Source organism: Salmo salar, chromosome 01, assembly GCF_965601325.2.
Source record: "Salmo salar chromosome 01, fSalSal1, whole genome shotgun sequence".
Classification (NCBI taxonomy): Eukaryota; Metazoa; Chordata; class Actinopteri; order Salmoniformes; family Salmonidae; genus Salmo; species Salmo salar.
In genome coordinates, this window is record NC_138291.1 from 118,672,317 (window position 1) to 118,792,044 (window position 119,728).

The 119,728-nt window shown below is 45.5% G+C and overlaps 1 protein-coding gene across 1 annotated transcript; it reads right to left on the minus strand.

The window, feature by feature from the left end:
- Nucleotides 1-1,878: 1,878 nt before the first annotated feature.
- Nucleotides 1,879-94,008, minus strand: LOC106613841 (ubiquitin thioesterase ZRANB1). The gene is made up of 10 exons (XM_082978776.1): nucleotides 93,762-94,008; nucleotides 91,957-92,992; nucleotides 20,003-20,190; nucleotides 18,151-18,304; nucleotides 15,707-15,778; nucleotides 12,716-12,914; nucleotides 11,442-11,562; nucleotides 10,234-10,363; nucleotides 8,859-9,088; nucleotides 1,879-6,420 (listed from the first exon to the last, which is right to left on the minus strand). Exons 2-10 carry the CDS (start codon nucleotides 92,927-92,929, stop codon nucleotides 6,208-6,210), a joined length of 2,280 nt encoding a protein of 759 aa, XP_082834902.1. The 5' UTR covers nucleotides 92,930-92,992; nucleotides 93,762-94,008; the 3' UTR covers nucleotides 1,879-6,207.
- Nucleotides 94,009-119,728: the final 25,720 nt, after the last annotated feature.

A 119,728-nucleotide genomic window follows, 5' to 3' on the forward strand; every position in this document is an offset into this window, starting at 1 on the left:
TGACTGCCATTAGGTACCAAGATGAGATCCTCAGACCCCTTGTGAGACCATATGCTGGTGCGATTGGCCCTGGGTTCCTCCTAATGCAAGACAATGCTAGACCTCATGTGGCTGGAGTGTGTCAGCAGTTCCTGCAAGAGGAAGGCATTGATGCTATGGACTGGCCCGCCCGTTCCCCAGACCTGAATCCAATTGAGCACATCTGGGACATCATGTCTCGCTCCATCCACCAACGCCACATTGCACCACAGACTGTCCAGGAGTTGGCGGATGCTTTAGTCCAGGTCTGGGAGGAGATCCCTCAGGAGACCATCCGCCACCTCATCAGAAGCATGCCCAGGCGTTGTAGGGAGGTCATACAGGCACGTGGAGGCCACACACACTACTGAGCCTCATTTTGACTTGTTTTAAGGACATTACATCAAAGTTGGATCAGCCTGTAGTGTGGTTTTCCACATTCATTTTGAGTGTGACTCCAAATCCAGACCTCCCTGGGTTGATAAATTGGATTTCCATTGATTATTTTTGTGTGATTTTGTTGTCAGCACATTCAACTATGTAAAGAAAAAAGTATTTAATAAGATTATTTCTTTCATTCAGATCTAGGATGTGTTGTTTAAGTGTTCCCTTTATTTTTTTGAGCAGTATATATATATAAGAATCGTCTGATTAATTGGTATCGGCTTTTTTTGGTCCTCAATAATCGGTATCGGCGTTGAAAAATCATAATCGGTCGACCTCTAGTTGAGACCCAGGGCCTTAAGCTTAATGATGAGCTTGGAGGGTACTATGGTGTTGAATGCTGAGATGTAGTCAATGAACAGCATTCTTACATCGGTATTCCTCTTGTCCAGATGGGTTAGGGCAGTGTGCAGTGTGATGGCGTTTACATCGTCTGTGGACCTGTTGGGGCGGTAAGCAAATTGAAGAGGTTTCTAGGGTGGCCGGTAAGGTGGAGGTGATATGATCCTTGACTAGTCTCTCAAAGCACTTCATGATGACAGAAGTGAGTGCTACGGAGCGATAACTGAACTAAATGACTGACTATCTTTGCCTTCTTTGGTACAGTAGCTATGGAGGCCATCTTGAAGCATGTGGGAACAGCAGACTGGGATAGGGAGCGATTGAATATGTCCGTAAACACACCAGCCAGCTGCTCTGCGCATGCTCTGAGGACGCGGCTAGGGATGCCGTCTGGGCCAGCAGCCTTGCGAGAGTTAACACGTTTAAATGTCTTTACTCTCGTCAGCCACGGAGAAGGATGGGGGGGGGGGCCGCAGTCCTTGGTAGGGGGCCGCGTCGGTGGTACTGAATAATCCTCAAAGCGGGCAAAGAAGGTGTTTAGCTTGTCTTGTGTTTCCACTACCTGTCTTATATTATGTCCAATGTATGTAAACCTGTCTGATTAGGATGAATAATATCTGACAATACTTTTTTAATTCTATGCGCCAAGTATTTAGCTAGAATTTTTGCATCACAACACTGAAGTGTAAGAGTCCACCAATTTTTTTTAAATGGACTGGATCTTTATATATATATATATATACACACCACTTGGATCCTGTTTCAGTAATAATGAAATCAGACCTTGTCGAGTGTCTGATAATCTACCATTTATATAGGAGTGGTTAAAACATGCTAATAACGGTCCTCTTCAGTATATCAAATAAAAGTTTGGTATACCCCCACTGGTATGCCATCCAGCCCTGGAGTTGTTCCAGAATTAAAGGCTTTAATTGCATCAAGAAGTTCCTCCTCTGTAATTTGGCCTTCACATGAGTCTTTCTGAACAGATGTTAATTTCACATTATTAATAGTAAAAAAAATCCATACAATTAGCTTCGGTTAGTGGAGATGGAGGAAACTGAAACGAAAACATGTTCTTAAAGTACTTTACTTCCTCTTTCAAAATATCGTTTGGTGAATCATGGGCAACTACATCATCTGTAGTTTCGGTAAATTATTTTTGGTAACATTTCTATGTTGAAGATTTAAAAGATAATTTGGTGCATTTTTGCCCATATTCCATCCAGTTCGCTTCATTTTTTATAATATATTACACTGGATCTTTCTTGAATAAGTTCCTCCATTTCTTTTACCTGGCACCGTTTCCAAATGCTAACGTTTTTAGCATTTGTGGCACAGATCTCATTCAAAGTCATGGTACCGATGTTAGCATTACAGTATGTACCAATCATCTATCAGAAGAGGCAAAACGAGAGGGTTTACTTCGCCCGAAATCTCTCAATAAGTGTTGGATTGTCAACAAAAAAAGTGAACTGCTAATTTGCTACGTGAGGTTTATATGCAGACTAGGGCATGCGCATGCGCCATCGCCCGCATGTTGATTTTGTACATCCACACCAGGCGCAAATCTGGACGCGTAGGTTGAAATACCAAAACAAACTCTGAACCAACTAACACATTAATGGACATTTGGCTAGCTAGCTTGCTGTTGCTAGCTAATTTGTCCTGGGATATAAACATTGGGTTGTTATTTTACCTGAAATGCACAAGGTCCCTTTTTTCTTCCTGGATCTTTCTAGAATTTCGACCCATTTTGAGTCACACAACACAGTGTTTTCTCTACTCTGACAATTAATCCACAGATAAAAAGGGGAAACCTAGTTGGTTTATAGTCATCATTATCTTCTTCTTCTGTGGACTTTATATGGCGGTTTGGTAACCAACTTTAAGGTGCATTACCACCACCAACTGGACTGGTGTGTGGACTGCAGTTCATCTTTCAATCACCCACATGGATATATGCTCCTAAAAACCAATGAGGAGATGGGAGAGGCGGGACTTGCAGCACGTCATCCAAACTGCTCGCGCACATCAACGAGCGTCTGTTTGGCTACTTGGCTCTATTTCCAAACTGCTCACGCGCCAACGCACATCTGCGTACCCGGTCTAGTCAGCATGTTAGGTTGTTACAAATGGATGCCGTGGCATTTCGGCAACTGTGAAAAAAACAACAAAAACAACTTTATATGGGAATTGTGCCTGTTGTTCACACGCATATCTGCCCTCTCATTGGCTAGAATGGTCCCACTCAATTATCTTGTCAATATAATAGAAAATCTTTGCTGTAAGTGACTCTGTTGAGCTTCACAATCCATTAGAGATACTTTCAGATGATTTGGACATGATGCCGGAAAATGCTAATACATCGGTAGCATGACGTGAATGGGATATGTGCCAAAAATGCTAATAAATCAGTAGCATGACGTGAATGGGATTTGTGCCAAAAATGCTAATAAATCGCTAGCATGACGTGAATGGGATTTGTGCCAAAAATGCTAATAATCGGTAGCATGACATGAATGGGATTTGTGCAAAAATGCTAAAACAGTGTCAGGAAATAAAACCAAATCATGGATTGCCATCATACCTTTTCCATAAGACTGCTTACAGAGTAAGCAAATTAATTGTGTCATTTTGTAATTTGGGTGAACTATCCCTTTAATGGACTCGTTTTAGAAAAGCAGCTGAGTGTTTGTTATTTTAGGCCCATCTCTTCTCCCACCATAATATCGATCCACCGCTGGAACATCAATGACTTAATACATCACACTAACAAATGGCACCCAACTTGTACAGGTTTTCTCCTCAGAGAGTGAATGATGGAAATAATCAAACAAAAACACAGAAAAACCAAGAGCAGAAAAAAGTATAAAACTCTCCTCTCTCTGCCCCCCCTCGCCCTCTCTCTGACCCCCCCCTCGCCCTCTCTCTGCCCTCTCGCTGCCTCTCTCTCCTAAACAAATAAATAGTTTTACCATCCAACTTCTCTCCCTGTGCCCCTCTCTCTCTCCCTGTGCCCCTCTCTCTCTCGCTCTCCCTGTGCATCTCTCTCCCTGTGCCCCTCTCTCTCTCTCTCCCTGTGCCCCTCTCTCTCTCTCTCTCCCTGTGCCCCTCTCTCTCTCTCTCTCTCTCCCTGTGCCCCTCTCTCTCTCTCTCTCTCTCTCCCTGTGCCCCTCTCTCTCTACCTGTGCCCCTCTCTCTCTCCGTGTGCCCCTCTCTCTCTCTCTCTCTCTCTCTCCCTATGCCCCGCTCTCTCTCTCCCTGTGCCTCTCTCTCTCGCTTTCCCTGTGTCTCTCTCGCTCTCCCTGTGCCCCTCTCTCTCTACCTGTGCCCCTCTCTCTCTCGCTCTCCCTGTGCCCCTCTCTCTCTCGCTCTCCCTGTGCATCTCTCTCCCTGTGCCCCTCTCTCTCGCTCTCCCTGTGCCCCTCTCTCTCTCCCTGTGCCTCTCTCTCTCTCGCTCTCCGTGTCCCCCTCTCTCTCTCTCTCCCTGTGCCCCTCTCTCTCTCTCTCTCCCTGTGCCCCTCTCTCTCTCTCTCTCTCCCTGTGCCCCTCTCTCTCTCTCTCTCTCTCTCTCTCTCCCTGTGCCCCTCTCTCTCTACCTGTGCCCCTCTCTCTCTCTCTCCGTGTGCCCCTCTCTCTCTCTCTCTCTCTCCCTATGCCCCGCTCTCTCTCTCCCTGTGCCTCTCTCTCTCGCTTTCCCTGTGTCTCTCTCGCTTTCCCTGTGCCTCTCTCGCTCTCCCTGTGCCCCTCTCGCTCTCCCTGTGCCCCTCTCTCTCTCTCGCTCTCCCTGTGCCCCTCTCTCTCTCGCTCTCCCTGTGCCCCTCTCTCTCTCGCTCTCCCTGTGCCCCTCTCTCTCTCGCTCTCCCTGTGCCCCTCTCTCTCTCTCTCTCTCCCTGTGCCCCTCTCTCTCGCTCTCCCTGTGCCTCTCTCTCTCGCTCTCCTTGTGCCCCTCTCTCTCCCTGTGCCCCTCTCTCTCTCTCTCTTTCTCTCGCTCTCCCTGTGCCCCTCTCTCTCTCTCTCCCTTGCTCTCCTAAACACAGTTTTACCATCCAACTTTTTTAAAGGATTTTGGAGAAGGGATAAACGATCCAGAAAAACAGATGCTCTTCCTGGTTAACCTTGTAGATACACACATTGTGGGATGAAAAGTGTCCTTAATAACTCTGCTTTAGCTTTAAGCTAATTCTGTTAGCATTTATAATCCTCTAAATAGAATAGTTTAATTTCATGAGTGCAGCAGTCCTTTAAGTTTCCTTAAATATAACTATAGCTTCCTAAACATAGCACTACTTCTCTCTGGTGGAGGGGATTGAAAACGGCAAGTATTCTCAATAACAAAATAGGTAGCGGAAAACTTTAGAAAAATTGTTAAGTAATGTGGTTTCGTAGGTAGATGTCCATAGTAGTGATAGTCAATGAGGATTCCTGTCTTCCACTTTGATGCTGGTATTTTTTTGTTGTTGTTTCCTAGTACATCATTTATACAACACATGCATTATTACAATGATGGATAAATAATTACACTGGGGGAAATGGAAAAACTAAATATTTTAAAGATGATTAACATTTCACACACTATAGTTGTTTATTTAAAATACTATGGGTTGCTACTTGTGGTAGTTGCTGTCCTTGGGTGTGTTCGTAAATTCCCTCTGGCTATCTACTCCCATTTCAGAACACTGTCGTCAGTGTGAGAGAGGGACAGAATAACTGATTCATTTATAAAACACGCAACACCCGTTGAATACGACCGGTGTCAGTAAACCTCTGCAAAAAAAAGAAAAAAAGAAACGTAATTCAATTGTTGCCAGCAGCACAGTTACAGTCACCAACACTCTGGATAACATGTAAAACAGCCTAACCAGCTCTACTAGGGAGAGTAAAATAGTCAGAGTGAGGTGTTCTCTCATTATGTGTCTGGAAGTAGCTAGCAAGCTAACCACCGTTAGCCAGTTAGCTTGGGTGCTTGATTGCCGTTGTGCGCTCTGAATTTACAACCTGACAAGGCTCTCCTGAGTGAATTTACGAACGCACCCATTGTTGTTGTCATGGTTTGTTGAGGAGATTCTAGAATGTGTTCTAGAGTGTTCTTTCAGAACCAGAGCAAGTCTCCTCTCTTCAGTGCTTCTGAGATGGCAGAGTGAAAGACCATTGAACGCTCCGCCTGCGTCCCAAATGGCAACCTATTCCCTATATAGTGCGCACTACTTTTTGAGCAGAACCCCTATGTGCTTTGGGATACAGCCTCAGGTGGCAGCGCAGAAGATCGTCGATCCTCTTTGAGGTGAGGAGGCGTATGGTACTGTATGAAGGATGCTAGTGGTCTCGAGTCCCATCCAGTGACGCCATATCCTCCTCTGTCACCCTCTCCTGTGTCTGTCACTGTGTCCTTCCCCTCCTTCACTCATCTTCATCCTCCTCCTCCCCGTCGGAGAGAGAGGCGCAGGGACAGATCTGTCGGTATCCATCCAGCCAGTTCTCCACCATTTGTGTGACCAGAGGGTGGTTGCGTCGACGGGACGACTTCTGCATTGCGGCCAACATGCCTCCCTCCGTTACACAGCAGTCCAACCACTCCCTCAACAACTTCTCCTGCTGCTCCTCGTTACCCATCTAGACAGAGAGTGACACACATTGGAAAGAATGAACAAAAAAACGAAGCAAACTAGAATATAATGTATGTGGGTATAACTGACAGTAAAGTGACAGTTATTAATGTATGTGGGTATAACTGACAGTAAAGTGACAGTTATTAATGTATGTGGGTATAACTGACAGTAAAGTGACAGTTATTAATGTATGTGGGTATAACTGACAGTAAAGTGACAGTTATTAATGTATGTGGGTATAACTGACAGTTATTAATGTATGTGGGTATAACTGACAGTAAAGTGACAGTTATTAATGTATGTGGGTATAACTGACAGTAAAGTGACAGTTATTAATGTATGTGGGTATAACTGACAGTAAAGTGACAGTTATTAATGTATGTGGGTATAACTGACAGTAAAGTGACAGTTATTAATGTATGTGGGTATAACTGACAGTAAAGTGACAGTTATTAATGTATGTGGGTATAACTGACAGTTATTAATGTATGTGGGTATAACTGACAGTAAAGTGACAGTTATTAATGTATGTGGGTATAACTGACAGTAAAGGGACAGTTATTAATGTATGTGGGTATAAGTGACAGTAAAGTGACAGTTATTAATGTATGTGGGTATAACTGACAGTAAAGGGACAGTTATTAATGTATGTGGGTATAACTGACAGTAAAGTGACAGTTATTAATGTATGTGGGTATAACTGACAGTAAAGTGACAGTTATTAATGTATGTGGGTATAACTGAGTGGACAAAACATTAAGAACACTAATATTGAGTTGCTCCCCCTTTTCCCCTCAGAACAGCCTCAGTTCATCAGGTCATGGACTCTACAAGGTGTTGAAAGCGTTCCACAGGGACGCTGGCCCATGTTGTCTCCAGTGCTTCCCACAGTTGTGTCCAGTTGGCTGGATGTCCTTTGGGTGGTGAACCATTCTTGATACACACGGGGAAACTGTTGAGCGTGAAAAACCCAGCAGCGTTGCAGTTCTTGACTCAAACCGGTGTACCTGGCATCTACTACCATACCCCGTTCAAAGGCCCTTACAAATCTTTTGTCTTGCCCGTTCACCCTCTGAATGGCACACATACACAATCCATGTCTCAATTGTCTCCAGTCTTAAAAATCCTTCTTTAACCTGTCTCCTCTCCTTCATCAACACTGATTGAAGTGGATTTAACAAGTGACATCAATAAGGGATCATAGCTTTTCCACAGTGACGTTTATGAAATGCTGGCCTTTATAACCTGGCAGGAATTAAATGTGGAGAGCCCGGCTATAGGCTTCTGTAGCCATGAGCAAATGACAGTACAGCGCCAAACCTACCGAGTCGATTTGTGATTTCTAGAATGTTCTCATTATACATCCGAACTTTTCACTTTATTTTTAAAATAATTTATATTGTGTTAAATATTAGCCACTATCGGTAGCCACCGTCAGTTATACCCACATACATTAATAACTGTCCCTTTACTGTCAGTTATACCCACATACATTAATAACTGTCACTTTACTGTCAGTTATACCCACATACATTAATAACTGTCAGTTATACCCACATACATTAATAACTGTCCCTTTACTGTCAGTTATACCCACATACATTAATAACTGTCCCTTTACTGTCAGTTATAACCACATACATTAATAACTGTCCCTTTACTGTCAGTTATACCCACATACATTAATAACTGTCACTTTACTGTCAATTATACCCACATACATTAATAACTGTCCCTTTACTGTCAGTTATACCCACATACATTAATAACTGTCCCTTTACTGTCAGTTATACCCACATACATTAATAACCGACTTGTCTAGTTAAATAAAGGTACAATAAAAAATAAAATACATTTATAACTGTCACTTTACTGTCAGTTATTTATAAGTGTCACTTTACTGTCAGTTATACCCACATACATTAATAACTGTCACTTTAATGTTAGTTTGCATCATTCCATTACATAGTTAGTTCACCATCGTGTTGATGAGAGTCTCAGCTGTCCACAGAGGGGGTTATATTAGTGTGTAGCCCAAACCAGTCGGACACTACAGACTGAAGGTTGCAGAAGAGGCTGTACCGACTTCAGACGAGTCTTGTGGGCGTCCCAGACCAACGGGGAACGCCATCGTGTTGGTGAGTCTCATCATTCAATAGAGTGGTCATGATACTTATCTAGGCCAAACCGGTCGGACGCTCCAGACCGATTTTTTTGTTGTGAGAAGACCGATTTTCGGGATGTCTCCTGGTCTGACAAACACAGTTCTAGCTCTCCCACTTTTTCACTGTAGATGTGGAAGGGCGATATCGACGGGTTGAGACGCCCCCCCCCCCCCAAAAAAAAAACATCTCTCTAGTTTAAACAGATGTATTTTAATATTATGTAATTAGATTTACGCTGGGGGCGCGCGGAAATTGTAGGCTAAGAGTTAATGTTTACCTCATGTACAGACAGAAAATGTACGTGCAGCAGTTTTCTCTCGCTGTCTACCAGCGGCAGGAAGGTTACTGTGACGTCATCGTCAGTGTTGAGGTTGGCGCCCGCGCCGCGATTGTCGTAGCCGTCGTTCTCCATGGCGACCAGGGCAGAGAAGTGTCCACGCGTGTAACCCAGGGCGATGGGACTCTTCCAACAGAAGCTCTGCTCCCACAACAGGGGCAGGTACACACCTGTACAGGTAGAGAGACAGGTCAGTCGTGTACGTCCCAGTACATCACTGGTACAGAGGTCCCAGTCATCCAGGACCTCTATACCAGGCGGTGTCAAGAGAAAGGCTCTAAAAATTGTCAAAGACTCCAGCCACCCAAGTCACAGTCTGTTCCCTCTGTTACCGCACGGCAAGCAGTACCGAGTCGTCGAGTCTAGGTCCAAGAGGCTCCTGAACAGCTTCTACCCCAAAGCCATTAGACTGTTGAACAGTTAATCAAATGGCCACCCAGACTTTGTGCCTTTCTCTCCTACCGACATGTACATAGTACTAAACATGAAAGGAAAGGATTTGGAGATCTGTGTAGTTTTGATGTTACCCAGCGACCATGGCAACCCCACTCCTGGGCCCATCGCGCCCACAACGCACATACAACTCTGCTATGAGATAATATGTTGTTCCTATAAGGTTTCATATGTAGGCTCAGCTTAGGTACACACACACACACACACACACACACACACACCACACACACACACACACACACACACACACACACACACACACACAGTCTCTATCTACAGCTTCCTCTGGTCTAATAACAACACACTATTTCAGCTGATTGTTTTCATGCAGGGTCCAGGTTGTTAAAATCCTGCCACCCATTCTATAATGACATGAAGTGTGTGTGTCTCTCTCTCTCTCTCTACAGGTCTGGGGTCAGACTGACTGGTCTACTTATATAGATGTGAGTTATAGCTATAACCGTTACGTAGCTGCCCATTACGCTTGGAAGACTGAAGTGTCTGGGTCCTTGTAAAGCGCTACGTTAAACCTGTGTATTATCACAATAGACTCCCAAGATAATGATTCTACCGCTCCACTCACCTTGGAAACGAGTGTAGCCTAACGTTTCTCCGCTCCACTCACCTTGGAAACGAGTGTAGCCTAACGTTTCTCCACTCACCTTGGAAACGAGTGTAGCCTAACGTTTCTCCGCTCCACTCACCTTGGAAACGAGTGTAGCCTAACGTTTCTCCACTCACCTTGGAAACGAGTGTAGCCTAACGTTTCTCCGCTCCACTCACCTTGGAAACGAGTGTAGCCTAACGTTTCTCCACTCACCTTGGAAACGAGTGTAGCCTAACGTTTCTCCGCTCCACTCACCTTGGAAACGAGTGTAGCCTAACGTTTCTCCACGGAAACTCTTGTAATACTTCACTCCGTACACGATGATTGGTCGACGAAGAATGTGTGCTAGAACAAAGATGTGAGTCTGTTCCAGGCTGGCACCAGGCTGTGGGGAAAACAGACAGGAAGACAGACAGGAAAACAGACAGACAAGCAGACAGACAGGAAAACAGGCAGACAGACAGGAAAACAGACAGACAGACAGACAGACAGACAGGAAAACAGGCAAACAGACAGACAGGCAGACAGGAAAACAGGCAGACAGACAGGAAGACAGACAGGAAAACAGGCAGACAGGAAAACAGACAGACAGGCAGACAGGAAAGACAGACAGACAGACAGACAGACAGACAGACAGACAGACAGACAGACAGACAGACAGACAGACAGACAGACAGGAAAACAGGAAAACAGACAGACAGGAAAACAGGCAGACAGGAAAACAGGCCGACAGGAAAACAGACAGACAGGCAGACAGACAGGAAAACAGGCAGGTAGACAGGAAAGTAGACAGGAAAACAGGCAGGTAGACAGGCAGGCAGGCAGACAGGCATGAGATTGGTGATTAGGAGATATTCAATGTACTACAATACTTTAGTCTCCTCACAATGGAAGGCTTAAAGGGATAGTCTACCCAAATGACATTGGTTTCCTTATCCTGTCAGCAGTCTATGGACAAGGTATGACAGCAATCCGTGCTCTGGTTTAGTTTCCCTGGCACTTTTTCCACATGCTAATGTTTTAGCATTGGTGGCACAAATCCCATTCAAGTCATTTTTTTTATTTTACTTTTATTTAACTAGGTAAGTCAGTTAAGAACAAATTCTTATTTATAATGACGGCTTCCCGGGGAACAGTGGGTTAACTGCCTTGTTCAGGGGCAGAACAACAGATTAATAGCTTGTCAGCTCGAGGATTTGAACTTGCAACCTTTCGGTTACTAGTCCAACGCTCTAACCACTAGGCTACCTGTCTCTAACCAATAGGCTACCCTGCAATTAGCATTTCAATCAATTTGAGGAACTTTCACATGATTTGGTCATGATAGTGACAGCTGTATATTGTATAACTCTGATCAGATAAACAAAGTACATCAAATAATAACATTGCATTATATAATACAAAAGCAACACAAAAAGGGATAGAAAGGCTGATCTCTGTGTGTGTGTGTGTGTGTGTGTTACCTGGCTGGCCAGAGAGAGTATGAAGGCCCAGTCCTCCTGCCACTGTTCCTCTCGGAGGGAAAAGTGGAGACCAAAGCTCTGAGAATACCAGGACTCCCACTCCTTCCACCGTGTGTAGAACCTGCAACACAGAACAAACACCTCATTACCAGGACTCCCACTCCTTCCACCGTGTGTAGAACCTGCAACACAGAACAAACACCTCATTACCAGGACTCCCACTCCTTCCACCGTGTGTAGAACCTGCAACACAGAACAAACACCTCATTACCAGGACTCCTACTCCTTCCACCGTGTGTAGAACCTGCAACACAGAACAAACATCTCATTACCAGGACTCCCACTCCTTCCACCGTGTGTAGAACCTGCAACACAGAACAAACATCTCATTACCAGGACTCCCACTCATTCCACCGTGTGTAGAACCTGCAACACAGAACAAACACCTCATTAGCTTTGCCTGCCAGGGATCAAATACAACCCAAAGAACCAGCTAGACAGCAGTAGCCATCTAATCTCCTATGGATATAACTACCTGCCAGGAGTCTCCTACTCTGCAACAAGGCTCTACTTAGTGATGGGGGAAAATACTGACAGTTACCTATCGGGATATCTGTCTCTGTCTCTCTGTAGCAGACCTATAGTGAGCCATATCTCCCTGTTTCTCTGTAGCAGACCTATAGTGAGCCATATCTCCCTATCTCTCTGTAGCAGACCTATAGTGAGCCATATCTCCCTGTCTCTCTGTAGCAGACCTATAGTGAGCCATATCTCCCTGTCTCTCTGTAGCAGACCTATAGTGAGCCATATCTCCCTGTCTCTCTGTAGCAGACCTATAGTGAGCCATATCTCTCTGTCTCTCTGTAGCAGACCTATAGTGAGCCATATGTTTGGAACATCGAATCGCAATATTGGGGGGGGGGGTCACTGTAACATATGAACAATAAAGTTATATTGTATTGGCCTGTGGTATTCCTGGGTGTGCTATTCCAGTGTGTGGTATTCCAGTGTGTGGTATTCCAGTGTGTGGTATTCGTATTCCAGTGTGTGGTATTCCAGCGTGTGGATACGGGGAGAGCAGTCGTGCAGTCTGTCCTGGAAATCTTTGCAGAGGACAGTGTGTGTGTGTGTGTGTGTGTGTGTGTGTGTGTGTGTGTGTGTGTGTGTGTGTGTGTGTGTGTGTGTGTGTGTGTGTGTGTGTGTGTGTGTGTGTGTGTGTGTGTGTGTGTGTGTGTGTGTGTGTGTGTGTATCCATATATCCGTGTGTTTCTTACCATTGAGAGCAGTCATGCAGGCTGTCGTGGAGGGTCTTGCGGAGGACAGAGTCCTTGTCGTATATCCCCCAGGTAGCCTGCAGTACTGAGTCTAACAGGCAGTCTCCCTGTGTACGGTTCCACAGGGCATACAGTCTGCTGTCCAGCCTGGTTCCCAGCTCCAAAGACCAGTTGATGATGGGAGACTCTTCCTCTAGCTCTGTAGAGACCACACACACACACACAGAGAGAAAAAGGACACACACACGCGCACGCACACACACACACACACAGAGAGAGAGAGAAAGGACACACACACAGAGAGAAAGGAAACACACACACACACACACACAGAGAGAGAGAAAGGACACACACACACACACAGAGAGGACACATAAATTGTTAGCCATTTAGAGAGGGAGGGAGAGAGAGGACACAGCCACTCAATGACTTAATTCTTCTCTCGTCTCCACTTGGCCCTGCAACAACCAACTGGAGCATCCTATTTCTCCCACGTAACCCAATTACACTACTAGCTGAAATAGGTCACAAGACACCTCCGAGACCTAGACACACCTGGGAAAATCACTGAGCAAGTGAACACTTAATAAGGATGTACAGCTGAAACGTCTGTGTAGTTAACCCTGATGGTAACTAGCTAGCCGGGGAGAGGAGAGGGTGGTGAGGTAACTAGCTAGCTGGGGAGAGGGTGGTGAGGTAACTAGCTAGCTGGGGAGAGGAGAGGGTGGTGAGGTAACTAGCTAGCTGAGGAGAGGGCGGTGAGGTAACTAGCTAGCTGGGGAGAGGAGAGGGAGGTGAGGTAACTAGCTAGCTGGGGAGAGGAGAGGGTGGTGAGGTAACTAGCTAGCTGAGGACAGGTAACTAGCTAGCTGGGGAGAGGAGAGGGAGGTGAGGTAACTAGCTAGCTGGGGAGAGGAGAGGGAGGTGAGGTAACTAGCTAGCTGGGGAGAGGGCGGTGAGGTAACTAGCTAGCTGGGGAGAGGAGAGGGTGGTGAGGTAACTAGCTAGCTGAGGACAGGTAACTAGCTAGCTGGGGAGAGGAGAGGGAAGTGAGGTAACTAGCTAGCTGGGGAGAGGAGAGGGAGGTGAGGTAACTAGCTAGCTGGGGAGAGGAGGGTGAGGTAACTAGCTAGCTGGGGAGAGGAGAGGGCGGTGAGGTAACTAGCTAGCTGGGGAGAGGAGAGGGCGGTGAGGTAACTAGCTAGCTGGGGAGAGGAGAGGGAGGTGAGGTAACTAGCTAGCTGGGGAGAGGAGAGGGTGGTGAGGTAACTAGCTAGCTGAGGAGAGGGAGGTGAGGTAACTAGCTAGCTGAGGAGAGGGTGGTGAGGTAACTAGCTAGCTGGGGAGAGGAGAGGGTGGTGAGGTAACTAGCTAGCTGAGGAGAGGGCGGTGAGGTAACTAGCTAGCTGGGGAGAGGAGAGGGCGGTGAGGTAACTAGCTAGCTGGGGAGAGGAGAGGGTGGTGAGGTAACTAGCTAGCTGAGGACAGGTAACTAGCTAGCTGGGGAGAGGAGAGGGAGGTGAGGTAACTAGCTAGCTGGGGAGAGGAGAGGGAGGTGAGGTAACTAGCTAGCTGGGGAGAGGGCGGTGAGGTAACTAGCTAGCTGAGGACAGGTAACTAGCTAGCTGGGGAGAGGAGAGGGAGGTGAGGTAACTAGCTAGCTGAGGAGAGGAGGGTGAGGTAGCTAGCTGGGGAGAGGAGAGGGCGGTGAGGTAACTAGCTAGCTGGGGAGAGGAGAGGGTGGTGAGGTAACTAGCTAGCTGAGGACAGGTAACTAGCTAGCTGGGGAGAGGAGAGGGAGGTGAGGTAACTAGCTAGCTGGGGAGAGGAGAGGGAGGTGAGGTAACTAGCTAGCTGGGGAGAGGGCGGTGAGGTAACTAGCTAGCTGAGGACAGGTAACTAGCTAGCTGGGGAGAGGAGAGGGAGGTGAGGTAACTAGCTAGCTGAGGAGAGGAGGGTGAGGTAGCTAGCTGGGGAGAGGAGAGGGCGGTGAGGTAACTAGCTAGCTGGGGAGAGGAGAGGGAGGTGAGGTAACTAGCTAGCTGGGGAGAGGAGAGGGAGGTGAAGTAACTAGCTAGCTGGGGAGAGGAGAGGGCGGTGAGGTAACTAGCTAGCTGAGGAGAGGGAGGTGAGGTAACTAGCTAGCTGAGGAGAGGGTGGTGAGGTAACTAGCTAGCTGAGGAGAGGGTGGTGAGGTAACTAGCTAGCTGAGGAGAGGAGAGGGAGGTGAGGTAACTAACTAGCTGAGGAGAGGAGCAGATTGGGGCTCCTAAAGGAGGACTCTTCGCTTTTTCACCTGCTCATCTGAAAGACTGACTGACGCAGAATTATCACCCACAAAATTCACACCTAACATACACTGAGTGTACAAAACATTAGGAACACCTGCTCTTTCAATGACAGACTGACCAGGTGAAAGCTATGATCCCTTATTGATGTCACTTGTTAAATCCACTTCAATCAGTGTAGATGAAGGGGAGGAGACAGGTTTAAGAAAGATTTTTAAGACTGGAGACAATTGAGGCATGGATTGTGTATGTGTGCCATTCAGAGCGTGAATGAGCAAGACAAAATACTTAAGTGCCTTTTGAACAGGGTATGGTAGTAGGTGCTAGGCGCATCAGTTTGAGTGTGTCAAGAACTGCAACGCTGCAGGGTTTTTCCCACACTCAACAGTTTCCCCGTGTGTATCAAGAACGGTCCACCACCCCAAAGGACATCCAGCCAACATGACAACTGTGGGAAGCATTGGCGTCAACATGGGCCAGTAGCCCTGTGGAATGCTTTCGACACCTTGTAGAGTCTTCCATCATTTTATCTGGTCATCTGAGACGGACGTAAAAGGATCACACACACACACACACACATACACACACACACCTAACACATATTTGATTCTAATGGTAAATCTACAACATGCAGTACGTATCCCTGGCACGGGGTTGATGGGAGATATTGAGAAATACCCAGAATCCGCAGAGATTTTTTTACCTTTCTGTACATCTCGATCTAACACCTCATCAAACAGCTTCTCCTGGACTGCAGTGGGCAGGTCTTCGATGTCTGCAGAAACACACAACGAGAGAGAGAGAGAGAGGAATTAGGTGACTTAATAATATATTAGCTTTTTTTTTTTTTTTTTATCAGCTAGATTTCAAAATGCCCCTTGTTCACATTTGCCTATATTGACTGCCTAACACCCCCACAAATCAAAACAGCACTGAGAAAAGATGCTTGTAATGCTGCTCCATAAAACGGTCTACATTTTGCCAATGGTGACTGAACAGTAACACGCTCTTCATAAACAGCTGCCTTCACAAAGAATTCATAACCCTTGACATATTACACATTGTGTTGTGTTACAGACTGAATTCAAAATGGATTAAATAACAAAACATCTCCCCCATCTACACACAATACCCCATAATGACGAAATGAAAACATGTTTTTAGACATTTTTACTAATTTAGTGAAAATGAAATACAGAAATATCAAATTTTCAAAAGTATTCACATCCCCTAGTCAATACTAATCTGTACCAGCTTTGAGTCGTCTTGGGTACGTCTGTTTCAACTTTGAGTCGTCTTGGGTATGTCTGTATCAGCTTTGCACATCCTGGATTCGGGGATTTTCTCCCATTCTTCCTTACAGATTTCCTCAAGCTCTGTTAAATTAGCTGGCGAGCGGCGGTGAACAGCAATCTTCAAGTCTATCAACAGATTTTCAAATGGGATTCAAGTCTGGGATTTAGCTGGACCACTCAAGGATTTTCACACTCTTGTTCTTTAGTCATTTCAGCGTTGCGCTTTGGCTGTATGCTTGGAGTCATTGTCCTGTTGAAATGTAAATCTCCACAGTTTTAAGGTCGTTTGCACTCTGAAGCAGGTTCTCATCAAGGCTTTGCCTGTTTTTGGCTCTATACATTGTTCCCTCCATCCTTACCAGTCTCCCAGTCCCTGCCGCTGAAAAGCATCCCCATAGCATGATGCTGCCACCGCCATGCTTCACGGTGGTGTTAGACGGGTGATGAGCTGTGTCTGGTTTTCTCCAGACATAGCGCTTTGCATTCAGGACAACAACAAAAATTCTTATGTGTCTCATCAGACCACAGAATCTTTTGCCTTTATGCTCTTAGTCTTTCACGCGCCTATTTGCAAACTCCTTGGCGTGCTGTCATGTACCTTTTTCTCAGGAGTGGCTTCCGTCTGGCCACTCTCCCATAAAGCCCAGATAGGTGAAGTGGAGAAACTCTGTAGTCATTGGTGGTCATTGGGTTCTTGGTCACCTTCTTGACCAAGGTCCTTCTTGCCTGGTAGCTCAGTTTGGTCAGACAGTCAGCTCTAGGCAGAGTCTGGGTAGTTCAATATTTTTTTCCATTTCCCAATTATGGAAACTTTCAAGACTCTAGAAATTGTTGTATACCCTTCCCCAGATATATACCTCATTACAATTATCAGGGGAAAAAAAATCCATTCTGAATTCAGGCTGTAACAACAAAATGTGGAATAAATCAAGTGGTATGAATACTTTCTGAAGGCACAGTAGCTGCATGGCTAACTGCATACACAGAAGAGAACACTGGTGGCCATTCTCTGGCTCAATAGTGAATACACTGGACTTGAAAGAGAGAGAGAAAACCCTCTTACTGTAATGGCCTGAAGCCAAGCTCTGCCTGCACAGAAATACTAGCCTGCTCTGAAACAGAATACAACCCGGGAACTCTACAGTATGTGTGTGTGTGTGTGTGTGTGTGTGTGTGTGTGTGTGTGTGTGTGTGTGTGTGTGTGTGTGTGTGTGTGTGTGTGTGTGTGTGTGTGTGTGTACAGTTAAGTGCACATCTCTGAAATCTCAATGACGATATTATGCAGGCAGGAAAAGACTGGCTGCAATCTCTCTCTCTCCCTCACCAAGACTAGATGCAGTCTCTCCCTCACTAAGACTAGCTACTGTACTACAAGACTGGATGCAGTCTCTTCCTCACTAAGGCTAGCTACTGTACTTCAAGACTGGATGCAGTCTCTCTCTCCCTCACTAAGGCTAGCTACTGTACTACAAGACTGGATGCAGTCTCTCTCTCCCTCACTAAGACTAGCTACTGTACTACAATACTGGATGCAGTCTCTCTCTCACTAAGGCTAGCTACTGTACTACAAGACTGGATGCAGTCTCTCCCTCACTAAGGCTAGCTAATGTACTACGAGGATAACCTACATTGTTTATTCACACACTTAAACATACTTGCTAAATGTATTTTATATACAGAACAACTTGAAATTGGATCAAACATTTCAGTCCTTTTGCAAATTTTTTATCATGATGAACAAATCTCCCTCGGACATTTAGCCTACAGCTTGTTAACCATCAATTCATCATCACTGAGGAACACTTGAGGACAAACAGCTTGATGTACAGTAAAGACAGGGCAGGTCGGTCACCTGCGGGCAGTGTGAAGGTCACCAGGTCAGAGAGGAAGTAACAGTTGAAGTCTCCTTTACGTTGGTGCAGAGAGGCAGCGATCTCCCTGCGGATCTGTTCTGTCAGCTCACCACACACCATGGCAGGGATACACTTAGCTGCCTGCTGGGACACCTGCACGGGGATGGAGGGAGGAGAGACTCGTTATGACAAGACACCTTTTTATTTTCTGGCACCCTGCTGCTCCAGGAATAACCTCCTCCAGAATTAGTTGATTTTAGACAGTTTTATCCAGTTAAAGGAATTCAAGTTGACAGTAACAGACTTGCTACAGGAGATATGTAACTGGGAGGATGGATGACAGTAACAGACTTGCTACAGGAGATATGTAACTGGGAGGATGGATGACAGTAACAGACTTGCTACAGGAGATATGTAACTGAGAGGATGGATGACAGTAACAGACTTGCTACAGGATATATGTAACTGGGAGGATGGATGACAGTAACAGACTTGCTACAGGAGATATGTAGAACGTGCCTTGTTGATAGTGTTGTTAAAAAGGCAGAACAGCGCTTTACTGCGGACAGACTTCTCCCCATCTTAGTTACCGTTGCATCAACATGTTCTGACCATGACAATTTACAATGCAGGGTGACTCCAAGCAGTCATCTGCAAACATAGACACACTGGCTTTACTCAAGGCCAGTGGCATGTCATTAGTAAAGATTGAAAAAGGTAAGGGGCCTAGACAGCTGCCCTGGGGAATTCCTGATTCTACCTGGATTATGTTGAGAGGCTTCTATTAAAGAACACCCCCACTATATACACACGTACACATGGGTTTTGTGTTGTAGAGTAGGGACTTGAGGGCACACACTTAATGCATTTTGAAATATGTTGTGAATGTATTGTAATGTTTTTAAAATTGTATAACTGCCTTAATTTTGCTACACCTCAGGAAGAGTAGCTACTGCTTTGGCAGGAACTAATGGGGATCCACAATAAACCCCAGGAAGAGTAGCTGCTGCCTTGGCAGAAACTAATGGGGATCCATAATAAACCCCAGGAAGAGTAGCTGTTGCTTTGGCAGGAACTAATGGGGATCCACAATAAACCCCAGGAAGAGTAGCTGTTGCCTTGGCAGGAACTAATGGGGATCCATAATAAACCCCAGGAAGAGTAGCTGTTGCCTTGGCAGGAACTAATGGGGATCCATAATAAATACAAACCAAACATTTTCTCATATTCTATGCTAGTTGTACCCATGCTAGCATCTTTAGATCTCCCCTTTCTTAATTTCTAACAGATATTTTAATCTCTGTCACATGAAACCGCTCACACATGTGGTGTGCTTTTGAGAACAATGTTTCCCCGCTAATTGCAATTTGGAAGATTTGCGCATACAGCCATGTGCGTATTGTTGAGCTTATAATATGAATAAATAAAACTGGATCAACATTTTAAGCTAAACGATCTGATATGTTGCATCAGCCTCATTGCTTTAAAAAAAAATGATAAGAGTACTTGGATTAGTAAAAAAATGTCCTACTTGAAAAAATGTTTAAATGTGACCCGTTTCCGGAAACTTATGTTGGATTTTCAAGATGTCTGATTTGGAAAACGAATGAGTACAGTTGCTTGCTTATATGTGAATTACAGTTGTGATAAGTCTGACCATGAGTAAGATGCCATTTTTTTCCCCCCTATCTAGATTCTTTGTCTCCCTGACTTGCAATCACTTTACGTTTGAGCCATTAGGATAATGGCTACTGTTCTAAATAGCTAGTCGGTCCACGTGAGGGAAAAAAATTATCCGAATCTGGACATTCACCTTGACTCTATTTAAAAAAAATTTTTTTTTAACTTTACCTCAGTGAGAAGGATAGCCAACATGTCTTGTCTCTGGAAGCGGATGGCCAGGTGAACTAGCGTAAAGCCATCGTTGAAGGCAGTGGCACGGTTCAGGAGACGGACCTCGTCTGAAGTCATCTGACGGGCGATGTCACCACCTGACGACTTGTAGGCCTCGACAGCAGCCATGTTCCCCTCCACCACACCTGCAGCACAGACATTTTTTCCCTTTTAGGCTACATTTTAAATCATAAGTAGACACCTAGGCTACATTTAGACAGGCAGACCAATTCTGATTTAGCTTATGTGATTGGTCAAAAGAAGATCAGAATTGGGCTGCCAGTCTAAAGGTAGCCAGAGAGACAGGGAAAGGGAGGGAAGAACTCATTACTGGGGATGACCCGGAACAAGTTATATTAAATTTAAACTTTATTTGTCTCTGCAGAGAAATTGATTGTGCAGCCAGGAGTAGGCTACACAAAACAACAAATCGTACTACGGTATACACGTTTTTAAAACAATTTATGGATCTATACATAGTCTGTGAGGGTGCAGAAGAAGGGAGGAATGACGTCGTAGTGTTATGTGTTGGGGGGGAAATTCAGTCCACTGACTTCACTGAACACAACACACTGTGTACCTACCACTGTGAGACTGTCAAGATAAATACAAATTGTGTACAGACATTGTTTGAATCCCTCCCCCCCTCAAGGCTAGGGTGTTCCTCCCCCCCTCACTACCACAAACACTGTTCTACTGTCAGATCCCGACTGTCATCTCTCCCTACTCTTGTCATCCACAGAAAGGAGCTGGCAGTGAAGAGTCAAGGCTGTCAGGCTGGTCATTGTTAAGAGATTTACTGTAGGTCTAGGCCTGTAGAGCTGGCCGTGAACAGTCAGGCTGGTCATTGTTAAGAGATATACTGTTAGTCGAGGCCTGTAGAGCTGGCAGTGAACAGTCAGGCTGGTCATTGTTAAGAGATAAACTGTAGGTCTAGGCCTGTAGAGCTAGCAGTGAACAGTCAAGCTGTCAGGCTGGTCATTGTTAAGAGATATACTGAAGGTCGAGGCCTGTAGAGCTGGCAGTGAACAGTCAGGCTGGTCATTGTTAAGAGTTATACTGTAGGTTGAGGCCTGTAGAGCTGGCAGTGAACAGTCAAGCTGTCAGGCTGGTCATTGTTAAGAGATATACTGTAGGTCTAGGCCTGTAGAGCTGGCAGCGAACAGTCAGGCTGGTCATTGTTAAGAGATATACTGTAGGTCTAGGTCTGTAGAGCTGGCAGTGAACAGTCAAGCTGGTCATTGTTAAGAGATTTACTGTAGGTCGAGGCCTGTAGAGCTGGCAGTGAACAGTCTGGCTGGTCATTGTTAAGAGATTTACTGTAGGTCGAGGCCTGTAGAGCTGGCAGTGAACAGTCAAGCTGTCAGGCTGGTCATTGTTAAGAGTTATACTGTAGGTCGAGGCCTGTAGAGCTGGCAGTGAACAGTCAAGCTGGTCATTGTTAAGAGATTTACTGTAGGTCGAGGCCTGTAGAGAACAGTCAAGCTGTCAGGCTGGTCATTGTTAAGAGATATACTGTAGGTCGAGGCCTGTAGAGCTGGCAGTGAACAGTCAGGCTGTCAGGCTGGTCATTGTTATGAGATATACTGTAGGTCTAGGCCTGTAGAGCTGGCAGTGAACAGTCAGGCTGGTCATTGTTATGAGATATACTGTAGGTCTAGGCCTGTAGAGCTGGCAGCGAACAGTCAGGTTGGTCATTGTTAAGAGATTTACTGTAGGTCGAGGCCTGTAGAGCTGGCAGTGAACAGTCAAGCTGTCAGGCTGGTCATTGTTAAGAGATATACTGTAGGTAGAGGCCTGTAGAGCTGGCAGTGAACAGTCAGGCTGGTCATTGTTAAGAGTTATACTGTAGGTCGAGGCCTGTAGAGCTGGCAGTGAACAGTCAGGCTGGTCATTGTTAAGAGATTTACTGTACGTCGTGGCCTGTAGAGCTGGCAGTGAACAGTCAGGCTGGTCATTGTTAAGACTTGTACTGTAGGTCTAGGCCTGTAGAGCTGGCAGTGAACAGTCAGGCTGGTCATTGTTAAGAGATTTACTTTTGGTCGAGGCCTGTAGAGCTGGCAGTGAACAGTCAGGCTGTCAGGCTGGTCATTGTTATGAGATATACTGTAGGTTGAGGCCTGTAGAGCTGGCAGTGAAAAGTCAGGCTGGTCATTGTTAAGAGATTTACTGTTGGTCGAGGCCTGAATAGCAGGCAGTGAACAGTCAAGCTGTCAGGCTGGTCATTGTTAAGAGATTTATTGTAGGTCGAGGCCTGTAGAGCTGGCAGCGAACAGTCAGGCTGGACATTGTTAAGAGATTTACTGTAGGTCGAGGCCTGTAGAGCTGGCAGTGAACAGTCAGGCTGGTCATTGTTAAGAGATATACTGTAGGTCTAGGCCTGTAGAGCTGGCAGTGAACAATCAAGCTGTCAGGCTGGTCATTGTTAAGAGATTTACTGTAGGTCGAGGCCTGTAGAGCTGGCAGTGAACAGTCAGGCTGGTCATTGTTAAGAGATTTACTGTAGGTCGAGGCCTGTAGAGCTGGCAGTGAACAGTCAAGCTGTCAGGCTGGTCATTGTTATGAGATATACTGTAGGTCGAGGCCTGTAGAGCTGGCAGTGAACAGTCAGGCTGGTCATTGTTAAGAGATTTACTGTAGGTCGAGGCCTGTAGAGCTGGCAGCGAACAGTCAGGCTGGTCATTGTTAAGAGATTTACTGTAGGTCGAGGCCTGTAGAGCTGGCAGTGAACAGTCAAGCTGGTCATTGTTAAGAGATTTACTGTAGGTCAAGGCCTGTAGAGAACAGTCAAGCTGTCAGGCTGGTCATTGTTAAGAGATATACTGTAGGTCGAGGCCTGTAGAGCTGGCAGTGAACAGTCAGGCTGGTCATTGTTAAGAGTTATACTGTAGGTCTAGGCCTGTAGAGCTGGCAGTGAACAGTCAGGCTGGTCATTGTTAAGAGATTTACTGTAGGTCGAGGCCTGTAGAGCTGGCAGTGAACAGTCAGGATGTCAGGCTGGTCATTGTTATGAGATATACTGTAGGTTGAGGCCTGTAGAGCTGGCAGTGAAAAGTCAGGCTGGTCATTGTTAAGAGATTTACTGTAGGTCGAGGCCTGTAGAGCTGGCAATGAACAGTCAAGCTGTCAGGCTGGTCATTGTTAAGAGATTTATTGTAGGTCGAGGCCTGTAGAGCTGGCAGTGAACAGTCAGGCTGGTCATTGTTAAGAAATATACTGTAGGTCTAGGCCTGTAGAGCTGGCAGCGAACAGTCAGGCTGGTCATTGTTAAGAGATTTACTGTAGGTCGAGGCCTGTAGAGCTGGCAGTGAACAGTCAGGCTGGTCATTGTTAAGAGATATACTGTAGGTCTAGGCCTGTAGAGCTGGCAGTGAACAGTCAAGCTGTCAGGCTGGTCATTGTTAAGAGATTTACTGTAGGTCGAGGCCTGTAGAGCTGGCAGTGAACAGTCAGGCTGGTCATTGTTAAGAGATTTACTGTAGGTCGAGGCCTGTAGAGCTGGCAGTGAACAGTCAAGCTGTCAGGCTGGTCATTGTTCAGAGATATACTGTAGGTCTAGCCTGTAGAGCTGGCAGTGAACAGTCAGGCTGGTCATTGTTATGAGATATACTGTAGGTCTAGGCCTGTAGAGCTGGCAGCGAACAGTCAAACTGTCAGGCTGGTCATTGTTAAGAGATATACTGTAGGTAGAGGCCTGTAGAGCTGGCAGTGAACAGTCAGGCTGGTCATTGTTAAGAGTTATACTGTAGGTCTAGGCCTGTAGAGAACAGTCAAGCTGTCAGGCTGGTCATTGTTAAGAGATATACTGTAGGTCGAGGCCTGTAGAGGTGGCAGTGAACAGTCAGGCTGGTCATTGTTAAGAGTTATAATGTAGGTCTAGGCCTGTAGAGCTGGCAGTGAACAGTCAGGCTGGTCATTGTTAAGAGTTATACTGTAGGTTGAGGCCTGTAGAGCTGGCAGTGAACAGTCAGGCTGGTCATTGTTAAGAGATATACTGTAGGTCTAGGCCTGTAGAGCTGGCAGCGAACAGTCAGGCTGGTCATTGTTAAGAGATTTACTGTAGGTCGAGGCCTGTAGAGCTGGCAGTGAACAGTCAGGCTGGTCATTGTTAAGAGATTTACTGTAGGTCGAGGCCTGTAGAGCTGGCAGTGAACAGTCAAGCTGTCAGGCTGGTCATTGTTAAGAGATATACTGTAGGTAGAGGCCTGTAGAGCTGGCAGTGAACAGTCAGGCTGGTCATTGTTAAGAGTTATACTGTAGGTCGAGGCCTGTAGAGCTGGCAGTGAACAGTCAGGCTGGTCATTGTTAAGACTTGTACTGTAGGTCTAGGCCTGTAGAGCTGGCAGTGAACAGTCAGGCTGGTCATAGTTAAGAGATTTACTTTTGGTCGAGGCCTGTAGAGCTGGCAGTGAACAGTCAGGCTGTCAGGCTGGTCATTGTTATGAGATATACTGTAGGTTGAGGCCTGTAGAGCTGGCAGTGAAAAGTCAGGCTGGTCATTGTTAAGAGATTTACTGTTGGTCGAGGCCTGAATAGCAGGCAGTGAACAGTCAAGCTGTCAGGCTGGTCATTGTTAAGAGATTTATTGTAGGTCGAGGCCTGTAGAGCTGGCAGTGAACAGTCAGGCTGGTCATTGTTAAGAGATATACTGTAGGTCTAGGCCTGTAGAGCTGGCAGCGAACAGTCAGGCTGGACATTGTTAAGAGATTTACTGTAGGTCGAGGCCTGTAGAGCTGGCAGTGAACAGTCAGGCTGGTCATTGTTAAGAGATATACTGTAGGTCTAGGCCTGTAGAGCTGGCAGTGAACAATCAAGCTGTCAGGCTGGTCATTGTTAAGAGATTTACTGTAGGTCGAGGCCTGTAGAGCTGGCAGTGAACAGTCAGGCTGGTCATTGTTAAGAGATTTACTGTAGGTCGAGGCCTGTAGAGCTGGCAGTGAACAGTCAAGCTGTCAGGCTGGTCATTGTTATGAGATATACTGTAGGTCGAGGCCTGTAGAGCTGGCAGTGAACAGTCAGGCTGGTCATTGTTAAGAGATTTACTGTAGGTCGAGGCCTGTAGAGCTGGCAGCGAACAGTCAGGCTGGTCATTGTTAAGAGATTTACTGTAGGTCGAGGCCTGTAGAGCTGGCAGTGAACAGTCAAGCTGGTCATTGTTAAGAGATTTACTGTAGGTCAAGGCCTGTAGAGAACAGTCAAGCTGTCAGGCTGGTCATTGTTAAGAGATATACTGTAGGTCGAGGCCTGTAGAGCTGGCAGTGAACAGTCAGGCTGGTCATTGTTAAGAGTTATACTGTAGGTCTAGGCCTGTAGAGCTGGCAGTGAACAGTCAGGCTGGTCATTGTTAAGAGATTTACTGTAGGTCGAGGCCTGTAGAGCTGGCAGTGAACAGTCAGGATGTCAGGCTGGTCATTGTTATGAGATATACTGTAGGTTGAGGCCTGTAGAGCTGGCAGTGAAAAGTCAGGCTGGTCATTGTTAAGAGATATACTGTAGGTCTAGGCCTGTAGAGCTGGCAGCGAACAGTCAGGCTGGTCATTGTTAAGAGATTTACTGTAGGTCGAGGCCTGTAGAGCTGGCAGTGAACAGTCAGGCTGGTCATTGTTAAGAGATATACTGTAGGTCTAGGCCTGTAGAGCTGGCAGTGAACAGTCAAGCTGTCAGGCTGGTCATTGTTAAGAGATTTACTGTAGGTCGAGGCCTGTAGAGCTGGCAGTGAACAGTCAGGCTGGTCATTGTTAAGAGATTTACTGTAGGTCGAGGCCTGTAGAGCTGGCAGTGAACAGTCAAGCTGTCAGGCTGGTCATTGTTCAGAGATATACTGTAGGTCTAGCCTGTAGAGCTGGCAGTGAACAGTCAGGCTGGTCATTGTTATGAGATATACTGTAGGTCTAGGCCTGTAGAGCTGGCAGCGAACAGTCAGGCTGGTCATTGTTAAGAGATTTACTGTAGGTCGAGGCCTGTAGAGCTGGCAGTGAACAGTCAAACTGTCAGGCTGGTCATTGTTAAGAGATATACTGTAGGTAGAGGCCTGTAGAGCTGGCAGTGAACAGTCAGGCTGGTCATTGTTAAGAGTTATACTGTAGGTCTAGGCCTGTAGAGAACAGTCAAGCTGTCAGGCTGGTCATTGTTAAGAGATATACTGTAGGTCGAGGCCTGTAGAGGTGGCAGTGAACAGTCAGGCTGGTCATTGTTAAGAGTTATAATGTAGGTCTAGGCCTGTAGAGCTGGCAGTGAACAGTCAGGCTGGTCATTGTTAAGAGTTATACTGTAGGTTGAGGCCTGTAGAGCTGGCAGTGAACAGTCAGGCTGGTCATTGTTAAGAGATATACTGTAGGTCTAGGCCTGTAGAGCTGGCAGCGAACAGTCAGGCTGGTCATTGTTAAGAGATTTACTGTAGGTCGAGGCCTGTAGAGCTGGCAGTGAACAGTCAAGCTGGTCATTGTTAAGAGATTTACTGTAGGTCAAGGCCTGTAGAGAACAGTCAAGCTGTCAGGCTGGTCATTGTTAAGAGATATACTGTAGGTCGAGGCCTGTAGAGCTGGCAGTGAACAGTCAGGCTGGTCATTGTTAAGAGTTATACTGTAGGTCTAGGCCTGTAGAGCTGGCAGTGAACAGTCAGGCTGGTCATTGTTAAGAGATTTACTGTAGGTCGAGGCCTGTAGAGCTGGCAGTGAACAGTCAGGATGTCAGGCTGGTCATTGTTATGAGATATACTGTAGGTTGAGGCCTGTAGAGCTGGCAGTGAAAAGTCAGGCTGGTCATTGTTAAGAGATATACTGTAGGTCTAGGCCTGTAGAGCTGGCAGCGAACAGTCAGGCTGGTCATTGTTAAGAGATTTACTGTAGGTCGAGGCCTGTAGAGCTGGCAGTGAACAGTCAGGCTGGTCATTGTTAAGAGATATACTGTAGGTCTAGGCCTGTAGAGCTGGCAGTGAACAGTCAAGCTGTCAGGCTGGTCATTGTTAAGAGATTTACTGTAGGTCGAGGCCTGTAGAGCTGGCAGTGAACAGTCAGGCTGGTCATTGTTAAGAGATTTACTGTAGGTCGAGGCCTGTAGAGCTGGCAGTGAACAGTCAAGCTGTCAGGCTGGTCATTGTTCAGAGATATACTGTAGGTCTAGCCTGTAGAACTGGCAGTGAACAGTCAGGCTGGTCATTGTTATGAGATATACTGTAGGTCTAGGCCTGTAGAGCTGGCAGCGAACAGTCAGGCTGGTCATTGTTAAGAGATTTACTGTAGGTCGAGGCCTGTAGAGCTGGCAGTGAACAGTCAAACTGTCAGGCTGGTCATTGTTAAGAGATATACTGTAGGTAGAGGCCTGTAGAGCTGGCAGTGAACAGTCAGGCTGGTCATTGTTAAGAGTTATACTGTAGGTCTAGGCCTGTAGAGAACAGTCAAGCTGTCAGGCTGGTCATTGTTAAGAGATATACTGTAGGTCGAGGCCTGTAGAGGTGGCAGTGAACAGTCAGGCTGGTCATTGTTAAGAGTTATAATGTAGGTCTAGGCCTGTAGAGCTGGCAGTGAACAGTCAGGCTGGTCATTGTTAAGAGTTATACTGTAGGTTGAGGCCTGTAGAGCTGGCAGTGAACAGTCAGGCTGGTCATTGTTAAGAGATATACTGTAGGTCTAGGCCTGTAGAGCTGGCAGCGAACAGTCAGGCTGGTCATTGTTAAGAGATTTACTGTAGGTCGAGGCCTGTAGAGCTGGCAGTGAACAGTCAGGCTGGTCATTGTTAAGAGATATACTGTAGGTCTAGGCCTGTAGAGCTGGCAGTGAACAGTCAAGCTGTCAGGCTGGTCATTGTTAAGAGATTTACTGTAGGTCGAGGCCTGTAGAGCTGGCAGTGAACAGTCAGGCTGGTCATTGTTAAGAGATTTACTGTAGGTCGAGGCCTGTAGAGCTGGCAGTGAACAGTCAAGCTGTCAGGCTGGTCATTGTTAAGAGATATACTGTAGGTCGAGGCCTGTAGAGCTGGCAGTGAACAGTCAGGCTGGTCATTGTTATGAGATATACTGTAGGTCTAGGCCTGTAGAGCTGGCAGCGAACAGTCAGGCTGGTCATTGTTAAGAGATTTACTGTAGGTCGAGGCCTGTAGAGCTGGCAGTGAACAGTCAAGCTGTCAGGCTGGTCATTGTTAAGAGATATACTGTAGGTAGAGGCCTGTAGAGCTGGCAGGGAACAGTCAGGCTGGTCATTGTTAAGAGTTATACTGTAGGTCTAGGCCTGTAGAGCTGGCAGTGAACAGTCAGGCTGGTCATTGTTAAGAGATTTACTGTAGGTCGAGGCCTGTAGAGCTGGCAGTGAACAGTCAAGCTGTCAGGCTGGTCATTGTTAAGAGATATACTGTAGGTCGAGGCCTGTAGAGCTGGCAGTGAACAGTCAGGCTGGTCATTGTTAAGAGATTTACTGTACGTCGTGGCCTGTAGAGCTGGCAGTGAACAGTCAAGAAGTCAGGCTGGTCATTGTTAAGAGATATAATGTAGGTCGAGGCCTGTAGAGCTGGCAGTGAACAGTCAGGCTGGTCATTGTTATGAGATATACTGTAGGTCGAGGCCTGTAGAGCTGGCAGTGAACAGTCAGGCTGGTCATTGTTAAGAGTTATACTGTAGGTCGAGGCCTGTAGAGCTGGCAGTGAACAGTCAGGCTGGTCATTGTTATGAGATATACTGTAGGTCGAGGCCTGTAGAGCTGGCAGTGAACAGTCAGGCTGGTCATTGTTAAGAGTTATACTGTAGGTCGAGGCCTGTAGAGCTGGCAGTGAACAGTCAGGCTGGTCATTGTTAAGAGATTTACTGTAGGTCAAGGCCTGTAGAGCTGGCAGTGAACAGTCAAGCTGTCAGGCTGGTCATTGTTAAGAGATATACTGTAGGTCGAGGACTGTAGAGCTGGCAGTGAACAGTCAGGCTGGTCATTGTTAAGAGTTATACTGTAGGTCAAGGCCTGTAGAGCTGGCAGTGAACAGTCAGGCTGGTCATTGTTAAGAGTTATACTGTAGGTCTAGGCCTGTAGAGCTGGCAGTGAACAGTCAGGCTGGTCATTGTTAAGAGATTTACTGTAGGTCGAGGCCTGTAGAGCTGGCAGTGAACAGTCAAGCTGTCAGGCTGGTCATTGTTAAGAGATATACTGTAGGTCGAGGCCTGTAGAGCTGGCAGTGAACAGTCAGGCAGTCAGGCTGGTCATTGTTAAGAGATATACTGTAGGTCTAGGCCTGTAGAGCTGGCAGTGAACAGTCAGGCTGGTCATTGTTAAGAGTTATACTGTAGGTCTAGGCCTGTAGAGCTGGCAGTGAACAGTCAGGCTGGTCTTTGTTAAGAGATTTACTGTAGGTCGAGGCCTGTAGAGCTGGCAGTGAACAGTCAGGCTGTCAGGCTGGTCATTGTTATGAGATATACTCTAGGTCGAGGCCTGTAGAGCTGGCAGTGAAAAGTCAGGCTGGTCATTGTTAAGAGATTTACTGTAGGTCAAGGCCTGTAGAGCTGGCAGTAAACAGTCAAGCTGTCACGCTGGTCATTGTTAAGAGATATACTGTAGGTCGAGGCCTGTAGAGCTGGCAGTGAACAGTCAGGCTGGTCATTGTTAAGAGTTATACTGTAGGTCAAGGCCTGTAGAGCTGGCAGTGAACAGTCAGGCTGGTCATTGTTAAGAGATTTACTGTAGGTCGAGGCCTGTAGAGCTGGCAGTGAACAGTCAAGCTGTCAGGCTGGTCATTGTTAAGAGATATACTGTAGGTCGAGGCCTGTAGAGCTGGCAGTGAACAGTCAAGCTGTCAGGCTGGTCATTGTTAAGAGATATACTGTAGGTCTAGGCCTGTAGAGCTGGCAGTGAAAAGTCAGGCTGGTCATTGTTATGAGATATACTGTAGGTCTAGGCCTGTAGAGCTGGCAGCGAACAGTCAGGTTGGTCATTGTTCAGAGATTTACTGTAGGTCGAGGCCTGTAGAGCTGGCAGTGAACAGTCAAGCTGTCAGGCTGGTCATTGTTAAGAGATATACTGTAGGTAGAGGCCTGTAGAGCTGGCAGTGAACAGTCAGGCTGGTCATTGTTAAGAGTTATACTGTAGGTCGAGGCCTGTAGAGCTGGCAGTGAACAGTCAGGCTGGTCATTGTTAAGAGATTTACTGTACGTCGTGGCCTGTAGAGCTGGCAGTGAACAGTCAGGCTGGTCATTGTTAAGACTTGTACTGTAGGTCTAGGCCTGTAGAGCTGGCAGTGAACAGTCAGGCTGGTCATTGTTAAGAGATTTACTGTTGGTCGAGGCCTGAATAGCTGGCAGTGAACAGTCAAGCTGTCAGGCTGGTCATTGTTAAGAGATTTATTGTAGGTTGAGGCCTGTAGAGCTGGCAGTGAACAGTCAGGCTGGTCATTGTTAAGAGATATACTGTAGGTCTAGGCCTGTAGAGCTGGCAGCGAACAGTCAGGCTGGTCATTGTTAAGAGATTTACTGTAGGTCGAGGCCTGTAGAGCTGGCAGTGAACAGTCAGGCTGGTCATTGTTAAGAGATATACTGTAGGTCTAGGCCTGTAGAGCTGGCAGTGAACAGTCAAGCTGTCAGGCTGGTCATTGTTAAGAGATTTACTGTAGGTCGAGGCCTGTAGAGCTGGCAGTGAACAGTCAGGCTGTTCATTGTTAAGAGATTTACTGTAGGTCGAGGCCTGTAGAGCTGGCAGTGAACAGTCAAGCTGTCAGGCTGGTCATTGTTATGAGATATACTGTAGGTCGAAGCCTGTAGAGCTGGCAGTGAACAGTCAGGCTGGTCATTGTTAAGAGATTTACTGTAGGTCGAGGCCTGTAGAGCTGGCAGCGAACAGTCAGGCTGGTCATTGTTAAGAGATTTACTGTAGGTCGAGGCCTGTAGAGCTGGCAGTGAACAGTCAAGCTGGTCATTGTTAAGAGATTTACTGTAGGTCAAGGCCTGTAGAGAACAGTCAAGCTGTCAGGGTGGTCATTGTTAAGAGATATACTGTAGGTCGAGGCCTGTAGAGCTGGCAGTGAACAGTCAGGCTGTCAGGCTGGTCATTGTTATGAGATATACTGTAGGTCGAGGCCTGTAGAGCTGGCAGTGAACAGTCAGGCTGGTCACTGTTAAGAGATTTACTGTACGTCGTGGCCTGTAGAGCTGGCAGTGAACAGTCAAGCTGTCAGGCTGGTCATTGTTAAGAGATATACTGTAGGTCGAGGCCTGTAGAGCTGGCAGTGAACAGTCAGGCTGGTCATTGTTAAGAGTTATACTGTAGGTCTAGGCCTGTAGAGCTGGCAGTGAACAGTCAGGCTGGTCATTGTTAAGAGATTTACTGTAGGTCGAGGCCTGTAGAGCTGGCAGTGAACAGTCAGGCTGTCAGGCTGGTCATTGTTATGAGATATACTGTAGGTTGAGGCCTGTAGAGCTGGCAGTGAAAAGTCAGGCTGGTCATTGTTAAGAGATTTACTGTAGGTCGAGGCCTGTAGAGCTGGCAGTGAACAGTCAAGCTGTCAGGCTGGTCATTGTTAAGAGATTTATTGTAGGTCGAGGCCTGTAGAGCTGGCAGTGAACAGTCAGGCTGGTCATTGTTAAGAGATATACTGTAGGTCTAGGCCTGTAGAGCTGGCAGCGAACAGTCAGGCTGGTCATTGTTAAGAGATTTACTGTAGGTCGAGGCCTGTAGAGCTGGCAGTGAACAGTCAGGCTGGTCATTGTTAAGAGATATACTGTAGGTCTAGGCCTGTAGAGCTGGCAGTGAACAGTCAAGCTGTCAGGCTGGTCATTGTTAAGAGATTTACTGTAGGTCGAGGCCTGTAGAGCTGGCAGTGAACAGTCAGGCTGGTCATTGTTAAGAGATTTACTGTACGTCGTGGCCTGTAGAGCTGGCAGTGAACAGTCAGGCTGGTCATTGTTAAGACTTGTACTGTAGGTCTAGGCCTGTAGAGCTGGCAGTGAACAGTCAGGCTGGTCATTGTTAAGAGATTTACTTTTGGTCGAGGCCTGTAGAGCTGGCAGTGAACAGTCAGGCTGTCAGGCTGGTCATTGTTATGAGATATACTGTAGGTTGAGGCCTGTAGAGCTGGCAGTGAAAAGTCAGGCTGGTCATTGTTAAGAGATTTACTGTTGGTCGAGGCCTGAATAGCTGGCAGTGAACAGTCAAGCTGTCAGGCTGGTCATTGTTAAGAGATTTATTGTAGGTCGAGGCCTGTAGAGCTGGCAGTGGACAGTCAGGCTGGTCATTGTTAAGAGATATACTGTAGGTCTAGGCCTGTAGAGCTGGCAGCGAACAGTCAGGCTGGTCATTGTTAAGAGATTTACTGTAGGTCGAGGCCTGTAGAGCTGGCAGTGAACAGTCAGGCTGGTCATTGTTAAGAGATATACTGTAGGTCTAGGCCTGTAGAGCTGGCAGTGAACAGTCAAGCTGTCAGGCTGGTCATTGTTAAGAGATTTACTGTAGGTCGAGGCCTGTAGAGCTGGCAGTGAACAGTCAGGCTGTTCATTGTTAAGAGATTTACTGTAGGTCGAGGCCTGTAGAGCTGGCAGTGAACAGTCAAGCTGTCAGGCTGGTCATTGTTATGAGATATACTGTAGGTCGAAGCCTGTAGAGCTGGCAGTGAACAGTCAGGCTGGTCATTGTTAAGAGATTTACTGTAGGTCGAGGCCTGTAGAGCTGGCAGCGAACAGTCAGGCTGGTCATTGTTAAGAGATTTACTGTAGGTCGAGGCCTGTAGAGCTGGCAGTGAACAGTCAAGCTGGTCATTGTTAAGAGATTTACTGTAGGTCAAGGCCTGTAGAGAACAGTCAAGCTGTCAGGCTGGTCATTGTTAAGAGATATACTGTAGGTCGAGGCCTGTAGAGCTGGCAGTGAACAGTCAGGCTGTCAGGCTGGTCATTGTTATGAGATATACTGTAGGTCGAGGCCTGTAGAGCTGGCAGTGAACAGTCAGGCTGGTCACTGTTAAGAGATTTACTGTACGTCGTGGCCTGTAGAGCTGGCAGTGAACAGTCAAGCTGTCAGGCTGGTCATTGTTAAGAGATATACTGTAGGTCGAGGCCTGTAGAGCTGGCAGTGAACAGTCAGGCTGGTCATTGTTAAGAGTTATACTGTAGGTCTAGGCCTGTAGAGCTGGCAGTGAACAGTCAGGCTGGTCATTGTTAAGAGATTTACTGTAGGTCGAGGCCTGTAGAGCTGGCAGTGAACAGTCAGGCTGTCAGGCTGGTCATTGTTATGAGATATACTGTAGGTTGAGGCCTGTAGAGCTGGCAGTGAAAAGTCAGGCTGGTCATTGTTAAGAGATTTACTGTAGGTCGAGGCCTGTAGAGCTGGCAGTGAACAGTCAAGCTGTCAGGCTGGTCATTGTTAAGAGATTTATTGTAGGTCGAGGCCTGTAGAGCTGGCAGTGAACAGTCAGGCTGGTCATTGTTAAGAGATATACTGTAGGTCTAGGCCTGTAGAGCTGGCAGCGAACAGTCAGGCTGGTCATTGTTAAGAGATTTACTGTAGGTCGAGGCCTGTAGAGCTGGCAGTGAACAGTCAGGCTGGTCATTGTTAAGAGATATACTGTAGGTCTAGGCCTGTAGAGCTGGCAGTGAACAGTCAAGCTGTCAGGCTGGTCATTGTTAAGAGATTTACTGTAGGTCGAGGCCTGTAGAGCTGGCAGTGAACAGTCAGGCTGGTCATTGTTAAGAGATTTACTGTACGTCGTGGCCTGTAGAGCTGGCAGTGAACAGTCAGGCTGGTCATTGTTAAGACTTGTACTGTAGGTCTAGGCCTGTAGAGCTGGCAGTGAACAGTCAGGCTGGTCATTGTTAAGAGATTTACTGTAGGTCGAGGCCTGTAGAGCTGGCAGTGAACAGTCAGGCTGTCAGGCTGGTCATTGTTATGAGATATACTGTAGGTTGAGGCCTGTAGAGCTGGCAGTGAAAAGTCAGGCTGGTCATTGTTAAGAGATTTACTGTAGGTCGAGGCCTGAAGAGCTGGCAGTGAACAGTCAAGCTGTCAGGCTGGTCATTGTTAAGAGATTTATTGTAGGTCGAGGCCTGTAGAGCTGGCAGTGGACAGTCAGGCTGGTCATTGTTAAGAGATATACTGTAGGTCTAGGCCTGTAGAGCTGGCAGCGAACAGTCAGGCTGGTCATTGTTAAGAGATTTACTGTAGGTCGAGGCCTGTAGAGCTGGCAGTGAACAGTCAGGCTGGTCATTGTTAAGAGATATACTGTAGGTCTAGGCCTGTAGAGCTGGCAGTGAACAGTCAAGCTGTCAGGCTGGTCATTGTTAAGAGATTTACTGTAGGTCGAGGCCTGTAGAGCTGGCAGTGAACAGTCAGGCTGTTCATTGTTAAGAGATTTACTGTAGGTCGAGGCCTGTAGAGCTGGCAGTGAACAGTCAAGCTGTCAGGCTGGTCATTGTTATGAGATATACTGTAGGTCGAGGCCTGTAGAGCTGGCAGTGAACAGTCAGGCTGGTCATTGTTAAGAGATTTACTGTAGGTCGAGGCCTGTAGAGCTGGCAGCGAACAGTCAGGCTGGTCATTGTTAAGAGATTTACTGTAGGTCGAGGCCTGTAGAGCTGGCAGTGAACAGTCAGGCTGGTCATTGTTAAGAGATTTACTGTAGGTCAAGGCCTGTAGAGCAGGACAGTCAAGCTGTCAGGCTGGTCATTGTTAAGAGATATACTGTAGGTCGAGGCCTGTAGAGCTGGCAGTGAACAGTCAGGCTGTCAGGCTGGTCATTGTTATGAGATATACTGTAGGTCGAGGCCTGTAGAGCTGGCAGTGAACAGTCAGGCTGGTCACTGTTAAGAGATTTACTGTAGGTCGTGGCCTGTAGAGCTGGCAGTGAACAGTCAAGCTGTCAGGCTGGTCATTGTTAAGAGATATACTGTAGGTCGAGGCCTGTAGAGCTGGCAGTGAACAGTCAGGCTGGTCATTGTTAAGAGTTATACTGTAGGTCTAGGCCTGTAGAGCTGGCAGCGAACAAGTCAGGCTGGTCATTGTTAAGAGATTTACTGTAGGTCGAGGCCTGTAGAGCTGGCAGTGAACAGTCAGGCTGGTCATTGTTAAGAGATATACTGTAGGTCTAGGCCTGTAGAGCTGGCAGTGAACAGTCAAGCTGACAGGCTGGTCATTGTTAAGAGATTTACTGTAGGTCGAGGCCTGTAGAGCTGGCAGTGAACAGTCAGGCTGGTCATTGTTAAGAGATTTACTGTAGGTCGAGGCCTGTAGAGCTGGCAGTGAACAGTCAAGCTGTCAGGCTGGTCATTGTTCATGAGATATACTGTAGGTCTAGGCCTGTAGAGCTGGCAGCGAACAGTCAGGCTGGTCATTGTTAAGAGATTTACTGTAGGTCGAGGCCTGTAGAGCTGGCAGTGAACAGTCAAGCTGTCAGGCTGGTCATTGTTAAGAGATATACTGTAGGTCGAGGCCTGTAGAGCTGGCAGTGAACAGTCAGGCTGGTCATTGTTAAGAGATATACTGTAGGTAGAGGCCTGTAGAGCTGGCAGTGAACAGTCAGGCTGGTCATTGTTAAGAGTTATACTGTAGGTCTAGGCCTGTAGAGAACAGTCAAGCTGTCAGGCTGGTCATTGTTAAGAGATATACTGTAGGTAGAGGCCTGTAGAGCTGGCAGTGAAAAGTCAGGCTGGTCATTGTTAAGAGATATACTGTAGGTCGAGGCCTGTAGAGGTGGCAGTGAACAGTCAGGCTGGTCATTGTTAAGAGTTATACTGTAGGTTGAGGCCTGTAGAGCTGGCAGTGAACAGTCAGGCTGGTCATTGTTAAGAGATATACTGTAGGTCTAGGCCTGTAGAGCTGGCAGCGAACAGTCAGGCTGGTCATTGTTAAGAGATTTACTGTAGGTCGAGGCCTGTAGAGCTGGCAGTGAACAGTCAGGCTGGTCATTGTTAAGAGATATACTGTAGGTCTAGGCCTGTAGAGCTGGCAGTGAACAGTCAAGCTGTCAGGCTGGTCATTGTTAAGAGATTTACTGTAGGTCGAGGCCTGTAGAGCTGGCAGTGAACAGTCAGGCTGGTCATTGTTAAGAGATTTACTGTAGGTCGAGGCCTGTAGAGCTGGCAGTGAACAGTCAAGCTGTCAGGCTGGTCATTGTTAAGAGATATACTGTAGGTCTAGGCCTGTAGAGCTGGCAGTGAACAGTCAGGCTGGTCATTGTTATGAGATATACTGTAGGTCTAGGCCTGTAGAGCTGGCAGCGAACAGTCAGGCTGGTCATTGTTAAGAGATTTACTGTAGGTCGAGGCCTGTAGAGCTGGCAGTGAACAGTCAAGCTGTCAGGCTGGTCATTGTTAAGAGATATACTGTAGGTAGAGGCCTGTAGAGCTGGCAGTGAACAGTCAGGCTGGTCATTGTTAAGAGATTTACTGTAGGTCGAGGCCTGTAGAGCTGGCAGTGAACAGTCAAGCTGTCAGGCTGGTCATTGTTAAGAGATATACTGTAGGTAGAGGCCTGTAGAGCTGGCAGGGAACAGTCAGGCTGGTCATTGTTAAGAGATATACTGTAGGTCTAGGCCTGTAGAGCTGGCAGTGAACAGTCAGGCTGGTCATTGTTAAGAGATTTACTGTAGGTCGAGGCCTGTAGAGCTGGCAGTGAACAGTCAAGCTGTCAGGCTGGTCATTGTTAAGAGATATACTGTAGGTCGAGGCCTGTAGACCTGGCAGTGAAAAGTCAGGCTGTCAGGCTGGTCATTGTTATGAGATATACTGTAGGTCGAGGCCTGTAGAGCTGGCAGTGAACAGTCAGGCTGGTCATTGTTAAGAGTTATACTGTAGGTCGAGGCCTGTAGAGCTGGCAGTGAACAGTCAGGCTGGTCATTGTTAAGAGTTATACTGTAGGTCGAGGCCTGTAGAGCTGGCAGTGAACAGTCAGGCTGGTCATTGTTATGAGATATACTGTAGGTCGAGGCCTGTAGAGCTGGCAGTGAACGAGTCAGGCTGGTCATTGTTAAGAGTTATACTGTAGGTCGAGGCCTGTAGAGCTGGCAGTGAACAGTCAGGCTGGTCATTGTTAAGAGATTTACTGTAGGTCAAGGCCTGTAGAGCTGGCAGTGAACAGTCAAGCTGTCAGGCTGGTCATTGTTAAGAGATATACTGTAGGTCGAGGCCTGTAGAGCTGGCAGTGAACAGTCAGGCTGGTCATTGTTAAGAGTTATACTGTAGGTCAAGGCCTGTAGAGCTGGCAGTGAACAGTCAGGCTGGTCATTGTTAAGAGTTATACTGTAGGTCTAGGCCTGTAGAGCTGGCAGTGAACAGTCAGGCTGGTCATTGTTAAGAGATTTACTGTAGGTCGAGGCCTGTAGAGCTGGCAGTGAACAGTCAGGCTGGTCATTGTTATGAGATATACTGTAGGTCTAGGCCTGTAGAGCTGGCAGCGAACAGTCAGGCTGGTCATTGTTAAGAGATTTACTGTAGGTCGAGGCCTGTAGAGCTGGCAGTGAACAGTCAAGCTGTCAGGCTGGTCATTGTTAAGAGATATACTGTAGGTAGAGGCCTGTAGAGCTGGCAGTGAACAGTCAGGCTGGTCATTGTTAAGAGTTATAATGTAGGTCTAGGCCTGTAGAGAACAGTCAAGCTGTCAGGCTGGTCATTGTTAAGAGATATACTGTAGGTCGAGGCCTGTAGAGGTGGCAGTGAACAGTCAGGCTGGTCATTGTTAAGAGTTATAATGTAGGTCTAGGCCTGTAGAGCTGGCAGTGAACAGTCAGGCTGGTCATTGTTAAGAGTTATACTGTAGGTTGAGGCCTGTAGAGCTGGCAGTGAACAGTCAGGCTGGTCATTGTTAAGAGATATACTGTAGGTCTAGGCCTGTAGAGCTGGCAGCGAACAGTCAGGCTGGTCATTGTTAAGAGATTTACTGTAGGTCGAGGCCTGTAGAGCTGGCAGTGAACAGTCAGGCTGGTCATTGTTAAGAGATATACGGTAGGTCGAGGCTTGTAGAGCTGGCAGTGAACAGTCAAGCTGTCAGGCTGGTCATTGTTAAGAGATATACTGTAGGTCTAGGCCTGTAGAGCTGGCAGTGAACAGTCAGGCTGGTCATTGTTATGAGATATACTGTAGGTCTAGGCCTGTAGAGCTGGCAGCGAACAGTCAGGCTGGTCATTGTTAAGAGATTTACTGTAGGTCGAGGCCTGTAGAGCTGGCAGTGAACAGTCAAGCTGTCAGGCTGGTCATTGTTAAGAGATATACTGTAGGTAGAGGCCTGTAGAGCTGGCAGGGAAAAGTCAGGCTGATCATTGTTAAGAGTTATACTGTAGGTCTAGGCCTGTAGAGCTGGCAGTGAACAGTCAGGCTGGTCATTGTTAAGAGATTTACTGTAGGTCGAGGCCTGTAGAGCTGGCAGTGAACAGTCAAGCTGTCAGGCTGGTCATTGTTAAGAGATATACTGTAGGTCGAGGCCTGTAGAGCTGGCAGTGAAAAGTCAGGCTGTCAGGCTGGTCATTGTTATGAGATATACTGTAGGTCGAGGCCTGTAGAGCTGGCAGTGAACAGTCAGGCTGGTCATTGTTAAGAGATTTACTGTACGTCGTGGCCTGTAGAGCTGGCAGTGAACAGTCAAGCTGTCAGGCTGGTCATTGTTAAGAGATATAATGTAGGTCGAGGCCTGTAGAGCTGGCAGTGAACAGTCAGGCTGGTCATTGTTAAGAGTTATACTGTAGGTCTAGGCCTGTAGAGCTGGCAGTGAACAGTCAGGCTGGTCATTGTTAAGAGATTTACTGTAGGTCGAGGCCTGTAGAGCTGGCAGTGAACAGTCAGGCTGGTCATTGTTATGAGATATACTGTAGGTCTAGGCCTGTAGAGCTGGCAGCGAACAGTCAGGCTGGTCATTGTTAAGAGATTTACTGTAGGTCGAGGCCTGTAGAGCTGGCAGTGAACAGTCAAGCTGTCAGGTTGGTCATTGTTAAGAGATATACTGTAGGTAGAGGCCTGTAGAGCTGGCAGTGAACAGTCAGGCTGGTCATTGTTAAGAGTTATACTGTAGGTCTAGGCCTGTAGAGAACAGTCAAGCTGTCAGGCTGGTCATTGTTAAGAGATATACTGTAGGTCGAGGCCTGTAGAGGTGGCAGTGAACAGTCAGGCTGGTCATTGTTAAGAGTTATAATGTAGGTCTAGGCCTGTAGAGCTGGCAGTGAACAGTCAGGCTGGTCATTGTTAAGAGTTATACTGTAGGTTGAGGCCTGTAGAGCTGGCAGTGAACAGTCAGGCTGGTCATTGTTAAGAGATATACTGTAGGTCTAGGCCTGTAGAGCTGGCAGCGAACAGTCAGGCTGGTCATTGTTAAGAGATTTACTGTAGGTCGAGGCCTGTAGAGCTGGCAGTGAACAGTCAGGCTGGTCATTGTTAAGAGATATACGGTAGGTCGAGGCTTGTAGAGCTGGCAGTGAATTGTCAAGCTGTCAGGCTGGTCATTGTTAAGAGATATACTGTAGGTCTAGGCCTGTAGAGCTGGCAGTGAACAGTCAGGCTGGTCATTGTTATGAGATATACTGTAGGTCTAGGCCTGTAGAGCTGGCAGCGAACAGTCAGGCTGGTCATTGTTAAGAGATTTACTGTAGGTCGAGGCCTGTAGAGCTGGCAGTGAACAGTCAAGCTGTCAGGCTGGTCATTGTTAAGAGATATACTGTAGGTCGAGGCCTGTAGAGCTGGCAGTGAAAAGTCAGGCTGTCAGGCTGGTCATTGTTATGAGATATACTGTAGGTCGAGGCCTGTAGAGCTGGCAGTGAACAGTCAGGCTGGTCATTGTTATGAGATATACTGTAGGTCGAGGCCTGTAGAGCTGGCAGTGAACAGTCAGGCTGGTCATTGTTAAGAGTTATACTGTAGGTCGAGGCCTGTAGAGCTGGCAGTGAACAGTCAGGCTGGTCATTGTTAAGAGTTATACTGTAGGTCGAGGCCTGTAGAGCTGGCAGTGAACAGTCAGGCTGGTCATTGTTATGAGATAAACTGTAGGTCGAGGCCTGTAGAGCTGGCAGTGAAGAGTCAGGCTGGTCATTGTTAAGAGTTATACTGTAGGTCGAGGCCTGTAGAGCTGGCAGTGAACAGTCAGGCTGGTCATTGTTAAGAGATTTACTGTAGGTCAAGGCCTGTAGAGCTGGCAGTGAACAGTCAAGCTGTCAGGCTGGTCATTGTTAAGAGATATACTGTAGGTCGAGGCCTGTAGAGCTGGCAGTGAACAGTCAGGCTGGTCATTGTTAAGAGTTATACTGTAGGTCAAGGCCTGTAGAGCTGGCAGTGAACAGTCAGGCTGGTCATTGTTAAGAGTTATACTGTAGGTCTAGGCCTGTAGAGCTGGCAGTGAACAGTCAGGCTGGTCATTGTTAAGAGATTTACTGTAGGTCGAGGCCTGTAGAGCTGGCAGTGAACAGTCAGGCTGGTCATTGTTATGAGATATACTGTAGGTCTAGGCCTGTAGAGCTGGCAGCGAACAGTCAGGCTGGTCATTGTTAAGAGATTTACTGTAGGTCGAGGCCTGTAGAGCTGGCAGTGAACAGTCAAGCTGTCAGGCTGGTCATTGTTAAGAGATATACTGTAGGTAGAGGCCTGTAGAGCTGGCAGGGAACAGTCAGGCTGATCATTGTTAAGAGTTATACTGTAGGTCTAGGCCTGTAGAGCTGGCAGTGAACAGTCAGGCTGGTCATTGTTAAGAGATTTACTGTAGGTAGAGGCCTGTAGAGCTGGCAGTGAACAGTCAGGCTGGTCATTGTTAAGAGTTATACTGTAGGTCTAGGCCTGTAGAGAACAGTCAATCTGTCAGGCTGGTCATTGTTAAGAGATATACTGTAGGTCGAGGCCTGTAGAGGTGGCAGTGAACAGTCAGGCTGGTCATTGTTAAGAGTTATAATGTAGGTCTAGGCCTGTAGAGCTGGCAGTGAACAGTCAGGCTGGTCATTGTTAAGAGTTATACTGTAGGTTGAGGCCTGTAGAGCTGGCAGTGAACAGTCAGGCTGGTCATTGTTAAGAGATATACTGTAGGTCTAAGCCTGTAGAGCTGGCAGCGAACAGTCAGGCTGGTCATTGTTAAGAGATTTACTGTAGGTCGAGGCCTGTAGAGCTGGCAGTGAACAGTCAGGCTGGTCATTGTTAAGAGATATACGGTAGGTCGAGGCTTGTAGAGCTGGCAGTGAACAGTCAAGCTGTCAGGCTGGTCATTGTTAAGAGATATACTGTAGGTCTAGGCCTGTAGAGCTGGCAGTGAACAGTCAGGCTGGTCATTGTTAAGAGATTTACTGTAGGTCGAGGCCTGTAGAGCTGGCAGTGAACAGTCAAGCTGTCAGGCTGGTCATTGTTAAGAGATATACTGTAGGTAGAGGCCTGTAGAGCTGGCAGGGAACAGTCAGGCTGGTCATTGTTAAGAGTTATACTGTAGGTCTAGGCCTGTAGAGCTGGCAGTGAACAGTCAGGCTGGTAATTGTTAAGAGATTTACTGTAGGTCGAGGCCTGTAGAGCTGGCAGTGAACAGTCAAGCTGTCAGGCTGGTCATTGTTAAGAGATATACTGTAGGTCGAGGCCTGTAGACCTGGCAGTGAAAAGTCAGGCTGTCAGGCTGGTCATTGTTATGAGATATACTGTAGGTCGAGGCCTGTAGAGCTGGCAGTGAACAGTCAGGCTGGTCATTGTTAAGAGTTATACTGTAGGTCGAGGCCTGTAGAGCTGGCAGTGAACAGTCAGGCTGGTCATTGTTAAGAGTTATACTGTAGGTCGAGGCCTGTAGAGCTGGCAGTGAACAGTCAGGCTGGTCATTGTTATGAGATATACTGTAGGTCGAGGCCTGTAGAGCTGGCAGTGAAGAGTCAGGCTGGTCATTGTTAAGAGTTATACTGTAGGTCGAGGCCTGTAGAGCTGGCAGTGAACAGTCAGGCTGGTCATTGTTAAGAGATTTACTGTAGGTCAAGGCCTGTAGAGCTGGCAGTGAACAGTCAAGCTGTCAGGCTGGTCATTGTTAAGAGATATACTGTAGGTCGAGGCCTGTAGAGCTGGCAGTGAACAGTCAGGCTGGTCATTGTTAAGAGTTATACTGTAGGTCAAGGCCTGTAGAGCTGGCAGTGAACAGTCAGGCTGGTCATTGTTAAGAGTTATACTGTAGGTCTAGGCCTGTAGAGCTGGCAGTGAACAGTCAGGCTGGTCATTGTTAAGAGATTTACTGTAGGTCGAGGCCTGTAGAGCTGGCAGTGAACAGTCAGGCTGGTCATTGTTATGAGATATACTGTAGGTCTAGGCCTGTAGAGCTGGCAGCGAACAGTCAGGCTGGTCATTGTTAAGAGATTTACTGTAGGTCGAGGCCTGTAGAGCTGGCAGTGAACAGTCAAGCTGTCAGGCTGGTCATTGTTAAGAGATATACTGTAGGTAGAGGCCTGTAGAGCTGGCAGTGAACAGTCAGGCTGGTCATTGTTAAGAGTTATACTGTAGGTCTAGGCCTGTAGAGAACAGTCAAGCTGTCAGGCTGGTCATTGTTAAGAGATATACTGTAGGTCGAGGCCTGTAGAGGTGGCAGTGAACAGTCAGGCTGGTCATTGTTAAGAGTTATAATGTAGGTCTAGGCCTGTAGAGCTGGCAGTGAACAGTCAGGCTGGTCATTGTTAAGAGTTATACTGTAGGTTGAGGCCTGTAGAGCTGGCAGTGAACAGTCAGGCTGGTCATTGTTAAGAGATATACTGTAGGTCTAGGCCTGTAGAGCTGGCAGCGAACAGTCAGGCTGGTCATTGTTAAGAGATTTACTGTAGGTCGAGGCCTGTAGAGCTGGCAGTGAACAGTCAGGCTGGTCATTGTTAAGAGATATACTGTAGGTCTAGGCCTGTAGAGCTGGCAGTGAACAGTCAAGCTGTCAGGCTGGTCATTGTTAAGAGATTTACTGTAGGTCGAGGCCTGTAGAGCTGGCAGTGAACAGTCAGGCTGGTCATTGTTAAGAGATTTACTGTAGGTCGAGGCCTGTAGAGCTGGCAGTGAACAGTCAAGCTGTCAGGCTGGTCATTGTTAAGAGATATACTGTATGTCTAGGCCTGTAGAGCTGGCAGTGAACAGTCAGGCTGGTCATTGTTATGAGATATACTGTAGGTCTAGGCCTGTAGAGCTGGCAGCGAACAGTCAGGCTGGTCATTGTTAAGAGATTTACTGTAGGTCGAGGCCTGTAGAGCTGGCAGTGAACAGTCAAGCTGTCAGGCTGGTCATTGTTAAGAGATATACTGTAGGTAGAGGCCTGTAGAGCTGGCAGGGAACAGTCAGGCTGGTCATTGTTAAGAGTTATACTGTAGGTCTAGGCCTGTAGAGCTGGCAGTGAACAGTCAGGCTGGTAATTGTTAAGAGATTTACTGTAGGTCGAGGCCTGTAGAGCTGGCAGTGAACAGTCAAGCTGTCAGGCTGGTCATTGTTAAGAGATATACTGTAGGTCGAGGCCTGTAGACCTGGCAGTGAAAAGTCAGGCTGTCAGGCTGGTCATTGTTATGAGATATACTGTAGGTCGAGGCCTGTAGAGCTGGCAGTGAACAGTCAGGCTGGTCATTGTTAAGAGTTATACTGTAGGTCGAGGCCTGTAGAGCTGGCAGTGAACAGTCAGGCTGGTCATTGTTAAGAGATTTACTGTAGGTCAAGGCCTGTAGAGCTGGCAGTGAACAGTCAAGCTGTCAGGCTGGTCATTGTTAAGAGATATACTGTAGGTCGAGGCCTGTAGAGCTGGCAGTGAACAGTCAGGCTGGTCATTGTTAAGAGTTATACTGTAGGTCAAGGCCTGTAGAGCTGGCAGTGAACAGTCAGGCTGGTCATTGTTAAGAGTTATACTGTAGGTCTAGGCCTGTAGAGCTGGCAGTGAACAGTCAGGCTGGTCATTGTTAAGAGATTTACTGTAGGTCGAGGCCTGTAGAGCTGGCAGTGAACAGTCAGGCTGGTCATTGTTATGAGATATACTGTAGGTCTAGGCCTGTAGAGCTGGCAGCGAACAGTCAGGCTGGTCATTGTTAAGAGATTTACTGTAGGTCGAGGCCTGTAGAGCTGGCAGTGAACAGTCAAGCTGTCAGGCTGGTCATTGTTAAGAGATATACTGTAGGTAGAGGCCTGTAGAGCTGGCAGTGAACAGTCAGGCTGGTCATTGTTAAGAGTTATACTGTAGGTCTAGGCCTGTAGAGAACAGTCAAGCTGTCAGGCTGGTCATTGTTAAGAGATATACTGTAGGTCGAGGCCTGTAGAGGTGGCAGTGAACAGTCAGGCTGGTCATTGTTAAGAGTTATAATGTAGGTCTAGGCCTGTAGAGCTGGCAGTGAACAGTCAGGCTGGTCATTGTTAAGAGTTATACTGTAGGTTGAGGCCTGTAGAGCTGGCAGTGAACAGTCAGGCTGGTCATTGTTAAGAGATATACTGTAGGTCTAGGCCTGTAGAGCTGGCAGCGAACAGTCAGGCTGGTCATTGTTAAGAGATTTACTGTAGGTCGAGGCCTGTAGAGCTGGCAGTGAACAGTCAGGCTGGTCATTGTTAAGAGATATACGGTAGGTCGAGGCTTGTAGAGCTGGCAGTGAACAGTCAAGCTGTCAGGCTGGTCATTGTTAAGAGATATACTGTAGGTCTAGGCCTGTAGAGCTGGCAGTGAACAGTCAGGCTGGTCATTGTTATGAGATATACTGTAGGTCTAGGCCTGTAGAGCTGGCAGTGAACAGTCAGGCTGGTCATTGTTAAGAGATTTACTGTAGGTCGAGGCCTGTAGAGCTGGCAGTGAACAGTCAAGCTGTCAGGCTGGTCATTGTTAAGAGATATACTGTAGGTCGAGGCCTGTAGACCTGGCAGTGAAAAGTCAGGCTGTCAGGCTGGTCATTGTTATGAGATATACTGTAGGTCGAGGCCTGTAGAGCTGGCAGTGAACAGTCAGGCTGGTCATTGTTAAGAGTTATACTGTAGGTCGAGGCCTGTAGAGCTGGCAGTGAACAGTCAGGCTGGTCATTGTTATGAGATATACTGTAGGTCGAGGCCTGTAGAGCTGGCAGTGAAGAGTCAGGCTGGTCATTGTTAAGAGTTATACTGTAGGTCGAGGCCTGTAGAGCTGGCAGTGAACAGTCAGGCTGGTCATTGTTAAGAGATTTACTGTAGGTCAAGGCCTGTAGAGCTGGCAGTGAACAGTCAAGCTGTCAGGCTGGTCATTGTTAAGAGATATACTGTAGGTCGAGGCCTGTAGAGCTGGCAGTGAACAGTCAGGCTGGTCATTGTTAAGAGTTATACTGTAGGTCAAGGCCTGTAGAGCTGGCAGTGAACAGTCAGGCTGGTCATTGTTAAGAGTTATACTGTAGGTCTAGGCCTGTAGAGCTGGCAGTGAACAGTCAGGCTGGTCATTGTTAAGAGATTTACTGTAGGTCGAGGCCTGTAGAGCTGGCAGTGAACAGTCAGGCTGGTCATTGTTATGAGATATACTGTAGGTCTAGGCCTGTAGAGCTGGCAGCGAACAGTCAGGCTGGTCATTGTTAAGAGATTTACTGTAGGTCGAGGCCTGTAGAGCTGGCAGTGAACAGTCAAGCTGTCAGGCTGGTCATTGTTAAGAGATATACTGTAGGTAGAGGCCTGTAGAGCTGGCAGTGAACAGTCAGGCTGGTCATTGTTAAGAGTTATACTGTAGGTCTAGGCCTGTAGAGAACAGTCAAGCTGTCAGGCTGGTCATTGTTAAGAGATATACTGTAGGTCGAGGCCTGTAGAGGTGGCAGTGAACAGTCAGGCTGGTCATTGTTAAGAGTTATAATGTAGGTCTAGGCCTGTAGAGCTGGCAGTGAACAGTCAGGCTGGTCATTGTTAAGAGTTATACTGTAGGTTGAGGCCTGTAGAGCTGGCAGTGAACAGTCAGGCTGGTCATTGTTAAGAGATATACTGTAGGTCTAGGCCTGTAGAGCTGGCAGCGAACAGTCAGGCTGGTCATTGTTAAGAGATTTACTGTAGGTCGAGGCCTGTAGAGCTGGCAGTGAACAGTCAGGCTGGTCATTGTTAAGAGATATACGGTAGGTCGAGGCTTGTAGAGCTGGCAGTGAACAGTCAAGCTGTCAGGCTGGTCATTGTTAAGAGATATACTGTAGGTCTAGGCCTGTAGAGCTGGCAGTGAACAGTCAGGCTGGTCATTGTTATGAGATATACTGTAGGTCTAGGCCTGTAGAGCTGGCAGCGAACAGTCAGGCTGGTCATTGTTAAGAGATTATACTGTAGGTCGAGGCCTGTAGAGCTGGCAGTGAACAGTCAGGCTGGTCATTGTTAAGAGTTATACTGTAGGTCGAGGCCTGTAGAGCTGGCAGTGAACAGTCAGGCTGGTCATTGTTAAGAGATTTACTGTAGGTCAAGGCCTGTAGAGCTGGCAGTGAACAGTCAAGCTGTCAGGCTGGTCATTGTTAAGAGATATACTGTAGGTCGAGGCCTGTAGAGCTGGCAGTGAACAGTCAGGCTGGTCATTGTTAAGAGTTATACTGTAGGTCAAGGCCTGTAGAGCTGGCAGTGAACAGTCAGGCTGGTCATTGTTAAGAGTTATACTGTAGGTCTAGGCCTGTAGAGCTGGCAGTGAACAGTCAGGCTGGTCATTGTTAAGAGATTTACTGTAGGTCGAGGCCTGTAGAGCTGGCAGTGAACAGTCAGGCTGGTCATTGTTATGAGATATACTGTAGGTCTAGGCCTGTAGAGCTGGCAGCGAACAGTCAGGCTGGTCATTGTTAAGAGATTTACTGTAGGTCGAGGCCTGTAGAGCTGGCAGTGAACAGTCAAGCTGTCAGGCTGGTCATTGTTAAGAGATATACTGTAGGTAGAGGCCTGTAGAGCTGGCAGTGAACAGTCAGGCTGGTCATTGTTAAGAGTTATACTGTAGGTCTAGGCCTGTAGAGAACAGTCAAGCTGTCAGGCTGGTCATTGTTAAGAGATATACTGTAGGTCGAGGCCTGTAGAGGTGGCAGTGAACAGTCAGGCTGGTCATTGTTAAGAGTTATAATGTAGGTCTAGGCCTGTAGAGCTGGCAGTGAACAGTCAGGCTGGTCATTGTTAAGAGTTATACTGTAGGTTGAGGCCTGTAGAGCTGGCAGTGAACAGTCAGGCTGGTCATTGTTAAGAGATATACGTAGGTCTAGCCTGTAGAGCTGGCAGCGAACAGTCAGGCTGGTCATTGTAAGAGATTTACTGTAGGTCGAGGCCTGTAGAGCTGGCAGTGAACAGTCAGGCTGGTCATTGTTAAGAGATATACGGTAGGTCGAGGCTTGTAGAGCTGGCAGTGAACAGTCAAGCTGTCAGGCTGGTCATTGTTAAGAGATATACTGTAGGTCTAGGCCTGTAGAGCTGGCAGTGAACAGTCAGGCTGGTCATTGTTAAGAGATTTACTGTAGGTCGAGGCCTGTAGAGCTGGCAGTGAACAGTCAAGCTGTCAGGCTGGTCATTGTTAAGAGATATACTGTAGGTAGAGGCCTGTAGAGCTGGCAGGGAACAGTCAGGCTGGTCATTGTTAAGAGTTATACTGTAGGTCTAGGCCTGTAGAGCTGGCAGTGAACAGTCAGGCTGGTCATTGTTAAGAGATTTACTGTAGGTCGAGGCCTGTAGAGCTGGCAGTGAACAGTCAAGCTGTCAGGCTGGTCATTGTTAAGAGATATACTGTAGGTCGAGGCCTGTAGACCTGGCAGTGAAAAGTCAGGCTGTCAGGCTGGTCATTGTTATGAGATATACTGTAGGTCGAGGCCTGTAGAGCTGGCAGTGAACAGTCAGGCTGGTCATTGTTAAGAGTTATACTGTAGGTCGAGGCCTGTAGAGCTGGCAGTGAACAGTCAGGCTGGTCATTGTTATGAGATATACTGTAGGTCGAGGCCTGTAGAGCTGGCAGTGAAGAGTCAGGCTGGTCATTGTTAAGAGTTATACTGTAGGTCGAGGCCTGTAGAGCTGGCAGTGAACAGTCAGGCTGGTCATTGTTAAGAGATTTACTGTAGGTCAAGGCCTGTAGAGCTGGCAGTGAACAGTCAAGCTGTCAGGCTGGTCATTGTTAAGAGATATACTGTAGGTCGAGGCCTGTAGAGCTGGCAGTGAACAGTCAGGCTGGTCATTGTTAAGAGTTATACTGTAGGTCAAGGCCTGTAGAGCTGGCAGTGAACAGTCAGGCTGGTCATTGTTAAGAGTTATACTGTAGGTCTAGGCCTGTAGAGCTGGCAGTGAACAGTCAGGCTGGTCATTGTTAAGAGATTTACTGTAGGTCGAGGCCTGTAGAGCTGGCAGTGAACAGTCAGGCTGGTCATTGTTATGAGATATACTGTAGGTCTAGGCCTGTAGAGCTGGCAGCGAACAGTCAGGCTGGTCATTGTTAAGAGATTTACTGTAGGTCGAGGCCTGTAGAGCTGGCAGTGAACAGTCAAGCTGTCAGGCTGGTCATTGTTAAGAGATATACTGTAGGTAGAGGCCTGTAGAGCTGGCAGTGAACAGTCAGGCTGGTCATTGTTAAGAGTTATACTGTAGGTCTAGGCCTGTAGAGAACAGTCAAGCTGTCAGGCTGGTCATTGTTAAGAGATATACTGTAGGTCGAGGCCTGTAGAGGTGGCAGTGAACAGTCAGGCTGGTCATTGTTAAGAGTTATAATGTAGGTCTAGGCCTGTAGAGCTGGCAGTGAACAGTCAGGCTGGTCATTGTTAAGAGTTATACTGTAGGTTGAGGCCTGTAGAGCTGGCAGTGAACAGTCAGGCTGGTCATTGTTAAGAGATATACTGTAGGTCTAGGCCTGTAGAGCTGGCAGCGAACAGTCAGGCTGGTCATTGTTAAGAGATTTACTGTAGGTCGAGGCCTGTAGAGCTGGCAGTGAACAGTCAGGCTGGTCATTGTTAAGAGATATACGGTAGGTCGAGGCTTGTAGAGCTGGCAGTGAACAGTCAAGCTGTCAGGCTGGTCATTGTTAAGAGATATACTGTAGGTCTAGGCCTGTAGAGCTGGCAGTGAACAGTCAGGCTGGTCATTGTTATGAGATATACTGTAGGTCTAGGCCTGTAGAGCTGGCAGCGAACAGTCAGGCTGGTCATTGTTAAGAGATTTACTGTAGGTCGAGGCCTGTAGAGCTGGCAGGGAAAAGTCAGGCTGATCATTGTTAAGAGTTATACTGTAGGTCTAGGCCTGTAGAGCTGGCAGTGAACAGTCAGGCTGGTCATTGTTAAGAGATTTACTGTAGGTCGAGGCCTGTAGAGCTGGCAGTGAACAGTCAAGCTGTCAGGCTGGTCATTGTTAAGAGATATACTGTAGGTCGAGGCCTGTAGAGCTGGCAGTGAAAAGTCAGGCTGTCAGGCTGGTCATTGTTATGAGATATACTGTAGGTCGAGGCCTGTAGAGCTGGCAGTGAACAGTCAGGCTGGTCATTGTTAAGAGATTTACTGTACGTCGTGGCCTGTAGAGCTGGCAGTGAACAGTCAAGCTGTCAGGCTGGTCATTGTTAAGAGATATAATGTAGGTCGAGGCCTGTAGAGCTGGCAGTGAACAGTCAGGCTGGTCATTGTTAAGAGTTATACTGTAGGTCTAGGCCTGTAGAGCTGGCAGTGAACAGTCAGGCTGGTCATTGTTAAGAGATTTACTGTAGGTCGAGGCCTGTAGAGCTGGCAGTGAACAGTCAGGCTGGTCATTGTTATGAGATATACTGTAGGTCTAGGCCTGTAGAGCTGGCAGCGAACATTCAGGCTGGTCATTGTTAAGAGATTTACTGTAGGTCGAGGCCTGTAGAGCTGGCAGTGAACAGTCAAGCTGTCAGGTTGGTCATTGTTAAGAGATATACTGTAGGTAGAGGCCTGTAGAGCTGGCAGTGAACAGTCAGGCTGGTCATTGTTAAGAGTTATACTGTAGGTCTAGGCCTGTAGAGAACAGTCAAGCTGTCAGGCTGGTCATTGTTAAGAGATATACTGTAGGTCGAGGCCTGTAGAGGTGGCAGTGAACAGTCAGGCTGGTCATTGTTAAGAGTTATAATGTAGGTCTAGGCCTGTAGAGCTGGCAGTGAACAGTCAGGCTGGTCATTGTTAAGAGTTATACTGTAGGTTGAGGCCTGTAGAGCTGGCAGTGAACAGTCAGGCTGGTCATTGTTAAGAGATATACTGTAGGTCTAGGCCTGTAGAGCTGGCAGCGAACAGTCAGGCTGGTCATTGTTAAGAGATTTACTGTAGGTCGAGGCCTGTAGAGCTGGCAGTGAACAGTCAGGCTGGTCATTGTTAAGAGATATACGGTAGGTCGAGGCTTGTAGAGCTGGCAGTGAACAGTCAAGCTGTCAGGCTGGTCATTGTTAAGAGATATACTGTAGGTCTAGGCCTGTAGAGCTGGCAGTGAACAGTCAGGCTGGTCATTGTTATGAGATATACTGTAGGTCTAGGCCTGTAGAGCTGGCAGCGAACAGTCAGGCTGGTCATTGTTAAGAGATTTACTGTAGGTCGAGGCCTGTAGAGCTGGCAGTGAACAGTCAAGCTGTCAGGCTGGTCATTGTTAAGAGATATACTGTAGGTCGAGGCCTGTAGAGCTGGCAGTGAAAAGTCAGGCTGTCAGGCTGGTCATTGTTATGAGATATACTGTAGGTCGAGGCCTGTAGAGCTGGCAGTGAACAGTCAGGCTGGTCATTGTTAAGAGATTTACTGTAGGTCGAGGCCTGTAGAGCTGGCAGTGAACAGTCAGGCTGGTCATTGTTAAGAGTTATACTGTAGGTCGAGGCCTGTAGAGCTGGCAGTGAACAGTCAGGCTGGTCATTGTTAAGAGTTATACTGTAGGTCGAGGCCTGTAGAGCTGGCAGTGAACAGTCAGGCTGGTCATTGTTATGAGATATACTGTAGGTCGAGGCCTGTAGAGCTGGCAGTGAAGAGTCAGGCTGGTCATTGTTAAGAGTTATACTGTAGGTCGAGGCCTGTAGAGCTGGCAGTGAACAGTCAGGCTGGTCATTGTTAAGAGATTTACTGTAGGTCAAGGCCTGTAGAGCTGGCAGTGAACAGTCAAGCTGTCAGGCTGGTCATTGTTAAGAGATATACTGTAGGTCGAGGCCTGTAGAGCTGGCAGTGAACAGTCAGGCTGGTCATTGTTAAGAGTTATACTGTAGGTCAAGGCCTGTAGAGCTGGCAGTGAACAGTCAGGCTGGTCATTGTTAAGAGTTATACTGTAGGTCTAGGCCTGTAGAGCTGGCAGTGAACAGTCAGGCTGGTCATTGTTAAGAGATTTACTGTAGGTCGAGGCCTGTAGAGCTGGCAGTGAACAGTCAGGCTGGTCATTGTTATGAGATATACTGTAGGTCTAGGCCTGTAGAGCTGGCAGCGAACAGTCAGGCTGGTCATTGTTAAGAGATTTACTGTAGGTCGAGGCCTGTAGAGCTGGCAGTGAACAGTCAAGCTGTCAGGCTGGTCATTGTTAAGAGATATACTGTAGGTAGAGGCCTGTAGAGCTGGCAGTGAACAGTCAGGCTGGTCATTGTTAAGAGTTATACTGTAGGTCTAGGCCTGTAGAGAACAGTCAAGCTGTCAGGCTGGTCATTGTTAAGAGATATACTGTAGGTCGAGGCCTGTAGAGGTGGCAGTGAACAGTCAGGCTGGTCATTGTTAAGAGTTATAATGTAGGTCTAGGCCTGTAGAGCTGGCAGTGAACAGTCAGGCTGGTCATTGTTAAGAGTTATACTGTAGGTTGAGGCCTGTAGAGCTGGCAGTGAACAGTCAGGCTGGTCATTGTTAAGAGATATACTGTAGGTCTAGGCCTGTAGAGCTGGCAGCGAACAGTCAGGCTGGTCATTGTTAAGAGATTTACTGTAGGTCGAGGCCTGTAGAGCTGGCAGTGAACAGTCAGGCTGGTCATTGTTAAGAGATATACGGTAGGTCGAGGCTTGTAGAGCTGGCAGTGAACAGTCAAGCTGTCAGGCTGGTCATTGTTAAGAGATATACTGTAGGTCTAGGCCTGTAGAGCTGGCAGTGAACAGTCAGGCTGGTCATTGTTATGAGATATACTGTAGGTCTAGGCCTGTAGAGCTGGCAGCGAACAGTCAGGCTGGTCATTGTTAAGAGATTTACTGTAGGTCGAGGCCTGTAGAGCTGGCAGTGAACAGTCAAGCTGTCAGGCTGGTCATTGTTAAGAGATATACTGTAGGTAGAGGCCTGTAGAGCTGGCAGGGAAAAGTCAGGCTGATCATTGTTAAGAGTTATACTGTAGGTCTAGGCCTGTAGAGCTGGCAGTGAACAGTCAGGCTGGTCATTGTTAAGAGATTTACTGTAGGTCGAGGCCTGTAGAGCTGGCAGTGAACAGTCAAGCTGTCAGGCTGGTCATTGTTAAGAGATATACTGTAGGTCGAGGCCTGTAGAGCTGGCAGTGAAAAGTCAGGCTGTCAGGCTGGTCATTGTTATGAGATATACTGTAGGTCGAGGCCTGTAGAGCTGGCAGTGAACAGTCAGGCTGGTCATTGTTAAGAGATTTACTGTACGTCGTGGCCTGTAGAGCTGGCAGTGAACAGTCAAGCTGTCAGGCTGGTCATTGTTAAGAGATATAATGTAGGTCGAGGCCTGTAGAGCTGGCAGTGAACAGTCAGGCTGGTCATTGTTAAGAGTTATACTGTAGGTCTAGGCCTGTAGAGCTGGCAGTGAACAGTCAGGCTGGTCATTGTTAAGAGATTTACTGTAGGTCGAGGCCTGTAGAGCTGGCAGTGAACAGTCAGGCTGGTCATTGTTATGAGATATACTGTAGGTCTAGGCCTGTAGAGCTGGCAGCGAACAGTCAGGCTGGTCATTGTTAAGAGATTTACTGTAGGTCGAGGCCTGTAGAGCTGGCAGTGAACAGTCAGGCTGGTCATTGTTAAGAGATATACGGTAGGTCGAGGCTTGTAGAGCTGGCAGTGAACAGTCAAGCTGTCAGGCTGGTCATTGTTAAGAGATATACTGTAGGTCTAGGCCTGTAGAGCTGGCAGTGAACAGTCAGGCTGGTCATTGTTATGAGATATACTGTAGGTCTAGGCCTGTAGAGCTGGCAGCGAACAGTGAGGCTGGTCATTGTTAAGAGATTTACTGTAGGTCGAGGCCTGTAGAGCTGGCAGTGAACAGTCAAGCTGTCAGGCTGGTCATTGTTAAGAGATATACTGTAGGTAGAGGCCTGTAGAGCTGGCAGGGAACAGTCAGGCTGATCATTGTTAAGAGTTATACTGTAGGTCTAGGCCTGTAGAGCTGGCAGTGAACAGTCAGGCTGGTCATTGTTAAGAGATTTACTGTAGGTCGAGGCCTGTAGAGCTGGCAGTGAACAGTCAAGCTGTCAGGCTGGTCATTGTTAAGAGATATACTGTAGGTCGAGGCCTGTAGAGCTGGCAGTGAAAAGTCAGGCTGTCAGGCTGGTCATTGTTATGAGATATACTGTAGGTCGAGGCCTGTAGAGCTGGCAGTGAACAGTCAGGCTGGTCATTGTTAAGAGATTTACTGTACGTCGTGGCCTGTAGAGCTGGCAGTGAACAGTCAAGCTGTCAGGCTGGTCATTGTTAAGAGATATAATGTAGGTCGAGGCCTGTAGAGCTGGCAGTGAACAGTCAGGCTGGTCATTGTTATGAGATATACTGTAGGTCGAGGCCTGTAGAGCTGGCAGTGAACAGTCAGGCTGGTCATTGTTAAGAGTTATACTGTAGGTCGAGGCCTGTAGAGCTGGCAGTGAACAGTCAGGCTGGTCATTGTTAAGAGTTATACTGTAGGTCGAGGCCTGTAGAGCTGGCAGTGAACAGTCAGGCTGGTCATTGTTATGAGATATACTGTAGGTCGAGGCCTGTAGAGCTGGCAGTGAAGAGTCAGGCTGGTCATTGTTAAGAGTTATACTGTAGGTCGAGGCCTGTAGAGCCGGCAGTGAACAGTCAGGCTGGTCATTGTTAAGAGATTTACTGTAGGTCAAGGCCTGTAGAGCTGGCAGTGAACAGTCAAGCTGTCAGGCTGGTCATTGTTAAGAGATATACTGTAGGTCGAGGCCTGTAGAGCTGGCAGTGAACAGTCAGGCTGGTCATTGTTAAGAGTTATACTGTAGGTCAAGGCCTGTAGAGCTGGCAGTGAACAGTCAGGCTGGTCATTGTTAAGAGTTATACTGTAGGTCTAGGCCTGTAGAGCTGGCAGTGAACAGTCAGGCTGGTCATTGTTAAGAGATTTACTGTAGGTCGAGGCCTGTAGAGCTGGCAGTGAACAGTCAGGCTGGTCATTGTTATGAGATATACTGTAGGTCTAGGCCTGTAGAGCTGGCAGCGAACAGTCAGGCTGGTCATTGTTAAGAGATTTACTGTAGGTCGAGGCCTGTAGAGCTGGCAGTGAACAGTCAAGCTGTCAGGCTGGTCATTGTTAAGAGATATACTGTAGGTAGAGGCCTGTAGAGCTGGCAGGGAACAGTCAGGCTGATCATTGTTAAGAGTTATACTGTAGGTCTAGGCCTGTAGAGCTGGCAGTGAACAGTCAGGCTGGTCATTGTTAAGAGATTTACTGTAGGTCGAGGCCTGTAGAGCTGGCAGTGAACAGTCAAGCTGTCAGGCTGGTCATTGTTAAGAGATATACTGTAGGTAGAGGCCTGTAGAGCTGGCAGTGAACAGTCAGGCTGGTCATTGTTAAGAGTTATACTGTAGGTCTAGGCCTGTAGAGAACAGTCAAGCTGTCAGGCTGGTCATTGTTAAGAGATATACTGTAGGTCGAGGCCTGTAGAGGTGGCAGTGAACAGTCAGGCTGGTCATTGTTAAGAGTTATAATGTAGGTCTAGGCCTGTAGAGCTGGCAGTGAACAGTCAGGCTGGTCATTGTTAAGAGTTATACTGTAGGTTGAGGCCTGTAGAGCTGGCAGTGAACAGTCAGGCTGGTCATTGTTAAGAGTTATACTGTAGGTCGAGGCCTGTAGAGCCGGCAGTGAACAGTCAGGCTGGTCATTGTTAAGAGATTTACTGTAGGTCAAGGCCTGTAGAGCTGGCAGTGAACAGTCAAGCTGTCAGGCTGGTCATTGTTAAGAGATATACTGTAGGTCGAGGCCTGTAGAGCTGGCAGTGAACAGTCAGGCTGGTCATTGTTAAGAGTTATACTGTAGGTCAAGGCCTGTAGAGCTGGCAGTGAACAGTCAGGCTGGTCATTGTTAAGAGATTTACTGTAGGTCGAGGCCTGTAGAGCTGGCAGTGAACAGTCAGGCTGGTCATTGTTATGAGATATACTGTAGGTCTAGGCCTGTAGAGCTGGCAGCGAACAGTCAGGCTGGTCATTGTTAAGAGATTTACTGTAGGTCGAGGCCTGTAGAGCTGGCAGTGAACAGTCAAGCTGTCAGGCTGGTCATTGTTAAGAGATATACTGTAGGTAGAGGCCTGTAGAGCTGGCAGTGAACAGTCAGGCTGGTCATTGTTAAGAGTTATACTGTAGGTCTAGGCCTGTAGAGAACAGTCAAGCTGTCAGGCTGGTCATTGTTAAGAGATATACTGTAGGTCGAGGCCTGTAGAGGTGGCAGTGAACAGTCAGGCTGGTCATTGTTAAGAGTTATAATGTAGGTCTAGGCCTGTAGAGCTGGCAGTGAACAGTCAGGCTGGTCATTGTTAAGAGATTTACTGTAGGTCGAGGCCTGTAGAGCTGGCAGTGAACAGTCAGGCTGGTCATTGTTAAGAGATATACGGTAGGTCGAGGCTTGTAGAGCTGGCAGTGAACAGTCAAGCTGTCAGGCTGGTCATTGTTAAGAGATATACTGTAGGTCTAGGCCTGTAGAGCTGGCAGTGAACAGTCAGGCTGGTCATTGTTAAGAGATTTACTGTAGGTCGAGGCCTGTAGAGCTGGCAGTGAACAGTCAAGCTGTCAGGCTGGTCATTGTTAAGAGATATACTGTAGGTAGAGGCCTGTAGAGCTGGCAGGGAACAGTCAGGCTGGTCATTGTTAAGAGTTATACTGTAGGTCTAGGCCTGTAGAGCTGGCAGTGAACAGTCAGGCTGGTAATTGTTAAGAGATTTACTGTAGGTCGAGGCCTGTAGAGCTGGCAGTGAACAGTCAAGCTGTCAGGCTGGTCATTGTTAAGAGATATACTGTAGGTCGAGGCCTGTAGACCTGGCAGTGAAAAGTCAGGCTGTCAGGCTGGTCATTGTTATGAGATATACTGTAGGTCGAGGCCTGTAGAGCTGGCAGTGAACAGTCAGGCTGGTCATTGTTAAGAGTTATACTGTAGGTCGAGGCCTGTAGAGCTGGCAGTGAACAGTCAGGCTGGTCATTGTTAAGAGTTATACTGTAGGTCGAGGCCTGTAGAGCTGGCAGTGAACAGTCAGGCTGGTCATTGTTATGAGATATACTGTAGGTCGAGGCCTGTAGAGCTGGCAGTGAAGAGTCAGGCTGGTCATTGTTAAGAGTTATACTGTAGGTCGAGGCCTGTAGAGCTGGCAGTGAACAGTCAGGCTGGTCATTGTTAAGAGATTTACTGTAGGTCAAGGCCTGTAGAGCTGGCAGTGAACAGTCAAGCTGTCAGGCTGGTCATTGTTAAGAGATATACTGTAGGTCGAGGCCTGTAGAGCTGGCAGTGAACAGTCAGGCTGGTCATTGTTAAGAGTTATACTGTAGGTCAAGGCCTGTAGAGCTGGCAGTGAACAGTCAGGCTGGTCATTGTTAAGAGTTATACTGTAGGTCTAGGCCTGTAGAGCTGGCAGTGAACAGTCAGGCTGGTCATTGTTAAGAGATTTACTGTAGGTCGAGGCCTGTAGAGCTGGCAGTGAACAGTCAGGCTGGTCATTGTTATGAGATATACTGTAGGTCTAGGCCTGTAGAGCTGGCAGCGAACAGTCAGGCTGGTCATTGTTAAGAGATTTACTGTAGGTCGAGGCCTGTAGAGCTGGCAGTGAACAGTCAAGCTGTCAGGCTGGTCATTGTTAAGAGATATACTGTAGGTAGAGGCCTGTAGAGCTGGCAGGGAACAGTCAGGCTGATCATTGTTAAGAGTTATACTGTAGGTCTAGGCCTGTAGAGCTGGCAGTGAACAGTCAGGCTGGTCATTGTTAAGAGATTTACTGTAGGTCGAGGCCTGTAGAGCTGGCAGTGAACAGTCAAGCTGTCAGGCTGGTCATTGTTAAGAGATATACTGTAGGTAGAGGCCTGTAGAGCTGGCAGTGAACAGTCAGGCTGGTCATTGTTAAGAGTTATACTGTAGGTCTAGGCCTGTAGAGAACAGTCAAGCTGTCAGGCTGGTCATTGTTAAGAGATATACTGTAGGTCGAGGCCTGTAGAGGTGGCAGTGAACAGTCAGGCTGGTCATTGTTAAGAGTTATAATGTAGGTCTAGGCCTGTAGAGCTGGCAGTGAACAGTCAGGCTGGTCATTGTTAAGAGTTATACTGTAGGTTGAGGCCTGTAGAGCTGGCAGTGAACAGTCAGGCTGGTCATTGTTAAGAGTTATACTGTAGGTCGAGGCCTGTAGAGCTGGCAGTGAACAGTCAGGCTGGTCATTGTTAAGAGATTTACTGTAGGTCAAGGCCTGTAGAGCTGGCAGTGAACAGTCAAGCTGTCAGGCTGGTCATTGTTAAGAGATATACTGTAGGTCGAGGCCTGTAGAGCTGGCAGTGAACAGTCAGGCTGGTCATTGTTAAGAGTTATACTGTAGGTCAAGGCCTGTAGAGCTGGCAGTGAACAGTCAGGCTGGTCATTGTTAAGAGTTATACTGTAGGTCTAGGCCTGTAGAGCTGGCAGTGAACAGTCAGGCTGGTCATTGTTAAGAGATTTACTGTAGGTCGAGGCCTGTAGAGCTGGCAGTGAACAGTCAGGCTGGTCATTGTTAAGAGATTTACTGTAGGTCGAGGCCTGTAGAGCTGGCAGTGAACAGTCAAGCTGTCAGGCTGGTCATTGTTAAGAGATATACTGTAGGTCGAGGCCTGTAGAGCTGGCAGTGAAAAGTCAGGCTGTCAGGCTGGTCATTGTTATGAGATATACTGTAGGTCGAGGCCTGTAGAGCTGGCAGTGAACAGTCAGGCTGGTCATTGTTAAGAGATTTACTGTACGTCGTGGCCTGTAGAGCTGGCAGTGAACAGTCAAGCTGTCAGGCTGGTCATTGTTAAGAGATATAATGTAGGTCGAGGCCTGTAGAGCTGGCAGTGAACAGTCAGGCTGGTCATTGTTATGAGATATACTGTAGGTCGAGGCCTGTAGAGCTGGCAGTGAACAGTCAGGCTGGTCATTGTTAAGAGTTATACTGTAGGTCGAGGCCTGTAGAGCTGGCAGTGAACAGTCAGGCTGGTCATTGTTAAGAGTTATACTGTAGGTCGAGGCCTGTAGAGCTGGCAGTGAACAGTCAGGCTGGTCATTGTTATGAGATATACTGTAGGTCGAGGCCTGTAGAGCTGGCAGTGAAGAGTCAGGCTGGTCATTGTTAAGAGTTATACTGTAGGTCGAGGCCTGTAGAGCTGGCAGTGAACAGTCAGGCTGGTCATTGTTAAGAGATTTACTGTAGGTCAAGGCCTGTAGAGCTGGCAGTGAACAGTCAAGCTGTCAGGCTGGTCATTGTTAACCTCTTGGGGCTAGGTGGGACGCTAGCGTGCCACCCGTGGTGCACTCCATCAACAGCAGGTGCATTTCAAGAGCGGCAAATTTGAATCCAAATAAATGTCAAAATTCAAATTTTTCAAAAATACAACTATTTTACACCATTTGAAAGATAAACATCTCCTTAATCTAACCACGTTTTACGATTTCAAAAAGGTTTTACGGCGAAAGCATAAATTTAGAGTATGTTAGGACAGTACATTTACAAGAGTTGTGTGTAATGTTTTGTCAAGTCAAAGACAGGGTCACCAAAACCATAAAACCAGCTAAAATGATGCACTAACCTTTTACAATCTCCATCAGATGACACTCCTAGGACATTATGTTAGACAATGCATGCATTTTTAGTTCTATCAAGTTCATATTTATATCCAAAAACAGCGTTTTACTATGGCATTGATGTTGAGGAAATCGTTTCCCTCCAATAACCGGCAGTCAAGTCAGCGTCACAAATTAAATAATTAAAATTAGAAAACATTGGTAAAATATTATATTGTCATTTAAAGAATTATAGATTTACATCTCTTGAACTCAATCAACTTGCCAGATTTAAAAATAACCTTACTGGGAAATCACACTTTGCAATAATCTGAGCACTGCGCCCAGAAAAATACGCGTTGCGATACAGACTAGACGTCATGTTGGGGAGATCTAAAATCGAAAATACTATGTAAATAATCCATTCCCTTTGATTCTCTTCATCAGATGTCACTTCCAGGTATCACAGGTCCATAACGAATGTAGTTTTGTTCAAAAAAGCTCATCATTTATGTCCAAAAATCTCCGTCTCGTTAGCACATGATGTAAGCCAGCCGGACTTCTCGTCATGAACGAGGGGAAAAAATATATTTCCGTTCGTTCAAACATGTCAAACGTTGTATAGCATAAATCATTAGGGCCTTTTTTAACCAGAACATGAATAATATTCAAGGTGGACGAATGCATACTCTTTTATAACGTATTGGAACGAGGGTACCCAACATGAACTCGCGCGCCAGGTGTCTAATGGGACATCATCGTTCCATGGCTCTTGTTCGGTCAGATCTCCCTCCAGAAGACTCAAAACACTTTGTAAAGGCTGGTGACATCTAGTGGAAGCAATAGGAAGTGCCAAAATATTCCTAAGCCCCTGTGTTTTTCAATGGGATAGGTTTAAAGTCAATACAACACATCAGGTATCCACTTCCTGTCAGAAAATGTCTCAGGGTTTTGCCTGCCAAATGAGTTCTGTTATACTCACAGACACCATTCAAACAGTTTTAGAAACTTTAGAGTGTTTTCTATCCATATATAATAAGTATATGCATATTCTAGTTACTGGGTAGGATTAGTAACCAGATTAAATCGGGTACATTTTTTTTATCCAGACGTGCAAATGCTGCCCCCTAGACCCAACAGGTTAAGAGATATACTGTAGGTCGAGGCCTGTAGAGCTGGCAGTGAACAGTCAGGCTGGTCATTGTTAAGAGTTATACTGTAGGTCAAGGCCTGTAGAGCTGGCAGTGAACAGTCAGGCTGGTCATTGTTAAGAGTTATACTGTAGGTCTAGGCCTGTAGAGCTGGCAGTGAACAGTCAGGCTGGTCATTGTTAAGAGATTTACTGTAGGTCGAGGCCTGTAGAGCTGGCAGTGAACAGTCAGGCTGGTCATTGTTATGAGATATACTGTAGGTCTAGGCCTGTAGAGATGGCAGCGAACAGTCAGGCTGGTCATTGTTAAGAGATTTACTGTAGGTCGAGGCCTGTAGAGCTGGCAGTGAACAGTCAAGCTGTCAGGCTGGTCATTGTTAAGAGATATACTGTAGGTAGAGGCCTGTAGAGCTGGCAGTGAACAGTCAGGCTGGTCATTGTTAAGAGTTATACTGTAGGTCTAGGCCTGTAGAGAACAGTCAAGCTGTCAGGCTGGTCATTGTTAAGAGATATACTGTAGGTCGAGGCCTGTAGAGGTGGCAGTGAACAGTCAGGCTGGTCATTGTTAAGAGTTATAATGTAGGTCTAGGCCTGTAGAGCTGGCAGTGAACAGTCAGGCTGGTCATTGTTAAGAGTTATACTGTAGGTTGAGGCCTGTAGAGCTGGCAGTGAACAGTCAGGCTGGTCATTGTTAAGAGATATACTGTAGGTCTAAGCCTGTAGAGCTGGCAGCGAACAGTCAGGCTGGTCATTGTTAAGAGATTTACTGTAGGTCGAGGCCTGTAGAGCTGGCAGTGAACAGTCAGGCTGGTCATTGTTAAGAGATATACGGTAGGTCGAGGCTTGTAGAGCTGGCAGTGAACAGTCAAGCTGTCAGGCTGGTCATTGTTAAGAGATATACTGTAGGTCTAGGCCTGTAGAGCTGGCAGTGAACAGTCAGGCTGGTCATTGTTAAGAGATTTACTGTAGGTCGAGGCCTGTAGAGCTGGCAGTGAACAGTCAAGCTGTCAGGCTGGTCATTGTTAAGAGATATACTGTAGGTAGAGGCCTGTAGAGCTGGCAGGGAACAGTCAGGCTGGTCATTGTTAAGAGTTATACTGTAGGTCTAGGCCTGTAGAGCTGGCAGTGAACAGTCAGGCTGGTAATTGTTAAGAGATTTACTGTAGGTCGAGGCCTGTAGAGCTGGCAGTGAACAGTCAAGCTGTCAGGCTGGTCATTGTTAAGAGATATACTGTAGGTCGAGGCCTGTAGACCTGGCAGTGAAAAGTCAGGCTGTCAGGCTGGTCATTGTTATGAGATATACTGTAGGTCGAGGCCTGTAGAGCTGGCAGTGAACAGTCAGGCTGGTCATTGTTAAGAGTTATACTGTAGGTCGAGGCCTGTAGAGCTGGCAGTGAACAGTCAGGCTGGTCATTGTTAAGAGTTATACTGTAGGTCGACCCCTGTAGAGCTGGCAGTGAACAGTCAGGCTGGTCATTGTTATGAGATATACTGTAGGTCGAGGCCTGTAGAGCTGGCAGTGAAGAGTCAGGCTGGTCATTGTTAAGAGTTATACTGTAGGTCGAGGCCTGTAGAGCTGGCAGTGAACAGTCAGGCTGGTCATTGTTAAGAGATTTACTGTAGGTCAAGGCCTGTAGAGCTGGCAGTGAACAGTCAAGCTGTCAGGCTGGTCATTGTTAAGAGATATACTGTAGGTCGAGGCCTGTAGAGCTGGCAGTGAACAGTCAGGCTGGTCATTGTTAAGAGTTATACTGTAGGTCAAGGCCTGTAGAGCTGGCAGTGAACAGTCAGGCTGGTCATTGTTAAGAGTTATACTGTAGGTCTAGGCCTGTAGAGCTGGCAGTGAACAGTCAGGCTGGTCATTGTTAAGAGATTTACTGTAGGTCGAGGCCTGTAGAGCTGGCAGTGAACAGTCAGGCTGGTCATTGTTATGAGATATACTGTAGGTCTAGGCCTGTAGAGCTGGCAGCGAACAGTCAGGCTGGTCATTGTTAAGAGATTTACTGTAGGTCGAGGCCTGTAGAGCTGGCAGTGAACAGTCAAGCTGTCAGGCTGGTCATTGTTAAGAGATATACTGTAGGTAGAGGCCTGTAGAGCTGGCAGTGAACAGTCAGGCTGGTCATTGTTAAGAGTTATACTGTAGGTCTAGGCCTGTAGAGAACAGTCAAGCTGTCAGGCTGGTCATTGTTAAGAGATATACTGTAGGTCGAGGCCTGTAGAGGTGGCAGTGAACAGTCAGGCTGGTCATTGTTAAGAGTTATAATGTAGGTCTAGGCCTGTAGAGCTGGCAGTGAACAGTCAGGCTGGTCATTGTTAAGAGTTATACTGTAGGTTGAGGCCTGTAGAGCTGGCAGTGAACAGTCAGGCTGGTCATTGTTAAGAGATATACTGTAGGTCTAGGCCTGTAGAGCTGGCAGCGAACAGTCAGGCTGGTCATTGTTAAGAGATTTACTGTAGGTCGAGGCCTGTAGAGCTGGCAGTGAACAGTCAGGCTGGTCATTGTTAAGAGATATACGGTAGGTCGAGGCTTGTAGAGCTGGCAGTGAACAGTCAAGCTGTCAGGCTGGTCATTGTTAAGAGATATACTGTAGGTCTAGGCCTGTAGAGCTGGCAGTGAACAGTCAGGCTGGTCATTGTTATGAGATATACTGTAGGTCTAGGCCTGTAGAGCTGGCAGCGAACAGTCAGGCTGGTCATTGTTAAGAGATTTACTGTAGGTCGAGGCCTGTAGAGCTGGCAGTGAACAGTCAAGCTGTCAGGCTGGTCATTGTTAAGAGATATACTGTAGGTAGAGGCCTGTAGAGCTGGCAGGGAAAAGTCAGTCTGATCATTGTTAAGAGTTATACTGTAGGTCTAGGCCTGTAGAGCTGGCAGTGAACAGTCAGGCTGGTCATTGTTAAGAGATTTACTGTAGGTCGAGGCCTGTAGAGCTGGCAGTGAACAGTCAAGCTGTCAGGCTGGTCATTGTTAAGAGATATACTGTAGGTCGAGGCCTGTAGAGCTGGCAGTGAAAAGTCAGGCTGTCAGGCTGGTCATTGTTATGAGATATACTGTAGGTCGAGGCCTGTAGAGCTGGCAGTGAACAGTCAGGCTGGTCATTGTTAAGAGATTTACTGTACGTCGTGGCCTGTAGAGCTGGCAGTGAACAGTCAGGCTGGTCATTGTTAAGAGATTTACTGTAGGTCGAGGCCTGTAGAGCTGGCAGTGAACAGTCAGGCTGGTCATTGTTATGAGATATACTGTAGGTCTAGGCCTGTAGAGCTGGCAGCGAACAGTCAGGCTGGTCATTGTTAAGAGATTTACTGTAGGTCGAGGCCTGTAGAGCTGGCAGTGAACAGTCAGGCTGGTCATTGTTAAGAGATATACGGTAGGTCGAGGCTTGTAGAGCTGGCAGTGAACAGTCAAGCTGTCAGGCTGGTCATTGTTAAGAGATATACTGTAGGTCTAGGCCTGTAGAGCTGGCAGTGAACAGTCAGGCTGGTCATTGTTATGAGATATACTGTAGGTCTAGGCCTGTAGAGCTGGCAGCGAACAGTCAGGCTGGTCATTGTTAAGAGATTTACTGTAGGTCGAGGCCTGTAGAGCTGGCAGTGAACAGTCAAGCTGTCAGGCTGGTCATTGTTAAGAGATATACTGTAGGTAGAGGCCTGTAGAGCTGGCAGGGAACAGTCAGGCTGATCATTGTTAAGAGTTATACTGTAGGTCTAGGCCTGTAGAGCTGGCAGTGAACAGTCAGGCTGGTCATTGTTAAGAGATTTACTGTAGGTCGAGGCCTGTAGAGCTGGCAGTGAACAGTCAAGCTGTCAGGCTGGTCATTGTTAAGAGATATACTGTAGGTCGAGGCCTGTAGAGCTGGCAGTGAAAAGTCAGGCTGTCAGGCTGGTCATTGTTATGAGATATACTGTAGGTCGAGGCCTGTAGAGCTGGCAGTGAACAGTCAGGCTGGTCATTGTTAAGAGATTTACTGTACGTCGTGGCCTGTAGAGCTGGCAGTGAACAGTCAAGCTGTCAGGCTGGTCATTGTTAAGAGATATAATGTAGGTCGAGGCCTGTAGAGCTGGCAGTGAACAGTCAGGCTGGTCATTGTTATGAGATATACTGTAGGTCGAGGCCTGTAGAGCTGGCAGTGAACAGTCAGGCTGGTCATTGTTAAGAGTTATACTGTAGGTCGAGGCCTGTAGAGCTGGCAGTGAACAGTCAGGCTGGTCATTGTTAAGAGTTATACTGTAGGTCGAGGCCTGTAGAGCTGGCAGTGAACAGTCAGGCTGGTCATTGTTATGAGATATACTGTAGGTCGAGGCCTGTAGAGCTGGCAGTGAAGAGTCAGGCTGGTCATTGTTAAGAGTTATACTGTAGGTCGAGGCCTGTAGAGCCGGCAGTGAACAGTCAGGCTGGTCATTGTTAAGAGATTTACTGTAGGTCAAGGCCTGTAGAGCTGGCAGTGAACAGTCAAGCTGTCAGGCTGGTCATTGTTAAGAGATATACTGTAGGTCGAGGCCTGTAGAGCTGGCAGTGAACAGTCAGGCTGGTCATTGTTAAGAGTTATACTGTAGGTCAAGGCCTGTAGAGCTGGCAGTGAACAGTCAGGCTGGTCATTGTTAAGAGATTTACTGTAGGTCGAGGCCTGTAGAGCTGGCAGTGAACAGTCAGGCTGGTCATTGTTATGAGATATACTGTAGGTCTAGGCCTGTAGAGCTGGCAGCGAACAGTCAGGCTGGTCATTGTTAAGAGATTTACTGTAGGTCGAGGCCTGTAGAGCTGGCAGTGAACAGTCAAGCTGTCAGGCTGGTCATTGTTAAGAGATATACTGTAGGTAGAGGCCTGTAGAGCTGGCAGTGAACAGTCAGGCTGGTCATTGTTAAGAGTTATACTGTAGGTCTAGGCCTGTAGAGAACAGTCAAGCTGTCAGGCTGGTCATTGTTAAGAGATATACTGTAGGTCGAGGCCTGTAGAGGTGGCAGTGAACAGTCAGGCTGGTCATTGTTAAGAGTTATAATGTAGGTCTAGGCCTGTAGAGCTGGCAGTGAACAGTCAGGCTGGTCATTGTTAAGAGATTTACTGTAGGTCGAGGCCTGTAGAGCTGGCAGTGAACAGTCAGGCTGGTCATTGTTAAGAGATATACGGTAGGTCGAGGCTTGTAGAGCTGGCAGTGAACAGTCAAGCTGTCAGGCTGGTCATTGTTAAGAGATATACTGTAGGTCTAGGCCTGTAGAGCTGGCAGTGAACAGTCAGGCTGGTCATTGTTAAGAGATTTACTGTAGGTCGAGGCCTGTAGAGCTGGCAGTGAACAGTCAAGCTGTCAGGCTGGTCATTGTTAAGAGATATACTGTAGGTAGAGGCCTGTAGAGCTGGCAGGGAACAGTCAGGCTGGTCATTGTTAAGAGTTATACTGTAGGTCTAGGCCTGTAGAGCTGGCAGTGAACAGTCAGGCTGGTAATTGTTAAGAGATTTACTGTAGGTCGAGGCCTGTAGAGCTGGCAGTGAACAGTCAAGCTGTCAGGCTGGTCATTGTTAAGAGATATACTGTAGGTCGAGGCCTGTAGACCTGGCAGTGAAAAGTCAGGCTGTCAGGCTGGTCATTGTTATGAGATATACTGTAGGTCGAGGCCTGTAGAGCTGGCAGTGAACAGTCAGGCTGGTCATTGTTAAGAGTTATACTGTAGGTCGAGGCCTGTAGAGCTGGCAGTGAACAGTCAGGCTGGTCATTGTTAAGAGTTATACTGTAGGTCGAGGCCTGTAGAGCTGGCAGTGAACAGTCAGGCTGGTCATTGTTATGAGATATACTGTAGGTCGAGGCCTGTAGAGCTGGCAGTGAAGAGTCAGGCTGGTCATTGTTAAGAGTTATACTGTAGGTCGAGGCCTGTAGAGCTGGCAGTGAACAGTCAGGCTGGTCATTGTTAAGAGATTTACTGTAGGTCAAGGCCTGTAGAGCTGGCAGTGAACAGTCAAGCTGTCAGGCTGGTCATTGTTAAGAGATATACTGTAGGTCGAGGCCTGTAGAGCTGGCAGTGAACAGTCAGGCTGGTCATTGTTAAGAGTTATACTGTAGGTCAAGGCCTGTAGAGCTGGCAGTGAACAGTCAGGCTGGTCATTGTTAAGAGTTATACTGTAGGTCTAGGCCTGTAGAGCTGGCAGTGAACAGTCAGGCTGGTCATTGTTAAGAGATTTACTGTAGGTCGAGGCCTGTAGAGCTGGCAGTGAACAGTCAGGCTGGTCATTGTTATGAGATATACTGTAGGTCTAGGCCTGTAGAGCTGGCAGCGAACAGTCAGGCTGGTCATTGTTAAGAGATTTACTGTAGGTCGAGGCCTGTAGAGCTGGCAGTGAACAGTCAAGCTGTCAGGCTGGTCATTGTTAAGAGATATACTGTAGGTAGAGGCCTGTAGAGCTGGCAGGGAACAGTCAGGCTGATCATTGTTAAGAGTTATACTGTAGGTCTAGGCCTGTAGAGCTGGCAGTGAACAGTCAGGCTGGTCATTGTTAAGAGATTTACTGTAGGTCGAGGCCTGTAGAGCTGGCAGTGAACAGTCAAGCTGTCAGGCTGGTCATTGTTAAGAGATATACTGTAGGTAGAGGCCTGTAGAGCTGGCAGTGAACAGTCAGGCTGGTCATTGTTAAGAGTTATACTGTAGGTCTAGGCCTGTAGAGAACAGTCAAGCTGTCAGGCTGGTCATTGTTAAGAGATATACTGTAGGTCGAGGCCTGTAGAGGTGGCAGTGAACAGTCAGGCTGGTCATTGTTAAGAGTTATAATGTAGGTCTAGGCCTGTAGAGCTGGCAGTGAACAGTCAGGCTGGTCATTGTTAAGAGTTATACTGTAGGTTGAGGCCTGTAGAGCTGGCAGTGAACAGTCAGGCTGGTCATTGTTAAGAGTTATACTGTAGGTCGAGGCCTGTAGAGCTGGCAGTGAACAGTCAGGCTGGTCATTGTTAAGAGATTTACTGTAGGTCAAGGCCTGTAGAGCTGGCAGTGAACAGTCAAGCTGTCAGGCTGGTCATTGTTAAGAGATATACTGTAGGTCGAGGCCTGTAGAGCTGGCAGTGAACAGTCAGGCTGGTCATTGTTAAGAGTTATACTGTAGGTCAAGGCCTGTAGAGCTGGCAGTGAACAGTCAGGCTGGTCATTGTTAAGAGTTATACTGTAGGTCTAGGCCTGTAGAGCTGGCAGTGAACAGTCAGGCTGGTCATTGTTAAGAGATTTACTGTAGGTCGAGGCCTGTAGAGCTGGCAGTGAACAGTCAGGCTGGTCATTGTTAAGAGATTTACTGTAGGTCGAGGCCTGTAGAGCTGGCAGTGAACAGTCAAGCTGTCAGGCTGGTCATTGTTAAGAGATATACTGTAGGTCGAGGCCTGTAGAGCTGGCAGTGAAAAGTCAGGCTGTCAGGCTGGTCATTGTTATGAGATATACTGTAGGTCGAGGCCTGTAGAGCTGGCAGTGAACAGTCAGGCTGGTCATTGTTAAGAGATTTACTGTACGTCGTGGCCTGTAGAGCTGGCAGTGAACAGTCAAGCTGTCAGGCTGGTCATTGTTAAGAGATATAATGTAGGTCGAGGCCTGTAGAGCTGGCAGTGAACAGTCAGGCTGGTCATTGTTATGAGATATACTGTAGGTCGAGGCCTGTAGAGCTGGCAGTGAACAGTCAGGCTGGTCATTGTTAAGAGTTATACTGTAGGTCGAGGCCTGTAGAGCTGGCAGTGAACAGTCAGGCTGGTCATTGTTAAGAGTTATACTGTAGGTCGAGGCCTGTAGAGCTGGCAGTGAACAGTCAGGCTGGTCATTGTTATGAGATATACTGTAGGTCGAGGCCTGTAGAGCTGGCAGTGAAGAGTCAGGCTGGTCATTGTTAAGAGTTATACTGTAGGTCGAGGCCTGTAGAGCTGGCAGTGAACAGTCAGGCTGGTCATTGTTAAGAGATTTACTGTAGGTCAAGGCCTGTAGAGCTGGCAGTGAACAGTCAAGCTGTCAGGCTGGTCATTGTTAACCTCTTGGGGCTAGGTGGGACGCTAGCGTGCCACCCGTGGTGCACTCCATCAACAGCAGGTGCATTTCAAGAGCGGCAAATTTGAATCCAAATAAATGTCAAAATTCAAATTTTTCAAAAATACAACTATTTTACACCATTTGAAAGATAAACATCTCCTTAATCTAACCACGTTTTACGATTTCAAAAAGGTTTTACGGCGAAAGCATAAATTTAGAGTATGTTAGGACAGTACATTTACAAGAGTTGTGTGTAATGTTTTGTCAAGTCAAAGACAGGGTCACCAAAACCATAAAACCAGCTAAAATGATGCACTAACCTTTTACAATCTCCATCAGATGACACTCCTAGGACATTATGTTAGACAATGCATGCATTTTTAGTTCTATCAAGTTCATATTTATATCCAAAAACAGCGTTTTACTATGGCATTGATGTTGAGGAAATCGTTTCCCTCCAATAACCGGCAGTCAAGTCAGCGTCACAAATTAAATAATTAAAATTAGAAAACATTGGTAAAATATTATATTGTCATTTAAAGAATTATAGATTTACATCTCTTGAACTCAATCAACTTGCCAGATTTAAAAATAACCTTACTGGGAAATCACACTTTGCAATAATCTGAGCACTGCGCCCAGAAAAATACGCGTTGCGATACAGACTAGACGTCATGTTGGGGAGATCTAAAATCGAAAATACTATGTAAATAATCCATTCCCTTTGATTCTCTTCATCAGATGTCACTTCCAGGTATCACAGGTCCATAACGAATGTAGTTTTGTTCAAAAAAGCTCATCATTTATGTCCAAAAATCTCCGTCTCGTTAGCACATGATGTAAGCCAGCCGGACTTCTCGTCATGAACGAGGGGAAAAAATATATTTCCGTTCGTTCAAACATGTCAAACGTTGTATAGCATAAATCATTAGGGCCTTTTTTAACCAGAACATGAATAATATTCAAGGTGGACGAATGCATACTCTTTTATAACGTATTGGAACGAGGGTACCCAACATGAACTCGCGCGCCAGGTGTCTAATGGGACATCATCGTTCCATGGCTCTTGTTCGGTCAGATCTCCCTCCAGAAGACTCAAAACACTTTGTAAAGGCTGGTGACATCTAGTGGAAGCAATAGGAAGAGCCAAAATATTCCTAAGCCCCTGTGTTTTTCAATGGGATAGGTTTAAAGTCAATACAACACATCAGGTATCCACTTCCTGTCAGAAAATGTCTCAGGGTTTTGCCTGCCAAATGAGTTCTGTTATACTCACAGACACCATTCAAACAGTTTTAGAAACTTTAGAGTGTTTTCTATCCATATATAATAAGTATATGCATATTCTAGTTACTGGGTAGGATTAGTAACCAGATTAAATCGGGTACATTTTTTTTATCCAGACGTGCAAATGCTGCCCCCTAGACCCAACAGGTTAAGAGATATACTGTAGGTCGAGGCCTGTAGAGCTGGCAGTGAACAGTCAGGCTGGTCATTGTTAAGAGTTATACTGTAGGTCAAGGCCTGTAGAGCTGGCAGTGAACAGTCAGGCTGGTCATTGTTAAGAGTTATACTGTAGGTCTAGGCCTGTAGAGCTGGCAGTGAACAGTCAGGCTGGTCATTGTTAAGAGATTTACTGTAGGTCGAGGCCTGTAGAGCTGGCAGTGAACAGTCAGGCTGGTCATTGTTATGAGATATACTGTAGGTCTAGGCCTGTAGAGCTGGCAGCGAACAGTCAGGCTGGTCATTGTTAAGAGATTTACTGTAGGTCGAGGCCTGTAGAGCTGGCAGTGAACAGTCAAGCTGTCAGGCTGGTCATTGTTAAGAGATATACTGTAGGTAGAGGCCTGTAGAGCTGGCAGTGAACAGTCAGGCTGGTCATTGTTAAGAGTTATACTGTAGGTCTAGGCCTGTAGAGAACAGTCAAGGTGTCAGGCTGGTCATTGTTAAGAGATATACTGTAGGTCGAGGCCTGTAGAGGTGGCAGTGAACAGTCAGGCTGGTCATTGTTAAGAGTTATAATGTAGGTCTAGGCCTGTAGAGCTGGCAGTGAACAGTCAGGCTGGTCATTGTTAAGAGTTATACTGTAGGTTGAGGCCTGTAGAGCTGGCAGTGAACAGTCAGGCTGGTCATTGTTAAGAGATATACTGTAGGTCTAAGCCTGTAGAGCTGGCAGCGAACAGTCAGGCTGGTCATTGTTAAGAGATTTACTGTAGGTCGAGGCCTGTAGAGCTGGCAGTGAACAGTCAGGCTGGTCATTGTTAAGAGATATACGGTAGGTCGAGGCTTGTAGAGCTGGCAGTGAACAGTCAAGCTGTCAGGCTGGTCATTGTTAAGAGATATACTGTAGGTCTAGGCCTGTAGAGCTGGCAGTGAACAGTCAGGCTGGTCATTGTTAAGAGATTTACTGTAGGTCGAGGCCTGTAGAGCTGGCAGTGAACAGTCAGGCTGGTCATTGTTAAGAGTTATACTGTAGGTCTAGGCCTGTAGAGCTGGCAGTGAACAGTCAGGCTGGTAATTGTTAAGAGATTTACTGTAGGTCGAGGCCTGTAGAGCTGGCAGTGAACAGTCAAGCTGTCAGGCTGGTCATTGTTAAGAGATATACTGTAGGTCGAGGCCTGTAGACCTGGCAGTGAAAAGTCAGGCTGTCAGGCTGGTCATTGTTATGAGATATACTGTAGGTCGAGGCCTGTAGAGCTGGCAGTGAACAGTCAGGCTGGTCATTGTTAAGAGTTATACTGTAGGTCGAGGCCTGTAGAGCTGGCAGTGAACAGTCAGGCTGGTCATTGTTAAGAGTTATACTGTAGGTCGACCCCTGTAGAGCTGGCAGTGAACAGTCAGGCTGGTCATTGTTATGAGATATACTGTAGGTCGAGGCCTGTAGAGCTGGCAGTGAAGAGTCAGGCTGGTCATTGTTAAGAGTTATACTGTAGGTCGAGGCCTGTAGAGCTGGCAGTGAACAGTCAGGCTGGTCATTGTTAAGAGATTTACTGTAGGTCAAGGCCTGTAGAGCTGGCAGTGAACAGTCAAGCTGTCAGGCTGGTCATTGTTAAGAGATATACTGTAGGTCGAGGCCTGTAGAGCTGGCAGTGAACAGTCAGGCTGGTCATTGTTAAGAGTTATACTGTAGGTCAAGGCCTGTAGAGCTGGCAGTGAACAGTCAGGCTGGTCATTGTTAAGAGTTATACTGTAGGTCTAGGCCTGTAGAGCTGGCAGTGAACAGTCAGGCTGGTCATTGTTAAGAGATTTACTGTAGGTCGAGGCCTGTAGAGCTGGCAGTGAACAGTCAGGCTGGTCATTGTTATGAGATATACTGTAGGTCTAGGCCTGTAGAGCTGGCAGCGAACAGTCAGGCTGGTCATTGTTAAGAGATTTACTGTAGGTCGAGGCCTGTAGAGCTGGCAGTGAACAGTCAAGCTGTCAGGCTGGTCATTGTTAAGAGATATACTGTAGGTAGAGGCCTGTAGACCTGGCAGTGAAAAGTCAGGCTGTCAGGCTGGTCATTGTTATGAGATATACTGTAGGTCGAGGCCTGTAGAGCTGGCAGTGAACAGTCAGGCTGGTCATTGTTAAGAGTTATACTGTAGGTCGAGGCCTGTAGAGCTGGCAGTGAACAGTCAGGCTGGTCATTGTTAAGAGATTTACTGTAGGTCAAGGCCTGTAGAGCTGGCAGTGAACAGTCAAGCTGTCAGGCTGGTCATTGTTAAGAGATATACTGTAGGTCGAGGCCTGTAGAGCTGGCAGTGAACAGTCAGGCTGGTCATTGTTAAGAGTTATACTGTAGGTCAAGGCCTGTAGAGCTGGCAGTGAACAGTCAGGCTGGTCATTGTTAAGAGTTATACTGTAGGTCTAGGCCTGTAGAGCTGGCAGTGAACAGTCAGGCTGGTCATTGTTAAGAGATTTACTGTAGGTCGAGGCCTGTAGAGCTGGCAGTGAACAGTCAGGCTGGTCATTGTTATGAGATATACTGTAGGTCTAGGCCTGTAGAGCTGGCAGCGAACAGTCAGGCTGGTCATTGTTAAGAGATTTACTGTAGGTCGAGGCCTGTAGAGCTGGCAGTGAACAGTCAAGCTGTCAGGCTGGTCATTGTTAAGAGATATACTGTAGGTAGAGGCCTGTAGAGCTGGCAGTGAACAGTCAGGCTGGTCATTGTTAAGAGTTATACTGTAGGTCTAGTTCTGTAGAGAACAGTCAAGCTGTCAGGCTGGTCATTGTTAAGAGATATACTGTAGGTCGAGGCCTGTAGAGGTGGCAGTGAACAGTCAGGCTGGTCATTGTTAAGAGTTATAATGTAGGTCTAGGCCTGTAGAGCTGGCAGTGAACAGTCAGGCTGGTCATTGTTAAGAGTTATACTGTAGGTTGAGGCCTGTAGAGCTGGCAGTGAACAGTCAGGCTGGTCATTGTTAAGAGATATACTGTAGGTCTAGGCCTGTAGAGCTGGCAGCGAACAGTCAGGCTGGTCATTGTTAAGAGATTTACTGTAGGTCGAGGCCTGTAGAGCTGGCAGTGAACAGTCAGGCTGGTCATTGTTAAGAGATATACGGTAGGTCGAGGCTTGTAGAGCTGGCAGTGAACAGTCAAGCTGTCAGGCTGGTCATTGTTAAGAGATATACTGTAGGTCTAGGCCTGTAGAGCTGGCAGTGAACAGTCAGGCTGGTCATTGTTATGAGATATACTGTAGGTCTAGGCCTGTAGAGCTGGCAGCGAACAGTCAGGCTGGTCATTGTTAAGAGATTTACTGTAGGTCGAGGCCTGTAGAGCTGGCAGTGAACAGTCAAGCTGTCAGGCTGGTCATTGTTAAGAGATATACTGTAGGTAGAGGCCTGTAGAGCTGGCAGGGAAAAGTCAGGCTGATCATTGTTAAGAGTTATACTGTAGGTCTAGGCCTGTAGAGCTGGCAGTGAACAGTCAGGCTGGTCATTGTTAAGAGATTTACTGTAGGTCGAGGCCTGTAGAGCTGGCAGTGAACAGTCAAGCTGCCAGGCTGGTCATTGTTAAGAGATATACTGTAGGTCGAGGCCTGTAGAGCTGGCAGTGAAAAGTCAGGCTGTCAGGCTGGTCATTGTTATGAGATATACTGTAGGTCGAGGCCTGTAGAGCTGGCAGTGAACAGTCAGGCTGGTCATTGTTAAGAGATTTACTGTACGTCGTGGCCTGTAGAGCTGGCAGTGAACAGTCAAGCTGTCAGGCTGGTCATTGTTAAGAGATATAATGTAGGTCGAGGCCTGTAGAGCTGGCAGTGAACAGTCAGGCTGGTCATTGTTAAGAGTTATACTGTAGGTCTAGGCCTGTAGAGCTGGCAGTGAACAGTCAGGCTGGTCATTGTTAAGAGATTTACTGTAGGTCGAGGCCTGTAGAGCTGGCAGTGAACAGTCAGGCTGGTCATTGTTATGAGATATACTGTAGGTCTAGGCCTGTAGAGCTGGCAGCGAACAGTCAGGCTGGTCATTGTTAAGAGATTTACTGTAGGTCGAGGCCTGTAGAGCTGGCAGTGAACAGTCAAGCTGTCAGGCTGGTCATTGTTAAGAGATATACTGTAGGTAGAGGCCTGTAGAGCTGGCAGTGAACAGTCAGGCTGGTCATTGTTAAGAGTTATACTGTAGGTCTAGGCCTGTAGAGAACAGTCAAGCTGTCAGGCTGGTCATTGTTAAGAGATATACTGTAGGTCGAGGCCTGTAGAGGTGGCAGTGAACAGTCAGGCTGGTCATTGTTAAGAGTTATAATGTAGGTCTAGGCCTGTAGAGCTGGCAGTGAACAGTCAGGCTGGTCATTGTTAAGAGTTATACTGTAGGTTGAGGCCTGTAGAGCTGGCAGTGAACAGTCAGACTGGTCATTGTTAAGAGATATACTGTAGGTCTAGGCCTGTAGAGCTGGCAGCGAACAGTCAGGCTGGTCATTGTTAAGAGATTTACTGTAGGTCGAGGCCTGTAGAGCTGGCAGTGAACAGTCAGGCTGGTCATTGTTAAGAGATATACGGTAGGTCGAGGCTTGTAGAGCTGGCAGTGAACAGTCAAGCTGTCAGGCTGGTCATTGTTAAGAGATATACTGTAGGTCTAGGCCTGTAGAGCTGGCAGTGAACAGTCAGGCTGGTCATTGTTATGAGATATACTGTAGGTCTAGGCCTGTAGAGCTGGCAGCGAACAGTCAGGCTGGTCATTGTTAAGAGATTTACTGTAGGTCGAGGCCTGTAGAGCTGGCAGTGAACAGTCAAGCTGTCAGGCTGGTCATTGTTAAGAGATATACTGTAGGTAGAGGCCTGTAGAGCTGGCAGGGAACAGTCAGGCTGATCATTGTTAAGAGTTATACTGTAGGTCTAGGCCTGTAGAGCTGGCAGTGAACAGTCAGGCTGGTCATTGTTAAGAGATTTACTGTAGGTCGAGGCCTGTAGAGCTGGCAGTGAACAGTCAAGCTGTCAGGCTGGTCATTGTTAAGAGATATACTGTAGGTCGAGGCCTGTAGAGCTGGCAGTGAAAAGTCAGGCTGTCAGGCTGGTCATTGTTATGAGATATACTGTAGGTCGAGGCCTGTAGAGCTGGCAGTGAACAGTCAGGCTGGTCATTGTTAAGAGATTTACTGTACGTCGTGGCCTGTAGAGCTGGCAGTGAACAGTCAAGCTGTCAGGCTGGTCATTGTTAAGAGATATAATGTAGGTCGAGGCCTGTAGAGCTGGCAGTGAACAGTCAGGCTGGTCATTGTTATGAGATATACTGTAGGTCGAGGCCTGTAGAGCTGGCAGTGAACAGTCAGGCTGGTCATTGTTAAGAGTTATACTGTAGGTCGAGGCCTGTAGAGCTGGCAGTGAACAGTCAGGCTGGTCATTGTTAAGAGTTATACTGTAGGTCGAGGCCTGTAGAGCTGGCAGTGAACAGTCAGGCTGGTCATTGTTATGAGATATAATGTAGGTCGAGGCCTGTAGAGCTGGCAGTGAACAGTCAGGCTGGTCATTGTTAAGAGTTATACTGTAGGTCGAGGCCTGTAGAGCTGGCAGTGAACAGTCAGGCTGGTCATTGTTAAGAGATTTACTGTAGGTCAAGGCCTGTAGAGCTGGCAGTGAACAGTCAAGCTGTCACGCTGGTCATTGTTAAGAGATATACTGTAGGTCGAGGCCTGTAGAGCTGGCAGTGAACAGTCAGGCTGGTCATTGTTAAGAGTTATACTGTAGGTCAAGGCCTGTAGAGCTGGCAGTGAACAGTCAGGCTGGTCATTGTTAAGAGTTATACTGTAGGTCTAGGCCTGTAGAGCTGGCAGTGAACAGTCAGGCTGGTCATTGTTAAGAGATTTACTGTAGGTCGAGGCCTGTAGAGCTGGCAGTGAACAGTCAAGTTGTCAGGCTGGTCATTGTTAAGAGATATACTGTAGGTCGAGGCCTGTAGAGCTGGCAGTGAACAGTCAGGCAGTCAGGCTGGTCATTGTTAAGATATATACTGTAGGTCTAGGCCTGTAGAGCTGGCAGTGAACAGTCAGGCTGGTCATTGTTAAGAGTTATACTGTAGGTCGAGGCCTGTAGAGCTGGCAGTGAACAGTCAGGCTGGTCATTGTTAAGAGATTTACTGTAGGTCGAGGCCTGTAGAGCTGGCAGTGAACAGTCAGGCTGTCAGGCTGGTCATTGTTATGAGATATACTGTAGGTCGAGGCCTGTAGAGCTGGCAGTGAAAGGTCAGGCTGGTCATTGTTAAGAGATTTACTGTAGGTCAAGGCCTGTAGAGCTGGCAGTGAACAGTCAAGCTGTCACGCTGGTCATTGTTAAGAGATATACTGTAGGTCGAGGCCTGTAGAGCTGGCAGTGAACAGTCAGGCTGGTCATTGTTAAGAGTTATACTGTAGGTCAAGGCCTGTAGAGCTGGCAGTGAACAGTCAGGCTGGTCATTGTTAAGAGATTTACTGTAGGTCGAGGCCTGTAGAGCTGGCAGTGAACAGTCAAGCTGTCAGGCTGGTCATTGTTAAGAGATATACTGTAGGTCGAGGCCTGTAGAGCTGGCAGTGAACAGTCAGCCAGTCAGGCTGGTCATTGTTAAGAGATATACTGTAGGTCTAGGCCTGTAGAGCTGGCAGTGAACAGTCACGCTGGTCATTGTTAAGAGATATACTGTAGGTCTAGGCCTGTAGAGCTGGCCGTGAACAGTCAGGCTGGTCATTGTTAAGATATATATTGTAGGTCTAGGCCTGTACGCTTGCTTCGCTTTGTGTAGGCCTTTAGCCTAGATAACGTCCCTCAATTTACTTTGACGTACATCCAACCCATGAAGCAAGTTTGCATCGTCAACATTCATGTCATTGCAGACAGATACATGAGCTTTCCAATTGAAATATTATGTCTAGCGTGGCCATTAAAGAAGAGATATTGTACATGGACATTGTTATGAGATATAGTCCTACTACATTGTTTTGTGTGTAGCCTAGGTAATAAAAAAATATCCCTTGATGTTGAAATACACCTGTAAGGAAAGTTTAAAATCGTCAACATTCATATCATTGCATTACAGACGTAGAAGCTTTCCCATTTGAAATATGATGTCCCAAATGTGCAGCTTCTGCAACAGTATCTGAATGGATTGAAGCTTGGATCGGCTCCAGAGGTACGTCCCCATACAGAAAGCTGGTTATAAAATGCTAGATGTAATTGACAGGCTGTGGTGTTCATTAAAAGACCTACATCATTTTCCATCACATACTGAATGGGCTCCATACTGTTCCTAGTCACTGCCAATTAATCTACAGCCCCCATAGGGCTTTGGTCCTAAGTCCTTATGTAGGTTAGTATGCATTATGAAGTCATTATGTAGGTTAGTAGGCTTTATGAAGCCAATATGTAGGTTACTGTTCCTAGTCCCCCATAGGGCTTTGGTCAACAGTAGTGCACTATATAGGGAGTCATTTGGGAGGTATCCTTTATCTCATTTGAGTAAGGAGGAAGAGGAGGAGGAGGAAGAGAGCACTGATATGACAGCAGAGGTGGAAAAAGTACTCAATTGTCATACTTGAGTAAAAGTAAAGATACCTTAATAGAAAACAACTCAAGTAAAAATGAAAGTCTCCCAGTAAAAACACTACTTGAGTAAAAGTATAAAAGTATTTGGTTTTAAAGATACCCAAGTATCAAAAGTAAAAGTATAAACCGTTTCAAATTCCTTATATTAAGCAAACCAGAAGGCACAATTTTATTTTTATTGACGGATAGCCAGGGGCACACTCCAACACTCAGACATAATTTACAGATAGCCAGGGGCACACTCCAACACTCAGACATAATTTACTGATAGCCAGGGGCACACTCCAACACTCAGACATAATTTACAGATAGCCAGGGGCACACTCCAACACTCAGACATAATTTACAGATAGCCAGGGGCACACTCCAACACTCAGACATAATTTACAAACGAAGCATTTGTGTTTAGTAAGTCCACCAGATCAGAGAAAGTAGGGATGACCAGGGATGTTCTCTTGATAAGTGTGTGAATTGGACCATTTTCCTGCCAAAATGTAACGAGTACTTTTGGGTGTCAGGGAAAATGTATGGAGTAAAAAGTACATTATTTTCTTTAGGAATGTTGTGAAGTAAAAGTAGGCAAAAATATAAATTAGTAAAATAAAAGTACAGATACCCCAAAAAACAACTTGAGTAAAAATACTTTAAAAGTACTATTTAAGTACTTTACACCACTGGTAAGGAGGTGAAGGTGGATAATGGAGAGGAGGAAGAGGGTCTGAATTGACAGCAGGCAGAGGGACTCAGGAGAAATACACCTCGGTCTTCTTATGTACGTGCTTCTGAAAAGAACTTGGATGAATCCTACGGAGAGGCGTGGCTTAACGTGAGTAGGGTACCCACAGCACACAGATTTCCCACCGTCATAGCGATGTGTATCCTGAAACCATGAGGTCGGTCTAACTTGGTCCTTGGACAGTTGATGAAACTTGATTTGGTGGTCTTTTGTCCTACTATTTGTTCAAGCAACAACAAAAAGGCCGTCATCGTAAATAAGAATTTGTTCTTAACTGACTTGCCTAGTTAAATAAAGGTTAAATAAATATAACAATATAACCTAACCTAATAACCCTGTTAATATCACATTCATTGGTCAATATGCATGTCCCAAGACAATATCGTGTCTCAACAAACTCTCCAGCCAGACTTATGACAGTATTGTATCTCAACAACAGACTCCCTGGCTAGACATTATGTAGGCTATGGGTTATGACATCATTATGTAGGTTAGTAGAAGTTATGACATCATTATGTAGGTTAGTAGGTGTTATGAAGACATTATGTAGGTTAGTAGGTGTTATGAAGACATTATGTAGGTTAGTAGGTGGTATGATATTATGTAGGTTAGTAGGTGTTATGACATCATTATGTAGGTTAGTAGGTGGTATGGCATTATGTAGGTCAGCAGGTGGTATGACATCATTATGTAGGTTAGTAGGTGGTATGAAGTCATTATGTAGGTTAGTAGGTGGTATGACATCATTATGTAGGTTAGTAGGTGGTATGGCATTATGTAGGTCAGCAGGTGGTATGACATCATTATGTAGGTTAGTAGGTGGTATGACATCATTATGTAGGTTAGTAGGTGGTATGAAGTCATTATGTAGGTTAGTAGGTGGTATGACGTCATTATGTAGGTTAGTAGGTGGTATGACGTCATTATGTAGGTTAGTAGGTGGTATGACGTCATTATGTAGGTTAGTAGGTGGTATGACATCATTATGTAAGTTAGCAGGTGGTATGACATCATGATGTAGGTTAGTAGCTGGTATGACATCATGATGTAGGTTAGTAGCTGGTATGACATCATGATGTAGGTTAGTAGGTGGTATGACATCATTATGTAGGTTAGTAGGTGGTATGAAGTCATTATGTAGGTTAGTAGGTGGTATGACGTCATTATGTAGGTTAGTAGGTGGTATGACGTCATTATGTAGGTTAGTAGGTGGTATGACATCATTATGTAGGTTAGGTGGTATGACGTCATTATGTAGGTTAGTAGGTGGTATGACGTCATTATGTAGGTTAGTAGGTGGTATGACGTCATTATGTAGGTTAGTAGGTGGTATGACGTCATTATGTAGGTTAGTAGGTGGTATGACATCATTATGTAGGTTAGTAGGTGGTATGACGTCATTATGTAGGTTAGTAGGTGGTATGACGTCATTATGTAGGTTAGTAGGTGGTATGACGTCATTATGTAAGTTAGCAGGTGGTATGACATCATGATGTAGGTTAGTAGCTGGTATGACATCATGATGTAGGTTAGTAGCTGGTATGACATCATGATGTAGGTTAGTAGGTGGTATGACATTATGTAGGTTAGTAGGTGGTATGAAGTCATTATATAGGTTAGTAGGTGGTATGACGTCATTATGTAGGTTAGTAGGTGGTATGACATCATTATGTTGGTTAGTAGGTGGTATGATGTCATTATGTAGGTTAGTAGGTGGTATGACATCATTATGTAGGTTAGTAGGTGGTATGACAGGGCAGCCAAATGATTGCGGTCACCGGAATAACTGTTCGAATAGCATTTTATTGTATAAAAAAAAAAAAATGTTTTCTTTGACACACATTTTCTCCAATCCTCCGCTTCTGACTGCATGTGCTGCCATAGAAATATAATGAATAGAACGGGATTCCTCATTCAGGAGCAAAGCAGGAAGTAAAATATATGCCATGTGATTTGTTGATTCAACTCAACTGACATTAGAAAAACAAATACATTCCATTGTATGAGCCACATCACTTACATGATCTAAATTAACATTCTACATTACCATGTAGTGTGTAGTGTAGGCTGACCCTGGTGTGATGTTTTGATTACCATGTAGTAGTGTAGGTTTACCCTGGTGTGACGTTTTGATTACCATGTAGTGTAAGCTGACCCTGGTATGATGTTTTGATTACCATGTAGTGTAAGCTGACCCTGGTGTGACGTTTTGATTACCATGTAGTAGTGTAGGCTGACCCTGGTGTGACGTTTTGATTACCATGTAGTGTGTAGTGTAGGCTGACCCTGGTATGACGTTTTGATTACCATGTAGTGTAGGCTGACCCTGGTATGATGTTTTGATTACCATGTAGTGTAGGCTGACCCTGGTGTGACGTTTTGATTACCATGTAGTGTAGGCTGACCCTGGTATGACGTTTTGATTACCATGTAGTGTAGGCTGACCCTGGTGTGACGTTTTGATTACCATGTAGTGTAGGCTGACCCTGGTGTGACGTTTTGATTACCATGTAGTGTAGGCTGACCCTGGTGTGACGTTTTGATTACCATGTAGTGTAGGCTGACCCTGGTGTGACGTTTTGATTACCATGTAGTAGTGTAGGCTGACCCTGGTGTGACGTTTTGATTACCATGTAGTAGTGTAGGCTGACCCTGGTGTGACGTTTTGATTACCATGTAGTAGTGTAGGCTGACCCTGGTGTGACGTTTTGATTACCATGTAGTAGTGTAGGCTGATCCTGGTGTGACGTTTTGATTACCATGTAGTGTAGGCTGACCCTGGTGTGACGTTTTGATTACCATGTAGTGTAGGCTGACCCTGGTGTGACGTTTTGATTACCATGTAGTAGTGTAGGCTGACCCTGGTGTGACGTTTTGATTACCATGTAGTGTGTAGTGTAGGCTGACCCTGGTATGACGTTTTGATTACCATGTAGTGTAGGCTGACCCTGGTATGACGTTTTGATTACCATGTAGTAGTGTAGGCTGACCCTGGTGTGACGTTTTGATTACCATGTAGTGTGTAGTGTAGGCTGACCCTGGTGTGACGTTTTGATTACCATGTAGTGTAGGCTGACCCTGGTATGACGTTTTGATTACCATGTAGTAGTGTAGGCTGACCCTGGTGTGACGTTTTGATTACCATGTAGTGTAGGCTGACCCTGGTATGACGTTTTGATTACCATGTAGTAGTGTAGGCTGACCCTGGTGTGACGTTTTGATTACCATGTAGTGTAGGCTGACCCTGGTATGATGTTTTGATAACCATGTAAATCTCTCTGGATAAGGTGACTTTTACCAATATTCATTCAGCTCCATTTCCTCTGATTTTAAAGAAATGCTAATTAGCATCAAAGTACACGTTATGCAAGACTACAAATCCCTGCAAGCTCCTGCATGTCCTCTCTAGTTGACACCTTAACTGAGCAGGGCGGCAGCGTAGCCTAGTGGTTAGAGTGTTGGGCTAGTAACCAAAAGGTTGCAAGTTCAAATCCCCGAGCTGACAAGGTAAAAATCTGTCGTTCTGCCCCTGAACAAGGCAGTTAACCCACTGTTCCCTGGCAGGCCAACATTGATTTGGTGGTCTTTTGTCCTACTATTTGTTCAAGCAACAACAAAAAGGCCGTCCTGGTGTGACGTTTTGATACCCATGTAAATCTCTCTCGGACAAGGATGACTTTAATCAATATATTTCGGCTCTATTTACACTCATATTCCAAAATGCTAACTAGCATCAAAGTAGACATGCAACACTACAAATCCCTGCAAGTCATCTCTAGCTGAAACCTTTTCTAAAACTGGTTGTGTCAATTTAAAAAAAAGTTACGAGACAGTTCACACAATTGTCAATTTAAAGAAATACAGACAATTTATTCATTATTACATTTATGTAGCATTAGATGGTTAATCCAGAGATTCTTACCTTTGCCTCAACTCGGCAGTCTAACCCAGACCACCGTGCTATTTTGTTGTTCTTTATGAAATAATCCAAGCTGGATGATGAGTTGGTTATTTGAATCAGCTGTGTGGTGCTGGGGGCAAAAACAATAATGTGCACAACCCTGGCCTAGGAAACCAAAGACTTGTTTCCTTGTTTCCGTAGGGAGCAACAAAGTTTCATCACATTGTTAAGAGTCCATGTTATGGCTGTTCATTCCACAATTATGATAGATAGATATATTTTTTTAAATCTATATATATATATATATATATAAATAAATCTATAAATCTATATATATATATATATATATATATATATATATAAAAAATCTATAAATCTATATATATAAATAAATCTATAAATCTATATATATATATAAAATAAATCTCTATATATATAAATCTATATATAAATAAATCTATATATAAATAAATCTATATATCTATATATATATATATCTATATCTATATCTATATATCTATATCTATATATATATAGATATATATATATTTCTGTTTATGATGTTATTTTATTTCATGACAGTCTTCATCCATAACCGTCGGTTATATGGTAATTGTACCAGCCCTAGTCATGAAGTCATTAGGTAGGTTAGTAGGTACCCCTTCAAGGTGTTAACCAACTTTGTCTCAACAAAGACTCAAGACAGTATTGTATCTAAACAACAACAACAACCTCCTCAGCCGGACAGAGACAGACATCGGACCATGGAAGAGGGGGGAGAGGTTAGCCTACCTAATTTTCATCAGCAAGGTCAAATAATAAAACTGATCTGATATCACAGAAGGAGGTTAACCTAATCATAAACTGTGATCTTATATCACAGAAGAGAGGTTAACCTAATCATAAACGGTGATCTGATGTCACAGAAGAGAGATTAACCTAATCATAAACGGTGATCTGATATCACAGAAGAGAGGTTAACCTAATCATAAACAGTGATCTGATATCACAGAAGAGAGGTTAACCTAATCATAAACAGTGATTTGATGTCACAGGAGGTTAACCTAATCATAAACAGTGATTTGATGTCACAGGAGGTTAACCTAATCATAAACAGTGATTTGATGTCACAGGAGGTTAACCTAATCATAAACAGTGATTTGATGTCACAGGAGGTTAACCTAATCATAAACAGTGATTTGATGTCACAGGAGGTTAACCTAATCATAAACAGTGATTTGATGTCACAGGAGGTTAACCTAATCATAAACAGTGATCTGATGTCACAGGAGGTTAACCTAATCATAAACGGTGATCTGATGTCACAGAAGAGGAGGTTAACCGACCTAATGTTCATCAGCAAGGTCAAATAATAAAACTGTGGTCTGATGTCAAAGGCCTGATAGTCAATATAAATATCAATAGAAAATATTGTGTCTCAACAACAAACTCCATAACCGGACAGAGAAATCTGCCGTAGGGAGGACAGTAAATGTATTCATCACTAAGTTAGATGAGCTGTGAGTTGGTGAGAGTTATATGACAGACCTAGTCCTCATATAGTCCTCACAGAGCCCTCACCCAGTCAACATCAGTCATTGGTCAATATGCATGTCCCAAGACAATATTATTTTTGTGTGTCTCGACAACAGACCAAAGCCAGACAGACCGTCTGACTGTGGACAGAGGGGAGTAAATCAGAGCCAAGGTCAGACTGTCACAGTGTTGTCATGTGTTGTGCTCATGTTATGTCAAGGCTATTTTTAACTTCCTGCTTTGATAGATGGCTGACTGCTTGGCCCAGCAGAGCAGTCAGCACTAACCAGGTTAAAGAAGCATCAGTGAGTTATGTTTACATGAACATTACTAATTGGATATTAAACTGATTAAAATGGCAGAAGGCCGAGTATGACAGTCATGTAAACAACCTTTCTCTGCTTATCTAAATCTGCGTCAGGTCATATTTGAAGTAAGCGTACGCTGATTAAATCACCTGGTTTTCTGAGCAATGTTTCCAATTATTAGGACATACAGTGGCAAGACACTGTATGTGAACCCTTTGGAAATACCTGGATTTCTGCATAAATTTGGTCATAAAATTTCATCTGATCATCTAGGTCACAACAATAGACAAACACAGTCTGCTTAAACTAATAACACACAAACAATATGTTTTCATGTCTTTATTGAACACACTGTGTAAACATTCACAGTGCAGGGTGGGAAAAGTATGTAAACCCTTGGATTTAATAACTGGTTGACCCTCCTTTGGCAGCAATAACCTCAACCAAACGTTTTCTGTAGTTGTGGATCAGACCTGCACAACGGTCAGGAGGAATTTTGGACCGTTCATCTTTACAAAACTGTTTCAGTTCTGCAATATTCTTGGGATGTCTGGTGTGAACTGCTCTCTCGAGGTCATGCCACAACATCTCAAATCGGGTTGAGGTCAGGACTCTGACTGGGCCACTCCAGAAGGCGTATTTTCATCTGTTGAAGACATTCTGTTGTTGATTTACTTCTGTGTTGTTGTCCTGTTGCATCACCCAACTTCTGTTGAGCTTCAATTGGCGGACAGATAGCCTAACATTCTCCTGCAAAATATCTTGATAAACTTGGGAATTCATTTTTTCGTCGATGATAGCAAGCTGTCCGGGCCCTGAGGCAGCAAAGCAGCCCCAAACCATGATGCTCCCTCCACCATACTTTACAGTTGGGATGAGGTTTTGATGTTGGTGTGCTGTGCCTTTTTTCCCCCACACATAGTGTTGTGTGTTCCTTCCAAACAACTCAACTGTAGTTTCATCTGTCCACACAATATTTTGCCAGTACCACTGTGGAACATCCAAGTGCTCTTTTGTAAACTTCAGACGTGCAGCAATGTTTTTTTTTGGACAGCAGTGGCTTCTTCCGTGGTGTCCTCCCATGAACACCATTCTTGTTTAGTGTTTTACGTATCTCAGACTCATCAACAGAGATGTTAGCATGTTCCAGAGATTTCTGTAAGTCTTTAGCTGAAACTCTAGGATTCTTCTTAACCTCATTGAGCATTCTGCGCTGGGCTCTTGCAGTCATCTTTGTAGGACGGCCACTCCTAGCGAGAGTAGCAACAGTGCTGAACTTTCTCCATTTATAGACAATTTGTCTTACCATGGACTGATGAACATCAAGGCTTTTAGAGACACTTTTGTAACCCTTTCCAGTTTTATGCAAGACAACAATTCTTAATCTTAGATCTTCTGAGCTCTATTTTGTTCAAGGCATGGTTCACATCAGGCAATGCTTCTTGTGAATAGCGAACTAACATTTTGTGAGTGTTTTTTTATAGGGCAGGGCAGCTCTAACCAACATCTCCAATCTCGTCTCATTGATTGGATTCCAATTAGCTTTTGGAGAAGTCAGTAGCCTTGGGGTTCACATACTTTTTCCAAGCTACACTGAATGTTTAAATGATGTATTCAATAAAGACAAGAAAAATACAATAATTTGTGTGTTATTAGTTTAAGCACACTATGTCTATTGTTGTGACAGATCAAATTTGATGACAAATTTATGCAGAAATCCAGGTAATTCCAAAGGGCTTTTTCTTGCCATTGTATAAAACACCTTGATCTACGTTCCAGAGGTGTATTTGATTTGAGAACGTTCTAGCACCAGCCAAGCGAGCCTCCCTCTTTAGCGCGAGTGAAGTGTTTTTGGAAACAAATTAGAAGTTGTTATCGCATACAAACTTTATATATGCCGGAACTCAGAATCAAAATGTGCTTTCCAAAAAATACCATGTTGGCTGTGGTAGAACGGTCATTTTGACTCCGTGTTTATAGGCCATGTTGACAAGGAGACAGCTAGAGGAGGATGTCCCTCAGGAGAGACAGCTAGAAGAGGATGTCCCTCAGGAGAGACAGCTAGAAGAGGATGTCCCTCAGGAGAGACAGCTAGAAGAGGATGTCCCTCAGGAGAGACAGCTAGAAGAGGATGTCCCTCAGGAGAGACAGCTAGAAGAGGATGTCCCTCAGGAGAGACAGCTAGAAGAGGATGTCCCTCAGGAGAGACAGCTAGAAGAGGATGTCCCTCAGGAGAGACAGCTAGAAGAGGATGTCCCTCAGGAGAGACAGCTAGAAGGGGATGTCCCTCAGGAGAGACAGCTAGAAGGGGATGTCCCTCAGGAGAGACAGCTAGAAGGGGATGTCCCTCAGGAGAGACAGCTAGAAGGGGATGTCCCTCAGGAGAGACAGCTAGAAGAGGATGTCCCTCAGGAGAGACAGCTAGAAGAGGATGTCCCTCAGGAGAGACAGCTAGAAGAGGATGTCCCTCAGGAGAGACAGCTAGAAGAGGATGTCCCTCAGGAGAGACAGCTAGAAGAGGATGTCCCTCAGGAGAGACAGCTAGAAGAGGATGTCCCTCAGGAGAGACAGCTAGAAGAGGATGTCCCTCAGGAGAGACAGCTAGAAGAGGATGTCCCTCAGGAGAGACAGCTAGAAGAGGATGTCCCTCAGGAGAGACAGCTAGAAGAGGATGTCCCTCAGGAGAGACAGCTAGAAGAGGATGTCCCTCAGGAGAGACAGCTAGAAGAGGATGTCCCTCAGGAGAGACAGCTAGAAGAGGATGTCCCTCAGGAGAGACAGCTAGAAGAGGATGTCCCTCAGGAGAGACAGCTAGAAGAGGATGTCCCTCAGGAGAGACAGCTAGAAGAGGATGTCCCTCAGGAGAGACAGCTAGAAGAGGATGTCCCTCAGGAGAGACAGCTAGAAGAGGATGTCCCTCAGGAGAGACAGCTAGAAGAGGATGTCCCTCAGGAGAGACAGCTAGAAGAGGATGTCCCTCAGGAGAGACAGCTAGAAGAGGATGTCCCTCAGGAGAGACAGCTAGAAGAGGATGTCCCTCAGGAGAGACAGCTAGAAGAGGATGTCCCTCAGGAGAGACAGCTAGAAGAGGATGTCCCTCAGGAGAGACAGCTAGAAGAGGATGTCCCTCAGGAGAGACAGCTAGAAGAGGATGTCCCTCAGGAGAGACAGCTAGAAGAGGATGTCCATCAGGAGAGACAGCTAGAAGAGGATGTCCCTCAGGAGAGACAGCTAGAAGAGGATGTCCCTCAGGAGAGACAGCTAGAAGAGGATGTCCCTCAGGAGAGACAGCTAGAAGAGGATGTCCCTCAGGAGAGACAGCTAGAAGGGGATGTCCCTCAGGAGAGACAGCTAGAAGGGGATGTCCCTCTAGATCTCACTCTGTCCGCCAGGAGAGCCAGCTAGAGGAGACCGTCCCCAAGAGATAGCGATCTCTCCCTCCCACTACAAAATATACGTTGTGGACAGAATCAAGACATTAAAACGGAATTAAATAATATTCCTAAATGTATTGAACCTGGTAGGAAATCAACTAAATGTATTGAACTTAGTAGGAAATTATGTTAATCATGAGAAATTAACAAAATGCATCAGTGATTCGTATTTTCCTGCAACTTTTCTGAAACGGCACAGGACAATCCATCTGTGTGTGTGTGTGTGTGTGTGTACTTTGTGTAGCCGTTAGCAACGATGCTAATGATAACATTCTTCTGGTAGAGCTGGAAAGGAATTCCCAAAAACCTTCTCAATGAAATGCAAACTACAAAATAACCTATGCTTACCTGGCAGAATGATATCATTATTATTTGTATCAATCAAGGAGGCCATTTTTTGTTGTTACAAACTCTACAAATCACATGAGCGCTACAGAAACATCACCAATCAAACAAGGGTCTCTGGCTGGTGCACACTTGAATTACAGGGCAACTATACCCAAAAACCTGGAAAAAACCCAGGAAAAAAACAGAATCAGGCTAAATGTATAACAGATTTTATAGTCCTACTCTCCCAACGACAGCCTTTCCCTTCCCCCCGGTCGGTCTCTTTCCCCTTCCCCCCCGGTCGGTCTCTTTCCCCCTTCCCCCCCGGTCGGTCTCTTTCCCCCTTCCCCCCCGGTCGGTCTCTTTCCCCCTTCCCCCCCGGTCGGTCTCTTTCCCCCTTCCCCCCCGGTCGGTCTCTTTTCCCCTTCCCCCCCGGTCGGTCTCTTTTCCCCTTCCCCCCCGGTCGGTCTCTTTCCCCCTTCCCCCCCGGTCGGTCTCTTTTCCCCTTCCCCCCCGGTCGGTCTCTTTCCCCTTCCCCCCCGGTCGGTCTCTTTCCCCCTTCCCCCCCGGTCGGTCTCTTTCCCCCTTCCCCCCCGGTCGGTCTCTTTCCCCCTTCCCCCCCGGTCGGTCTCTTTCCCCCTTCCCCCCCGGTCGGTCTCTTTCCCCCTTCCCCCCCGGTCGGTCTCTTTCCCCCTTCCCCCCCGGTCGGTCTCTTTCCCCCTTCCCCCCCGGTCGGTCTCTTTCCCCCTTCCCCCCCGGTCGGTCTCTTTCCCCCTTCCCCCCCGGTCGGTCTCTTTCCCCTTCCCCCCCGGTCGGTCTCTTTCCCCCTTCCCCCCCGGTCGGTCTCTTTCCCCTTCCCCCCCGGTCGGTCTCTTTCCCCTTCCCCCCCGGTCGGTCTCTTTCCCCTTCCCCCCGGTCGGTCTCTTTCCCCTTCCCCCCCGGTCGGTCTCTTTCCCCTTCCCCCCCGGTCGGTCTCCCGCTCACTCTGTCCCTCCCTCTGTCGCCACTCTCCCACTGGACCCAGACAGACAGCAGACCTCTCCTCCTCCTCTCTGTCACAGTCTGCTCCCCAGCCTAGTCAAAGTAGCTGCTCATCCCTACAGGCCTGAGGGAATACTTTCACTATCAGAGACAGAGATTCTCCCAGAACAGCAAGGACAAACACTCAGGGATTCAATGGGTCCAAGATTCCCTTCTAACTAAACCCTCCCTTAATTAATAATACTGTAGTTCGTTGTGTGTTTATTATGTAACAATGCAGCTGCTGTGCCACTAACTGTAACAAGTCTATTTTCATTCTAGATAGTTATTCCTCCAACAAACACCTTGTGTATCCACAAAACATCTCTCTACTCGAGTGCATTCAATATAGCCAAGGCCTAGTCGTGCTTAGAGAGAAAGCTCACAGTTTCTATCAAATGGTAGGCCTGTAGGCTACCTTGCTCTCTGTCCTCTGGCAACAGCCTGACTCGTACTGGCACACGCACATGACGTTTACACAGAGGTACATGTGGGTCGCTCTCACCGGGGGTCTCTCTCCCCGGATCTCACCCGAGGGTCGCTCTCCCCAGCTCTCACCGGGGGTCGCTCTCCCCAGCTCTCACCGGGGGTCATATGCGGCTTGAGTATTTTTTTTACGTTCAATTATTATTCGTTTTTTTCTCGCGTAGCATCAATTAAGCATCAGCACAATATAACGGAACCACTGTAGTCACTCCGTCACGTTTAAGACCTGGAAAACTGAATGAAAGACAATTTGAGAGTAAGGACCAACGGACATCCTGAAAACAGAGAACACCATCGTGAGAGTCTCATCTTTCCATAAGGTTATAGACCAAACGGTTGGGACGCTACAAAGGTTTTCATGAGAAAACCAATATTTTCTGGATGTCTCGTGTCTTGACAAACACCGCTGTAGCTCGGCCACCTCCCACCGCAGATACGGAAGGCCGCCATTGGAGGATGCTATGGATTGAGACACAGCCCATACAAAAAAAACACTTAAGACAGATCGATTGGATTTTTGTATTACGCTAATTAGATTTCCACGGTGGCGTAGACGTCGACTACACGGGGGTTAAAAAGAATAAGCTATAGGATTAAAAATACCAGAGTTTGGCGCGGGTACAGCCGACAAGCGCTAGCTAACACCACAAAATGGATACCTGGGAGTCAAAGTATCGATATAATATCTTACAAAATAATATTGTGATATCTAACTATAGACCCTCCCCCCCATCACTTTGTAGCTGGGCCAGTTAGTAACAACCAGGGTGAACTACCGCAGCGTGGCCAGTTAGTAACAACCAGGGTAAACTACTGCAGCGTGGCCAGTTAGTAACAACCAGGGTGAACTACTGCAGCGTGGCCAGTTAGTAACAACCAGGGTAAACTACTGCAGCGTGGCCAGTTAGTAACAACCAGGGTGAACTACAGCAGCGTGGCCAGTTAGTAACAACCAGGGTGAACTACTGCAGCGTGGCCAGTTAGTAACAACCAGGGTGAACTACTGCAGCGTGGCCAGTTAGTAACAACCAGGGTAAACTACAGCAGCGTGGCCAGTTAGTAACAACCAGGGTGAACTACAGCAGCGTGGCCAGTTAGTAACAACCAGGGTAAACTACAGCAGCGTGGCCAGTTAGTAACAACCAGGGTGAACTACAGCAGCGTGGCCAGTTAGTAACAACCAGGGTAAACTACAGCAGCGTGGCCAGTTAGTAACAACCAGGGTGAACTACAGCAGCGTGGCCAGTTAGTAACAACCAGGGTAAACTACTGCAGCGTGGCCAGTTAGTAACAACCAGGGTGAACTACTGCAGCGTGGCCAGTTAGTAACAACCAGGGTAAACTACAGCAGCGTGGCCAGTTAGTAACAACCAGGGTGAACTACAGCAACGTGGCCAGTTAGTAACAACCAGGGTGAACTACCGCAGCGTGGCCAGTTAGTAACAACCAGGGTGAACTACAGCAGCGTGGCCAGTTAGTAACAACCAGGGTGAACTACCGCAGCGTGGCCAGTTAGTAACAACCAGGGTGAACTACAGCAGCGTGGCCAGTTAGTAACAACCAGGGTGAACTACCGCAGCGTGGCCAGTTAGTAACAACCAGGGTGAACTACTGCAGCGTGGCCAGTTAGTAACAACCAGGGTAAACTACAGCAGCGTGGCCAGTTAGTAACAACCAGGGTGAACTACTGCAGCGTGGCCAGTTAGTAACAACCAGGGTAAACTACAGCAGCGTGGCCAGTTAGTAACAACCAGGGTGAACTACAGCAGCGTAGCCAGTTAGTAACAACCAGGGTGAACTACTGCAGCGTGGCCAGTTAGTAACAACCAGGGTAAACTACAGCAGCGTGGCCAGTTAGTAACAACCAGGGTGAACTACAGCAGCGTGGCCAGTTAGTAACAACCAGGGTAAACTACTGCAGCGTGGCCAGTTAGTAACAACCAGGGTGAACTACAGCAGCGTGGCCAGTTAGTAACAACCAGGGTGAACTACAGCAGCCTGGCCAGTTAGTAACAACCAGGGTGAACTACTGCAGCGTGGCCAGTTAGTAACAACCAGGGTGAACTACTGCAGCGTGGCCAGTTAGTAACAACCAGGGTGAACTAGAGCAGCGTGGCCAGTTAGTAACAACCAGGGTGAACTACAGCAGCGTGGCCAGTTAGTAACAACCAGGGTGAACTACAGCAGCGTGGCCAGTTAGTAACAACCAGGGTGAACTACAGCAGCGTGGCCAGTTAGTAACAACCAGGGTAAACTACTGCAGCGTGGCCAGTTAGTAACAACCAGGGTGAACTACTGCAGCGTGGCCAGTTAGTAACAACCAGGGTGAACTACTGCAGCGTGGCCAATTAGTAACAACCAGGGTAAACTACTGCAGCGTGGCCAGTTAGTAACAACCAGGGTAAACTACAGCAGCGTGGCCAGTTAGTAACAACCAGGGTAAACTACTGCAGCATGGCCAGTTAGTAACAACCAGGGTAAACTACTGCAGCGTGGCCAGTTAGTAACAACCAGGGTGAACTACTGCAGCGTGGCCAGTTAGTAACAACCAGGGTAAACTACTGCAGCGTGGCCAGTTAGTAACAACCAGGGTGAACTACTGCAGCGTGGCCAGTTAGTAACAACCAGGGTGAACTACAGCAGCGTGGCCAGTTAGTAACAACCAGGGTAAACTACAGCAGCGTGGCCAGTTAGTAACAACCAGGGTGAACTACTGCAGCGTGGCCAGTTAGTAACAACCAGGGTAAACTACTGCAGCGTGGCCAGTTAGTAACAACCAGGGTGAACTACTGCAGCGTGGCCAGTTAGTAACAACCAGGGTAAACTACAGCAGCGTGGCCAGTTAGTAACAACCAGGGTGAACTACTGCAGCGTGGCCAGTTAGTAACAACCAGGGTGAACTACTGCAGCGTGGCCAGTTAGTAACAACCAGGGTGAACTACTGCAGCGTGGCCAGTTAGTAACAACCAGGGTAAACTACTGCAGCGTGGCCAGTTAGTAACAACCAGGGTAAACTACTGCAGCGTGGCCAGTTAGTAACAACCAGGGTAAACTACTGCAGCGTGGCCAGTTAGTAACAACCAGGGTAAACTACAGCAGCGTGGCCAGTTAGTAACAACCAGGGTAAACTACTGCAGCGTGGCCAGTTAGTAACAACCAGGGTGAACTACTGCAGCGTGGCCAGTTAGTAACAACCAGGGTAAACTACTGCAGCGTGGCCAGTTAGTAACAACCAGGGTAAACTACTGCAGCGTGGCCAGGAACGAGAGCGTTTCATTCATTTTCACCTGATCTTGTGTCTGTGTAATGTCCAATCACAGACAGGAGGACTTTATGTATACTAACACTAACTTACATCCTATAATAACCACTCACCCACCTGCACAAGCATTGAGGAACAGCCAGTCAGTTTTCCTCATCCTGTTCTTAATCTGTTTGGTCTTCTTGAAGTCGATGTTCTCCGGATGGTGATGCTGCTCCTCTCCGCTGCCCATTGCCCCGGCCGCCAGCTCAATCCTCTGGAAGTCCATCTTTACCTCCGCCTCCCTCTTAGAGGTGGGTGGAGAGGTCATCCTCAGTCCCTGTCCCTGTCTCTGTCTCTGTCCCCCGCTCAGCCCCCTACTGCAGCTCCCTCCACTCCCTCTCCACCTGGCCCTGTCTCTGTCCTGTTCATTGATGTTTGAGGATGTGGATGAGGGAGCATCCTCGGACTGCCCAGCCAGCTCTATAGGAATAGCCTCCCGGTTGTTAGGTTGAGGCTGGGGGTGGTCGCAGACGATGCACTTCCGGGTCTTGGGATAGTTCTGGTAAGTACAGGCAGTGCAAGTCCAGTGCTGGCTACTGCTGCTACCACCACCACCTCGGGTGTTGAGTCTGTTGAGTCTGTTCCGGTCGTTGTACTCCTCTGTACATGGGTCCATGGGGGGAGGGGCTGGGCGGTAGCCCACGTTGGAGCCTGACGTCTGGGGGGCCTCCGTGGGACTGCAGGGGGTCCTCTGGTGGCGCTGACACAGACACTGGGTACAGCGAATGGCACGAGGCCAGTTCAGGTAGGTGCACATGTGACAGGACCACTTGGAGCTATTCTCAGTCACGCTGGGAGGCTTGACACGGGGCCTGGCACTAGAATCTGGGTAGATCAGGAGGCTACCACAGCTTCCCTCTGGGCTTGGAGGGTCCTGCCAATCACAACCAGGCTCCATAGTAACACTGCTGGGGCTGCTAATGTAGGTCTCCTTTGTGATTATGGGTCTGCTGGGACATTGTGCACGACACATGGTGCACTTAACAGCGGACGGCCAGTTCTCATAGGTGCAGTAGTCGCAGGCCCACTTCACTCCCACCTCTGTCATCACGGATGAGGTAGAAGGAAAACGGTTCTGTTCCCGTTACCAAGGGGATCAGTACGGCACTGGCTGCGGAGACAGAAATGCACAGAAATGTAAGAGCTACTTTAGCAAAATTGTTCCATACATTTATTTTTTTTAATTGGTAGATACATAACAAATGGGATAGGGTAAACCTTTGGCTGAACAGACAATAAGGTAATAATAAGTGTTTGGAAAGACGACACATTTATCTGCATTTCATTCCGAGGACAATTTCATATTCCGTACACTCCCAACTCAGGAAATACTAGCTAGCTAGTAGCTAAGGGGCCCCACCACAGAGTTGAGAACCTTGAGTAAACACTGTACTTTGCCAAGCAACTCAACCCCCCCCCCCTCCTCAAGCCATCGTTCATTGACGTTAGCTAGCGCGAAACGCTAACTAGTTCGCTTTTGTTATGGAGGCACCACCTGTCGGGGTTTCAAACCGACAGCCATGTTTTTTTGTTTTTACCGTCTGTGTCGGGGTGAAATATTGAAATAACCCCCTCCAACATCCCGTTTTTAAAAAGGATATTGTTCGAAGTTAACTAACTAGTTAGCTACGCTTGCTAGTTAGCCAACGGTTAGCTTGCTAGCTAGCTTTGCCTGTTTGCCAATCGATCAACTGTTAATATTAGCTAACGTTAGCTACTAGCTAGCTAATGCTATTATACTCAATAATGAAAAACATTGTCTTTGTCATCTATCATTGTCATTAGCTACTATAGCTAGCTAGCTACCTAACTAAGTCATTGATGAATCGTATCTTTCCCTGTGTACTTTTCCTCTTTGGTAGAGAACCATAATAACAAACCTGAATCGCTCAGTCCTGCCTCCTCTTCCTTCTATCAAGCCTTCCTAGTCCGTTCTTCCAGTGGATTTCTTTACCCCCTTTTCTCTCACATGTTTTTTCTTTGACCACTGTAAACTCTATAGGGGGGAGAAAAATAGTGTGTTATAGTGTAAAGCTCCTTTCCGCTTCGGCTCTTTATATCATGTTGTCAATCCCCCGGACTCCATGGTTAGTGGTGATGAATCGTTCGCGAACAACAACGATCGGTTCTTTTTTTTTGAACAGGTCTTTTTGATGAACGTCGGGAACCGAATTGCATTTGTGAAAGAGCGGTTCATTTGACTCTCTCATTTGCTTACTGTTACGACTGTTTTTTTTAGCTCCTGGCGATTTAAACTGCAGATACTTTTTTTTGGTATAATTTATCTGAAGATTGTTCTTGCAGTGAGGAATTACTATCCTTTGTGATGATACCCATTCCACACCACATTTTTTTGCAGTGCTTTTTAATTTGTTTCTCTATCTCTTTTGCAGGACATCTAATCATTTGGTCAGGTGAAATGTATTTGAAGTCATATGTCACGATCTGACATGATGTCAGGCAACTTTTTAGGCTTTACATTAGAGATTTGCAATCATTTTTTTCACGGTTTTAGGTAGCTTCGTTTTTAAACACTAGGCCTACAGAACGTAGTGCCGTTTATGAGCTAAATGAACGGCTATTTTAGCTGAACGTAGCCAAATGAACCGGACCTCCGAAAAGACCCGAGGTAATGTGGTCCGGTGTGGCTCAGTTGGTAGAGAATGGTGTTTGCAACGCCAGGGTTGTGGGTTCGATTCCCACGGGGGAAAAAATACAAAATAATGGAAGTATATATATATACTCACTACTGTAAGTCGCTCTGGAAAAGAGCGTCTGCTAACTGACGTAAATGTATCAAATGTAGAAGAAAGAAGACGCGAGGATAAAGCAATTGAGGTACTCCCCTTGCGTCATTTCTCCTCGCCTCCTCAAAAACCATTGGATGAGAAGCTCAGAGGTCTCTCCTCTCTGAATGCCGAGCCATAACAAAAAAATCGCCGGTGTTTTTATTGACGGCGACGAAGATAGAAGGGAAAGACATTGTAATCTGACTGAAGGAGTAGTACCACAGATACTTTGGTATAGATATTTTGAATAGTGTGACGATAAACCCAGGGTTGTCACAATATGTTTTTCACCTTTCCCCCAGTCCCCATTCTGGGTTAAAGTGTTTCAGTTTTCACCCCACCCAGTAGGTGGCGGCAATACACATTTTTTGGTTGCAGTCAGACAGAGATGAAGAAGATTGGGGGGGGGGGGTGCAAAGATGATATATTATATTGATAAGATACTTAAGTGACCGCTCTAACAATGGAAATACATGTCCTCAAAGAGGGAAGGCGAGATCAGGTGGGACGATTCTAGCCAATGAGAGGGCCGATACGCAAAGGTGCGTAAAGTAATTAACTGGCACGAGCAGACAAATCTTCTCTCTTCGCCACTTCCTCTCTGGAAAATGTCCATATTCTCGCAAGTTAAGGTTTTTCTAAAAGAGCCACTGTGACACTTCAAAATGCTCACCTGTTTAGCTAATATATATATATATAAAGAAAACTTTTGACTGGTAAAAAGTTGTCTTTATTTTTTATATTTTCTACATTGTAGAATAATAGTGAAGACATCAAAACTATGAAATAACACATATGGAATCATTTAGTAACCAAAAAAAGTGTTAATCAAATCAAAATATATTTTATATTTGAGATTCTTCAAAGTAGTCACCCTTTGCCTTGATGACAGCTTTGCACACTCTTGGCATTCTCTCAACCAGCTTCAGGAGGTAGTCACCTGGAATGCATTTCAATTAACAGGTGTGCCTTGTTAAATGTTCATTTGTGGACTTTCTTTCCTTCTTAATGCGTTTGAGCCGATCAGTTATGTTGTGACAAGGTAGGGGTGATATACAGAAGATATCCCTATTTGGTAAAAGACCAAGTCCATATTATAGCAAGAACAGCTCAAATAAGCAAAGAGAAACGACAGTCCATCATTACTTTAAGGCATGAAGGTCAATCAATCCGGCAAATTTCAAGAACTTTGAAAGTTTCTTCAAGTGCACTCACAAAAACAATCAAGCGCTATGATGAAACTGGCTCTCATGAAGACCGCCACAGGAAAGGAAGACCCAGAGATACCTCTGCTGCAGAGGATAAGTTCATTAGAGTTACCAGCCTCAGAAATTGTGGTTCAAATAAATGCTTCACAGAGCTCAAGTAACAGACATCTCAACATCAACTGTTCAGAGGAGACTGCGTGAATCAGGCCTTCATTTTTATTTATTTTATTTATTTATTTCACCTTTATTTAACCAGGTAGGCAAGTTGAGAACAAGTTCTCATTTACAATTGCGACCTGGCCAAGATAAAGCAAAGCAGTTCGACAACATACAAAAACACAGAGTTACACATGGAGTAAAACAACATACAATCAATGATACAGTAGGCAAAAATAAGACTATATACAATGTGAGCAAATGATGTGAGATAAGGGAGGTAAAGGCAAAAAAAGGCCATGGTGGCAAAGTAAATAAAGTATAGCAAGTAAAACACTGGAATGGTAGAATTATAATTTGAAGAAAGTTCAAAGTTAAAATATAAATAATATGGTGCAAAGGAGCAAAATAATAAATAAAATAAATAAATACAGTAGGGGAAGAGGTAGTAGTTTGGGCTAAATTATAGATGGGCTATGTACAGGTGCAGTGATCTGGGAGCTGCTCTGATAGCTGGTGCTTAAAGCTAGTGAGGGAGATAAGTGTTTCCAGTTTCAGAGATTTTTGTAGTTCGTTCCAGTCATTGGCAGCAGAGAACTGGAAGGAGAGACGACCAAAGGAGGAGTTGGCTTTAGGGGTGACCAGAGAGATATACCTGCTGGAGCGCGTGCTACAGGTGGGTGCTGCTATGGTGACCAGTGAGCGGAGATAAGGGGGGACTTTACCTAGCAGGGTCTTGTAGATGACCTGGAGCCAATGTGTTTGGCGACGATTATGAAGCGAAGGCAAGCCAACGAGAGCGTACAGGTCGCAGTGGTGGGTAGTATATGGGGCTTTGGTGACAAAACGGATGGCACTGTGATAGACTGCATCCAGCTTGTTGAGTAGGGTATTGGAGGCTATTTTGTAAATGACATCGCCGAAGTCGAGGATTGGTAGGATGGTCAGTTTTACGAGGGTATGTTTGGCAGCATGAGTGAAGGATGCTTTGTTGCGAAATAGGAAGCCAATTCTAGATTTAACTTTGGATTGGAGATGATTGATGTGAGTCTGGAAGGAGAGTTTACAGTCTAACCAGACACCTAGGTATTTGTAGTTATCCACAAATTCTAAGTCAGAACCGTCCAGAGAACTGATCAAATCAAATCAAAATCAAATCAAATTCAAATTTATTTTTATATAGCCCTTCGTACATCAGCTGATATTCTCAAAGTGCTGTACAGAAACGCAGCCTAAAACCCCAAACAGCAAGCAAAGCATGTGAAAGAAGCACGGTGGCTAGGAAAAACTCCCTAGGAAAAACTCCCTAGAAAGGCCAAAAACCTAGGAAGAAACCTAGAGAGGAACCAGGCTATGAGGGGTGGCCAGTCCTCTTCTGGCTGTGCAGGGTGGATATTATAACAGAACATGGTCAAAATGTTAAAATGTTAAAATGTTCATAAATGACCAGCATGGTCAAATAATAATAATCATAGTAGTTGTCGAGGGTGCAACAAGCACGTCCGGTGAACAGGTCAGGGTTCCATAGCCGCAGGCAGAACAGTTGAAACTGGAGCAGCAGCACGGCCAGGTGGACTGGGGACAGCAAGGAGTCATCATACCAGGTAGTCCTGAGGCATGGTCCTAGGGCTCAGGTCCTCCGAGAGAAAGACAGAAAGAGAGAAAGAGAGAATTAGAGAGAGCATATTTAAATACACACAGGACACCGGATAAGACAAGAGAAATACTCCAGATGTAACAGACTGACCCTAGCCCCCCGACACATAAACTACTGCAGCATAAATACTGGAGGCTGAGACAGGAGGGATCAGAAGACACTGTGGCCCCATCCGATGATACCCCGGGACAGGGCCAAACAGGCAGGATATAACCCCACCCACTTTGCCAAAGCACAGCCCCCACACCACTAGAGGGATGTCTCCAACCACCAACTTACCGTCCTAAGACAAGGCCGAGTATAGCCCACAACGATCTCCGCCATGGCACAACCCAAGGGGGGGGGGGGGGGGCGCCAACCCAGACAGGAAGACCACGTCAGTGACTCAACCCACTCAAGTGACGCACCCCTCCCATGGACGGCATGGAAGAACACCAGTAGGCCAGTGACTCAGCCTCTGTAAAAGGGTTAGAGGCAGAGAATCCCAGTGGAAAGAGGGGAACCGGCAAGGCAGAGACAGCAAGGGCGGTTCGTTGCTCCAGCCTTTCCGTTCACCTTCACACTCCTGGGCCAGACTATACTTAATCATAGGACCTACTGAAGAGATAAGTCTTCAGTAAAGACTTAAAGGTTGAGACTGAGTCTGCGTCTCTCACATTGGTAGGCAGACCATTCCATAAAAATGGAGCTCTATAGGAGAAAGCCCTACCTCCAGCCGTTTGCTTAGAAATTCTAGGGACAATTAGGAGGCCTGCGTCTTGTGACCGTAGCGTACGTGTAGGTATGTACGGCAGGACCAAATCGGAAAGATAGGTAGGACCAAGCCCATGTAATGCTTTGTAGGTTAGCAGTAAAACCTTGAAATCAGCCCTTGCCTTAACAGGAAGCCAGTGTAGGGAGGCTAACACTGGAGTAATATGATCAAATTTTTTGGTTCTAGTCAGGATTCTAGCAGCCGTATTTAGCACTAACTGAAGTTTATTTAGTGCTTTATCCGGGTAGCCGGAAAGTAGAGCATTGCAGTAGTCCAGCCTAGAAGTAACAAAAGCATGGATTAATTTTTCTGCGTCATTTTTGGACAGAAAATTTCTGATTTTTGCAATGTTACGTAGATGGAAAAAAGCTGTCCTTGAAACAGTCTTGATATGTTCTTCAAAAGAGAGATCAGGGTCCAGAGTAACGCCGAGGTCCTTCACAGTTTTATTTGAGACGACTGTACAACCATCCAGATTAATTGTCAGATTCAACAGAAGATCTCTTTGTTTCTTGGGACCTAGAACAAGCATCTCTGTTTTGTCCGAGTTTAAAAGTAGAAAGTTTGCAGCCATCCACTTCTTTATGTCTGAAACACAGGCTTCTAGCGAGGGCAATTTTGGGGCTTCACCATGTTTCATTGAAATGTACAGCTGTGTGTCGTCTGCATAGCAGTGAAATTTAACATTATGTTTTCGAATGACATCCCCAAGAGGTAAAATATATAGTGAAAACAATAGTGGTCCTAAAACGGAACCTTGAGGAACACCGAAATTTACAATTGATTTGTCAGAGGACAAACCATTCACAGAGACAAACTGATATCTTTCCGACAGATAAGATCTAAACCAGGCCAGAACTTGTCCATGTAGACCAATTTGGGTTTCCAATCTCTCCAAAAGAATGTGGTGATCGATGGTATCAAAAGCGGCACTAAGATCTAGGAGCACGAGGACAGATGCAGAGCCTCGGTCTGACGTCATTAAAAGGTCATTTACCACCTTCACAAGTGCAGTCTCAGTGCTATGATGGGGTCTAAAACCAGACTGAAGCGTTTCGTATACATTGTTTGTCTTCAGGAAGGCAGTCAGTTGCTGTGCAACAGCTTTTTCTAAAATTTTGGAGAGGAATGGAAGATTCGATATAGGCCGATAGTTTTTTATAATTTCTGGATCAAGATTCGGCTTTTTCAAGAGAGGCTTTATTACTGCCACTTTTAGTGAGCTTGGTACACATCCGGTGGATAGAGAGCCGTTTATTATGTTCAACATAGGAGGGCCAAGCACAGGAAGCAGCTCTTTCAGTAGTTTAGTTGGAATAGGGTCCAGTATGCAGCTTGAGGGTTTGGAGGCCATGATTATTTTCATCATTGCGTCAAGAGATATAGTACTAAAACACTTAAGTATCTCCCTTGATCCTAGGTCCTGGCAGAGTTGTGCAGACTCAGGACAATGGAGCTTTGGAGGAATACCCAGATTTAAAGAGGAGTCTGTAATTTGCTTTCTAATGATCATGATCTTTTCCTCAAAGAAGTTCATAAATGTATTACTGCTGAAGTGAAAGCCATCCTCCATTTGCGAAGGCTGCTTTTTAGTTAGCTTTGCGACAGTATCAAAAAGAAATTTCGGATTGTTCTTATTTTCCTCAATTAAGTTGGAAAAATAGGATGATCGAGCAGCAGTAAGGGCTCTTCGATACTGCACGGTACTGTCTTTCCAAGCTAGTCGGAAGACTTCCAGTTTGGTGTGGCGCCATTTCCGTTCCAATTTTCTGGAAGCTTGCTTCAGAGCTCGTGTATTTTCTGTATACCAGGGAGCTAGTTTCTTATGACAGATGTTTTTAGTTTTTAGGGGTGCAACTGCATCTAGGGTATTGCGCAAGGTTAAATTGAGTTCCTCGGTTAGGTGGTTAACTGATTTTTGTCCTCTGACGTCCTTGGGTAGGCAGAGGCAGTCTGGAAGGGCATCAAGGAATCTTTGGGTTGTCTGAGAATTTATAGCACGACTTTTAATGCTCCTTGGTTGGGGTCTGAGCAGATTATTTGTTGCAATTGCAAACGTAATAAAATGGTGGTCCGATAGTCCAGGATTATGAGGAAAAACATTTAGATCCACAACATTTATTCCATGGGACAAAACTAGGTCCAGAGTATGACTGTGGCAGTGAGTAGGTCCAGAGACATGTTGGACAAAACCCACTGAGTCGATGATGGCTCCGAAAGCCTTTTGGAGTGGGTCTGTGGACTTTTCCATGTGAATGTTAAAGTCACCAAAAATTAGAATATTATCTGCTATGACTACAAGATCCGATAGGAATTCAGGGAACTCAGTGAGGAACACTGCATATGGCCCAGGAGGCCTATAAACAGTAGCTATAAAAAGTGAGTGAGTAGGCTGCATAGATTTCATGACTAGAAGCTCAAAAGACGAAAACGTCATTGTTGGTTTTTTTTTTGTAAATTGAAATTTGCTATCGTAAATGTTAGCAACACCTCCGCCTTTGCCGGATGCACGGGGGGTATGGTCACTAATGTAACCTGGGGGTGAGGCCTCATTTAACACAGTAAATTCATCAGGCTTAAGCCATGTTTCAGTCAGGCCAATCACATCAAGATTATTATCAGTGATTAGTTCATTGACTATAACTGCCTTGGAAGTGAGGGATCTAACATTAAGTAACCCAATTTTGAGATGTGAGGTATCACAATCTCTTTCAATAATGGCAGGAATGGAGGAGGTCTTTATACTAGTGAGATTGCTAAAGCGAACACCGCCATTTTTAATTTTGCCCAACCTAGATCGAGGCACAGACACGGTCTCAATGGGGAAAGCTGAGCTGACTACACTGACTGTGCTAGTGGCAGACTCCACTAAGCTGGCAGGCTGGCTAACAGCCTGCTGCCTGGCCTGCACCCTATTTCATTGTGGAGCTAGAGGAGTTAGAGCCCTGTCTATGTTCGTAGATAAGATGAGAGCACCCCTCCAGCTAGGATGGAGTCCGTCACTCCTCAACAGGCCAGGCTTGGTCCTGTTTGTGGGTGAGTCCCAGAAAGAGGGCCAATTATCTACAAATTCTATCTTTTGGGAGGGGCAGAAAACAGTTTTCAACCAGCGATTGAGTTGTGAGACTCTGCTGTAGAGCTCATCACTCCCCCTAACTGGGAGGGGGCCAGAGACAATTAATCGATGCCGACACATCTTTCTAGCTGATTTACACGCTGAAGCTATGTTGCGCTTGGTGACCTCTGACTGTTTCATCCTAACATCGTTGGTGCCGACGTGGATAACAATATCTCTATACTCTCTACACTCGCCAGTTTTAGCTTTAGCCAGCACCGTCTTTAGATTAGCCTTAACGTCGGTAGCCCTGCCCCCTGGTAAACAGTGTATGATCGCTGGATGATTAGTTTTAAGTCTAATACTGCGGGTAATGGAGTCGCCAATGACTAGGGTTTTCAATTTGTCAGAGCTAATGGTGGGAGCCGTCGGCGTCTCAGACCCCACAACGGGAGGAGTAGAGACCAGAGAAGTCTCGGCCTCCGACTCCGACTCGCTTAATGGGGAGAACCGGTTGAAAGTTTCTGTCGGCTGAATAAGCGACACCGGTTGAGCATTCCTACAGCGTTTCCCTCCAGAAGCCATGAGAAAGATGTCCGGCTGCGGGGACCGTGCGAGGGGGTTTATACTAACGTTACTATCTGTACTTACTGGTGGCACAGACGCTGTTTCATCCTTTCCTACACTAACTGATGCTGGACAGGCGGGCAGGTGCAGGCAGCGATCGGTTGAAGAGCATGCATTTAGTTTTACTTGTATTTAGGAGCAGTTGGAGACCACGGAAGGAGAGTTGTATGGCATTGAAGCTCGTCTGGAGGGTTGTTAACACAGTGTCCAAAGAAGGGCCAGAAGTATACAGAATGGTGTCGTCTGCGTAGAGGTGGATCAGAGATTCACCAGCAGCAAGAGCGACATCATTGATGTATACAGAGAAAAGAGTTGGCCCAAGAATTGAACCCTGTGGTACCCCCATAGAGACTGCCAGAGGTCCGGACAGCAGGCCCTCCGATTTGACACACTGAACTCTATCAGAGAAGTAGTTGGTGAACCAGGCGACGCAATCGTTTGAGAAACCAAGGCTACTGAGTCTGCCGATGAGGATGTGGTGATTAACAGAGTCAAAAGCTTTGGCCAGGTTAATGAATACGGCAGCACAGTATTGTTTCTTATCGATGGCGGTTACGATGTCGTTTAGGACCTTGAGCGTGGCTGAGGTGCACCCATGACCAGCTCTGAAACCAGATTGCATAGCAGAGAGGGTGCGGTGGGATTCGAAATGGTCGGTAATCTGTTTGTTGACTTGGCTTTCGAAGACCTTAGAAAGGCAGGGTAGGATGGATATAGGTCTGTAGCAATTTGGGTCAAGAGTGTCACCTCCTTTGAAGAGGGGGATGACAGCAGCTGCTTTCCAATCTATGGGAATCTCAGACGACACGAAAGAGAGGTTGAACAGGCTAGTAATAGGGGTTGCAATAATTTTAGAAAGAAAGGGTCCAGATTGTCAAGCTGATTTGTAGGGGTCCAGATTTTGCAGCTCGTTCAGAACATCAGCTGAATGGATTTGGGAGAAGGAGAAATGGGGGAGGCTTGGGCGAGTAGCTGTGGGGGGTGCAGTGCTGTTGAATGCAGTAGGGGTAGTTAGGTGGAAAGCATGGCCAGCCGTAGAAAAATGCTTATTGAAATTCTCAATTATAGTGGGCTTATCGGTGGTGACAGAGTTTCCTATCCTCAGTGCAGTGGGCAGTTGGGAGGAGGTGTTCTTATTCTCCATGGACTTTACAGTGTCCCAGAACTTTTTAGAGTTTGAGTTGCAGGAAGCAAATTTCTGTTTGAAAAAGCTAGCCTTGGCGTTTCTAACTGCCTGTGTGTATTGGTTTCTAACTTCTCTGAAAAGTTGCATATCGCGGGGGCAGTTCGATGCTAATGCAGAACGCCACAGGATATTTTTGTGTTGGTTAAGGGCAGTCAGGTCTGGGGAGAACCAAGGGCTATATCTGTTCCTGGTTCTAAATTTCTTGAAAGGGGCATGCTTATTTAAGATGGTGAGGAAGGCATTTAAAAAAAATAACCAGGCATCCTCTACTGACGGGATGAGGTCAATATCTTTCCAGGATACCAGGGCCAGGTCGATTAGAAAGGCTTGCTCGTTGAAATGTTTCAGGGAGCGTTTGACAGTGATGAGTGGAGGTCGTTTGACCTCTGAACCATTACGGGTGCAGGCAATGAGGCAGTGATCGCTGAGATCTTGGTTGAAAACAGCAGAGGTGTATTTAGAGGGCACGTTGGTTAGGATGATATCTATGAGGGTGCCAGTGTTTGCGGCTTTGGGGTTGTACCTGGTGGGTTCATTAATAATTTGTGTGAGATTGAGGGCATCAAGCTTGGATTGTAGGATGGCTGGGGTGTTAAGCATGTCCCAGTTTAGGTCACCTAGTAGCACGAGCTCTGAAGATAGATGGGGGGCAATCAGTTCACATATGGTGTCCAGAGCACAGCTAGGGGCCGAGGGGGGTCTATAGAAGGCGGCGACGGTGAGAGACTTGTTTTTGGAGAGGTGGATTTTTAAAAGTAGAAGTTCAAATTGTTTGGGTACAGACCTGGATAGCAGGACAGAGCTCTGCAGGCTATCTCTGCAGTAGATTGCAACACCGCCCCCTTTGGTCGTTCTATCTTGTCTGAAAACGTTGTAGTTAGGGATGAAGATTTCAGAGTTTTTGGTGGACTAGGACATCCGGGTTGGCAGAGTGTGCTAAAGCAGTGAATAAAACAAACTTAGGGAGGAGGCTTCTAATGTTAACATGCATGAAACCAAGGCTATTATGGTTACATAAGTCATCAAAAGAGAGCGCCTGGGGAGTAGGAGTGGAGCCAGGCACTGCAGGGCCTGGATTCACCTCTACATCCCCAGAGGAGCAGAGAAGAATGAGTATAAGGGTACGGCTAAAAGCTATAAGAATTGGTCGTCTGTGACGTCCAGAATAGAGAGAAAAAGGAGCAGGTTTCTGGGGGCGATAAAATAGCTTCAAGGTATAATGTACAGACAAAGGTATGGTGGGATGTGAATACAGAGGAGGTAAACCTAGGCATTTAGTGATGATGAGAGAGATATTGTCTCTAGAAACATAATTGAAACCAGAAGATGTCATAGCATGTGTGCGTGGAGGAACTGAGAGGTTGGATAAGGTATAATGAGCAGGGCTAGAGGCTCTACAGTGAAATAAGCCAATAAACACTAACCAGAACAGCAATGGACATTGCATATTGACATTGAGGAGAGGCATGCTTAGCCGATTGATCAAAGGGTCCAGTGAGATTCAGACAGCTAGCCGGGCCATAGGTAGCAAGCTGGTGGAAGATGGAGGGAGGTCTGTTTTTAGCCACCTCGTGCTTTTCCGTCTGTGGGTTAGTGGAGTTCCGTGTGGAAGGGGGCACCAGTCCAAGTTGGCAAAATAGTTAGTTATAGTGGCCCAAGAAAAGTGTCCGATAGACCTATTCAGATCGCAGCCGATAAGACAGCTAACAATTAACGATTAGTGGGCCGCAGATGGGCAATCAGGTTACGTCGCGACGGAGGGGCCAGTTGGATAACTCCCTCGGGCAGATAAAGTCGGTGGTCCAGTCGTGAGGGCCCGATGGGGCTCCGCATCGGCAGTAAAGCGGGTCAGGATAGGTGATTGTAGCCCAGGGGACACTTCAGCTGGCTAGCTCAGGAAAAGCCCACGAGTGGCTGACGGAACTCTTCAGCTGGCTAGCTCCGGGATAATGTGTGTTAATTCCGGGACCGACGTTGCCAATAGTCACTCAGGTAGCAGCTAGTTAGCTGCAAGATCCAGGTGTAAATGTCCTGAGCCTGCGGTAGAAATCGGGAAAAGGAGAGAGAATAGGTCCGGTATGCTCTGTACAAAAACTGGCGATAGCTTTTCGAGCTAATGGATAGCTGAGGACAGCTAACCGTGGCTAGCTGAACTCCAACGTTAGCCAGTGAAAATGGCTAACCTCTGGCTAGCTTCTGTTGTGGATTTCGGATTTGAGGTAAATAATACTTTCTTTTTTAAATTGGTGAGGCGGGTTGCAGGAGAGTGCTTTGAGGTTGAGTTTTAGAAAGAAAAAGAAAATGTAAAATGATAATGCGAAGAAAAATATGTAAATATATATATACACGGGAGATGACAAGAGGAGGGTAAAGGATGTCTGAACTGCTACGCCATCTTGGAATGCTTAAAAAAATGGTCCAATTGCTGCAAAGAAACCACTACTAAAGGACACCAATAAGAAGAAGAGACTTGCTTGGACCAAGAAACACGAGCAATGGACATTAGACCGGTGGAAATCTGCATTTTGGTCTGATGAGTCCAAATTTGAGATCTTTGGTTCCAAACGCTGTGTCTTTGTGAGACGCAGAATAGGTGAACGGATTATCTCTGCATGTGTGTTTCCCACCGTGAAGCATGGAGGAGGAGGTGTGATGGTGTTTTGATGGTGACACGGTCTGTGATTTATTTAGAATTCAAGGCACACTTAACCAGCATTGCTACCACAGCATTCTACAGCGATACGCCATCCCATCTGGTTTGCACTGTTTTGCATGTTATTTTGGCATTAATACGTGTCACGTTTGCAAACAATGTAAAAAAAAAAAGATCATTGAGTTAATAAAGCCGCATACAAACTTGGTCTCTTTTTTGCTTTCTTGAGTAAAGCAGCTCCAAAATGTAGGTGTTTCAGTCTAGCTCAGTGCTTTCTGTGGTGGTTGGGCAGCCAGCGGAAAATACAGAGCGTAGGGGTTGGTAATGTTCTCTAGTTGCACCGTGATTGGCTCAGTGTTCTGTCACTCATGGGTACACTACGTCACCGCAAAATCTACAGGGAGAGCTCAAAAATTCAAGCCCCTTGGGTGCTGCTGTAGATTTATATTAGAAGTGCCCATCCAAGAAGGCTCAAGGTCATTTGTAATCACTAGCCTGCTATTCAGTGGAGAGGGTGTGTGTTCCAAGTCTGGGTTTAAGGGTGTCTTTTCCAATCTTAAAAGGACAAACATTCACATGCAACACCATGGGCCAGAAAAGGTTGAATACATTGGCCATGCTGTCAACCCAGCATGACTTCTGCCGTGTTCAAAACACCTGGAAACTCGGAACTGGGAAATCTCAGACTTCAATGAGTTCAAGACAACTGGGAATTCAGAAAGAAACAAGCTCTGACTGGGAAAATACGTTTTGAACGATCATTCAAATCGGAATTCCAAGTCGAGAACTCAAGACTCTTTCTAGAGGATCACCGATGTCATGATTAAACCTTGTTTTTTTTCCAAGTTCCCAGTTGTCTTGAAAGCAACATAAATCCAGAGAATGCCAGACTTTGATGACACCTTCCTGTAAAAGAGAACGACTGCCACCTTCCTGTAAAAGTGAGCACAGCACAACAAAGTCCAAAAATGTCTTGTATGCTGCTGCATAAATTATGTAATATGCCGGGGAGATATGTATACTGTAGCTAAGAAAGTAATGTTAAGTGTAAGTTGTGTAGTAAGCTATTAGTAGCCCATGTGCCTCACCCTAATAATTTGGTCCCTCTCCCCCTCATAACTTAGCCTACTGTTCTGACTTGGTGGTGCACATGTAGCCTATAACCTGTTTTAGAGAAATGTAATCATCACATTTTGTAAGAGTTTTCATTGTCTGCTTATATGCCCCCTTTATTTATCCTACGGTTCTGACTTGGTGTACAGGGAGAACACTGTAAGAACGTCCCATGTTCTGAATTCTGTCGCTGTACATTTCAAAAGTGCTGAACAATTAGTTATATTGACTACGTCCGTCGTTGCTCGCTCATTAATGTCTTAATCGAAATTACGGAAGGCCTCTTATCCGCTCATCGTTCCCTTATGCCATAGTTTGTACATCTCAATTGTCAGTAGAAACCACATTTGTTTAAGCAAGTCAGCCATATCAGCTATGTTTTTTTTAAAGGCAGTAAATGAGGCTGAATGAACTGTGTCCCTGCCAGACAAGGCTCGCTGATCGCCAGGTGGTAAAGATTCACTCCATGGTGCTGAAAAGAAATCCCTGCTGTTGGGACAGCTTTATGTAGGCCCTAACAGTTTGTGGGTATTATAGTGCAATTAATGTAATGTTTATTGTTGTGTTGCGTAGTGGCTTTGCTGGCATGCATACAAAAAAAATGGCATGTTAAAATCCCCAATGCATCTGCCATACACCATGCTGGATCTAGAGTAATGTACCTGAAGTAGAACTGCACGTTCTAGCAAAACCAACTCTGAATTTTGCCCAAGGAAGTACATACGTCTCAACAGATCTCATATAGTGAGTGGCTTGGCCTTCTCCACTCCTGTTGCAATATGCCATTCTCTGTCCGTATTTAGATGAGACATGTTGAAGCTCTGTGTTTTGAAGGACATTTGCCCAGTCAAGCACACACAGAGGACTTGTAACCTCACGATGGCATTCTTCAACTCCCACAACTGGCTCAACTTCTTCACATCAGCGAAGAAGAAGGTTGGTTCAGCAGACGCCACTTACGGTCATGCATGAATACAAATATGGGTGGGCCCTCGGAATCAAACCCACAATCGAGGAGTTGCAAGAGCCATGTTCTACCAACTGATCCATACAGGACCGCTGGTTGGTTCTGTCTGTCTGTCTGTCTGTCTGTCTGTCTGTCTGTCTGTCTGTCTGTCTGTCTGTCTGTCTGTCTGTCTGTCTGTCTGTCTGTCTCTCTCTTGTGTGCCAGAGACAGTTTATCACTCTCTCCTAAAGTAGCAGGAATTGTCACAGATGTACCTGCGTTACCGGTGTGAAATGGCTAGCTAGTTAGTGGTGCGCTAGTCAGCGGAGGCTGGTGGGAGGTGCTGTGTCCCATGTGGTTCAGTTGGTAGAGCATGGCGTTTGTAACACCAAGGGTTGTAGGGTTTTATTCCTGCTGGGACCACCCATACCTAAAATGTCTGCACGCATGATGAAGTGGCTTTAACCTGTTAGGGCTAGGGGGCAGTATTGACACGGCCGGATAAAAAACGTACCAGATTTAATCTGGTTACTACTCCTGCCCAGTAACTAGAATATGCATATAATTATTGGCTTTGGATAGAAAACACCCTAAAGTTTCTGAAACTGTTTGAATGGTGTCTGTGAGTATAACAGAACTCAAATGGCAGGCCAAAACCTGAGAAGATTCCATGCAGGAAGTGGCCTGTCTGACAAGCTGTGTTTCATCTTGGCTCTTTTTATTGAAGACTGAGGATCTTTGCTCTAACGTGACACTTCCTACGGCTCCCATAGGCTCTCAGAGCCCGGGAAAAAGCTGAACGATATCGAGGCAGCCTCTGGCTGAAACACATTATCGCTTTTGGCAAGTGGCCGATCAGAGTACTATGGGCTTAGGCGCGTGCCCGAGTCGACCCCATGCTTTATTTTCTTTCGTCTGTTTACCTAAACGCAGATTCCCGGTCGGAATATTATCGCTTTTTTATGAGAAAAATGGCATAAAAATTGATTTTAAACAGCGGATGACATGCTTCGAAGTACGGTAATGGAATATTTAGAATTTGTTTGTCACGAATTGCGCCATGCTCATCACCCTTATTTACCCTTTCGGATAGTGTCTTGAACGCACGAACAAAACGCCGCTGTTTGGATATAACTATGGATTATTTTGAACCAAACCAACATTTGTTATTGAAGTAGAAGTCCTGGGAGTGCATTCTGACAAAGACAGCAAAGGTAATAACATTTTTCTTATAGTAAATGTGACTTTGCTGAGTGCTAAACTTGCTGGGTGTCTAAATAGCTAGCCCTGTGATGCCGGGCTATCTACTGAGAATATTGCAAAATGTGCTTTCACCGAAAAGCTATTTTAAAATCGGACATATCGAGTGCAGAGGAGTTCTGTATCTATAATTCTTAAAATAATTGTTATGCTTTTTGTGAACGTTTTTCGTGAGTAATTTAGTAAATTCACCGGCAGTGTTCGGTGGGAATGCTAGTCACATGCTAGTCACATGCTAATGTAAAAAGCTGGTTTTTGATATAAATTTGAACTTGATTGAACAAAACATGCATGTATTGTATAACATAATGTCCTAGGGTTGTCATCTGATGAAGATCATCAAAGGTTAGTGCTGCATTTAGCTGTGGTTTAGGTTTATGTGACATTATATGCTAGCTTGAAAAATGGGTGTCTGATTATTTCTGGCTGGGTACTCTGCTGACATAATCTAATGTTTTGCTTTCGTTGTAAAGCCTTTTTGAAATCGGACAGTGTGGTTAGATTAACGAGAGTCTTGTCTTTAAAATGGTGTAAAATAGTCATATGTTTGAAAAATTGAAGTTTTTGCATTTTTGAGGTTTTTGAATAACGCGCCACGGGATTACACTGGCTGTTACGTAGGTGGGACAATTTGGTGCCACCTACCCTAGAGAGGTTAAATAAAAAGCATCTGCTAGATGGCAAATATTGTTATTATATTACAGGTGCAAGAGCTCCTCAACAACAAGAAGGACGACTGACCCGGAGGAACGAGCGTTACGCTGTAGGTGTGATGGAGGCGTAACGCTGTAGGTGTGATGGAGGCGTAACGCTGTAGGTGTGATGGAGGCGTTACCCTGTAATGTGTGATGGAGGCGTTACCCTGTAGGTGTGATGGAGGCGTTACCCTGTAGGTGTGATGGAGGCGTTACACTGTAGGTGTGATGGAGGCGTTACACTGTAGGTGTGATGGAGGCGTTACCCTGTAGGTGTGATGGAGGCGTTACACTGTAGGTGTGATGGAGGCATTACACTGTAGGTGTGATGGAGGCGTTACACTGTAGGTGTGATGGAGGCGTTACACTGTAGGTGTGATGGAGGCGTTACACTGTAGGTGTGATGGAGGCATTACCCTGTAGGTGTGATGGAGGCGTTACCCTGTAGGTGTGATGGAGGCGTAAGTTGCAAGCTTCTGCTAAATGACATACACATATTATTAAATATTCTGAACGGTCAGACCTCTTGACAAGGTCGCTGTGACTCCTTTGTTTCATTTTCATTAGAGAAAATCATTTGAATTTGCATCCCTCAGGATCTCTACGGCCAATAGGGTCCAGCTGCGACATCTTCTCTCAGAGCAGTCATCCCTCAGGGTCTCTACGGCCATTAGGGTCCAGCTGAGACATCTTCTCTCAGAGCAGTCATCCCTCAGGATCTCTACGGCTAATAGAGTCCAGCTGAGACATCTTCTCTCAGAGCAGTCATCCCTCAGGATCTCTACGGCCAATAGGGTCCAGCTGAGACATCTTCTCTCAGAGCAGTCGTCTCTATGCTGCCCCCTGCTGATAGGTCATCTCTCAGTGCATCTATGAGGAGAAGTGGGGGTTTCGAAAGGTGCCACTCAAGACGTTTGGGTTATAGGACATTACTCATGGTCTGAAGAAATGACAGTAAGGAATTTCAGTTAAGCCCAAAGAATGTCTTCCCTCACTGTGAGCTGTGAACTTTACCTGCAGGTAGCCACGTATGTAACGTTACGTTTTCCAGACTTCTAAACGCTAGCTAACGTTAGCTACATTAACTTATTTAAAAAAAAATATGCATTACATTTTACAATGTTTTGTTTATTATTGAATTATTGAATATTATATGGTTCCTTTCGAAACCCCAACTTCTCACTGGCTTGCTTCTGAAGCTAAGCAGGGTTGGTCCTGGTCAGTCCCTGGATGGGAGACCAGATGCTGCTGGAAGTGGTGTTGGAGGGCCAGTAGGAGGCACTCTTTCCTCTGGTCTAAAATAAAAATATCCCAATGCCCCAGGGCAGTGATTGCCCTGTGTCATGACGTTGGCCTCTTTGAGTACAGGGAGGACAGTTGACCCCCTCCCCCCCTTTGCACCTTCCCCCACCCAGTCCCTGTGTGAAGGAGTGGTAAAATTCCAGGAGAATCTCTTGCCACATGGCCCATAGAGAGACACAGGAAATTCTTCCAACTCACAGAATTGGGGAGCCAAGCGACATTTGTGTTCTGGAGAAGGTATGGAAGATTGGTGAAGAATCCAGCTACGAACTGGTCCGCTTGGTACAATTTTGTGATACTCAGAAGAGACAATATAGCCATATTACCATAAAACGGTTTATATAATAGCCTCAGCCTTGAGACTTGCATCCACATGGTTGTATAGAATGTATTAATAAGGATAAAGCTATTTGTAATACATTAAGATGCTATGTACTGATGTTAATGTGATAGAATTGTATTTCTGTACCAAGCTTAACTCAGTCATCGGCACGCCCCCAGGGACACAGACAGGACCAGGCGTCATGTGACATGTTCACTATAAAACTATACCCTGATCTACTTTCTTCAGACCAGGCCTCCACTCCATTGCGAGTTGGCCAATAGGTTTGACCATCCAATCCATCTACTGAAAGTGAACCATACCACGTGGTTAACTTTTAGACTATTGATATCGACAGAATAAGAACAAGTCTTTGATATTAATTAATAGTCTGCAGCTAGAAATTATATCATTGAACGCGAAGACCAACGAAACATCTTGAACGCGAAGACCAACGAAACATCCATTCTATGACGACATTAATGAATGTCGCTTTGAAAGATCCATTCTAACCGAGAGAGAGAGAGAGAGAGAGAGAGAGAACGCGGACAAAACTCTCCAACAGAACGACGCCCCAACAAGGATCCCGACGACACACTGAGCGTAAATATATATTGATTGCAATTGTTCCCAAATGAGTGAGCGTTCATGTGCAATTGATTAGCATGTCAATTGTTAATATTAATGAACTCTGTGTGTCTCCTCAGCTGACCGTTTATGACCCATTGTTCAACAGGCCGCCAGGCACATTACTCTACCAATTCTTTGTGACGATAATTACTGTTTGTATACTTTCTGTGAATTACTTAGTTTAGTAAATACATGATTTTAAGACAATTGATGTATGGATGACTCTTAGTCACAATTAAACGATTAATCAGTTTAATCGCGTGATAATAATTACAGAGAGTTAATTGATAAACATGTCTTCAGTTTAATGGTACCCCAAAGACACGACACCTGTGTTGGGTGCCGTCTTTCGGATGGGACGTTAAACGGGTGTCCTGACTCTCTGAGGTCATTAAAGATCCCATGTCACTTATCGTAAGAGTAGGGGTGTTAACCCTGGTGTCCTGGCTAAATTCCCAATCTGGCCCTCAAACCATCATGGTCACCTAATAATCCCCAGTTTCCAATTGGCTCATTTTTGACCGGCCCATCAACCCCCACTCCCACTCCCCAGCAATACACCACAACCCACGCCACACTTTATGTCAACAAGATTATTGAACAATATTTACAACAATAACTTTTAGTAAAATAGAACAAGGGGAACTGGTTGCTCTTAAGAGGAGGCTGGCTAGAAGCAGCACATATTGGCACAATGTCACTGGCAGCAAGATGGCAAGAATCTCTGGAACCATCTGACCAGCAGAATAGATGATACAGGAGGACATTTTGTTGGTGAAAAAGACTGGTGACTAGGCAAGTCATAGAATAAAATAAAAAATAAACATATTTCCTACCTCCTTAAATGAGCAATTTCTACAGCAGCTCACATATATAACCAGGTCACTGTCCAGGGCCATTTAAACATCTCGCTCAGTAACCATGAGCATAAAAGCCTCCAGGTGCTGTTGAGATAGAGTTGTCCTGAGCTTACTCTTGATGAATTTCAGAGTAGAGAAGCTCGCGCTCGCGCTTGCAAGCCACCTGGGTTACTGACAGGGTAAGTAGGAACTTGTAAGCAAGGCCCTGGATGTGGTATGCGTCGGTCAATAGGTTGTACTGACTAAGAATACGGTAGCAACACACTGGACAGTCCTCGCAGGATGAACAGCTCTTGTTCACCATCTCTACCTCGTCTTCATTTCCGTCAGGTTCATTGATCCTCCATCGTCCTATTCTTCAAATCCCGATTGTTTTAACCTAGTCCGCTGTTCTGCCAGACTCGTGAGCTCGCTCTGTAAATTGGCCACCGTTGCTCTGCTCTGAAATTCGATCAAACATTTGCTTAGTTCATGAAGGTGCTGTCTGTGGAAGGCCACTGGCACTGGATGTCAGCAGACTAAAGGTTTTAGGGTCCAGAAGAACCATGTCGACCATGCAAAGTGTCATTACTCAGAAATCACAAATGCATGCCATCTATAACTGTAGCTCTCTTCACGACAACAGACACAAGTTGGTTCTTTGAAACGGGCGTTTATTGCATTGCACGTCTTTTTCTCCGATGCATCCACGTCACGCCGTGAGAACTATATGTTTGAATGAACACAGTAATGTTGATAAATTATACAGTACTGAAACAAAGAAATACAAATGGCGCTCGGCGCAACAATACAAATGGCGCTTGGCGCGACAATACAAATGGAACTTGGCGCGACTATAAACAAAGTTCTATAGGTTGAACAAAATACCTCGTTGGCTGCTTGTCCTGAAAAGAGGTTATTGAATCCTTAAAGTCCCTTGAAAGTCCCTTTACTGTCTTTCTTAGCCTCTGCCATCAACAATTATGACTCAGACTAAGATCTGCTTAAGTTAGATTGCACACAGTCAATTAACAAATTCCGTAGCAGTAACACAACAGAGAACGTTAGTTCCGGGATGGAACATAAAAACACAGACAATGGCCTAACGTTAATTTACATGTTACATCACATTTAAATTCTTATCTATACATCAATAAATCATTTATTTATTTACTACATCAAATAAACCTTGAATTATGTATTAATCATGCATCGTGAACACAGCATCTATGTAACAACACTTACAATAACTGTATCCAGAATTTGATTATGGACACCAATCCTGTATGCACTCTCTGCCCCAGTAAAAGTCTGATCTTGTGCCATGGTTTTCTTCTTTCGAGACCTTTTTCTTTGGCATAGTGTTCTCTAACTCCAGCTCTGTTTCCTCATCTCGTTGCTGCAACTTCCTGTTGGCCCACTGAACAAATGTGTCTGCAGCTGCCTTGACTTTAAAAAAAATGTCTTGCCGTTCCTTTCAGCTGCTCCTCTGTAGACACAACCATACGATGCGCAGACAGAATGTCCATTCCACTTGTTTGAAGCTATTTTTTTAAACTGGTGAGGTGACCTGAAATATTCTGAGGAATATCTGAGCTGTAAGTATTGTTTCATACTTCAGCAACCCCTCAATGTATCCTTGTGCCTTGACCCGTGCAGTAGTGTTGATGTGAGAAGGACATCAACAAACACAGAGCCTCATCTGGATTTCCTAAAAAGCTCCAAAGACCTTCTTTAAAGGCACTGTCTTTAGCCCACCAGCGAGTCTCTCCGAATTGGAGCAAGATGTCTGTATCTTGGGTCCTTGCTCTCCTTCTCCCAAATGTTCATCCTCTGGTAGGATTCACAGAAGAACACAGCGATGTTGTTAATGAGAGAGAGAGAGAAAAAAAGTGACTCACTTGGCAAGACACTCTCTCTGTTGTGTCTGCCAAAACAAGGTTAAAAAAAATGTGTGCATAGCAACTACACATGCAATTGATTGGTGGACTTTACAGAGAGCAGGGGAGAGAAGCCTTTATACTGGCCTTACTGGAGGCTCCATCAGTGGAATTGCCAATGCACTTGCTAATGTCAAGCTTCATGTTTTCCATGTTTCTACTCAGTACCTGGACAAAGTATTGTCCAGTGGATGCCTCGCATTTCACCACAGCCACAAGCCTGTCATGGACGACGTTCGTCACATACCTGACTATGACAGAGCATTGATCTTGTGTTGTAATATCCTGCGTAGTGTCAATCTGGACTGAATTACATACCAGCTTCATGGATTTCACTTGCTATGGTGGCCTGCATTGTGTGTTGGATGGTGTTAATGACGTTATCGATGGTAGTCTTTCGTGATAGAGTGATTAGAGAGCATCTGCCCCCTTCTTGACCCAGGCAGTTTCCTGCTTTTCTCTTATGCAGGCAGTGAGATGCTCTTTCATACACATGTCGTACTTTCCCAGCAGAATGATCATCTCTAAAAAGTTGACATGGTCAATGCTGCTGTCATCTAGTGTATAAGCTGCTTCAGACTGCATGCCTCTGTAGCTCAGACCCCTCTTGCCTATGACTAACAACTATCTATAATGCTCTCTAGCACTTGCCGCCTTCTGCGCACTTGCTCTCTATGAGCAGACATCTGACTGCCGAGGAGCAGGGCTCTCAATGTTACCTTTGGAGGACCTTAGAAAGTAGGCCTCAGCATAACCTCTATGCATAATGCTCTTCCACTCTCTGATGGATATGCTTCTGTAACAGTATAGCTTCCGTCCCTCTCCTCGCCCCAACCTGGGCTCGAACCAGGGACCCTCTGCACACATCAACAACAGTCACCCACGAAGCATCGTTACCCATCGCACCACAAAAGCCGCGGCCCTTGCAGAGCAAGGGGAACAACTACTTAAGGTCGCAGAGCGAGTGACGTCACCGATTGAAACGCTATTAGCGCGCACCACCGCTAACTAGCTAGCCATTTCACGTCGGTTACACTTCCAGTCTGCCATTCCATTCATGAAAAGGGCTGTTCTCTGTGGGCTTTTTAAATACCATACAAATGAAAGCAGAATAAAGCATTGTTCTCTTCATTGTAAATGACAACCACTTCTTGATTGGTCCCATCTTTACAAAAGGAAACATTCTGCACCACAGACTTTTCACACTTTTGTTGGGGGCGGAAACAAAAAAAAAAAAACATATCTAGGTCCCCATGACTACAGCCTCTTAAAATTAGGCTGGCATCCTGGCTCTGGCTTAATCTACATCTGTCCACTGCAGATACACTATCCTTAACCTGGATGAGTAATTACTATACATTTGTATATTATTATAATATTATAACATTAAATACAAAGTATAATGTTAATATAATAGTATAATGTTAGTATAATATTAATATATTAATTATATAATAGGATACTATATACCACTAGTATAATATTAATATATTAATTATATAATAGTATACTATATACCACTAGTATAATATTAATATGTTAATTATATAATAGGATACTATATAACACTAGTATAATATTAATATATTAATTATATAATGTTAGTATGCTCATATAATAGGATACTATATAACTATATAACACTAGTATAATATTAATGTATTAATTATATAATGTTAGTATGCTCATATAATAGGATATTATATAACACTAGTATGATATTAATATATTAATTATATAATAGGATACTATATACCACTAGTATGATATTAATATGTTAATTATATAATAGGATACTATATACCACTAGTATGATATTAATATATGAATTATATAAATGGTAGTATGCTCATATGATAGGATACTATATAACACTAGTATGATATTAATATATTAATTATATAATAGGATACTATATACCACTAGTATAATAATAATATGTTAATTATATAATAGGATACTATATAACACTAGTATAATATTAATATATTAATTATATAATGTTAGTATGCTCATATAATAGGATACTATATAACACTAGTATGATATTAATATATTAATTATATAATAGGATACTATATACCACTAGTATAATATTAATATGTTAATTATATAATAGGATACTATATACCACTAGTATGATATTAATATATTCATTATATAATAGGATACTATATACCACTAGTATGATATTAATATGTTAATTATATAATAGTATACTATATAACACTAGTATAATATTAATATATTAATTATATAATAGGATACTATATACCACTAGTATAATATTAATATATTAATTATATAATAGGATACTATATAACACAAGTATAATATTAATTATATAATAGGATACTATATACCACTAGTATGATATTAATATATGAATTATATAAATGTTAGTATGCTCATATGATAGGATACTATATAACACTAGTATGATATTAATATATTAATTATATAATAGGATACTATATACCACTAGTATAATAATAATATGTTAATTATATAATAGGATACTATATAACACTAGTATAATATTAATATATTAATTATATAATGTTAGTATGCTCATATAATAGGATACTATATAACACTAGTATGATATTAATATATTAATTATATAATAGGATACTATATACCACTAGTATAATATTAATATGTTAATTATATAATAGGATACTATATACCACTAGTATGATATTAATATATTCATTATATAATAGGATACTATATACCACTAGTATGATATTAATATGTTAATTATATAATAGTATACTATATAACACTAGTATAATATTAATATATTAATTATATAATAGGATACTATATACCACTAGTATAATATTAATATATTAATTATATAATAGGATACTATATACCACAAGTATAATATTAATTATATAATAGGATACTATATACCACTAGTATGATATTAATATATTAATTATATAAATGTTAGTATGCTCATATGATAGGATACTATATAACACTAGTATGATATTAATATATTAATTATATAATAGGATACTATATACCACTAGTATAATAATAATATGTTAATTATATAATAGGATAGTATATAACATTAGTATAATATTAATATATTAATTATATAATGTTAGTATGCTCATATAATAGGATACTATATAACACTAGTATGATATTAATATATTAATTATATAATAGGATACTATATACCACTAGTATGATATTAATATGTTAATTATATAATAGGATACTATATACCACTAGTATGATATTAATATATGAATTATATAAATGTTAGTATGCTCATATGATAGGATACTATATAACACTAGTATGATATTAATATATTAATTATATAATAGGATACTATATACCACTAGTATAATAATAATATGTTAATTATATAATAGGATACTATATAACACTAGTATAATATTAATATATGAATTATATAATGTTAGTATGCTCATATAATAGGATACTATATAACACTAGTATGATATTAATATATTAATTATATAATAGGATACTATATACCACTAGTATAATATTAATATGTTAATTATATAATAGGATACTATATACCACTAGTATGATATTAATATATTCATTATATAATAGGATACTATATACCACTAGTATGATATTAATATGTTAATTATATAATAGTATACTATATAACACTAGTATAATATTAATATATTCATTATATAATAGGATACTATATACCACTAGTATAATATTAATATATTAATTATATAATAGGATACTATATACCACAAGTATAATATTAATTATATAATAGGATACTATATACCACTAGTATGATATTAATATATGAATTATATAAATGTTAGTATGCTCATATGATAGGATACTATATAACACTAGTATGATATTAATATATTAATTATATAATAGGATACTATATACCACTAGTATAATAATAATATGTTAATTATATAATAGGATACTATATAACACTAGTATAAAATTAATATATTAATTATATAATGTTAGTATGCTCATATAATAGGATACTATATAACACTAGTATGATATTAATATATTAATTATATAATAGGATACTATATACCACTAGTATAACATTAATATGTTAATTATATAATAGGATACTATATACCACTAGTATGATATTAATATATTCATTATATAATAGGATACTATATACCACTAGTATGATATTAATATGTTAATTATATAATAGTATACTATATAACACTAGTATAATATTAATATATTAATTATATAATAGGATACTATATACCACTAGTATAATATTAATATATTAATTATATAATAGGATACTATATACCACAAGTATAATATTAATTATATAATAGGATACTATATACCACTAGTATATACCACTAGTATAATATTAATATATTAGTTATATAATAGGATACTATATACCACTAGTATAATATTAATATATTAATTATATAATAGGATACTATATACCACTAGTATAATATTAATATATTAATGGTGGAACAAGCTCCCTCATGACGCCAGGACAGCGGAGTCAATCACCACCTTCCGGAGACACCTGAAACCCCACCTCTTTAAGGAATACCTAAGATAGGATAAAGTAATCCTTCTAACCCCCCCCCCCCCACAAAAAAAAAAAGATTTAGATGCACTATTGTAAAGTGGTTGTTCCACTGGATATCATAAGGTGAATGCACCAATTTGTAAGT

What these genes read in the sequence shown, in the direction of transcription:
- LOC106613841 (XM_082978776.1), bottom strand. Translation starts at nt 92,929, where the DNA reads ATGACAGAGGTGGGAGTGAAGTGGGCCTGCGACTACTGCACCTATGAG. An exon ending in AGATCGAGATGTACAGAAAG is followed by an intron (nt 12,915 to 15,706) that starts GTAAAAAAATCT and finishes TGGTCTCTACAG; the next exon opens with AGCTAGAGGAAGAGTCTCCC. An exon ending in TACTCTCTCTGGCCAGCCAG is followed by an intron (nt 10,364 to 11,441) that starts GTAACACACACA and finishes TTTTCCCCACAG; the next exon opens with CCTGGTGCCAGCCTGGAACA.